Raw genomic sequence first — 144,179 nt, forward strand, 5'->3', positions numbered from 1 at the left:
CAGCTCAATGTTTATTGTTTTTATTACTGTTATTTGTATTGCAAAAACACTGATGACCGCAGGCTGAGATGAGGTGCCTTGGGTGATAATTCCCTTTTGAAAAGCAAACCATGTAGATAACCCAGGCAGAGAGAAGAAATGTTATTATTCCCGGTACTAAAGAGGAGAAAAAAAGCTCTTCAGGGTGACAAAGACGCTTATATTAACTCAACAGAGCCAAGGTTTCATCTCTGGAACCTTAAATGACTCACCCAAGGCCACTTGGCAAGTCTGAGGAATCTAGGTCTCCTCCTTCGTTCCCCTTAATTACGTTGGTTTTCTTCTGTTCACTCCATTTACCAGTTACCACTGCTGCCTGCCAGATCTTTTCCCCGGTTACTGGACAGAGCAGCAGGAAGGCTACTCCCTGACTCCTGCAGAAGCGCTGGCCTCCGTCCTTTTGCTCCTTCTCCATGTCTCACTGTGGTGGGGTTTCGAGGAGCAGGAAAGAGCAGAAAGCAGACGCGTGCTGGAAGGCTACTGATCCTTAAGGCAACGTGTGAATTGGGAGGCCACGTTAAATTGACAGCTTACCTGAAAATAAAAAACAATGAGTTTAGGGTGGTTTTGGAGCTGAAGAATTGATTGTTATTTTAGAATTTAGTTAGAGAAACAAGAGTTAGCTGTAAGTAACAGTGCTATGAAGAATTTGCAATCTAATATAGGCACTCTACAAAAAATGAAACTGAAATGTATTCTGTAGAGTACAGTCAATACACAATGTTAAACAGTCACTACTGGATAAAGATTTACATTTCAATGCCATTACCACACTATACACTGAATCAATAGCTTCTTATATAAATAATGGGGTAGTTCATTGCTAAAATATGCCATCCCTAATGCTTATTAGAATGTCAAAGTCAGGCTTAATAACATACAAGGGCTACTTCCCATATACTGCAAAATTTTCAGAGATTTAGTTTTACAGTTTAGTTTTAGTTTTTATCAGTAGGCATACAGCATTAGCAAAGTGCTAACTCCCAAGAAAATGAGAGATGGTCTTTTTCCCTTTCTTAGGAGGTGAGGAGCTGTAATCCAGCACAGAAATGGTACTCGTCCAGGTCAGACTAAGACAATTTGGTCTTGGATGGATTCATTCTGCTCTGGAAACTGAATAAAAGAATAAAGATCTGAGGATGTCATAACTGTTACAATCTCTTAACAATTCTACAAATATTGTTATTTACATTTCATTCCCTCCCTGTTGTTTTAGTACTGGATGGAGATGAATGGCATAAGGCTCCTCTGTGTTGTAAAAGCATCTTTATTCCTTGGAAGCAAAAGGGTTAGGCATGAAAGAGTAAACGATAGCTGTGTGCTGTATTTGGAAAACCCATGCACTTTGAAACACTTCTGCTCTCCTATCTTCCTTCCTTCTTTCCCCTATTTTTAGGATGCTTGCATTAAAAGGCCATCTTTATTTCGTAAGGGTTCATCTACTTATGCTACTTATGTCTATAACTGAACTCGTAATACTGTATTTTTGACATCATAATTATTTCCACCGCAACCAACAGCAATTTTGCAAATTGACTTCAAGTAGGGAAATAAGCAGCAGGAGCAGATGAGCCCTTAAGAAACAACGATCCTGCCCTTGAAAACAGAGAACAAGGATGAACTGCAGCATGGAATAACGATTTGCGAGCAGAATTGCTGGGAAAAAAAAAATCCTCTTTTTCTTTGCTACACTGGTGTAAATCCAGGAGAGCTCCCTGGGAGCCAGCGAGTGACTCCCTGCTTTTGCCTGGTTGGATTGATCAGGACGTATTCCCCCCATACTGCATTCACCATCCCCTGCAAAGCAACAGTAAAAACCATGAATGAATTCTGAAAGCCTTTCTCGCTGTCACACTTGACAACGTGCGAGGCGCTTTGGCTGTGCCTGTCCTCAAGTCACAGAGAACCTTCCAACAACCAGTCATTAGCAATTCTGCCAGCTGACTAAGGGGGGCACTTCAGCATTTAGCGGGAGTTTATGTCTCAGCAAGAGACTTGGTAGGAAAGCAGCCCTTGCAATGATAATCCATCTTGGGTGGTGGCGTAAAAAAGCAAGGTGAGTGGAAAAGTAATATGCACTTACGAGTTACTCTGTCCAAGGTGTGGAATAGCTATTAGGAAATGCAATTTATAAATAAAAACAAGGAAAGCATTTACTAGGCATTCCTAAATCTGCACTGGTCAAGTCTCTTTGGGATTATATTGAAGGAGAACAGGAATAACTGGTAGGGAAGCCAGCAGTGATAGTGGGTTTTATCTTGGTGTACAGGTAAGATGAGAATCTGGCCCCAGTCAGCATAGCAACAGTAACCAGTCTAAACACTGTTCTTTTGTGGAATATGAATTGCTTCATTTAATAACACCATGCTGAAACTACAGAGGGGAAAAGAAAGCACTTTAAGTGATTCAAGCTATTTAGCAGTGGGCAAGTGAACAGGGCTAGACACAAACACCTGTGCAGCAGTAAGACACCCCTGAAAAGAACTGCTCCTCTGAAGTACTGGCGTGAAGTTCTTTGAGCATCAGGCTGAGGGCACTGTCATGCCAGCCCTTATGCAACAGTCTTAGCACCAGTTCCCCACACTGCAGGTTTCATCCTCAGGTTCCTTCAAACGTGAGAATTGGTTAGGAACCTCTTCCTCAGCCCACTCAAGACAGAGGAAGGGAATCAAATCTGGTCAGAGGTAGGCAGAGATGAGTTTTTAGTGTTTTAGCAGTTCTTGGTCAACCACAAAGACATGAACTAACACTAGAGATACCTGACTGAGGGAGCTGCACACAGCCTGTGCCTGGATGCAGGCGTGTGTCTTCCCTGCGTTGGCTCTTCCCACCTGATTCAGATGCAGCAGAAGCGGCAGGGGCCAGGTCCCCTGCAATCCAGTCCATACAACCATCCTTCCTCTAGGAGGATTACCGAATTCCTGGGGAGAGAAAAAAAAAAACAAAAAACATATCTCACTTCCAGACACTATGGTCTTATGTTTCCATGGAAACCATTTCTTTCCTCCTGACATCTCCAGCAACACCTACACGCGGGAAGTATCTCTGGCAAAAAACAAACTCAATCCCTGGCCCAAGGTGTCCACGGAAAGGGGCTAAGTTTTGTGAGTTTTCTGTGCAGAATGGAGCTCTGCAGGGGAAAATATCGCTCCATTTGCAGCCTGACAAATCTCTGGGTAGGAACTGCTTCATTAGTCTGCATTTATGCAAAATCTGTGGTCCCAGTCTTGGTTCTTAGCTCTAACAGAACAAATGTAGTGGTTGATAATAACCAACTGAGCAGCAAATGCGTAAACAAAATGATCATCTCCCCAGATACAATTTAGAAGATTTATTCTGTGATTTTATGCTTTTATTATCTTTGAGAAATCCCTTCCTCTCTTGCCCAAGGAAATTATCAGCAGGTTGATTTTGGAACCATTACTGACCTTTCTAGAACAGAAAAACAAAAGCAGAGGAGAGAAGCATAAACTAAAACCCTACACTTAAGTGAGAAGAAGGATTATTAAGCTCAGTCCTTGACAAAAGAAAATGTAATCAGCAGAGCTGAGAAATTAACCCTAGGATGCAGATGAATCAACTTGAGTTGAAAATAAATTGTTTTCTGCTATTTGCAAAATTGACCCAGAGAACTAATTACATAACCTCCAGGTAAATGTCAATAAATCTAGCTGCATCTGAATAGATCCAAAAGAGAAAGAATAAAACACTAAGGTGGAAGCGGCTCTCCCCTGATCCTAAAGCTGGGGCTGCTCACGCTGCTTCTACTGCATGCAGAGTCCACGTATAATGGATTCTTCTCCGTTCACACTCACTAAAAGGTATTTGCTGAATTATTCCACTCTTCAGTTTCCAAAAGAACAGGCTGAAGCATGTCTTCAGCTTGTTTCAGATCAGCTTTGGCATAACAGTTCTTCACAGATAAAGCTTACTTTTCTCCATCTTCTCTGCTAAAGGAAAGGTTCTGTTGTCCAGGCTCTCAAGACAAAGAGCCTAGATTTCACTGAGTTTTCACTCAACAGCACATTTTATCTCAGTACAATTTCCTTGACTATTGTGAAGAGTCAATCCGACTGGAATCTTCCTACCTTACATTCTTGCTGGGTCAAGAAACCCATGATGTAACTAGAACTTCTTTCTGCAGTAGGCTGCTGCGCTGCTGGTGAAAACAACTTTTGCAAGACATACAGAACCACAACTTTAATGCTGAGGAGGGTTAAAGCTTTCATATGGACCTTTTACATGAGACAGTGATCCAAATTTCAGCCAGAGTCATAGCAGTTTGCCTATACTTTAAATGTAGATCTAAGCTGCCACTTTTGCTCAGAATATTAATTGGATAGATCAAAATAAGTAAAAATCCAGCCATGTCATTTCAATTTTAATATGGAATTTATTATTCCAACTCAGCAAGCTGCTAAGGTGTGTGTATTCACGGCAAGAGACTTTAAGTGTGTGATTGGTCCTTTTGACCTTTCTGAAATAAATGATGTGGTTAAAATTAGTTATATACTCTGATCTTCTGGTATCATTTGACACAGTTCATGAAGGAGAGGAAGCCTTTCGATTTTAGCTTGGGTAGGAGATGAAATTTGGTGATGTGTTGCATACCTCTCATGAAGACGTGTCCCTTCTGGCCTTGGCATCTGTGAATAGAAAAGCTAAACATCTAAGTTAAGTGAGTTTTACATAGAAGGCCCATTCCTGCCTCATTGGATCTGGGGTAGGAATACACATCCGCATTTGCCACCTAATAAGGAAAGATGCATTTGCATTAGGCTTTGATAATACCTAACAGAGGGACACAATATCTATTCCTCCCCTGTGGAAGGAGTCCAGACAACTAGCTTAGACTCTTGACTTTCAGACAGTCAAGTTCAATGAGATGAAGCCTTTGAGACCCTTCCAGATGAAAGTTTCCATTAAAAAGTACATGATTATTAAGCTGGTTGGACGCCTCTGAAGATTTTCCAGGAAGTCACTTGAATTGTAGCAGCGTTCATACCTTTTGCATCTGCTTTTTTGCTGCTCTTCATGTGAACTTCAGTTTTACTCGCACAAACGCTCAGAAAAAGCAATGTTTTGCCTTTTCCACTTGACCCCCTGCAAAAACTTAAGTTATACACTTACTGATACTTGCAACATTATTACAAGGAGGAATCCCACTGCTGGAGAACTGAACCACTGACGTGATCACAAGCTGTACGAAGCAGCCCAGCTCACACGCTGAATGTCACGTTTCAACCAGCAAGCTAGAAGGTAAGGGACACACTTCCAGGAAAACAAAATTATCAGCTAATTGCGAATAGGGAAAAATATCAACAGCATAGACTTTGCTCCCACACAGTGCTGCTTGGATGAATGATACATGATTAGTTGTCTATCTGATTTAGGCACTGTCATTAAAGCAGCTAAGTAAAAAACAAATAAAAGGTTTGTTTCCTGAGACAAAAAATGAAAAAAAGGATCAAAATAGAGAACGTTAGAAGACAGTAGAAAAAGATAAAACATTCTTATTGAAATCTGAGTATCTAATACCAAAAAATTGGTAAGGACATGATTTGCTCTCTTGTGATAAAGAAATGAATATTTAATTATAACAAGCCAAAGATATGTGTATCTTTCTGCCTAATAACAATGGGGTTTATTAAGTGGAAAATGTATGCTTTAGGATGATCTTCACTGTAGCTATTTAATTCTTTCACTTAAAAAGCTAAGTTTCTACTTGAGTTTTTTTTTTTTTTTTAAGACACAGTAGATTTTTTTTTTAAAATGTCACAGCACCAGGGTATTTTTCCCACCTAGCAATAAAAGTACATAGCTTTTTAAACACCAGCTAAGGGGATGTGCTCATGCACAGGATCTTGGTGAAGAGAATGTGTGCGGAGCTGTGTCTATGATGTCTGTCAGAAGACCAATAAAATGTAAAACCCCTTACATGGATTTTGAGAGAATAAATTCACTAATGTTTGTAAAGTGCTCGGAGAAGCTCTCTTAAATGATCATTAATACAGCAAATAACTCCAGCTTCAAAGCATCTGCAGAAGCAGAGTAACATCTGTGAGCGCAGTGGTGAGGATCAGCTCTCTGGTAAGGACTCCCAGTCCTTACTCTGATTGCTGAGCCCCTTATTTCTTCTCAGAGATTAGCACTATCCCCCGGGGTCTATTAGAAAAAGGTTTCCTAACTGCCTTTGGAATAGCCACAATTGCTCATTCTCAGGAGGGGGATGCCAACCTGAGGGACTTCGGGTATTTGTTCATCTCTGTCCCTGTTAGATTCCATATATACAACATGGACAGGGCATACTCGGTGGGCAGGATGGTGCTATTTCCGCTGGCTTGTCCTCTCTCTCTCAGGCGAAGGTTGTAAAACTGCCTTGCAGTGTTTTGGAGACAGCATACGCAGGCTTCTCAAATGATCCCAGCACCTGAGCGAGACCTTTGGCATCTGTCCTCCAGGTATTCTTGGTCTCCAGCAGATGGAAGCAACTCCCTGTTTGCAGAGTTGGCAAGACAGTGCTCTCTACTGAGGACACGCTGAAGTGAAGGATTTGTTTGGAGCTCAAAACTACTAGCTAGGTTCCAACTTTCTCGGAGGAAAAAAACAAAAAAACCCATAAAAAAGGTGCTTTCACATCACTGGTAGCAAAATAGTGTTTTTTGTTTAAAAGTGTACTTTTTCCTTCTTGACATCTCGGTTTGAAGAGCAGTTTTACCCTGACAAACTGCTGCATAAATTCCTTAAAACAACCCAAACTGTTTGTTTAGCTTTTGAGATCTATTTTCGGTAACTGCAAAATCTGTCTTCACAGGTTTTACTGGGAAATTTGTTTTCTTTTAAGAAAACATGACTCTGTGTTCCTCTTGGGCTCCTGGCTAGCATTTCAATTTCTTACCGTACGTTGACCCCACGGAAATCTTTTAACACTGCATAAATAGAAGAAGGGAAAACGTAGGCCTGAGAGGCTTGCTGGAGATTACAGTGAATTATCTTGTAGGTAGGTTGACAGAGAAGCTGTCTTTTTACAGGAAACGCTGTCATGGCCTTCTTACCAGTTAAAAAAGAAGATAAAGATGTTTGCTTTGTTAGAGAGTTGAAGTAGTCATTTACAAAATTTTTGGGGGAGGATATCCGTGAGTGGAAGGTTAAGCTCTAATAATAATGTAAGATGATAATTACTGTAGACCGAAATCCACCAAGATCCATTAAGAATCAGTCTTCAATATATTTATTAACTAAAAAAAAAAATACATTGAGAATCAGTAGATAAAATAAAAGCCATGTTTACAGAGATGTTCTTGATCCTGCCACGCTGTGTTAAGAGAAAGAGGGTAAACTACTTTGACTTTAGCAAGGGAAAATGTCAATTCTTGATTGCTGTAAACTTGTTACTCTAATGGCTGTAGCTTCAATTATGTTGTACTTTAGATACTTGGTATCCCGTTTTTCCTTTAGGAAGGGCTCCTGTGCTGAAAAATAGATCCTGTGATGCACCCCTGAGCTGGCGCACAGAGATACATGATCACGTGGCATCCGTGTGGGAGATGCAGTGTCACATTGGGAAGAGGGGAAGAAAACCACGTGCAGAACTGGCGCATGGATCAAAGAAACCACAACTCACAGTTGGCACTGCAGCAACTTGGAAGAGAAAGCTTGATGGGAAGCTGAAGTGAAAAGTTTGGATGTTTTGAAGAGTTAATACAGAGCAAGAATCCTCCCTATGTGATGCTTCTTACAACTCAATTCATGGTGCAAATACAAACCCTGAAGTATTGGAACTTTACCAGAGGAAAGCAAAAGCCTATTTGACTCATATTAAAATCAAATCCTCCCAGCCTCAGCAGTGGCCTTCCAGCCAGATTTTCTCAGTGCAATACAAGTTGCAGATGAGGAACCTAAGTAACAGGCAGATGCTGGAGAGGGCTCAGCCACCACCAGTTCCTATTTCTGACAAGTGTGGCCATATTTTCAGCAGAAGACCAATTTTCAGCAGGCTCCAATCAGCTGCCTAAAGACGGCCATCTAGTGCCATTTGGGATGCCCTCACGAATCAACCTGCCACACAAGCCTGGCCGACACGACACAGCCTGGTACCTGTTGGGGTGGAAGTTCGGGGGATACAGAGAGAGCAGTGGCACCTCAAACAGATCAGACACCAAAAGTGAGGCCAAAAAAAATACCACCTGCATGTATTTATGGAATAATACATAATGCTTTCTGTATATCATTTTCATTTCCTCTAAGAGGAAAAAATATCAATAAGAACAATGACAAACCTGTAGCTTTTTTAAACAGCAGAGGACACTTGATAATGAAACTTTGCAGTGGCCCCCGAGTTCTGCTCAGCTTTTCATCCTAATAAAATGAAGATCTTGCCACCTTCCTCAGGAAACCTGCTTGTCTGCAACTCCAAACATCCCATTGCCTTGGCAGTTCAGGAAATTCTACATGTTTTACAGAAAAAGGATTTGCCAGGTAGCTTTCACTACTTGAACTTGGTATACACAGCTAGTAAAGCTCACCAGCTGAATTTGCTTTGCAGACACTGAATGTACTTTAAGATATGCCACTGTTTACTGGGACACACTTGCAAACATATTCCCAATATATTTTGGTTAATAAAGTTTCCGCATTTTCATAGAATATAATTCATTTTAAAACACTGTTTATTTAAAATATTTAGTAAGTGATAAGAATGCAATTTAGGATTTGCATTTTCTGATCTGCCAATATTTTTTTGTTATAATTTGGATTAACTGCAGGAAAAATCCAATACGACAGCCTCTACATAAATTTCAGAGCTTTGCTTTAGTGATAATAGAAGAAAGTTTGCTGAGAAGTAAACAAGAAGCCACATGCATTTAGAGGCAGGCAAGCAGGAACACCTAAACCGAACTGCACTGCATGTTCCTTTGGAGACATTCTCCAGCAACATCAGTAGGAAAGGGGAAAAGTGGGAGGAGCAGAAGAGCAACCGAGAGGGCTTTTTAGCCTGCTACAGGATAGTTCCATTTGCTTTGAGAAGCCGCCTTCAACTACGTTTTTTCTCAGCCATTTGCAACAGGCAGATGTACATTAAAATTGGTGCTAGCTGTCATGCTCCCTCTGACCGCTTCAGTTTTGCTGCCCTCCCCTGTTGGATGAGTATGAGGCCCTCCGGCAGCGCCACAGGAGGACAGGACTGTTTCTCTTTCTGTCCTGCAGAAAGTTCAGGCCACCTAAGGCTAAATTCTGGTAGTGCCGCCAGAGTCAACCTGCAACCGTTCAGCATGACCAGGACCTTGCTTGCTGGGGAAGGCTGAGTCCCACAACATTTGAGGGAAGGCCAGGCAGCAAGTCAAACTGGACCGAGGAATCCAGAGGAGAGGCATGGATTTAGGAAGCAGTCTGTTGCCAGGAGGTAGGAGAAGATACCAGGGAAAGCTGTCTGCAAAGAGGGGATGTGTGAGACACACAGGGTGGAAGCCAGGCTGCAGTAACCTAGGATAGAGCTATCCACAGACAGAACTAAGAGACAGCACAACCTCTTTCCCCAACAAAATCCTACCTGGATGTGTTTGGAAAGCAAAGCCTGTTTTGCCCACTGCAAAACAGCATGGGCAAACCAAGATGTGGCCCTGCTGAGATATCTTTGACCCCAAAGCACTGTATTTGCTATTGTATGCTTACTTCTTATATGCTGGGAGCATCTTGACTCAACACCTTATTCCAAATCCCAAAGACATGCCCATCAAAATCTTTCTGCGAGGCAGTCTCGTGCTTCCCCTGAGTCTCTGCAACTTTTTCAGCAGAAGTCAAGTGAAGCTTGAAGACAGATAAGCCTTAGCTGGTTTGTCACGTATCACAAAACTGGAATTTAGTGCTTCCCCTTCCAAAGCTGTTGGAAGGCCACAGCTTTCAGCCTGGCACTCAGGTACAGTTCAAACAGATGCTCCTTGCAGTGTGGTACTAGCAATGTCTAACTGGTCATCACGTAAATGGCTCTGGAAAACTGCAAGCAGTCCATCATGGAGAACGTATCTTATTAACAAAGGTCGTATTAGAAACTTGCACAAGTAACTAATCCCACCAAATGCTCAGTACATCAATATGCCCGGAGATTGGTGACGGGTGTTTTCCAATTAAGTGAAACTGCTTGACCTTACGAACTATAAATAAACTGACAGAGCAGCTCAGAGAGACTGACTTTGGCTGCCACCCGATGCTGCAGAACTCAAACATACTTACGAAGTTAATCCTGGAACAATCTGACGGCAGGATGAAACTTCAAACAGTAATATCTGGGAAAAAAGCATCCTCAGGTTTCTGTGGTGTTGGCAGAATTGCACCCATCAGAACTGGGTAGACTGCTTGGAACGGTCGCGTCCTTTCGGGGAGCTGCATTCCTATTTGACTTAAGCAAACGGGGAGGAGATGAGGACTTTTTTGTGGCAACGATAAACAAAAATAATAACGCGTAAGGTTTTTAAAACTGACTGGGTGGATTTTTCCCCCCTTTTCAGTTAAAATCCTTAAGTGATTTACTGGCTATTTTTACACATCAGATTCCCACGCAGACTCTCAATGACAACCCCAACTTTCAAAAGGGAGGGCTGAAGCTGATTGAAGTCAGTGGAGTGGTGACCACAGTTACTTACGTGCTCCTAGACTTTGCTTCCATATTTCGAAAAAGTTTAATTTCTCCAGAACAGATTATCATGTATTGGATGGCATCTGCAGCCCAGGCAGATGTGGGCACAATTCCGCTGTTAACATCAGGCTCTGGGGTTTTAACAACAGCTCAGATCCTGATGGAGACATTCAAAAAACAGAACTAAGCTGCAGCGGAGCACCTTCAGTCAGCAGCAAGCTGAACTTCACCTGAAAATACTAAGGATGGAGCAGGATGGGTGGCTCTACGTTGTGCTGATCTAACTGGATGCAGTGTCCTTGGTGTCTGTTAAACTTGATTTGTTCTGCTGGCACCCAAAGCTATAACAAGCACAAGGCAAGAAACAGCATCCAAAGGCGGAAATTATGTCCGTCTTTGCCAGACATTCCTGCCCTCTCTGCTCCTGGCAGCTGAAAGGAGATATTCTACATCTGTGGTAGTAGGTAGTAGTAGAAAACGGGGGATAGCATCCAGGGAAAGGTTTTCCCAGGTCACTGGGATGTCTCGCTGGGCATTGGAGGTATCTCACAATCTCACGTAACACTTGATCCTCATGCCTGTTTCATCTGCTTTTTGTGCTCTATCTCTCCAGAGATGAGGGATGCCCTGAGCAGAAGCTACTTCTCCGGTGCAGCACGACAGCAGTGAGGCTCGCATCTCCGACGGGGTCCCCTGAGTCTGGTGCAACAAAAATTACTAATGGCAGCCCCACTGAAGGAATGACTACTATCAGCCATCTCAACACTGGCCATTATGAATGTGCACAAAATAGTGGGTTCTGTGTACTTAGCACTTCCAGGTAAAATCTCACAGGTCGGTGGCTTAATGAAGCATTTTCCTAAGAGTAGGATATATTTTCAAACACACACTACTTGTACTTTATAGGCACATTTTGTTAAAGTTGGCAAAACCTAGGTTTGCTGTTAAGGTCAAAAAACAGGGCAAACTGTAAATGTCAACAAAGCTATCTTGGAAAGCTGTAATGCTGTGCTTTTTTTTTTTTTTTTTTTTTTTTTTTTTTAAGCACATATATCCTCACCCATACTCACCCATAACTCATAAATGGCTAAATAGCTTTGACTGAACAGAGAAGAAAGACGGAGGAAAAACACCAGTTTTGCTTGGAAAGTAAAAACAAGGGATTCTAGCCTGAGCTGGGGAGTATGTCAAAAAGTTTAAGCATTGAAAAAAAATCAGATGCCCTTTTCTGGTTTTAGCAATGTTGTTCCACATTTCACAGGAGATCCTAACATAGAGATGCATCTGCAATGCTGTGACCGTAAACCTTCCCTTCCTGTAAAACAGACACATGCACGTGAACTGGAGCACGGTGTCTATTTGTAATAGCAATGTGACTTTCTACCAGCGTTTCCAGGCCAGACAGAGAGGGGCATGTAAAGAACGGAAATTAATGAAGCACAGCACACTACAGGTTATTTACAAGCTGTTAGTTGCTTCTCTGCTTTGCCTACAGCTTTGTTTTGCACCTTGTGCTTTGACCCAAACTTCCCTATCTTTCGCTTTCATATCAAGGCTCCAAAATCTGTTGCTCACACCAGAAATAACACAACAAAGCGCTTGAGAGCGAGAGGAAAAGAGAAGTGGAGCAAAACCCCACGTGGGCTGAGGAACAGTCCTGCCCTGTGTTCGCGCCTTCTTATGCTTTTCTGTGTTCATGGAAGCTGCAGGAAAGTGGGGTCTGAAGCAGGGGGGAGGCAGGAGAAGTGGGTTAAATAGAGAAGAACACAGGTTAAACTTCAAGCTACGTTCTGACCTGCCTGCCTTGTCCTCTGATCTAGTCTATTAGGGTGTTAGAGAAATGGGATATGCTGACAATTGGACTGCTTCTGGCAAAAAAAAAAAAAAAAAAAAAAAAAAAAAAAAAAAAAAGGCATGCAGGCTAGCTGCCCTTTCAAACGCAGCAGTGCTGTTGTAATCCATCCATTAGATAAGAACTCACCAGCTCAATAGCAGAGCTGGTCATAATTGTTTTACCTCAAGGTCTTATTGTTCTTTGCAGGATAGCAGGCATGGTCCAGCAAGCATAAGCAAAAATGCTCTCCCTCATTCTGCCTTCAAGGTATGCAGATTATCAAAATGTTTACTGAAGGATGCACATTAATTAGTCTGAGAACAATCAAACCTATTTTCTTGTTCCTTCTTCCTGATTAATAACGCGTGACTAAGAAGGAAAGCGAAACTGTAAATCAGGAAAGCATTTACCTGCTATTTAAGTGCAACAGTGGTGCATGCGGTTTGTTACAATATTCCCACTATGTACAGCTCATCTAATTCAATCTCTGAAATGTGCTAACAAGAAAGGATGGATTGTTGGCTGCTGTTCTCTCCATGACCCTCTTGGGTTATATCCAGTGAGTCTGAAAAACAAAAGCTTATGTGAGATGATGTGGAGGACCAGGAGGAACCAAATGAAAATCAAGTATCAGTCTGCATTTATGCTACATATATGTGGCCTAATTTATCATAGTAGGTTATGGTCTTTCACTCAGTTAGTGACTGTGTAGTAGTTTTCTTTGCTGTTGCAAATAAAACTGTTTCAACCAAATCTTTTGTTCTGGTACCAGGGAGACAGACAGTCCTTGAAACAGAATGATGATGTTTTCATGAGCAAAGCACATTGTTGCCTTCTGAAGTAGAATAAAATGATGGTCCTTCACAGTGGGAACAAGAAGCATTAGCAGTGCCTAAGGATTCCTTTAGGAAGTGCCACTTCTGTCCTCCTTAAATGATCTTATGGATCTGAATGGCTGGAAAATTTTATTTCTTCAACAGTGGTGATATCCAAAGGTGACAAATGGAAGCAGCATCCATTCAAACTCTTTTTAGAAAGAAAATCAACAGTCTATGCAGAGCCTCTCACACAGGAGACACCAATGTCTGCATCTTTTCCTCATGACATTGTGGCTTGCGATCTCTTCATTCACAATTTCCCTGCAAGGAGGAAAAGAAATTACACAAGGAGAGTGATGTGTTGGGCTGCCCTGTCTGATGATTACTTGACATAGCCATCCCCATCACAATTAGCTTCAGAAGTTATCACTGAGAAAGGCGAGTCCCGCCAGGCTCCTAGCAATGCAAGTCTTGCAGTACGATGCTCTTGGCCTTTCCCCCGCTCCATGAGCTTCCCTTTCACAAATTTAAGGGGTTCATCCAGCCCCTGGCTGGACTGCCAATCCCAAATGTATTTCTTTCATTTCTAGTACTTTAAATTGACAGTTCAGCTCTGCAGGAGTGACAGGTGTGTTTTATCATACAGACGGAGATTGTGGCCGCAAGAAAGGGGGCTGTGACTTGGAATTTTTTCCCTACATCCCTCATCTCTGTCAGTCCAAGGGAAAACCTCATTGTGTTCTCTCATTCAGCATTTCAAAACCTATTTGCACTTCTGAGACCAAAGCCCCTATTTTTTTCATAACTTATAACTGCCAGCAGGTGTCAGAGAAAGGGAAATGGGTATCACTGATTCATGTCACTTCAATCATAGGTAGAATGTGAATAAAAAGCAAAGGCTGAAATATTCTTTTTACTTAAGTCACACCAGAGACTGGTGCATTTTATTTCCTGAATAAAAACTTAGAAAATTTATCTTTGTCTTTTTATCATTCAGAATAAATTACTGCCGTCTATTGCTTGGCCATCACTTTAAGGGTCTAAAATCCAGCATGTTAATGAAGAAGCCAGATTATAAAATGAAGTGGTTACGTAAAATGCAAGAGCTGGTAGATGCTCCTTCTAGACTTTCAAGTGGACAGTGGGACACTGAACTCTTGTTAGGAAGGAAGAGGATGACACAGAAAATCTGCCTGAAAAGCAAGTCATAGCAAAGAAACAAAGATGAAACCAACTTGGCCTCAGTTTCAAGGTCCTTCAGGGGACGACATATGACTTCCCAGCGTGCTCTGGGCAGACTCAAGCTATTTGCTGCTTTCTCCTGTATTCAGGCGTAGGTAGCTGCCCCTAATTTGCTGAGAAGGCACCTCCAAATCCCCTTTTGCTAAGGTCATGAGCCAGAATATCGGCAAGGGTGAGACACTGACAGTTCAGTTATTGTCCTGTCCTGTATTGTCCTGTTATTTTTACGGCCATCTCTAACTGTAACCTCTTGATTGTTTATACTGTCCACCCTGGCAACAAAACAAAACAACTCCAGCAACAGGGATTGGGGTATGTGGGGTAGCTACTGCATCTCTGATGGGAGGTACGAGGTCCCTTCAGCTAGTTTCCAACTTCTGGGTAATGCTGTCCGCGCTGAACTGCTGGGTAAATGCGTGTGTGCTGTAAGAGGCAGAATCATCCCTCAGTCTTTTAAAGAAAAAGTTGAAGTTGATTTGACTTCAATTTTAGTGAGAAAGGGAGCAGGCACTGAGCTCCACTCAGGATGCCAATCATGCACGATAGAGGGGTCTCTCTGCAGGCTTTAAGAAGTCGAAGTTGAAGATGAGTCAAGTTTCGTACAGTCCTTGTTCCCACTGACTTCAACCAGCTACTGTAGGTCTTGCCTCCTTCTGTGTGATGTCTTTCATGTAAGGCTATTTACGGCTACCTCCACAGGGCTCTCCTCATGGCCTGTAGAGTGAAACCAGGAACCTCGCACAGACAGCAAATTCAGTAGGCAACCGGTCCCCTAAACATTAGGCATCGCAACACATCTATGATCCTCTGTAGATCTAGGCCTCATGTCACTTGAGAATGTGATCCCACTAGGAATGTGACTCCTGCACGTCAGAGGCCACGAATTCAAGAGCAAAGTCCACCTGAGAGAAAGTCCAGGTTTCAATCCATGCCTGTGGCTGGTACCTCAAAAAAGGGCATACTCAGACTAGATTCATACCGCACTTGCAGCAGCAGGAAATACATTCTGTCACAAGGCATCTTTATGAAAACAGTACTATAACCACCACCTTTTTCTCTGGCTACATCTCAGGCTCTGAAACTGAAATTAATTGGAAAGTTTTCCTCTTTTTTTGAAAGAGTTTTGATTGGAAGGTTTCTGTCTGCCTTTTCATTTCAAATTTCACAGCTGAAGTTGTAGATTGCAAATCCTGATGCCCCTGCTAGACACCCTAGTAACTACTTTGAAGAGGTGGAAATCCACTGGGCTGTATGGCTTTGCTTTCTGAGCTTTCAAAGGAGGCCTTTCCCAACTTTGAAGTCAATCCTCTGCTGTAGTCATTAGCAGGGGAGATGGAGAGAAATTTTGCCTCTAGCGCAAGATGTTACACCATTAATACTGCTCATTGCAAAGAGGGCTGGGTCAACTCAGAAGGGGATGGGGGACAGGGAGTGAAGTACCACAGCTGGTGCCAATGCGCTGTGCTTCATGCAGACCTTGGGCTGATTTAATGTATCCTCACGTTGTGAAAGCCCAGAGAGCTCCGTTCAGTTACTTCAGGAGAGGATCTACCCCAGGGGGGCTTCTTTCAGCATTTGACGCAGTAAAATTTAGGGCTAACAGGTACTGCAATGTCGCTTTGAGTTACTGTTTACAGAGGCCCCCAAATCTCTCTTGCAGAGTTCATTTGACTCCTGCCTGTCTCTGGTCAGCCTTTTCACTCTACTCACTCTGCAGAAGAGTTAGGAAGCAGTTTGCTCCAAGTAGTACACTGTTACAGCATGGTACCTTTTCATTGGCCAAGGACGGCTTAGGAGCTGATCTAGCTGTTCTTTCAATGTGTTTGTTCACTGCAGGGATTAACCAGATTGTCTTGATGTCAAAGACATATGATAAGACAGACATATCTGAACCCCAAATCTGTCTGACAACTGCGAACCTCATGGATCTTGGTGAATCACTATGTGCTGGGCACCTGCCTATCTCTGGCAGCTCTGTTCCCCCCGAGAAGCTACTGAAATGGAGAAAACAAAAGAACAAACTGAGACGAAGACTCTGGTGAACTCAAAGAAAGACCTAGATCTTACACAAACAGTGAGAACATCAATTGTGTTAAAGTGTGGTTAAGCCACAGGATGAAGTGAGCTCTTTCATGTCTAGGAGAGTGAGAAGAAAAAAAATCTGATCAAATGCCTACTTATATGCTAGCAACTAATTGAGCCAATTCACTGGGCTGGATGGACTGTAGGTGAGAGGCTGTAGGGCTGATCAGTAGAGTAAATATGTGGGAGAAACACTGAAAACTTGCAGGCTATATATAGAAGTCAGGGCTGGCTGCTTACTGACAGGCACAAGAAGTAATGTCATCTCATGAATTACCAAAGCCCACTGAACTCGCTGGGAGCACAGGCCCAGCCTTAAGCCATCATACTCTGTTCTATGGGTGCTTCAGAGCTGCTGGGCTGTGCAAGGATGAAATTACAGAATATATAGATTTTGAGAAGAAAATGCAACCTACAACCCATCCTTCTGTATCCACAGGCCACAACACTTCACTTTATGGGTCTGGGATAAAGCTGCTAAGCTCTTACATGTTCCTATATAAGTATGCAATCCATATAAGACGCAATCCTGTGCAACACGATCTAGGTGACCCGGCTTGAGCAGGAGGGTTGGACTAGATGATTTCCAAAGGTCCCTTCTAACTTCAACTATTCTGTGGTTCTATGATTCTGTGATATTGCTTTTAACACAATAAATGTTGGAATCAGGGTTTCAGCTGTGGGTCTTTCCCACCCCCCAACTTAGTGCTTTTACTCTTGAAAGTGGAAAGAAATAATCTTTTTAAAGCCAGTGGGAATTTAACCTAGGCAAAATATTCAGTCTCAGACCAAAGGAACATTTAACAAGCATGCTAACCTGCTGCGAACCTACTTGCAACTACATAGATGTCTATTTTCAGCTTCAGTCATGGTCCTGGGGAGTTCTGTGGGAATTTTCCTTGTTTCTCTTTTATTCTAAAGCCAATTTGAGCTTTGAAACTTCATACATGACAATAATTCAAATGAATAATAATGTCAAGAATATTATTCTGTTTCTTTCATTTATTGAGCTATAATCTTTAAAATTAATGAGATTTTGAGATTCAGTGCTGCCCAGGAGTTTGGTTTAAAGAAATAGCTTTTGCAGTTTTTTTCCCCTGCCATTATTAGAATCTTTCCTGACAAGTGGAACTTGTTAATGTAAATGTCTTGTTCGACTTTTACACCATGTTAAGCCTTCCGACAGCTTCATCAAAAACTGATGTCTTTGTGGTTAACAAAATGAATTATCCTGCTGAGTAATATTTGGTTGTCTGTTCATGGACTGACGGGAGCTTAACGTTCTACAATCCATATTCCACCCAACGTTTCACATTTCAACATGAAGTTCAAGCCAGTGCTGAAATAGGACTTGTGGTTGTAAGGACTGAGGACTTGTCCTCAGTCTCTGAAGGCTGCTCTGTTCATGTTCTTGTAGAACCATCCACATTGGCTTGGGTAGGCATCAGACAAACTATCAATAAGCACAAAATTTCTGCCTGTCTTAAGGAACAGAAATAAGTAAGTGAACTTCTTAAAATCTTCCTATTTCTGGAGCTGACCAATGAATCTATTAGCTAGTGTTGGTTTCTGACTTTTTTTTTTAATCTGCCTTGAAAATATACATAGTGGTGTACTTACTATTTTCACACTTGTTGGAACTGTTTGCTCAGCAGATTCAATCAATCTTTGCTAAAGCAATGATTCCTTACAGAGTAGAAGGAGAGAATCTTATTCTGGTGATAGTCATTCCCAGGATCCACCCAAGAGGACTTTATACAGTTGTGAATTTAGCCCTTTAAAGCATGCTGAAACATAACTAATCCTAAGTAAGGGTTACATGGAATCAGCATAGGACTCAGATGTCCTTTACATACAGAAGGGACAGTAGAACAAATCCAGACTCTGGGAATGCTGTGATACACCATGGACTGTGCTAAGGACTTCCAAAGTAATAAATATGAGGTGCTAAAACCTCAGGGAAAGGACTGAACCTCCCTTGGATCTGTATGAGGTTTATACCCTCTGTGGACGAGGTGCCACAGAGACTAACAAGATGCACATACCCCTAGAATGGCCAAGGAACTTGGCTGTCATAGTGATGATATTTGTAATCAAAAAGATTTTTTTTTTTGATTTTTCAAGCAAAATCTTCTCAGAATTGATACAATTTGATGAAAATAGTCAGTCTGGTTGAAATATTTTCCACTAATAGAAACTGTTTCTGTTGGAGATTTTGCCTTAATTTCTACAGCAAATACCTCAGTAAGATCTTTCTACATCCTCACTTCAAAAATCTCCCTAAAGCCAAATCATGAACTAAAAAGCTGCGACTCTATTTTTTGCATTTACCTTGTTTTTACATTTTTTCCCAATAGTTCTTGGCAATTCTTTCTTTGAATATGTTCATAATTTAAAACTGTTCTTAAAGATGATATATGACAAGACAGTTGGCTAGCACAGTCTCCTCCTACTGCAGCATACTTGTTTGTTGCTCAAATTCCCACTTTCAAAGCACCAAGATCATCTTAGATGGTGATCAATGGGCAGATCTTGGCTTTCTCAAATTAAATTTGCCTCCTGATACTATGAGCCATGCAGGGTATGTTGTCTATTAAGCTGCAAACCTAAATCAATAACAATTCTGGTCTTTTTGAGAACAATACATCCAAACGTTCATGTTTAACAAATCAAATGGCTTTATACAGTCTGTTAGTTGGTTTACTGTTTGTGCACACAAGAACAAACTAAAGAAATCACTAAGTCATTGCCTTTTCAGAGACACTATTTTCATACGTGCTTACACTTCTCAAAGATTCTTTCTTAGGAATTCATACTAAGAACAAACTTTCCTGGTTTCTATATTAAAAATAATTTTCAAAGGCAGAGCTGAAAATGTATGAGCAGACCTAAGGATGTGCAGTTATCCTACACCTTTGAAATATTGTGAAAGCTAGAGGAGGATATGAGAAGAACATCTCTTAATTCTCCATCACCTCTAGAAACTAGTGCTCTTTGGCTTTCTCCAGCCACCTGCTAGGAAGTCAGCACAGATGCTGTCTTTTAATTGGTCTCAAGGCCCCTGGAAGTTGTGCGCAGCTGAAAGAACATGTCACTTCAGCTCTTCTTGCAGCACTGTGTGCTGATGCAATCAGGCTTGAAGCAGCCTTAGAGTACTCAGGTCAGTATTTTGCTGTTTTTCCCCTCTGCAGTAGAACCATGGCTTTGGAGAGGGGTTCACCATAGAGATGCTTTATACAAAGATCATAGATTCTGGAGCACTTTTTAGCAAATGAGGTTAGGAAAAACTAGAAACGAAAAAGGCAAAGAGGGAAGAAAGAAATCAAGAAACATGTCCGTGAGAGCTGCCTGGGTTAGCAATGAGGAGACTAGCCATGCTTCTTCATGTACTGTCTGCTTGTAGAGCGCAGAAGACAGTTTTCAGAAGGGAGAAGCATTCTCTGTCTAGAGGAGCATCTGTCTTAAGAGACCATTTCACACCTTCTGGGCTCCCTTGACTTGGGGGTTGCATTTAAGCTCCAGCCCTTGCCCTTGGTTCTAGCCTGAGCTATACCATAGCTATGACTGAGCACAGCCTTGTACCTTGCAGAATCTGACCCCGCCTTGCTGATTTGACTTTCTTGGCTTAATTTTGGACTTGCCTCATCACTATGAACTTATCTGCTGATGACTGGACTATTGCTTGAACTTGGTTACCACTGCCAAACCTGCTCTGCTCTTCTTGTTCAGTTAAGCTATCATTGCACTCCTTGCTGGTGAGGTCACCGTCCCCACTTGCCTCCGTTTTTTTACCACCCCTGGCACCTGGCTTGTTTTCTCTTGTCGAGCAGCCCTCTTGCTGCTCCCCTAACACAGCCTCTTTCAAATCCACAGTCAACAGATACGTATGCGCAGGTAATGTCAGTCACCATTCCCTACTGCTGCCCACCCAGTCCCAAAGTGCTGTGTTCCTGCCATGTGCCACTCACAAAGCATATCTCAGCATTGGCCCGGCAACTAATAATCTCGCTGGTGCTCCAGCTGAATTTGAGGATACAAAGCAGGACATTCAGCCCAGGTATTTTCCATCCCAACTTGCCATGAGGCCCTGATGTCTTAAGACTGCTCTAAGGACACTACTGCCAGATACAGCCAAAACTTGTATCGTATACTAGTGCTAGAACATGTCCTTCTGGGAAGGGATGCAAAAAGCTGCCCTCTCCCAGCTTCTCTCTAGATCCAAGAGGACTGGGACTTGAACTTGGTTTCCTCCACCTTCAAGAAGTACAAAAAAGACTGTTCTCTGTGTTTCTCACAGAAAATCAGTCATGGGCACCAGAGCCAGGAAAAGAAGAGCTACTTGGCTAGAGATAGGTCCTTTCGAGGATTTGGCTCAAAATAAACTGCCAGAAGTCATATTAGAAGATAGAGGGAATTTAACCTGTGCCTCCAAAGTGCTATACTAGAGACTTAACTGCTGGAGTGACCTTTCCTCTCAAGAGCCAGTGACTAATTCATAAGGGGCTCTTAGAAGCCTCCACTAGCAATAGTTTTCTATTAATGAAAAAAAACCCAGCGCTATAGACTAGGACTAGAGGGCCTTGTTCTATTAAAGTGACTGTCTTATGGATGAATCATCAAAAGGGCATCTTGACCACTGCTGTTCATTAATGATCCTATTACGTTTCTTCCAAAGTCAAAGATGTTAACCTCAGCATCTTGGCCAGACTGTAACTGAAAGGTAATATTCTGCCTACTTAAAATCCCCTCTGCAGCTAAGCATGCATCATTTGTAATGTGCTTTTAGATCTTTTCAGATAAATGGCTTTTATAAACCAAACAAAATAAGATATTGCTTCAATGCAAATTTATGGAGGAACCAAAAAAATAAGAAATTGTTAAGGCACAGTTACTGTCTGACACAGTTACTCTCACAATGTCAAAAAGTAAATACTGAAGTGCAATCAGAGATTTATATTTACACTGAAATACTATACCAATAAGGATCAGCCTGGACATAAGATAGAAGTCATCCTGAAAATAACAGAAAGACACTTGAACTGTCACACACACGAGAAAGCTTTTGCCAGAATGACAGTTTTCACCAAGCCTTTATCTGAGGACTAGTTATCTGCCTCACAGTCTGTGTGCCATGGAATAACCAATTACGATTATTAAGATTAGAAATCTTAGCACCCCTGAGTGCCTTTTCTTCTATCATTTTGTTGCTTTTCCAATTCTACCCAGCATAACTGACAGACTGCAAGGCATGCTGTATCCTGAGTCTTCCAGTGGGATGATAAGAAGACAATTTATTAGCCATTCAAAAAAGCCAGCAGACCAGCTTCTGAACTATTCACACAAGATCCACTTTAACACATTAACAGAGATAGATCTGGATGAGGTCAGGACAGCTTTTGTTCTAGCTAAAAGGACCTCAACCTTCTCTTGCACCCTAGCAGACTGTGGTCCGCATATGCAGGGTTGGAAGTGTTGAAGGCACCATCATGCAGTCCTGTCCTCCAAAAATATAGTGCAGTGCTATGCCTTGAGGAGGCTTAAAAGACGGGCAACAGAGGAAGGGGACAGGGGACTTAATATCCTGCACTTGATTGTTTTGCTGCAGACTCCCCTTGAAATTAGTGACCCATGTGTGGGTAAAGTGCCTGTCATATCCTTACCTGCCTAACCTCTTACGAGACTTTGTGCTCTTGCCTATATCATTACAAATTTGCCCTCATTTGCTGAGCTGGAGAAAGGCAAATTGCATGTAACAAAGTATGAAGATATGACACTACCGCTACATGCAAGCTTATTTTAGACACAGGTACATGTATATCTTAGCCATCAAACCTTCTTTTCTGCTAATGAGAAAGGTTTCTCCATTCTCAGGCTGTGCGCTTGATGTCCTCCTGATTACTTGCAAACGCATCTGACAATTATATATATATTATATAGTTCAGTGTCCCTCGTCTCAAGCAATAAGCTGCCAACCTCAAATTCTCCTCCTCCACAAGAAGTTTCAGAATGGTCCCAGGACCCCACTTCCCACACAGCATGAATGCTTGAGCAAAGTTGTCTCTCTCTCTATGTGTACGACCACATGCTGCATATGTCCTTTTCTACACAGGATGTCCACAGCAGTGGGTGCCAGATAGGGTAAATGAGCTTAGCCAGACATGCAAGAACCACCTACTCCTGAATTTTCACCTGTCTAAAACCAATGCCTCTCAAATCACAATATTTTGTGCTCCACGAAATATTTTATAAAACAAAGAGCACAAAATTTGTTTGTAAAACAAAGAGCTCAAAATATTTTCTGATCTACACAGTATTTTGTCCCAGACACATTAGGCTACAAACTCTTTGGTGAAGATTTGTATTACATTCAATCTTACAACGGAAACCACGCAAATATATTGGCTGACACTCATGAAGAAATAGAACCTCCCTGACTAAGGCCTAGATACTGTGTTTATTTTCTTTATGGAGATGCCAATTACATCACCCTGCCCTGGCATGGCTGTTCTCCCAAGGACTCTCCCAAGGGAGCTGCTTCGAAATCAGCCTTGGGACCCACTGGTATGCTAACTCTTCCAAAACAACCAGCCACCTGTTAAGATAAAGGCAATGCGTATGATAGGCTGGCATTTAAAACTGAACTGCATTTCTTTTAGGTACACCTCTTCATCTGTCAATTTTTGTTCTTCCTAAGAATTTCAGATACAAACTTTTCCAAGGATGAAAACCATCTGCCTTTCTCTTTTCAAATGACTCTTCCGCTTTTCCTTGTCAGCTGCATTCAGACTGGGTGACATTTTCATTTACTATAAGACTGCTTTTTTTGTCCTAGGGTCAAACTATGATGGATTTCAATCAGGGACAGGTTTTTTTGATCATAAAGGAGAATGAGAAACTCATTCATTTTTCAAATACATTCATATGGATGTGTGTGTGTAAATATATACATACATATATACATCTCTCTTTTCTCTCTCCCCCCCCACCCTCAATCCCTCTATCCTCATTATGAAACCCATAGGTCAGCCTAGATATAGTCTATTCTAAGCAAAACGCTGTGGGAGGTAGCTAGCATATTCTGGATATCTTTTCATCTGTTTGTTATCCTGGCCAATTCAAAAATTTTCTTTGTTTCACTCTTCTTTCATTGTGAGAAACCCTCCAAAGTAGGTCACTATCCTGTTCTTTGGCTGGAGCTCCCTTGGTATGCACACTTAATGCTTTGATCCTTTGTAGAGCTTGTCAAGCCATTTCTCCTGAATAAAGAGACCTGAATGGTATGTCACCTGCTAAGGTCACTGGCAACAGTGCTCCACTGGGCAGTACGCTGAAGCTTATTTTTACGTCCTTCTGCAGGGAACTAACCTTTTTGTACATGGGGTATATCTCACTGCATGGCGGAGAGCCTCTCAATGGAGAAAGGTCCAGATCTGAACTCCTAAAGGACCAAATAAGATGTTGACTCTCACCCTCAGTCTGCTGCTTGTAAGAACATACACCAGAGTCCAGTCAAGGATGGAGAGCAAGTGGCATGCAGCATAACACCAAGAGGCTGACAACATGCCCTTTTCATCCATGTGCCAAGCTCATTGCTACTGCAATGTCTCTTGCATCCCTGCCCAACAGGAAACCCTTCTATGTGCTGAAGCATGGAGCAAACCAAAGACCCTTCTGCTGGAGCATTTTATTTTTTCATTTTAGAGAGTTCATCTTTGATGTAATCTATTTTGTATGCTGACTAATACAAGGGAATATTATCTCTCACTACCACCTTTGATGTTCCTCTCTGCAGAGAAGGGACTAATGTCACCATCCTAATTAAGCTCCAGGAAGATTCCCTACTGCTTTCTTTTATAAGCACAATATTTTCCATTCACAAAGAAGTGTCAGGAAAAAATCCCAGTTCTCTACCCTTTTCAGGCTAAGCAAAGAAACAATAGAGTATCATGGGAAGCAACAAAGAGTGCTGCCCGTCTTCACATATCCCATATGGTAGAGTCCATTTTAGGAGATATAAACAAAATACACGATCCCAAGATCTTCAGCAACTAAACCGACAAAGACACGTTAAGTCACCTTTTCCTTAGGTCCTAGGAAAGCTAATTTCTTTGATTCAAGTCAAGAGAGAAAGGTTTGCCTAGATGAAACGAGAAACAGCCTGTACAGCACTCCTGTTATATGTCTGAGACCAAGTGAAGAATCAGTAGCAATGCAGAGGTGGGTAACCATTTGTGGTTCATCTGAGGTGATAAAGCATTGCAACTTTTCACAGCTTAACAAAGATTTTATTGGTAAGTCTAGGCCTTTTATAATAAAGGCTCTGCCCCATAATACAGGCAGAGCCTGAATACTTTTGAACAGGCATCCGCTCAACATGGTGGAGACCCAGGTTTAAGTCTGGCACCACATGAAGGGATTATGGACTTTTACCTGTGATGCCACCTTCTAGATGTATCACTTAGGAATCTGTTCATCACTTGCTAGTTACTCAAGGGAGAAGAAATTACACACTCTTAAATCTCTCTCACAGTCTGATATATAATAATTGAAAACATATGCATATTTGCAAAATGAAATTCTTGCCTTCCAGGCCATTCTAGTGCAGCTAAGATAAACAGGCTTTTCCTACTCAAGAATCAGAGGAAAGACTGTAAAAGCAGCTGCATGTTTATGTGTTTGTGCAAACTAAAGGCTAAAATTTTTTAAAAATAGGAGCCTGAGGAGAACTGGTTTATGTAAGTATCTCATTAGCTGATCTTATTTCAAGTGAACAGACAGCAGAAGTTGGCAGGAGCTTGATGCTTTTGAAAATTCGTACATTTATACTTTCATAAAGATTTAGCAGCATAGCATCCAGCTCCACTTAAGTAAACAAGACCCGTCGCAGCCACCGGATTTCGGGCAGAATTAGTGGGCAAAACAGAGTAGCTTTTTTCACATACCCGGATGCATGACTACAACGAGCTGGTATTTTAGAGGTACCTTTCCAGAATAGGTCCTGCAATGACTCTGTGTTCAAGGCATCAAACAAGTCCTGTAACAGTGCCACTGAAGGGGCAGGAAGCTCTCTGTGCTTTCAGCCTCTCAAGCAGAAGCAGCTTTTCTTAAAGTGTCTGCAAAGGCATGCCTTTACCCAAGAAATGGCGTTGATGTCAAGAAAACTGTTGTAGCTGAGAAAAGATAGCAGATGACTGTAGCCTCACGAACCTGCCTGATCCCTCCTCTGAGGCACACCGTGAGGGTTGCACCAAACCCTGTTTAGAACAATGAGGATCCCACTGTTGGCTTAGTAGGTTCTAGCTCAGGTCAAAAAGGTTTAGGTATCATCACAACACAAAACCTGAATACCGTCCAACTTTTCTAAGCTCAAAAGCCTCTTAAAAACACCACTTTCACAACCTGGTCAAACACAAACTGCCTCTGGACCAGCTTTGCAGGACAGGGAGACAGCATGCCTATGACCAATCAGCGCATACGTTCTTTCCATATGAATCTCTGAATACACTTGGGAGAGTGTCTCCTCCCCACACACATCCTACTTTCAATTCTTTCCTACCTTCAATTCTTTGGGGAAACACTGTCTTCTCAGAAGACAGAGAGATATCTACGAAGCAAAAAGCAAGCATGCACTGGTTAAATCGAAATAACGTTTTTTGTAAATGGCATCACATCCTTAAAATCAACTTCTCCACTGCTATACGGCTTAATGAAAATGTTTTCACATGCATAATGACAATCTCTTATGCTAGCAAACACTTTCCACTTGAAAAATTATTTTTTTCCCTTACAATGGAGAGATATAAGTTAAGAACCAAAATTCATTTTCACAATCTCCACTTCCCCAGCTTTATTCCAAGAAGGGTTGAAAATCATTCTTGCATGGCATTTCAGACCGACAAATGAATCCTGAATTTCCCATGAGTCTTTACTTGTCACTCAAAGTTGAACATATACATTTCAATCACTGCAGATTTTGTTCAATCTGCCCTCCCCCAAGACAGATATATTTGACGTTGTGTCAAGCCAATTCTGAAAAAATCTAAACACGCATAAAACTGAGTGCTTCATAACTATAGCCTTCCTTGATTAAATGCTTAGCACTGTCCTCTTCTGAGATGGAGATGATAGGTAGGAATAGCTACCTTCACAACAAAGGGACAACCACAGAATCTAATAGAGCTACTGTATCAGATGTACATATGGGACATACGGGAGCTGTAAAATAATCCTGTGCCACCCAGCTCTGATTAGGTGGAGGTCTGACAGCACTTATTACGAGATCTGCATCATTATCTCCATTCTACAGATAGGAAGCAAACATGCCCCCTGAGTGGGAAAGCTTCCTGTCTCGCCTGGTTCAGGGCTCTCTCTACCTCATCAGCAGTTTGCAATGGCTGGCATGGCGCAGGAAGGTGGATTTAGCGGCTTAAAAGGGACCGTTCTGTGATAGGTTATTCTTAGAAGTGCCCTATCATTTGCTCTCCACAGCCCGGGGCAGTGGCACACTTTGCTCTCTTTCCCAAAATTACGAAACCTACACCTAAAGCACAGCAGCCACCAGGGCAGGCCTTGCATTCAGATGGTCTGAAATGGCTTCAACTCTTCGAGGTTTTCAAGTCATGGCAAGACAAAGCCACAAATGCCCTGATCTACCATTGATTCTAGTCTTGCTCAGAGCAGGACAGGGGACTAAAGACATCCAAACGTTGCTTTCCGTCAACACGTCTACGAGTCTGTGCTTTGGGCCAGGCACTGGGGAAGAGCTGGTATCCTGCACTTCTCCAAGCTCACGTCTCGGAGGGAATATTTCAGCACTTGTGGAGTCCCAGCCAGGTCAGCATTCCCAGGCGTCCCAGAACAAGTCAATCCAAAGCCTATGAGGTAGATCTCCTGCCAGTTTAAGGAAGAGGCAGCTGAAAGAAGCTGTGTGATGATTTCAAAGCTAGTGGAGGTCAAGGCTTTGATAGATCTTGAAGCCCGTCCGATTAGTAAACTGACTTTCTGTAATGAACCACGGATGCATCTGCTTTGCAGAGCAGCAGGCACCTCCGCAGCAACTGGCTGAGAGCAAAGTACGTTTGTAAAGTGAAGGCCCCAGCACTGAGTCCTAATGCACAGCAACGCTGCAGGCTTTGGCAAGATTTATAAAGTCCCCATCTGCATGCAAGGCAGAAAGAACGATCAAGGCCCTGGCACCAGACTGTGGAAACCTGAAAGGTGCTAAATATTGGCCGATGGTCAAAACACGGCTGGTATCACAAGCAGCTTTGAATCAATCCAAATTAACATAAATCCATTCAGCTTAGCTACAAAGGCAATACAAGACTTTTAAGCTGTGCTCTTTCAAGAGAGCAACCAGCTCGAAACTTGGATGGAAAGCAGACTGTCAGGTGGTCGCTCTCGAAGAAAATATAAAATCTGAGTCCTCAAACGAGTCTTATTGAAAAGGAAGGAAACAGAATGAACAGCTGCTTTTCAGCTACAGCTAAAGAATCTAGAGAAATTTTACAATAGAAACAAGGGGAAAAGCAAACTTCAAAAAACACCCAAAAAATCTACCCAAAAGAAAAAAAAAAAAAAAAAAAAAAAGAAAAGGTGGCAATTAAGCTAGAAATAGAAGAAAGGATGCCTGAAAAAAACAGCGGATTGAGAGAGAAGGACAAACAGATAGTCTGACCTTAAAGTTCATCGCATAAATATCTTTAAAAATCAATAGAAAAGGAGCACAAACAATAAAAGGTAGGAAATAAAAAAGCGCTCTCCAGGGACTCATTATGGCCAAAGATTTCCTGACAATTGCCTATTTCATTTCTGAAGAATCTGCAGCAAAGTTATCAGACTGAAAACCAAACTGATTACGTGATATTTCTACAAATAGTACGGAAAGCTGAAAATATTGCCAAATCTCTTCAACTTACAGAGATATTTCCAAGGGCTCAATCAAAGCGGGCAAAAAGCTCTGAAACAGTATGATAATGCAAACTCTTTTCTGTGGAAAAGTACCTGCTGCGTATTATATCCTTTTGATGTGCAACAGGGTGAACAATACAAAGGCAGAAAACTATGACATGTTGCCCCTTTGGCCATCTAGAAAGCAAGTGTTGTTTCAACATGAATGGAGTTTTTTCCAATGGAAAGCTTTTTTTCCTGTTGGGAAATACATTCTTCTTTTATATCTATTCTAGGAGAAAAGTCTGCTTTTGGGGGCAAAAAAAAAAAAAAAAAAAAAAAAAATCTGGATTTTACTTTGCAAATTTTCTGACACAAACATTTTGCAATCGAATAATTGTGTTTCAGCTAGAAAATGGTGCTTTTTCTCTTCTTCTGGCATTTCTGATTCTGCCTGTTTGGAATTTTTCTTCTGCAAAAATATTCCATATATTGAATTTGCGGCCCAACTTAGGAAGGGAAAAAGAGTGAAATATCACTGGTTTGCAGATATTTCATGGACTGCACTGGTTACCTGTCAATCGTAGTGTGAAAGAAGGGGTGTCTTCTTAGCAACATCTCTTGCTGACCAAGACCAATGGGGGAAAGTTTTGCTGTCACACAAACTTGTGGGTTTGTAGGTTTGGTGATACATAAGCAGGAAAAAGGTGGTTCTGGTTACCAGTGCTGCTGGCTAACAGTTATAAATCCCTGGTACCCACAGTGGACAGGGCAAGGCTTAGTGTGCAGGTGAGGAATATTTTTGCCTTGATCAGAGTACTTTTTGTGCTATCTAAAGCAAAAAGCAGTTGCTTAAAAAGTCTCCAGGGGCCATGGTAGCAGCATGCAAGACATTCAAGTACTCCTGGCCCTACAATGTGGCAGATAGAGGTGATACACAAAGAGCGCACATCAGGTAACTGTTGGGGCAACACATTGCAGTCTTTGTAGTTATGGATGCTCCAGAAGTTGTCTCAGTCCCCATAATCACGTACAATATCCCTCCAACATGGGGCTCAAGGCACCTCTGCTCTATTATCACAACAAAACAACAGAGTAATGTCACTCGTGGTCTCAAATACAAGCAGATGACAAGTCAACCGCCTTATCTGCATGACAACATCTACTAAAAGTCTCATGGCTGGATACGTATCTTCTCCTAAATGCACACTGTATTATGCATAAAACACAGAAAACAATTTTTCTCCAGGTGGAAAAGAGCATGTTGATTTACAATAGGCGGATGACTTGTTAATGATTTTATTAAGCACGAAGACAGTCATTAGCTTGGAGTAGAGAGGCAGAGGTGGAGGAAGAGTATCAAATCCACACCCCCCACTTTTCCCCCTGCCTCAATTATCTTCAAAAACCAGATATCCTGAGGGAGGCAAGGGAACACAGCAAACTACAAATCCTACAGAACTTATAGCTTCTCTTTGGCAAGTGAACACGTAAAGACACTGAGTTTGCCTGAGAAGTGTATCTACAGCGATATAGATGTGCAATATCAGACAGCAAGAGTAGTCTGTTTTGGATCTGCCCTGATGATAGGCAAATATAAGTATGTTCCCCTTTTGGTTTGGTTCGCTTTCCCTTTGCACATTTATAGCTCTCAAGAATAAGATTGCTTGTAGTATGTTAGATCAGTGGGACACATAGCCCAGTGCTGTACTGTCTTGTACAGTGGCTTTAAGCATGTGCCTAAGGAAGAGCATAATAACATAACAAGTATAAATGCTTCCTCCCAGCACTCTCCCAGGCTCCAATCATTTGCAGCTCAGCGGATGCCTGAGCCAGAGGTGGGTTTCCATGTATTATTGAATAATCATCAATGGATTTCTTTTGTAAGAACTCACCCAATATCCAAGTGCTTGAGCCCGTATCAAATTTTCACGTTCAGAGCACCTGCAGCTTAACCAGCTGCTTGTGGGAACCACTTCCTTCTGACAGTTTTAAGCCTTGCTCCTGCTAGCTTCATGCAGCTTCTTCTCACTCCCATCCTGGAAGAGACAGTGATCAGTCAGTCCCTCTGTAGGCCACCCGTGATTTTAGACCTCATTAATTTCTCCCCTTCAGCTGTCTCCTTGGCACACTGAACAGCTGTGTCTCACATTGTCATTCCTCATACACTAACCACCCCAAACCAATTTTTGCCCTTCTGTGCTCTTCTCCAGTTTCATCATATTCTTTTTGGTGGAAAAAACAGACAGAATAAAGCAAAGAGGAAAGGAAAAGAGAAAGGAATGAACCTGCTTATAGTGTCCCCTGTGTTTTTGAAATAAATTCCTGGAGTTTAACCTGACTTGCTTCAATGTCACCTTAAAAGGTAGCAGGAAAGCACCAAGGCATCAAATTCCTGGGACTGGTAATCTTTTAAATAGGACATTAGGTCGCTCTCATGATGCTTATCACCCCAATCAGGCAGGATCCTTGCAGAGCTGCATGGGCTAGTTGGGGAGCTAGTAATGCAAAGATCTATTTGTACGGCATCATTTAGCTCTCATTACTAGGCAGGAAAGCACGCAGAAGGATACTGTAGACTACCTGATGTTTCAGGGAACATTTAACAGTCCCTCCTAAGCTCTCTAAGATTTTGGACTATGAGTCTTATCAGTGATCAGTGGGACATGGGCTCTTAAATCCCGTGGACACCTTTTCATATCTCTTCTCAGCAACATTTTGAATAAAACAGTGGCACGTGTTTCAAAACGTTCGTTCAGCTCACGGCTTGGCCGTTGGAAACATTTCCAGCCTTCCAGTGACCACCCTGTTCTGCACTTCCACCCTGTCTGTGCTTCTCTTCTGGTTTCCACAGCAGAGCTTCCTTTCTGCTGACTGCCGCAGCTGCTGTGTAAGGACCATTCAGTAAAACATGTTCCTCATCATCTCACTCACGGTAACGACAAGATCAAAAGAACGGACAATGTGATGCTGGTCCCCGACCTGTCCACAGGGGGCTTTGGCTCTCTTTCAAAAGCTTCTTCTCCCTCCTCACTTCTCCTCTCCTGCTGGGGAACATTAACGGGTAACGCACGCTCTCAGAACTGGGGACCCACCTTCTCTGTCTAAGAACATGCGTTCTGTGCCATAATTTGTGTTACAGAAATGCACACGAGTTCGCACAGCGGTTCCCATCTCAGGTCCAGTTCCTAAATGCGGACAGTGGACTTTCTCCTCGTCGACGCTCTCCAGAACATGAGCGAAATGGTCTCCCTGAAGCCCTCACTGCATGCAAAGTGTTCTGAAACAAAGAGGAAAAAAAAAAAGATGACGACAACTTTGAGCTTTCCTCTCAAAATGCTACACTGAAAGCTAATGAAACGTCAAACAGCCTGCCATGCATTACTACACAGAGACGAGACATGATCTGTGAGGAATTAATTATGTTTTATATCTGTCTAAGATGACTATTCAAATGCATGTTGTGCCTGTAATTAAGACAGCAATTTTATGAGATTTTTTTTCTCTTTTTTCGGTGTGCCTTTTAATAAAGGATAAAGCTTTCTTCAGCTTGTGTTTCCCTAGGCAAAAATTATGTGAAACAGACAAAAACAGGTACAGTGTCTTTAATTAGAAACAAATCTCTACATCAGAATGGTATCGCAAGGGAGACCACAAAACCGCAGAGTCAGAGAGAATTAATCCACCTCTTTAAGAATCATCAGCATATCAAGACCCTGATTTTGATAATAAATAGCCCCTTTTCTAGGTGGAAACCCACCCATGCAGACATGAAACAACAGGCAATAATGTAACTGGTGTGGGGCGGGGAGGAGAGGAAATGAGATTCAAATCATTTAAACTTCCACAAACTTTGGGGCAAAACTGTGTCATAAAAATCCTTTCTCACAGCAGTTGGTGCTGCCCTGGGACTGGACACCAGAGAGGTGGAGGGCCTCCATCCATGGAGACTTGATCTTCTATAGACTTAATATTGACAAATTTGCTCTTTCCAGGACTCCTTTCAGATTTTTTCACATTAAATACTGCTGGCTAATTAATAACTGATTTAGAAAATGACTTGAGAAAGGGATTCTCAGCTACTAGTACCTTTGTTTTTGCAGCCATATGCTCCTCCCTACGTTGCCAAATGCAGGGCTACCACTGTCACATGAGGCAGGCACACTATTTTTCAAGTCCCAAGGTGGGGGGCCTTCTGCTGGAAGAGACGGAGTGGTTTCTCTGTGGTTGGAACAAATTCATCTTTTTGATTTTTTTTTCTTATTTTAACAAAATGCTCACCTCCCGCCCTGCAAAAAGCAGGAGAGAAGCACGGTTCTAACCAAGTGAAGCGTGCAAATTGGCAGCAAAATCCCTTCCCTGCCGGGGCTCATGCAGATGAGATATTTGTTTTACACTTCAGAGAACTCTCTTTTAATTTCAGAAGTATAAAAAGATCTATAAAAAAAAGAGCTAGTAGTTTAATCACTCGAGGAAAACTGACAGGTCATAATCAAAGGAGACCAAGCACTGATGGAATATAAAAACCTCAAATACCTTCTCAATGTGATCATATTGTTCTGCTCTGTATCTGTTTACTCTGCAGCAGTTAAGTGAGTTTCAGCACTGATTATGAACCTTGTGACAGAATAAAACACTGCATTCACTTGTCAGCATAGATTGTTTCTCTCTGGAAATAGTAACCGCTCCGGAAATCCTTGCGCTGTAGGAAACGTAGGTGTCTTTTGCTTTTAGTGGGGGGGGATCAGCACTTGAACACACTGAGTACAAGGAAGGAGGAAGCCTAGCTTTAAAAACGAATCCCAAAAGTGACCTTCTCTCGGACTCTCTAATACTCATCATGCATCTTAAAGCTTTCTAATGTCATTCTCCACATCCTGGTGTGCATGCGGTGTCACACCACCAGCATCCTAGGGATACCCTAAATCAAACAGCCATTCATTTAGTAACTGAACACCAGTGGCCTGGATGATGTTTCAGGGAGAGATAGAAGATAAAAGCATGCTGTGGCCATTGCTGTGTGAGGAAGACAACTGTTGAAGCAGTACGCTGATATTTGAAGGAGAAGAGCATGAGGATTAAAAAGCAGGAATGAAAAAGCATCCTACTGGTTTGAGTAGACAGGCTCCCATGAAAATCCTTTTGCAAAAATCATGTTATTTTACTTTCCCAATCTGACTTTTCTGAATTGCAATTGAAAGAATGTTTTTTTTTAATTTCTGATAAAAAATAAACTTCAGACCAAGTAGATACTTTTTTGTGAACATTTCTGCTCTGTCAATAACCAACACTTTCATTTAAAATGTTTCACCTGATGCTGAGTTCACTCAGAGCAGGTCACGTGAAGTGCCATGCCACATGGTATAATTCCAGAAAAACAAAGTCAGAATTGAAAGAACAATTGTAAAGTACCAAAAATACAGACAAGAGCTCACAGGAGCAGAAGTAATGGTTTACTCTGTATCACTGCCTTCACCGGTCAATCCGCCAGAAAAGCCATAGGTGATATGAGAACTGTGGAAGACAGCCATTAAATTTTATGAGGCAAGTTTTATACAGAGAGGTAATATCTTTTACTTGATTGCCTGAGATAGCTGGAAAAAAAAGAGATGAGCTTTTAGGCTTATATGGCCCACCCACAAGCTCCAAGTTTCAAAGTGAAACATAGGTTGAGAGCAATTGCTCTCGGTTTCATTTGTTACGTTCGTTACTTAGACCATCCCAGCAAAAAGGTAGCTGGGATCTGGGGAACTCAGAGGAGTATGAGCAAAAGGTTTTGGTTGTTAGAAATTTTAAATGCAGACCCCAGGAGCAGCTAAAAATCCTGGACATGAAGCTCAGAAACAAAGCAAGAACCTATAAAAATGAGAGAGCCAGTCAGGCTCTGCAGCAGCAGAGATACTTGGCTGTGTTGGACTATTTTATTGAAAGTATCGTTAAGTAGGACTATATACATGTTGGTTTTCTATTGTGTTAGTCTTTTTCTCTTCCATTACCTCCTATAAAGCACGGTTAATGGTGATGAAGCCACATAGAACCACTGCCTTTTCCAGAACATTTGCAGATCCTGAAAAACAAGCTGCAGTGGTGCCCAGTCCAGCCACCCTACCTCCTCATCAGAAGGCTCACGGTGTAGGAAAGCAAGGCGGAGGGGGAGGAAGCAGGAGTACGTGTCTATGCACCTGCAGAAGTGATGAGTCCCATCAATTTTCACCGGCAGCAGTGCTCTTAAACTCCGTACGTGCTTTATGAAACGCTCCCTAGAAACTGCAGAAGTGCTTTAGGTAGGGACTGGAAAGAGGCAGCAGGGCTGGCACCACGAGCATGGATGGAGAGTAGAACCAGGCACTTCCATCTGCTGCTAAAGGTGAGCTGGAGTTGGTGGGCTGATACGAGGAGACAAAATTAACTGACTGGGCAACATTCACAAAAGCAATTAAGTGTTTGGGAGAGGACAATAGCAATACAACTATGGGACAGGCAGCAGCAGCTGCTGCAGGGAGATAACTCCAGTCAGCTTTACTGAGGCTAGTATTTCCTTATCACATGTAGCCTCTGTTGTGCACCTCTGCAGGTAGCCAAGGGCATGCATCTCACCTGGATCGTGCCAATGATGTCAAACGGCAAATGTCAGGAGCTCAGGAGGGCCTGCCAGTTGCCAGGTGTTTGGCATCCTGCTTACAAACAGTGGCAATTTCTTAAGTCCAGATTACTCATTTTTGTCAAACACTACCGTAATGACAGAGCAGTACTAGTTATGCAGTTATTGGGGGACGACAGTTCAAACTAACGCTGTCTCTACTAAAGGAAGTGGGGTTTAGATCTTTTGTTTTTTTCCTCCAGTTGATAGGAAATTCAGTTTCAGCTGCTTGCATGTTTCTAACATTCACACCCAGGAAATTACTGCTCATCACCATAATATAGGTGAAAAACCCAAAGGCTAAAGCAAAAGCCATCATGCGTAGCAACAGAAAGGTACACAGCTCACACAAATAGCAAGGTTTGTTTAAGGAAAAGCATTTTAGTAGCTTCTTGAGAGAGCAAGTGAAAAGTGCTTCTCACTGTACCCAATGATTTATTCCCGCACTCAGGCAACTTCACTCTCATGACAGCTGCCAATCAGTGGCATCTCATTCCAGGGCTTTGGCCCATTCTTCAAATCAAGATTGAAAGGGCGAGACCAGATCTCTTTGCTTTTCTCCCAGTACAGTCACCTTTCCAAATCAGCCTAGGAAGCTTCTGAAGCCTTGCCTTCAACAGGACCAACACTTGACACGGCAAATGCACTTGCAGGCCTTTGAGAAGGGCTGCTGGGCCACATAGCACACAGCTGAGCTATGGTGTTGAAGAGTATTTCAGGATCAGAAGCATGAGAGGCGAGGAAGGCTAATGCCAAACGAGGGGACAAATCTTGTACATTCACATGCAAGGAGCACTGAGGAGAGAGGCAGTAAGGAAATACTTGTTAAAATATACCAATTTGGACAAAACAACAGTTTTTGACCTGATTAGGGTGAAATGCCTGCAGAGTGCATGGAAGGCTTGAAGGAAAAAGCCTAGGTCTGTCTGGGAAAGGTTGAGACTCCATCCATCTTGCTGAAGTCCTCATGACCATCTTGATTCTTGACTCTTTCCTGCCAAGTCCAGTACACAGCAGCTGGAAATTATCTGAGACAGTAGAGCCAACAGTGGATCCTACATGGGACTCAAGTGTCATTTCAAGTTTGGTCTCCCCCAAAACCTCCAAATATTGCTTGAGCATCACTGGCATGGAGGTGTGATTCTGAAGGGAATAGTTTCCTGCAATCCCACCTCAGGAACAGATGTACTGTGCACCTGCCCATGGTTCAGGCTCAGTGCAGGGAGCTGGGAAGAAAGAAGTAATATCAAGTTGTTCTTGACATTGTTTTTTCCTCTCTGCAGACAGACCTACCAGAAACGTTTATTGCTGTTCTCTGCAAAAATCCTTCAGCAACACTGAAGAGGGATAATTGCAATTGTACATTGGCTTAGATCATTCACAGCTATTCCGCCTTCTTTTTCAGCTCTAAACTGTTGTCCATCGTCCCATTAACCACTTATAATCAAAGCCTTAGAAAATCCTAGGAACCACCAGGAGAGACACCAAAGACACTGCTGGTGTCTTAGATGCCTGCAACAGCAGGGACTTCAGTAGGTCACATCTCCATAGCAAGATGGATCACACCCCATGCTATGGAGGAAAGCAGGAAAAACCCCATCCCTTGATGTATAGTACACACAATAACCGTTGCTGTCTGATGTGGGGCAAAATTAATGACAGTCTCAGAGTCTGGTGTTCGGTTTGATGAGTATGACAACACCATGCACAGGTATGAATAAACTTTTTCTTTCAAAGGTTTTACGATGACAAGGGATGAAAGAGAGTCTCCTTTCTTTCTCAATCTTAGACTTTCTTGAAAACCAAAAAGCCAAACTTCAAATATTTCCCTGGTTTTATAAGTCTGAATTAAAGAATTTCAACATTTTTGGCAGTACCATCCCCCCAAATATGTCAACTATCATTTTTTTCCTGATAATAAATTCTTCACTCTGAGAATTTAATCACAGATCAAAAACTGTCCTTTTTTGACAGCGTTGCTATGGAGTAAGCACATATTCCAGTTCACCTTCCTTAACCTACCGGCCTGAGAGGTTCCCATAGCATGTGGAGGCAAAGTAACACTCAATAGAAAAAAGAAGTGGGAAAAGGGAAGAAACTGGATCTGCCTCATTTCTTTCAACTTCTCTTCCAGGGTCAATGCAGGAGAAGCCAGTTCAGCCTAAAAGCACAGTATCCCTCCTCTCCTAGTCATCTTCAAGTCCTCTGTCACATGGCTTCTGCATTTGTTCTTCTATTAATTTGGACTTAAACCTCTTTCCTGACATGTTTTATTATAACTCAATGTTTCCATGAATTACACCAGGATAATATCCAAAGTTGGTGTCAAGAGTTTTACAGTCCAGCTCATCTCCCTTGTATGTCTCCTAATGGGTTACTGACAACAGTATTTTATCTCGCTGCAGAAAGTGCTGCTGCTTTTCTGATCGGATGGCCTGTGGCTTGATCCTTTGGCAGACCATGTGTGCGGGAAGAACCACCTCTCGGTGCCTGTCAGCTCTCCTGTGATTCACCACTCTAAAAATGCCATTTCTGGAAGTCCTGCCTGACAATTTGACAAGAACAGGAAGTTCTGGAAACAATTAGTCAGCAAGCCAAAGGGCGTAGCAATTATAATTAATAATAACGCCGTGCCCTTCTTCAGAGATTACACTCTTCAAAGGCTCTCCAAGCACTGAATACATCCTAATTAATTGCATCTCGTGCCCACTCACCTTCCCTCATGAGGTGACAATTATTGTCACATCACAAACTGAGTGATCAAGAAGTGAAGGCTCATAGCCTTGGTGAAGGCGCTTAACGGACTGTCACGTAACTTTGCAAGGGCGCTGAGCGCCCCATTTCCTACAGTCAGGTCAGGGGAATGGTTCTGGCGGGACAGCGCTCAGCTCTGAACATACCCCGGGTAGCAGTAACATTGTCAGGTCTCACAACTGTCTTGCCACTCCTCTGTTGTATGGCTTTTTCCTTGAATGGCCCCCTGCTTGTAAGCAAGTAGCTGATTAGTTGCCAGTCCCAGCTCTGGGATTTTTTAACTCTTTAATTGGCACTGTTTGAGCTGGTAGTCTCACTACAGGTTGAGGTCACTGATTTCCCACAGCTGTCTTTCAAACCTCTAGCCCTAACTTCTCTTAGCAGCTATCAGCATCAACAGTTTGCATTTCCCAAGTAGCAGCAGTGCCTAAGTGCCTAGTTTAATTATTAGCAGTACCTAAGACCCTAGCTTAGCTATTTGGTGCCAAATAACTTCACTTTCAGACATCAAACCCAAGCAACTAGCAGTTCAGGCCAGATAAACACGTGTGACAGGTCTGCTGTCTCCCCTTGATACAGTTTAAATTTACTTTTCCATACTGAGGACCAGTTACTGTGCATGATATGTCAAGGGACCAGCCTCAGCATAAAGAGCTTGAGGAACTGCTGATAGCCATTTAAATGGCCCCTCAGAGCATCAAGAGAAGCAGCTTGTAAATTTTTCCCCCTTTAGAGTCATGGATGGCAAGAAGATACGACAAGGAATTGAGCCAGTGTGTATTACTGACAAAATATTTTCTTCAAACAAACTTCCTCTGAAACTACTGCAACACAGAGAGATGTGTCCTGTTCTTTCACAAATCAAACTAAGGACAGATAAAATAGATCTCCAGTGCACTGAGAAAATACCTTGAACAGGACAAAACTGATGTATTTTGATAAAGTAGAATGATATATTTGTCCTGAAAAGCTTTTACAATCAAATTTACATGCAGCTGGGTTTGGGGGGGGGGGGGAGAAGAGAAAACAGGATTATCCTTGGCATTTCTTTCTGCATTTGGGAAAATGTTACATTTTCTTTACGAATATTTTCTTTCTTTCACTTTAACTACTTCCCACCCACTCTGAAATTAAAATGACACTTTCACTTGCAAAATTCTGACTGAGGAATATTCAGCTGGAAGTAAAAGTCTGATTCTCCTCAGAGGCCACACGACCTAGTGAAGTGAGCACAGAAGACTTGGGTTCCCAAAGGTGTGTAATGCTATTCCTGTTCTTGCTATTAAAACTCCCCTTTAAAACGCGGGGCAGATTTCCAGAAAGGTTTGGCCATCGTGAAACAGCATGAGTGATATTCTCCAGTACCAGGTGCAGAACTCTAGAAAAACCAAGCTTTCATCCCCTCATGGATGCAATCTGCCCAACGCAGAGATGACAGGTGCATACGCTACCAGCCATTTTCTAGTGGTGATGTCAAAAACACATATTATAACCAAAATAGACTCAGAACTCAGATCTTCTGGTTTACTGATCTATGCCACAGACTACAATTTCTCCTGTATCTGGGCCCTAGTCTAATAGGTATTACCTAGGCCTTGTGATGGTTTAGTTAGTACAGCTGATTTGCTCCCCCATATTTTAAATATTTGTTGAAATGAATTACTTTCTATAGGTAAAAAGTGATACTGCCATGTGCTTGGGCAAGGTACACACGAAGACTGCCCAAACACTAACTGTAATGACAGCAGGATCTAACTTAATCCCCAAGATCTTTCCTTTATCCTTTTCACAGAACATGGGGGACCTTCTCTCACAACCAGACCGTTCATCAAGGGCAGGAAAAAGTTAATGTAAGGTAATATTAGTGTTTAAAGTCACACAGCAGTCCCTTTAATGAGAGCTTCTCCTGAGGCTGGGATGCCAACAGTCAAGAAAGAGCTGCTGAGGTAGGCCTCCAAGGAGCTGCAGGCAGCCTTCCTTGTCTTGCTTTACCAAGATGCCGGCCCAGTGATCTTGATGACCTATAAGGGAGGACCACCAGCCCTATCCCAAGTCAATAGCATTTGTGGTTTGTGGGGATTAAACAGAAGATTCTTCCAGCTTCTACTACACACTGACCATTTGGAGTAAGGCTAGGAAACTCCCAGCAAATCCCCAAGGTCATCACAGGCAGGAAAAACATCTACATCTCAACACTGTCTGTTTGCTTTGATATCACGAGCGCCTTTACGCCAGGTTCGGCATCCCTGTTACCTGGACCCTGTGCGGTAAAGCCACAGTCAGCTCAGCTTTGCATAAATACGACAACATCTCCAAGGAGTGATAAACCCATCTTACTCAGATGTCAATCTTCTGGTGGGATAAGTCTCCCAAAAGGTGTTTAATTCACCTGACTCACCTTACCTCATCCGACTTTAGAGGTAGCACAGAAGCTGCCTGTTTGGTTTGGGCCTCCAGAATTTGAATTAAACATCTCTCCTTTCTATGGCTAAGTTAAGCCAGATGAACTTCGCTCCTTTCTGCCATCTTCCCTGTTCATCTGATCAGGGAGGACAAGTTACGCAGCAATTCACTGTTCACTGTTTCGAGTCGGAGCAGCAAGCTGGCATGCCCACTGATACCCAAGCTAATCGCTTGTTTCTGCACATTTGCATACAAATGGCCCCCAGTTTTTGTCTTCTTTTCATCCTTCCTTTCTATGGCTCTGTGTTAAGTAGAAATGCCTTTTGCCAGCACTGGGAGTCCTGGACTAAGGCCACCGAAGAGAGATGATCAATGAGCAGAAAGCATCTTCCACAGTATGTTTTCTACTCCAGGCATGTATTGCTAATGAAGACGGTCCAGAGCCATCCCTTCTGCCCTCCTTTTATATACATCAAAGCTACTCCCACTGAGACGAAAACTTTCCGATCCAAATGGATGCACTGGCCCCTTCAGAATAAGCATTTTCTCACCACTGTGCTGCAGAACTAACTTGACATGACCTATGGGACACCAGGCACCTAAGTGGAGCTTCTTGCCCAAGCAACTGCATAGCTGTTTTTGTGTCGTGCTTTTGTTTCTTCTGAGTTGGTTTCATATTTGGGGGTGGAGTGGGTGGCGTGGGGTGGGAGGGAGGGAAAGAGGCAACCTGAAATAAATGTATGAGAACAAGACGGTAATACAACAAAAAACCACGACAAAGCTAGCAGACGCACTCTACTGCAAAAATTTTGATATACTCTACCCCAATTCATGCAGGCAGCTCCTACAAAGGTCTACAATGGCCTTTTTGTAAGAAGTACCTTTAACTTCGATGGATGAGCTGGAGTAGACTGCGTATGAAAACGCTTGAGGAAATACCCTAATTATGATGACAGGGAAATAAATTTAAAGCAGCAGGAAAGAAACTCTGCAAGCTTAAAGAGTCCTTGGCTTTTTTTTAGCCACACACAGCCATGGATTTATTCACACCCGGCATCTGTTCAAAACATATAAGCTGCCAGAAGTTGAAAGACTTAATAGAAGTTTTCTACTTCCCACTCTCCAATACGAGGATGAAGAAAGAAAGTTTTTTCCTTCAGGTATAGGGATAATCCTTTTGCTGACTTCAAAACCAGCTTGCTTTTCCAGTGCAGCTAGAGATGAAGTTCACTGCAATTCTTTCTTATCCCCTGAACTAATTCGTGCAGGCTTAAAATGAATTTGTGACATCTTGTTAAGGTTGAAAGGCAAGGATTCTCAAAATAAAAACAGGAGACCATGGCTAAGGGCTAAAGCCAGACAGGCATGGACATATACCTAGCAGGAACTCCCCAAAACAGGCAATCCCAAGCAGCCTGTGAGCTCTCTGACTGCATTTAATCAAAATCAAAAACAGAGCCCTTCACATGGCTACTTGACAGTCCCCACATTTGACCAACACGGTAGAGCGTAAATACAATAAATATGCAAGTCAGGGCAACTCAGCCCTGGTGTACTCCTCGAGAAGCTGTAAACCATAAATAGTTCTGCACGCCGGAGTTCAGAACAGACCCCTGACGATGACAGCCCTGCCTCCGTCTGGAGCTACCTGCATCTCCCCCTCTTTAAAAGGGTTAGCTGCCCTTTAAAGAACAAGAAGAGGAAGAATTAAGTTCATGAATGATTAATAATTCAGTGCAGCAGCCTATTAATGGATGAGTAATTGACTAATAATTACACACATTTCTATGCCTGCCCTTAAATTAAATCCTGCTGCCCCAATCCATCAAGTCTGTTTACTGAAACAGCTCGTCGACTGAGCTGTTACCTACCCGCTCATCCGCCAGCAGCGGAAGGGAAGCAGCGGGCTTTGGCCTTTCAAAACATTACTAGCACTGGAGTCTAATCGATCGCACGACGAGAATAAGTTCAACTGTCCTTATTTATCGGGAGCTAAAAGCGGGTCTGCTGATCTGATTCTGGATGGCTGGCCTGTTGGCTAGTACGGGTGGCAGGCGCCAGTGGCGAGGCAAGGCTCGGGAACCGAATGCATCCACAGCAGCCAAGGTCATGCCCGACCCTGATCATCGACGCCTTCAGCAGCGCTTGCGGCGGGAGGTTTTGACGGAAGTTTTTGCGCGGTGGCCTTTTGCTCCTCAGTGGTCCTCAGGGGACTGCCCCATTGAAACAGATGGGAATCTGTCCCGAGTTTCAACTCCCCGCTCTCCACGTTGGTGGCCCAGTGAAAGGGCTGATGACATGGTACATCGCAAAAGTACTGAGCTGGGCAGTGCAAATTTTGCAGTATTTTTCTCACTCTGCTGCTGAACTGCGGGGTTGACCAGGTAAATCCCTCTCTCCTCCTGCCACAGGCCTAAAATTAGGGTCTATGCTCTTTTGGCCCAGAACATCAGTACGTCCAGCAACTAGCATGACATGACACCTCTCACCTTTAGAAATCAATGTAACAGAAATAAAAGGCCAGCCTTAGCTATTAGGAAAACGGCCATGAAAACCACAAGGAAAAGTCCTTCTTGTGCACGGGATGCTAATGTTTCAGCACACACGCACGCACAGAAACGTACAGAACCGGCCTCCCAGACAGCACATTTTCAGACACATCGCTTCAGTAACGCTGCCAGGCTCTGTACAGATCACGGCACGACCTGAACTAACCCTTTAGTCCCATTTTCCTCCATGAGCTGGACTCCGTGCAACCCAGAGGGCTGTACCTGCTCCTATGGTCCCATGAAACATTGCTAAAGCAAGATACCTACATTTTCAGCGGTTGGTTTGACGATCACACAAACAAAATAACACCAACGTTTTCTTTCAGAAAATCCTTTTTTGGGTATCATGTCAACTAACCAAAAATCCAGTTTTTGGCCTCTGTTTTAACAGAATATTTTCAAATAGTCTTATCAAAAAAGTGTTCATATTTGTAGTCCCAGCATTCAGGATGAAAATGTTTAAATAGCATCCCTTTGTAATTCATGATTTATTTTGTTCAATATATGGTCTGTAGGAAGAAAAATGATTGCAATATTGGTATTCACAAGCACTCCTGTAACTCCAAGGGCACGCATTTGCCTGTGAGGGAAGGCAAAATATCCCATAAAAATGCAATTTCTTTTACAGGCTTCTAAGGAATCATTCTGGCAAAAAGAAAGAAAAAACTCAAAATTATAAAAAATACTTTGGTTTTGTCCTTTTAGCCCTAGCTTTACAGAAAGTTATAACTCAAGATGTTTTTTTAAAAAGAGTCATGCAATTTTTAAAAAACGTGAAGATTAAGGGGTCAAATACTTGCAAAAAGATTTAAACTCACGTCCATGACCTGACTCTAATTGGAAGTCCTGGACAAGTGAGCTGCTTTTTCTGTAGGCCAGCTGATACCTACGTATTACTGTTATACTTTTTGGCAGGATTTTCCATACATACTGCTCATTTTGCAACACTTCAATCCATAGAAGAATTATGTCAAATTAAAAGTAATTCTTGATATTTCCGTAAAATGAGGCTTGACCACCAGCTACTTTTACCCTCCTTCTCTACATGCCCCTGATTCTCTCATTTTCTCTCCATCCCTCTTTTAAGAGGCACTTGAGAACTCTTCCAAGACTAGTGCTAAGCACATTTCAAACTTCCATGACCTCCCCCCCCCAAAAAAAAATTAACCCATTATTATGAACAATCATTTTAAACACTCCTGACCTCCACAAAGAATACCTGAAGTTTTCAAATAAAACAACCATGACTCTCTCTGGTTGCATTTCACAATGATAAACAACTGGCTTGACAAGTTCATTTCTTTAAATCTTTGCTCCAGCATTGCCCAATCAACAAGTACTGCACCTACTTTACTCACACTTCTAAGGCTAAATTTTCAGAGAAACTCAGTCCCATTTAAGTATATGAACAACACTTCTCAAAAGAATGTAATAGCTCCTATCCTTTGCCTATACAGGCCACTTAATTCCAGGGATGGCACAAAGTAAGAAAACTCCAAATTTGTGAGCAATTAAAACTTGCTAGCTGTTTTTGGGAAAAAAAAAAAAAAGGATCTGGCATATATTGCTCCTTAGTGCACCTGAAGACCACTCTGGATGGCTGCTCTGACTATCCTAGGTTCTTCAGAGGAGGAACAACCTGCATTGCAGGCTGGGATCTTCAGTTCCTAGCACTGTCCCGAGACTGGTCCTCAGGAAAATGGTGAACTCAAAACTTAGTTTCTTGGAATAAAGCTAAGTTCTTAAAGCAGAGGATAACCCAGGACTTCAGGCACTCCTGCAAGTCGCAGCCTTAGTTTGAGCATCTGGCCAGCTAGCTATCTGGGTAGGGCAGTACAGCTTCCAGTGCGGCTGGTCCAGAATAAGGACGGGCTTCTCAGAGAAGAGAGCCCCAAAACAGCCCCAGAGGCAGATGTCCTAGGAAACGGGGATAATTAAGGATGCGATTTCTACAGCCGAGGGGAATGGAGCCAGATGTAAGGTAGCCAGCCCCTTGCTTGGGAGCTGTAATGAAACAGTACGCCACACACCTCAAGGGTGTCTCCTGTTGCTGTGGAATAATGAGAGGGAGCAGGAATCATTACAGTGTCAGCCCTTCCCATTATTCAGTTGTGCCTACTCGATACAGCGCTGCCTAAAGCAATCAATGTACACGCTACAACTATGCGGGTCCCGTTTGGAGCTTATAGACCCATCCTAGTGCAGCCTGCAGGTTCAACGCAAGGCGCTTCCCGCAATTAGAATTTAATCACCTTGGAGAACAGCTGAGAATTTCATTTTTTTTTTTAACTTTGGGCCCATCAATCTTGTTTCTTGAAATACTTTAATTCCACCCCCCCCTCTCTCAAACACTAAATCTTCTCAGGGGCAAGAGAGAGCAAGCAAAGAGGAAGAAACTAATTTTCAGTGGAAATTTAAATACAATGCTGATTGTTTGCTGGGAGCACTCCAATACACCTGCAGCTGAATACCTCCACCAGATGCATAGGGCCTGCTGGTCTTAGTAGGAGGCTGCTGGCAGCTGTGAAACAGCAGCTTAAAATACTGAGATAATTCAGCCCAAGTTTGTCCTCTAATCTGTTTATTTTCCCCTCTTCAGTATCTTAAAACTTGCATACTTCTGAGCAGTATTACTTCAGGAGTTTTTTAAGACTGCAAGCTTTGGTAGACTGTCAAAGGTAGCCAGATTTTTTTTCTGAATTGTTCAGAGTTTTGAGGTTTTCTCGTTCAAACGAACAGTGCCAGAACATCTAAAGAACAGGCAAACAGCTGCCAATGGCTGGCCCTACAAATGGGTCGGGAAAGGACGTGTGGTGCTGTCCTTGTCCTGCAAATAACAGTGTCTTTCCGCAGCACTGTCAGGTATGCCCAGGGGAATCCATTCGGAGCTGGAGGCACTGGAAGTCTCAGGCATGGGATCACTAATCTGGCCTCTAATCTAGAGATGAAAGGGCAGAGCACGGGGACCAAGGTCACACAAAAGTGGTAGGAGGCCAATGTAGAAATCTCAGAGCGCCAGAAACAAAAACTTGGAAGACCTGAGTAGGGTTTTAACCATAGACACTACTTCTTTTCCTGACACAGCTAATCATGCAATTTAGCTAATCCATGGCATCTCTCTTGTAATTTTGGAATCTGTTGGCCAAATTCAACCAGGTTTGAGTACTGTGAACTCAATCGTTTATCAGTAGCAGAAAACTCAGATAGGCATTCAGAGTTAAGACACAAATTTGCAGCAAGGCGGGCTTCAGCGGGCCCATAACTCCTGGAACTAGTATCTCCTTTTTTTTCAGTTAAGTATACATGTAGTTTCACCGAGGTGGTTACACATAGGATTTCTTTCCTGACTTGACAGGGTCAAGATGAGGAGATTGTGCAGAGACACTAAGCAGCCCTGACAAAATGACTTTTCGCCCTCCATTTCATGGTCTGTCAGTCCAGTCTCCATTTGAGATGGTTTTTAAGCTTCACCTTTTCAGAATACAGGATCTGGCAGAACCATTGTGTCATTCAGTCCCTCCAGACACAGGACACCGGACAATTTAGAAGTCCATCAAACATCCCCCTAGATGTCATGTCAAAGACCTCAGCTGCTCCTAACACCAAAAACACAGCTGTAACATGCTAGAGGAAAAAGTCACAAAATACTGAGGTGTTTCCAGTGGCTTTGGGCTCTGCCCAAAAGAGGTGATATTATAACAAATCCCAGAGTCTCAGAAAGTGAGCTGAACTTCCTATTAGTAAAGAAGGCAAAAGGATCAGTGGTCCCTTCTAGTTATAAAAGCTTCTGTTCAGCTTCAAAAGGAGGTAAAAAGCAAACCAAATTAGAATTTAAACTGTTGCTCAGAGGAGCAAAACATTCCTTCCTGGCTTCTGGAGCGAATGAGCTTTGAAGCATGAGATTAATACAATAGTCACTGTCCACTCTGCATTCAAACGCTGGACACAGATTTGGATGTACCACTATGAGTGACTCCCAAGGTCGCACACTGCAAGTCTTGTCCCCCTTTGCTAAGGCATCCTGAATTTAGTTATAGGATACAATCCTTTTCATGACAATTTGGCACAAAAATCTGTGCAGAAATACTGGAATTTCTCACAGGGTACAAATTCTAAATTTCACTAATCACTAATGAATAATTAATTGCTAATCTAATTAAACATTAAAATCCATAATGAGCTGGAAGAGATCGACACGTGTAACTAGCAGAAAATGTGCTATGAATGCCTGTCACCATGACTGGCAGCTGCCGTTTGCAACCTCTGTGCCTCAGATAAAAAGTCACAATGTCTTTTTTTGCCTTAATTCCTCTGACCTGCGGCTTTCACTGCCTTTGCACTTCTAGAAGATGCAGAGAAGAGGTTGCTTTAATTTAAGGGTTTAGCAATAATCTAGGTCACAAACACGTGGCAAAAGCCTGATCAAAAGCTCACTGTAATCTATACTCAAAGGCCCTTTTAGCACCAGTAGCCTTTGAACGAAACCCCAACTACAGTACCATGAACACCGTCCAATTATTTATGAAGAACAAGGTGCAAAGTCCTTTCCACACTCACTTGGACAAGCCTTATTTTGAGCATTATTTTACAGAGCACGACTAGAGATACTGTTAGCCCACCGGAAACCAATAAATACAGCTTAATAGGCTCAGCAGAGGCAGAGATAAAAACAGTTGCGTTGCCATGGGTTAAATGATGCCTCCAGCTTCAATGAAAATTGTAACAAATACGGGCGATAGTTGATGAACCTTTAAAGAGACGTTTCAGTCGCATCTCTCAGTGGCGAGCCAGCATGCAAGAAGTCTTGTTCCCTACAACAACCTGGTCAAAAGCTCTTGGTACTTTTAATGTGTCTATTTGCAAAGCTGCAGCAAGAGAAAAGCAAAATGGATGCAATTTGAGGAGGAAAAAAAAAAGGAAAAATGCTGCCTTTTGCGGTACAACAGACAGTAGCAGGAAGTGTGATACTGAATGTCTGTTTAAGACAGAGCTCCAGGACACTGTTCTGGTGAAGTTATAGTAGCAATAATTCCAGATCAAATAGCACTTGGAGTTAAAGGCACTTGGGAGGGGTTATTAAAAAGTAAGAAATAAATTAGACGCTCACAGAAATCAGAGCACAAGACAGCTCTAAAGGAAGAAGCTGCCAAGCTGCAGAAGAAGAGTTACAAGGAGAAGCTTCTAAGAGTGGTGCAGATATTGCAGAAGCAGTTGCTGGGAATTGCTTTCTATAAAATAATCTCAGAGGACTAAGAATATTTGAGAATCCAGAGCGGCGGGATACAAAATAGAGACAGCGAACACCCACCATCCAAAATACCGAATCAAAGTGGCATTAATTGTGAGGACAGTTATCAGCTGTAACTAGGAAGGAAAAAAGTCTGCTTGGACATCTGGTTCAACCTACTCCCACGAAGTTTTCATATGAAGGTACTCCTGCCAGCTCCCTAGTCGGGCCTAAACCCGGTTTTGTTTTGCCACAGGGATTAAATCACTGCATTACTGATACCGAATGAAGTGCATCTCCTTCAGCTTTACGGAACTTATTCTCTGAGGACGGAATTAATTTTCTGAGAATTTTCAAGTAAATCTGCTAATTAGACTCTAAGCTAAAACACATGAAATGGCTTTCCTGTAATGTATTCGCCGCCTTTCTTTTCATTCAAATTACCTTAACAGCATAAAATACTTAAATCTCCTCACACTTAAAGAACTCATTGCAGCTCAATATATAAACTACACTTGGGGAAAAAAATAGGTTGTAATGAAATAAAAAGAACAAATTTGAAGTAGTCAGGAGCAGAATTAGCTCAAGAACTTGGGCTATTCTTAGAATGCCCTGCTGTGGTACCAAAGTTTACCCAACTACCTACCAGCCTTGCCGCACAGCACGTTGATAAGCCACCCCCCGTTTACTTACCAATATGTGTAAATATCATCAAAAAAGGTCGAGTAAAACATGAGAGTGTGCCAAAACACATAAAAGGCAGCCCAGTGGCTATTTGTTTTTCTCACAGTAACAGAGCAAAGTTATTTGCTAAAGGACGTCATGGAAAACATCAAATGCTGCAGAAATGTCTGTAGGAGCAAAGTCTAGAGGGAAGGCACTTTTCCCCCTGTGATGAGTTCAAGCTGGGCATCATCATGCCTTTGCCTTCTCAAGCACATTTGGAAGTGGGAGACTATCACACAACTGCTGACAAGCGGCAACAGGCATTAATTCACATTTCCGTTTGTCTTGATTAGCGTGTTCCATTCAAAACTACAAGTCCTGCCCTCCATCAATAGTATCTGTCAGCCTTTTACTGAGCATACTGATACACCCTTCAGAAATCAGTTCTCATCCTCAGAATCAAATACAAGGGTGTTTGTGACTTTTTCTGAGGTCACTAAAGACAAAGGTGAAATTATACTCATTTGTAAAAAGAATGGTGGTGCAATTACTGCTGCTTTCTCATTCAAGAGCAAAAATACCCCTCCACACTGCCACACAGATCAGAGAAAGGCAAGCTCTAAGGGGACTTTGCTCCTCTGAGGCAAGATGAAGGATCCTCAGACCAACCCTGATGATCAAAAATAAGTGCTTGAAAACCTTAGAAATATTCCTGTCCATGTCTGAGCATGCTTTCCTCTCATTTCTAGTATGGCTGTATAACCTCCTCCTCAGCATCTGTCCCTTGCTAAAATAAACTGTTTTGTATAACAGTCTTTCTGTCATTAGCCCTTCATGCTTGTGTTCCTCTTACATTCATCCAGTGTGTGTCCTTATTTTTGTCCTTTGTCCAGTACTTTACTCATTTTCAGGTCACAGACGACTTCTTGTTGCAGCCACAATCATCTCTAAACCCACTTCTCTTTTCTGAGCACTTTGCCATTGTCTTTCTCACGGTATCAGCTTTTCCTAAGTCCTTACTAGTTCCTTAAGTTTAACTTTAATTACTTGCACTTTCCTCTCTTTACAGTGATGAACTCAATCCTCCATGACTGCTTTCACCCCAGTTACCTTCACTTCTCCTTATTAATTAGAGTCAAATCTAATGTAGTCAGTTCCCCAGGGAACTGCTACCTTCCCAAACAAAATATTCTCTCCAAGGCCCTCCAAGAATTCAGAATAGACAGTCTATGATAGCACAAAATCCTTAGAAAGTCCTCAAATTCCAACCAACTCTTTGGTTTAAGATCCTCAGATCCAAATTTTCTCCTGAGCATGATACCCCTTTCTTGTCTTCATGCTGCTGCTTTACCGTTTCAGCTTCACAGGATCCCCACCAATAAGGCTCTTCTTCTCCTTTATTGATGGCACATGCGCATGGATGTCTCCAGTGTCCTACACATTGCTCACTTTGTTTTTCCAGTTCTCTTTTTCCTGGCCTAATTTCAGTTTGCCTCATCTGACTCCAGCTATTTCTGGTGACTGCCACTTTGGTTTACTCTGCTTCCTCCAAAACTATGTAAATTCCCCATTACCTAAACCCACACACTTAGCTGTAATGGATCAGATCCCACTGATTCCCAATGGGAACTGAATTCTCAAAAGCCCCTGACAATCTGGAAACACCAGGCAAAGCTCCACAGCACTTGCACTGAACAAAAGAAAAGGTCAGATAGGATGCACACTGACTTCATTGCTTTCTCCATCCCAAATGCTGGTCCTCAGGACCACTAAAATGGCTTCAAAAATATTTTGTATGCGTTTTATTTTCTGTCTTTTGCTCAAAATGCAGGATATTTGGGAGATTCTGATCTCTTCTCAAGAGAACAGAAATTCCCGTCAAATATTTGGGACTGTCTGCATAAAGCTGGTATGAACCTTCATAACATCCCAGCAAAGCACATAAGGAACTCCCTGATTTTACATGTGGGAACCTGAAACACGAAAGAAACAAGAGAATTCGCCCAAGATAAGATGAGTTTGTGGGGCAGCATGACAGTGCCTCAAAAAGGTGATAACCCTTTTCAGGTAACTCCTCACATCCACGGAAACGTGAAAACCCCTACATTTGAACTGCTTATCTCTGCAGTACAGCTCCTACGGAGGACATTTAATATCCTAATGCATCCAAGCTTTACTGCAGATTCTAACATGACTTCCACCTTGGCCTCTTCACTTGTGGTGCCTTCTGTTTCATGAGGTTTCCTATTTTCTTGAAACGATTAGGAGGTTCGTTAACAAAGGAACAATGAGGGCCTTGTCACCATTTCTACTCCCGTGGCCTAGTACCCTAGGTACCCAATTAACCCAGAGTTACACCATTAGCAGGGCTGAGCCATCTAATCAACTGCATTTGGTATTTACTTGAACATAGAAAACTAACAGGGGCTAGTGGCAGACAGGGAAATGGAATTTAGGACCATTACCACGCATAGCTGCCAAAACCAGGGTTCTGAATTATACCAACAGCTTTAATTAAAGCAAAAGGTCCACTGTTTGCTGTTATCAGGTGCCAATTATTTTGCTGTTGTAATTGCTCGCTGCTCAAAATTGGTGATCAGAAGTGCGGGTTGTAAGACACCTACGTGTTTTCCTGCAGCATCGTTTAAGTCCTGAAATGTCAGTTAGAGCTATTTCAGACTTCTGAAAACACTGCAGGGAGAAGCAAGTTGCATTATCTGTGCATTCTCTTTGGAGTTTCAAGGTGCATGTGAGCAACTAACATTTCTGAATTACTTGATATATCTTTAATTACCCTATCCATTAAACACTACATTGCCTTCTCTAAATGTTGCATGTTATGTCTTGTGCAAAACAATAAGACACATTCGTTACCACATGCAGACTCAGCAAGAAGAAAATCCTCACTATGTACTAGTCTTTCAATGTTGTGGCAGAATTACCTCAACTTTTCGTGTGGGTCATTTATCACTTTCTATAGTCCATGTTTTCATTTCCTCTGTGCATATTTACAAGCTAAACGGGGACCTACAGTTCCTGAAATATTGATCAGCATATCTTGATTTATTATAGTAGCGTTATCACAACATTCAGTTGGTTTTGATTTAATACCATTCATTGTCCTATCAAAAGCAATTATGGCAGCACAAACAAGCTCTAGATCGTGCAAAGATGGAGACTGCTGACAATTAAGGTTGTTTGGCATTTCCTTTTCCAAATGACTCATTCTAATGGTGCATGTTGAATAAAAAGAGGTCAGCTCATCTTTTTCAGTCCTCAGAGTCACGTCCGACTAATTTTTAGGGTCTCCTCACTGTGGCACTCATCTAAGATATCTGAAACTCAAGCCATTTATCAGACAGAAAGAAGCTACAAGTGCAGAGCAATTTCAGTCCCCTCTAAAAGGTGCAAATCTCAGAGCAAAGTGCAACTGCTAGAGATAAAATGTTTCTCTGTCTATTACAGTTGAGGATGCATCAGAACATAAATATAACTCAATCCTTTTAAGTTGCAAATTTCTCCCTCTGCTGCAGTTTATGGAACAAATCTCAGACCAAAACTGTGAAAGCCAGAGGTAAAATATTACTCAATATACCCCAATTTAAAACTTCTCATAACTCACCGTGTATAGTGCAAAGTTCAAAGTCCCTTTAGCTCTACTCTAAAGGGCAGAAATGGCAATTTAAAAATGAGGAGTGGGGAAAAACTATTAAAATTAAATGGAACCAGGCCGATTTCAATGATATTGGCAATTACAATAGCGATGGAAAGATCTTTAACAGGTGGAAGGATTTTTCATAACTGAAGTTGTCTCTTGACTAACCACATCAGTTCTGCCTGTTGTCCATGACCTCAGCATCTCAGAGGTTCTCTATGTTATAGCAGGATGGTTCAAGCGCTCAGCAGACTTTGCTCCTGGCCCCTCTAGCTGCTAATCACCACCCACCCACTCATGAGACAGAAAAAAGAAAATCACTGATTTCCATATCAGTCTTTTCTGAAGTTCTACCACGTGACTCGTGAGAGCTTTGGTCCTAACAGTCAGATGACATCTCATAGCCTAACCTCTTGGTCAGAGGAGAGAGACATCATGGAAGAGTCCAGTCTAAGAGGACAACAGGGCATGAGGTACAGGTATTGTGGCTGACAGTGCCACAACAGAGTGGATAACCCCTAGTGTTTACTGTAGAAATGCTGATAAGGATTCTGGTTATCTGATCATTTGATCAGAACCAGTCTTCTACATTTCCAACAGAAAACTGGAATTTCTTATGTTAAAACAGGAAAAGAATTTGAATAGATATTGCAAATTCTCAGTGAAGAAAGATATTTTTAAATTTCTTTCCCCCCTCCCTCAAAGGTTGTTACTTTAACATCTGTAAGGGAAACGCACATTGCTTACTCCTTCTCAGAGCATTCCCCTACCAAAGCTAATTGAATCAAAAAGTCCCATTTCAGCACAATCAGGAACAAAACTGGAGAAAAGATGTGGTCCCCACCATTTTCCACATTTAAAAGTCATACAAAAGCATCCAAAATTCCTAGCCTGCTGATGACACTGTCCTTTCATTAAAGAACCCATGTTTTCATTACAATCTGAGTTCCAAGGCAAAAATAGCATATAAAATCATGAATTTTGGAAAAAGAAAAAAACATTGATCACTGTTTATGTCATCAAAGCCAAATCACAAGGTTGACCACAGTGCACACGTTTAGCCTCAAGGCCTAATCATATTCCTTTGCAAGGAATAACTAAATGGGCAGCTTGTTTCTTTTTATCCACACTGGCTGCATTGGTGTTTTTGAGTCGTTTTTAATATAAAAGGATAGACATAGAATAACAGTTTTGTATGTGTCGCCTCCTGGGTTAGCTGACATTGTCCTGACCTGGGACAACTGGTGACTGTTCTCACTACCTGTCTCTCTGTGCCCCTCACCTCTCAAAATGACAAGTCAGGATGGCCTCTAAAAGAATGACAGCAGTGGCAATGACATTAGATAAGCAAATAGTTCTGACTCACGCTTTTATCTTTTTCAGCTTCTTGCTCTTTTCCTTTCGCTGTCACAGATCCCTCTGGCAAGCATTACAACCATCAACAACATTTGGAAGAAAAAATGAAATACTGCTTTTTACAGCAAAATACCTGCAGGAAAATTAACTCCAGCATGAGCAGATAATGATAGGTATATTACTGGGTCTCCACTGTCATCTTCAGCTCCAGGCTCAACAGGGACCATATATACTTTGTGAGACAGCAAAGACACCACACCAGTGGATGTCTTTCAGGTTGACCCGATCTTGAGCAGCCACAGTGTGAACCGTGTTAACCACTGGCAGCCAAAAGCACCAAAGGTCTTCTCCCAGCTTCTCAGCTTGCTTTCTTACTTGCTCTTTGTCATGACGAGGTTCTTTGCATTTAGTCTTGGCCAGCCTGCTTTTGTCTGTCCCCAGACAGGGTTCTCCACTAGACACGGGCTGAGAGATGAGATGGTATTTGCCCCAGTAACATGAAACAGAAGCTGTGCACATCATTTTTAACTCTAGGGTTCTTTTTATATTCCTTCAAGTTCCTTCAAGAATGGGAAGTCTGAGAATCTATACATACCACATTTTCTTGCTCACCTCTAGAAGAACATGTGTTTAAGTTTGCTATTTTGAAAAGAAGTATTTCAGTAGTGTTATACGACTATATAAAGAAATCAAGTAAAACAGGCTGTTGCAAACTCTACAGATTATTTTTAATTAATACCTCAAAATTACCATAGCTTAGCCAGTACCATGTTAGCAGTGCCATCAGTAATTACAGCACGGAGTGCATTATTAGTAAAATCATGCATGCATCCAGCACAGCCTACATGCTACAGTGAAGTTAGTGGGCTCCTGGGAAAATACAGAATTTTAAGCAGGACTACTGATCAACATGTGGTCTCTCCATTTTACTATCTAAGATAGGAGGAACAACAACCCATAAATCAACTCATGTGATATCTGCTTAACAGAGGGAAAAGAGAGGCAACACACAGGGAAAGAGAAATTGGTTTGTTAGAGAATGGAAGGAAGGGCTCTTTGAAGAAATAAGAAAAAGGGGGCTCTCTGCAGGAGGTGAGACTGAGTTATCTGTCAGAAAAAAAATAATCTTGCAAGCAAGCATGATGGAAATTTCCACGTCCCTGGGGCTCATGCCTTAATCTCTCCAGCCTGAGTCCTCTAAGGGTACAAAATGTCTCCTGGAGAAGCAGGCTTTGGTATCTGGGCTGGGTTTGTGCCAACACTCAGTAGCAGAACCTGCATATGTGGTGAAAATAAACCGGTCATAATAAAAATACAACCAGACTTTAAGCCTGATTTCTCCTCTAATGGAAAACTGACCTGCACAGACAAAATGCATTTAACAACTGAGGGGTAGGAGAAAGGTCAGTAAAAGGGAAAAAGAGAGAATATGAGATAAGAGAGCTATCAGCACCAAGACTGATGAGTACATCCTCACGAGCCTATTTACAGTTTCAGTCCCACGCAGGGCCCAGACTGAGGCTCCCAGGTACTCATGTGTCCATCTGGGCTTCTGAGGACAAAGCTGGACTTCCTTTCACAAAATCACAGAATCACAGAATGGTTGAAGTTAGAAGTGACCTCTGGAGATCAACCTCCCTGCTCAAGCAGCCTCACCAACAGCACGTTAGACAGGACCACGTTCAAGGGGGTTTTGAATACCTCCAGAGAAGGAGACCCCACAACCTCCCTGGGCAACCTGTTCCAGTGTTCTAAAAAAACTAGTGCTGAAGTAAGAGAAGCCACCACACATCTATAGATGCAAGAGTTGTGTGGGGGGAGCTTGGTCAGTTCTGGGCTAATAACATAAGGGTTCTTTCAATGAATGAATGGCAAGAACTAGTTTTGCTGTTGTCTTTCATAGTGGTGAAGAAACCATACGGAACTACTTTTGAGTGATTTCCTTATTAAAAGTATGTTTCTTTCAGCTACTTCTTTCTTCTAGCCAGAAAGCCCCCTAGACCCTCCATGTTTGGTGAGATCTGCTCATTTTCCTTCCAGTTCACTGAAACTGATGTACTAGCAAAAACCTGCAGTGACTTACTTACACAATTACAGAAAAAAAAAAAAAAAAAAAGGACAGCACTGACAAAATTAGTGGTGTTTAAGCTCAGCTGTACTTGTATACTCCTGCAGAATTCAAAAGGAAGAATCCTTTCTTCTTCTGCTTCATGTGTAACCATTTAATATAAATAAATACACATCATTTCCTCTTCAGTATGTTGTTGTCCACAGCTGTGATTGCCAGGCTACAACTAAGGCTATTGTGATTATTTCTGCTTTTTTTTCTTCCTTTTTTTTTTTTTTTTTTTTTTTTTTTAAGCTGAGGTTTAATAAACCTAACTATGGGATCGTGGAAAATTCAAATGAAGGTGTGAAGAGAGAATAAAGAAAATCTAAGATTTAACTGCAGAATGCATTCCAGCAAAAAACCACAGTCCTGAACCTGTGACAAAATCTTTACTCTGGGAATACAGACTTAACAGAGAATACCCAGGTCTTGGCAGGCTCCATCCCTGCAAGCCATGGCTCTATTTCCTAGAGGGATCAGAGCCAGACAACTCGAGGTCTGCAGACTGCTTCCATCTTGACAGCAAGGCTGCTGACTCTAGTTCCGAGGCTCTCCCCAACATTTGGGCTGCTTATTAACAGGGGTAAAGGAAATATTTTCCTCTGGTTTCAAACACACGATTCATGCAAAAGCAGGGGGACCGTACTGCAGGGGCACTAAGCCACACAAGTCAGCGCATCCCTCCACGCTCTAGCTGTCCTCTCACCAGTTTTCAGTTTAAATCTACGTCCGATTTAAGTTTCTGAGGATCAGAGCTGACTCGCCAGCGTATCTGTACGGCAGCGAGAGTCCCTATCTCTACGTGGCTACTCAGCCCTTGGATGTTAAGGGGAGTGCTGAAGCTTAACAAACAAGAAAGACACTAAACAAGGGGGGAAGGCGGTAATACTGTCAGCTTTCCACTAAGATCTTTCGCTCTCATTATATTCCCATCTTACTTCTTCATGTAAACTTGGAACATTGCATCTTCATTAGATGGCACGCACTTAGTCTAGTAAGTGAAACATGAAGCATCTGCCCTACTGCCTATTAATTGCTGAGGCTTAACTGTGAGAGGAATCATTAAGGAGGAGAAATTAAGGCCCCATTTTGGCAAAAGCAACTCATGTGCTTCACAGAAATTTGTGGTTTTATTTCCAGTTAAGCATATGCTTAAATACACTGCCGAAAGGAGCGGAAGCGGACTCGCACTGATTGTGCTTCTCCTGAACTTCAATCCTGCAACGAAAAGCAGACACCACACATTTCTGGCCTTCCACGCGATTTTGCTACTATTAAAAAGTTGCTAGTGGAGGAAGGTGATTTGTTGTGGTTAAAAAAAAAAACTATTTATCATTTTAGCTTCTTTGCAGAGCAGGGTTATTTTCTTGCCTCCCGAGGTGAACATAAAGCACAAAGGCATCCATTATACAATTCACACATGTACGGACTAGCCTGAGAAACGTCTGGTTCTGGAGCAGGTCCAGCTATGCATTTCTCTCCCTTCCAATCTACCTGATGAAGAACAGATTTTAGGTTTTTGTACTTTTTTCCTGGCTTACAGTTTGCCGACCACACTGAGGTGAAGATCACCCTCAAATACCTCCACATTCAGTAAAGCCCAGCAAACACTGAGGCACCAATGCCAGATTTGGAAAAAAAGGACAGAAGGAGTTGCTATCTGCCAATAGCTTGTTCCAGTCTCCTTATACATTCTGATTTATGTCCAGTTATCACAGCTGCTTCATTGATACCCAGTCTGAACAGCTAAATATTTCAAAGAGGCCAGTAACCCTACTTAAGCTGTAAATTCTTGCATGAACTCCTCTTCCTTATCCAGAGATCTTTTATCCACATGCTCCTCTACTGGCAGATCGCTCTGCAGACTACTCAAGGGAATTGGCCTCTTCTAGCCAGTCTCCAAACAATCAGCACTTAGAATGGATTTATCATTAGGATGGATTGAGAGGGAATGTGTATTGCTTTCAAAAAGGTACCTCAGTCTTGATTTCAGCAGCCAGGAAATGAACGGTTGGACTCAACCCAAGCATAAGGCACTACGCCAAAAAAAATCGTAGTCTGTGTGGAGGTCTCATCAGCCTCTCACAGAAACACTTGGTAGGTTACTACTCTCAAATGCCTCCTCTCTGAGGCAAGATTTTTTTTTAAAAAGCTAATTAATTAAACATCACCGAGCACTTTCCATTTGTTAAGTTTCCCATATTTCGAGGACACAGGCTGGTATCATGGAAGAAATATTTGATATCACCTGGAACTGGCCTAACTCGATATCCTTTACCATCAGTGAGAGTTTTAACCACTTTAGTGGGACCAAAACTAGCTGAGAGCCGAAGGCATTCTGTGCCCCTGTTTTACAGAAAAGTCAATGCTCCAATGACGTTAATACCCTATACGACTGCAAAATTGAGTATGCAACATATATACCCGAGACTTTGCAGACTCTAGTTTCCCTGGCATTGCCTACCTTCCTTCCTCCTGTCTAAGCAGGTTAGAGAGAGGCATGCATGAAATCCCCACCCAAAAAGGAAACAGCACATTTAAAGCCCAGTACAGAGGGCTGTTTCTCTCCGCCACCAGTGTGTTATCATGACTTACTGAAAGTTGCACTCCAGTGCAAGGGCGCTGGAGCCTCCACTACATGAGACTGACAACTGGAGAAGTGCTAGAGATTCACACAGCTGTTAAAGAGGCTCCAATGGAAGCAGAGAAGTTCCAAATCTGATGATGGGAGTATCTTGTTATATAATCTGAGCTTCCTAATAAACATGCTGAATGTCACTGTGTTCCAGTGGAACTGGGAATCTCTTCCTGCAAATATAGGGTTTGCTTTTCAGAAAAGTCAGGGTTCCCATATGACCAGCTTAACATACAGCTGGTTTTCAATTTGAGCAGCCATCCTGTCCAATTTTGAGACCACTATAAACCAAAGTAGTTGATGTAGCTTCAAATGAATTGGTTGCAGTGAAAAGCACAGCAGCTGGCTAAAAAGCTGTGTTTATTCCGTGCATGTTTGTTTTCGCATAGTGCAAAGCCACATGCCCCTCAAGTAGGCTCTTCATCATCATCTACTTCTCTCTGTACCTCTTAGGAAGTCCAGTTCAAGAGGGAATGTGACCCTGAGCTGATCAGACCAGCTCTCCATTGCCTTTGTACTGCTGCAATGAATCATAGAATCGGTAAGGTTGGAAGGGACCTCTGGAAATTATCTAGTCCATCCCTCAAATGAGTGGCCCATGCAGGGATTGAACCCACAATCTTAGCATTATTATCACCATGCTCTAACCGACTGAGCTAAACCAATGGTGCGAACCTCAGCAGACAGATGCAGTGGGCCCAGCTTCCAGGAAGGATGGTAAAACAAAAATCAAGGGTGACCTTCAAAGAGTCAGGAAGTGATTAAACTTAAAACAAAAAAAAAAAAAAAAATCTGAAACACAAATTTCCTTCCTAAAGCCAGATTATGGCTCTATGGCACTAGGCAGAAGTATGTTTACGCTTGCTGAACAAAGCCAACACTGCTGCTTTGCAGAACAGTTCCAGTGATAATGTCTTAAAGGCTGGAGCAGTTTGTTGTTCAGATGCACACAATAACTGCTGTCAGAAGACAGCAGAAATGGTGCATTTTGCTTCGACCTTTAATTGAATGCTTATTTGTTATTGGGAAACATAGCAAAACCAGTGTTTCAGATTGAAGCGGCAACTGGATATTTCTACCTCGCAGGATTGCTTTCACCTGCCATTCCAGCAGAGCATTTCAACTCTGCCAGGTAACTCCAGCAGCTGAAATCACCAGCTGTACTAGCAGGAGAAAGGTTATTTTTCACCTCTATTTCTAAGATAAAAGGCATCATAGGTGGTATGTTATAAGCAGGTTTTTTTCCTCCAGCCTCTCAAACTGATTCTGGAGGCAGCAGGTGGCTCTTCATATAGCCCTTGTTTTGGCAAACTAACAAGAATTCTAATTAGTGCCGTGCTACCACTAACTTCTCCCAGAGAGTCCAATGCTCTCATCTGGAAATGTCAAGTTTCCCTTTTTCATCTCGTACTGTTGACCTTAATGTGCTCTACAAGTTGTCCTTTAGACAGCAAATAAAAATAAAGCATGAATGAGAGCAAACATGTTTTCACATAACGTTCTAGCCTGAAGAGGCCAGATGAAGACACTACGGAAGAGTTTTTCAAAGATCTCAAGTAGGGCCAGCTCACTTTTACACAACCACAACCTCAACTGCAATGGAAAACACCTTGAATGGGCTTGTGGGGGAACAAGCATAGCCAGCACAGAGCTTGCCCTGAGGGAGTCGTACAACAGTCTCAGCATGGCAGCTTTCCTTTTAATCCAATCGTGTCCTCAGCTTGCTCAGTTGTTGAGAAAGAAGAACTTTCAACCACAAAGTTTAAACAACACAGTCATGTCTACCAGGATTTGCAAAGAGCCTCAAACAGCCCCCAGTGAAGCAAATCACTTCTTTTCTTTTGCAGAGGTTTTAGCTTCAGGTCACTAGGCACTACTGACACCACTTCAGTAGCATACGGGCATGCGCATGGTGGAAAGGAAGGCTTTGTTGCAGTGCCCTGCAAACACAGGGCAAGTAACATGGATTAAGATCTACTTCCCCCAGGGACCAAGTCTATCAGCTATGAAATCCAGAAAGAAACACTGGCTACCTTTCCTGTACCAAGCAAAATGGCAACGTCTTGCCCACACTCCTCCTCTGGCCTTCACTGTTCAGGAGAGCTGAGGTTACCACCATCAGACGTGCCCTCCTCCAGATCGCCCCTTGGGAACTCCCTATCCTCAGCTAGGTTCTCCCTCGTGTGTCACAACGGTGTTAGTGTCACTCCCTAGGTCCAAGCTATGTTCGCTCCAACAGTACAAGACTAATAACCTCCACTCTTCGTGTATGGTTTAACTCATTGCTCAGGTGCTCAGACAGCAACTGAAGACTGCTCCAAAGCAGCACGGTGCCAGCATGCTTACAGGAGGATCTTTCTGGAGAAAAGGGGGTTTTGCTAATGAGGGTGATGGATCAGCAAATTTGTTTCATCACTGCCATTTTCAGAGGAACTGGCCACAGGGTCCCACCTGGTGCTGTCCTTTTACGTAAGCTAGATGCATTGCCTCATCTCCTCTCAGCAGGTCTGCGGAGAAGGGACTCTGGATACTTGAAATACGTTAATCTATCTAAGACCTGGAGCAATTTCCGTTATCATTTTGGAGGCTTTGTCAAAAGGGTGCTTTCTCCTCAAACAGGGTATGTGTTATTCCTCACCATCATTATTGCTCACCTTCCGCCAGGACTAATCATTTATTCTGACATTTTGTATCACAGGGAGTGTGAAAATGAATGTTTTCTTCTTATTGTGTACCAAGAACACCAGGAATAGCAGAGTGAGCAAAGCTACGACAGGTCTAGTCTTAGCACCAAGAAGGGAATCTCATTTAACATATCCAGTAGTAGGTGGGTGGCTGATCCTGAAGGTATTTTGGGGGGGTTTGGTGCCTTCTCATGGGGTCATATCTGAGCTAATGTCAGTTGATATTGCTCCACTACAGTGCTGAACACTGTCTAAATACGAATATTGTCAAAACACATTTGAAAGAGAGATCTATACCAAAGAATTTATAGTCTGTTGATCACTAGGGATTTAGATAGAGTTGAATTAACTCTTGTTGCATTTGCCAGCTTCACTTATGACCAGCAAGCCTGAAATTCTGACACCAAGTTGCCAGCTTCATTCAGCAGCCAAAGGCAAAGCTCATAGCCTGTTACTACTAAACTGGAGCAGTTGCTTTTCTGAATTGCTTTAATGAAGTCTGGTAGATTAGGCCAATGCTGTGTCAAAAAATAAATGTCCAAATATCCTCCGTCTTAAAATTACCTTCTTTTTTTCTTATTTTAATCTACTTTACACAGTAATTAATTTATAAAGCTTTCTTTTTCTTTCTTTTTTTTTTTTTTACTTTCAGTCATTCATCGCATTACAGGATCTACAGATTAGTAGTTACAAAATCCACCCGTTCATTTGCCTCAAAGTCACAGTATTCACATAACTACTACACTTAACTTACTACACGCCACAATCAAACCCAATTCAAGCAAGTAGCTTGAGTTATCCAGCTTAGCAAAGACATTGTAAACTTTTTGTTCTTTTTCTAACAAATAAATAAGGTCATAATCACCTTTCCAGCTAGTAGTGTAGTTCCTATATTGTTATGTCCAAAATTCAATTTACTTCGGGCAAGTGGACTTCTCAGGTCTATATTTCCTTTGTTTGCCTCTCTGCAAAGATTTAAAAAATCCCCACTACAAACCTCAGTACAGTCAATACATCTATGTGAACCAGAGATGCAGCAGACAGGAGAAGAAGTAAAAACAGAGGGAGATGAACAACAAATCTCTGCCATTCGCTGCGAACAGACACTACTCCATTGCTGTCAACAGGAAATGCATTATCTTAGCTCCCACGACGATGGTGGAGCCTGAAGAATTCACACCAGAGAGATATACTCAAGCCTTTTCAGAGGCCAACTTAGTAACAGAAATTTTGCCAAAAACAAAACCACTTACTACAATTTTTGGTATCTCCACCCCAATTGCGTGTAACTTGGCAAACACAAGTGTCCTCTGCAGAAAGACCTAGAAGCACTCATGGCTTTTGAGGGGAGATTGGATGTTGTCCCTGGTCTCACAGGGTTAAGCCCAGTAACTTCTCCGCAATGGCTAACCAGATGTGACAGTGTGGCGGCAGTTTGGCTCCTGAGGAAATTCTGCCACCAAAAGGTTGCTCCTAATTCTCTCTCTCAACCACATTTACAAAAGAGCTCAGCTTCCAGTTTGATCAGCTGGTAGCCACAGCCAACATCCTTCAAGAGAAAAGAGTTCGGTCTTGGCTGGGGGCCTGAATAGCTGCTGAGCATGTTCAGAAACTTTGGAACTGTTTGTCTTGTCACCAGCCTGCTCTCTTCAGAGTACAAATTTTCCACACCAGGCACCTGAGCAAAAGCTCTTGTTGTCTTACAACTGCATGGCAAACTTCAGCCTCTGACTAGGTTGGGAAGTTTTATAACAAAAGTTTTGCACAGACTATTCAAGATCAACGGTGAATAGGCCTTCTAAACCAGACAGCAGTAGGTTTTGCTTTGGATGGAGGACAGGGCATACAATAATAGATCACGGAGAAACACAGTATGTTCCACTATGTTTGCTTCTCTGCTATTATTTTTTAAAGATGTGATGAAATATCCTTTTTGTATTGAGAGACAAATTAAGAAATGAGTCATAGACTTGCATAACGTTATAATGGCATTGACAATCTCCTACACAGATGTGCAGTGTGCTAGCTCTGGAAGATGAAATGGTCTTGGATAACAATGAACAATGGGGTTTTCAAATGAGTCACCACTTCTTAGCACAATAGGGGTTTTTCTTTTTTTTTTGTTATTTTTAATATCTGGTGGCCATGGTTAAAAAGTCATGTGCAAAATCAGTACAGTTTCTGCTTTTATTACCAGAGTTGTCTTATCATACAGCTACAAAAGGCTCTGCATTTTCAAGGCAGCGCTCTACTGCAGAATACTTGTGTATCATTTAATTTCATTTCTGAAAATAAAGTAGCAGCCTTGCCTCTTTTTTCAGTTTTCTTTCATATGATAATAAACTCACTTTGACCTTCAGGTTCATGCTTTAGCTGTGTGCTTTACAGTTGCCTAGTGCAGCTTCTGTAACTTTCACTGGCTGAAAATTGGTTAAAGAAAACAGTCAAGTGCATCTGTAGATAATAATACAGCAGATTGGGAATCCTTCTCCTTTCAAGATTACTTGTAACTAACTCACTGGAAGTGTGTTGTGGAGGCAGTTTTTAGAAAGAAAAGGATAAAGTCTGGCTGAACAATGCTAGCGAGCAGGCAGAAGTCATTTACCAACATTAAGGGTGTTCCTTACTGCACTGTTCCAGGAAACCCACCATCCTTCTCTTCCTTATACAAAAAGAGAATGTGAACAAATCTCTAACAGTTTTTTCAGGCACATCTGATACACCTGGAGATGGAAGGGGGGGAAAAAAAAAGAAAAGGATGAGGGAACTTTAGAAGGAAGAGTCAACTTGTCCTGGTCTTCTCCAGCTAGGTAAGCAGTGTTTAGATAGATCAATGCAAGCAATAGATCTCCGTGGCCTGAGATGGCTTGGGTAGGAAGAGAGCGTTTCCTAACCCTTCAGGGTGGTATGTACAAGGATCATTATGCTTTGTTTTTGAGAAAACCTTAAAAACTAGAGAACATCCAATGAGAACCAGATGTAAAAACAGACACAACGCAGGTAACTTATCCATACCATACACCATCAAGCTGTTATGTTCATCACTGCAAGGTCCAGGGGAAGTGCAAAACAGAAATGCATTCAAAAGCAGGATTGGACAAATTCCTGGAAGACTGGCCCACTTGTCATCATTACATGCACTGATCCAAACGCACCTTTCAAGCCAGGAGGCCACAAGACAGCAGACTGGCACACTCTAGAAAAGGAAGGCCAGGAGCAGAAATACTCAACACGAGCAGCATCTCTCACAGATATTCCCTAAATATTTGCTGCTGGTGGCTTTGAGAGACAGGACGCTGGGCTAAATGAAGCTCTGGCTCAAGTCAATACAGCTGCTTTTCGTCCCTCGGTTGATTGGCGCGGGTGTTTTATGTTTCTCCGACAAACTGTTGATCTGATTGCTCTATATATTTTAAAATATGTAGGTACGTTGTCAGAAAGACTCCTGCAGTGATTTGTGCCAGGCAACACACTTGAGCTAGAGAAGTGGGGTTAAAGGGGGGAAAGTTGTACCATCTCTGTTACTTAGTAACTACTAGCCCCAGAAAGTTGGAATCCACATATCAACCTGCTCTGATGATACGGGAGAAGCATACTTTGAGCATGAATATTAAAGGAAACAGCTAAACTGCATTTTTTTAAAAAGAAGCAAACAGAGTACAATTCACAACTACTAAATTCAAGTTGGCACTTCCTAATAAAAACACTATTAATAATTTAATCTTTTCTGATTATTCCCTAGCATTCTTTTAATGATGCAAACAAAAATCCACTGTCCCACAGAGACATTCAAAATTAAACACACTCAGATTTTATCAGCAGCATCACTGTAACTACCCTCACATGTCAAACGCATTGTAGAAATTCGGAAAAATGTTGAAAGGACCTACAGGGACATGCCGTAAGAGGTACTTACTTAATGGGAGGCTGATATACAACAGAGCTCTTCATCCTGGAAGAATCTGGCCAGCAATTTGGAAGGTTCTTCAAAAGATACAGCTGAAATAGAACTATGTATTTTAATTATTGTGTGTCCTTTGAGTGTGTTCTTAAGAGCTTCACTACATCATTTTCTCTCTCGACTTCAAACACATTTTTGAAGTCCAAGAGGGATATTCTGCACTTTGTCTACCAGTCAACAGAAGGCCTCAAAAGAGGACAGATGCTAGATGGCAAAAAATTAAGATTAGGTAGCCCCCAAGTGAAAAAAAAATCCCCTTTGTGATCTCTGATGTCAACAAGCAAATAAATCCACTTGCTACACCATTCCACAGAAACAGATTTGCTTTTGGAGATCAGACCAGACTACATAGAAAAATAATGTTCAGCTCATTTTTATCTTTCAAGGAAAAACGTCCTTAAGAATGTAACTGTTTTCTTTAATATCAACTCAACAGTTAGTATTCATGTGCCTCTCTAGCTCCTAACAGAATGAGGCCTTGCTTCCACAAATCTGTACCTAATATGAAGGACAGAGAGACAGACAATTTAGAGCTAAAAAAACACCACGAAGAGATGGATGAATATACAGAAATATTTTCAGGCAGATGTTTCATGTTACTGCAATTCACTGACATTTTCAAGGCTTCGATTTCCACTGAAAGCCCCTAGTAAGTGGGCATTCAAGTCTCTTAGTTCAAGGGAACTAGCAGGAAAATGGAATTTTACATCTTGCATGAAACACTACTTTCTCAACAGCTGTTTCTGTTTCCCTCAGATGAGAAGAAAAGTGTCAATTTTCTGGAGAAGGAGAGGTTGCCCAAGTGTTTTTGATTTAATTCTTCACTGAAACCTATCTCCCCTTGGGAACAAAAAATTTCAGTTGAGCCATCTGAGTTACCAAGGTGAAAAAGCAGTGAGCATGTCCTTCCAGCAGTAAAATGGGATTTCTCATTTTCGCTCATCAAAATCCACCAAAATATTGCCAAAGGGGATGTCGCCACTCAGAGGAAAGTTCCATTCCAAGAAAACCACATCCCTAACTGAAAGATCTGAAGTGCAGATTTCTTAAATCAAATTGCATCTCTTTGCTTTTTCAGTAGGGTTGTGGTCATCAGGAGAAAGTTAACTGAAATCCCACCAGAAAGGGCTATAGCGGGGTGCTGATGCATTGGTTATAGACCGTGGAACACATCATGTCTTCTAGTTCATTGCATTTTGTTTCACAGACTTAAAATAAAGCTGTTCCCTCTGCTCTGCAAATTTTATGCTAGCATTGGATGGGGCAGGGCAGGGAGGAAAGCAGGCAGGTTGCTTCCACATGCTTCTTGCAATACAACCTACTAATAATTCGAGACTGCATCTTATTGCCTGTGGTACCACATTAAAAAAAATTGCATGCAATGCGAAATTAGGCATCCAGGACATGGACACAGTATCAGCATTCTTTGAATTAGAAAGTGTAACCATATGCATTACTTTGAGAAACACTCAATACTAATACACTGGAAAGACACTGCTGAACTTGAGATTTCTAAGCAGTCACCAGACGTCCACCCGATAGAAGCAAAAAAAAATGAATGCTGTGCTGTCTTTTGGAAAATAAATTACAGTATCTGTTTAGAAGTGAGATAAAGACCGAGATGTATACCCAAATGGGAAACACCTTATCATCCCCAAACTTAAACACTTACGGTAAAGATTTCTTCCCTAATAGAGCAGACCCTTACGAAAGGCTTCCCTCCCCTATTAAATGCATGTGGTGTCATGTGGTATGTGGGATTGCACATCCACTCCGAAATATTAAAGCCATAGGGTGCAAGACTGTTTCTCTATTTGCAAAGAGAAAGCTAACTAAAAATATTTGTGTCAATATTTGTGTCTGGCAGAATGAGCTGTTTTCAGTTGGGGGAGAGGGGCACAGAATGGGAGTCGAGAAAAAAAGAGTAGAAAAAAAATGGAAGGATCTTAAAAAAAAAGAAGAAGAAGAAGAAGAAGAAGAAGAAGAAGAAGAAGAAGAAGAAGAATTGAAAGAGCAAAAGGATGAAAAAAAGCCTTGCCTGTGAAGTCCTGAAATTTGTTTCATAGAGAGGAAAAGGAGAATAAGAGTCACAGAAACTAAAGTTGTAGAGACTAAAGTCTTTGCAAATTGGAAATACAACAAGGGTTGTATTTATTACCTTGAGACGAAGGGCAAAGTAGGGACAATTTACCGTGACTACTGCTTCACTGAGGTAAGTTACTCTGCTCACAAGGGAAGTAAGTTTTCAGGCAGATTGCCTAGCCATTAACAGCCTTCCCGCCAGGGCAGCAACCTTTGAACTACGATGTTCTCCATTATTCACAAATTTAGAAATTATATGGCCAAAAGGGTCCACTCTATAGTCTGACCTCTTATAGAACAGATGCCATACGTTTACCCTGACTTCATTTTTCTTTGGATAAAAAGCATCTTTTAAGGTAGAAAACTCTTCTGAGGTAACAACTGCAAACGTTTCTGGTGATGGAAGACATGCCACAATCCTTACAAAACTGTCCCCATGGTTAATGACATTGGAATAGTTCCAATGATCTGCAGTGCCTGGCATATCACAGCACTTAATACCTTGAGTCTGCTCTTCATCATTCCCCTCACAGTGACAACATTACGTGCCTTACTGCAGATGCAGAGAGATGCTCAAATCTGCAACACTCCATTTTTGTGGAGGAAAAGGACTGCTCCCCTTCCATCAGGATCTACCACACCGGTTTTCATTTCTGGTCACACCCCTGGCTTGTATATCTAGACATACAAAATCTTGGTTTCTTGCTTTCAGACCTTCTATCCCTTCAACGTAATAAAAAATAAAGACAAAAAATACCACTTTCCAAATAAGCACAGGCATCTGCCATAAGGTCTCTGAAGACCTTTAGGATCAATAGATTTGCATAGCTGTTTTGAAAAATCTGCATGTAAGCTGAATGAGTGCTTCAGAAAGGTTAATCTCATCTTTCATCACTGTTCTCCTCACTGCAATGACTTGTTACAGTTCTCTGGAAGTCCTCAGAATGTGATAATACGCACTGAGCCCAATCCACTGTTTATTTTCCCCACATTTCCAGTGAAGATGCCTTTGAGTCATTCCAGTCTCTAGCACTGATCTGACCATAAGCTTGGGCAAGTGGCATGACATTTCGCATCTTTCAGGTTTTGTATCCTCTTCCTTCCCAGTCTTGCTCTTCTTAATCTGAACCACCAGAACGTGAAGGCAGAAGCCATGCTGTTTACCAGATGCTCATACAATCACCTACCATGACAAGGTGACTCTCTTGATGAGGGGCTACAGCTCCGTTCTCAAGCTTTCCAAACATCTGCACTTTCCAGTTCCTCTCTTTAACATAAAGATCTCCTCTCTTCTGAAGAGCACAATCAAGTTGAGAGACTGGAGAATGAAGGGGTCTGCGTTTTTACTATATTCTGTCTCTCTCTGCAGAAGGCAAGCAGGGGAGGTGAGCAGAGCGGCATCGAGGACCACTCCCTGAACCAAACTACCTCTTGTGCCTCTGGTCTCAGAAAAGGTTGAAACAGAAGCAATTTTACAACTTTGGAATACGATGATGATTTAAAAACCAAACTAAATTCTTTACACCAGAATCTCCTTTGCTCATTCATATTTAAATCTCTCTGAAATCATTAAGATGCCTTGCAGAGTGAAGATGGCAGAAAGTAGAATTACGGTTTTATAAAAATGTGTAATTCCTTTCCATCACTTAGGACAAAGGCTGTACATTTCTCGAGGCTGTAACTATTTATTTACTCTAGGATGAACTAGAAAGATCCTATTCTCACCTTTGCTTAGGTCTTTTAATGCCCTTCTGATGAAAAAGGCCCTTTTCTAAGCATACCCTACAATTAACCACCAAAGTAAAAAGAAAGTTAATTATAAATAAAAAACAAGCCAGAGATGTGCAGATTATGCCTATAAAAAGGTGAATCCATCCAATAGGATAGGCCACAGGAGATCTCAGTAGTTTTAGAAACATGGATCCCTGTGTAATTAGCATAATATGACAGCTCATACATTTTAAATCTGTGTATAATTTCTGATACAAAGAAAGAAAATCTAACTTTTCCTATGATTTTCTGCAATAAATGACGTAACTGCAATCAAAGTTTCAGGGGTTGGGTGCTGAATTGGGGGAATTCAAATACAAGTCAAACGAACTCCACTGCATCAGGCTACCTGAGCATGGGCTCTGGAACAACAGGACCTTTTTTACACTTTCAACATAAACAATTAGCAGAGGAAGAGAAGCCAAGCTGGAGATCTTTCTAATTTACCAAGGTAACTCAGGTGTTCTGGCAAGATGAGTCCCTCTCAAGTCCAGAGAAGTCAGCCTCTAAAGAAGAAATCCTTAGAGAACTTTTTATTTTCCTGCACACGGGCATATGACTCTCATTCCAGCCTTCTTGCCTTCAGAAATCCTCGCTGAGGCCCCAATCTGAAGCTCACTGAAATCAGCGGGAAGCTTTCCACTGGTGTCAATACACTTCAGGTTCAGAGGGAAAGGAAATGTGGCTACGAGAGAAGGGAGGATCTTACAGATCTGACTCATTTAAAGTGATTAAGCAAGCTCTCATTGCTATTTGCACTTTTAGAGATCTCTCACACTGTTGGCTTACTACTGTGACTCTTAACAGCTTTACAACTGTGGAAGCTGCTTTCAGCTGGAAAGCAGAAGTTACTCACAAAGGGGGAACCATCATACAGTTGTAAACCGCCATACCAACACCTATGTTGAAGACTGAAGCTTAGCATCAGGCAAGAAGTCTAAAAATGAAGACAGGGGCTTGGCTCAGAACCAGTGTCAGCGATTATTTGCCTTCTTTCTATGCAAATCTTGTCACTTTAAGTTGCATTTTAGTCCTGTAAGCTTCTGGTATCTCTCACAGCCTGGCAGGCAAGAGGTTTATAAGGTCAGAGACACCTCCTTATTACTAAATCTGACAGTCTATTTTCTATGTGTAAACACGTCAATACCATTTCATGAAATTCAATATTCATTCTTTTCTTTTTCTTTTCTTCTTCTTTTCTCTTTTCTTTTCTTTTTTTTTTCTTTTTTTTTTTTTTTTTGTACAAAAACACAGCGCATCAGACTGTCTGCTCTGATGTCTACGGGAGGCCTGCCAAGGACGGGGCTGATGAAACACAGCCTCAGACAAGCTCCATCTGTCCCATTTAGGCAATCCACAGGGTCAGGTCTCCGTGGTGAAAGTAATAACTGCAAGATGCTTTTCTAAGCAGACAGCAAGAGAAGACTACTGCTCATACTGATTAAAATAAACAAACCCTGAGGGCAGGTTGTAGCCATTGTACACTTGAGCTATACTACCGACTTTAGACAGTCCTTTTTCATTAAAGACCAACATGGCAGCACAGAGAAATAAGAAACAAACAGCACAGGTCCCTTCTGTACAAGACAGATTTTCACTGACGCTTATTTTTTTCGGAAAAACCTACCTCAGAACACTGTACACTTCCATCCAGTCAGTCCAACTCACTGAGCATCAACTGGTCAGCATGAAACCAGGAAGGCAGGAACAAGAAGGATGTTCCAAGCCTGCCTGACCTCTGCACCGCTGCCCGTGCTAACGTGCTGCATCCTCCTTGGGAAGCTGTGCCATGCTGTGATGCAATATTCAGCAGTCAGTCTTTTCCCGCAGAAAGGTTAAACCAGAAACTGTGCCAAAATAGGGCACGTCTAACCGCAGGTCTACGAGGAGTGGCCTGGGTACAGCAAAGACTGGGAGCAAGAGACCTGGAGGGAGACCTGGCTGCTTTAGGAGAATTTTACGGCAGAAAGGGAACAAGCTTGGTCACAGTACCTTGAGTAGAGGGCAGAAAGTAACACTCAAATACATGTGCCTACAATGACTTCAGTACTATGCTCTGGAGTACCGCTATAATCCTGTCTTGCAGAAGTAGTTTTTGCTTTCACACACTGACATTTGGGGCCAACTGTTTCCTGTAAGTGGAGTTCCAAGGTGAGTCCCTTAATCTCTTTTCGGGCACTTACAGAAGGTAAACCTGGGGCAAGAGCTATAAGGTATCAATGTCCTCTTCTTCTGCACAAAAGACATCACTAGTCTTTGAATTCAACCTATGGTCATCATATACATGAGATTATATTATGCAGGAGGATGTTAGAAAATCTGTGGATCCATTTTCTTCACTTAAACTGCTGCAAAAGAGGCCAACTCAGAACTCATTCTGTGATCAAACACGTAAAGGAAAACAACGGTACAACGCGTCTAAGTGCTGTGCAAAAAATTCTAGACAGAGGACAGACATTCAAGAAGAGGACAGCATCATGAGAACGGCTACAGAGAAAGCAACAGGAAGCTCTATTGCTGCTGTGTACCTCCATCAAATAATGCTGAAGCAGGAACACAATTTCTGCTTCACTAATTTCTATCAGATTTAATAATAATTAAAAAAATAATCAAACTCTCTCTGAAATACTCTAAAAGTAATATCAACATTCAAGACTCAATAGCTGACTTAACAGAACAGCAGATCTATAAATTATTGAATACAAAAAACCTGCAGGCTAGCATAATTGCTTCCTCTACACCAGCATCCTCAACAAAAGCCGTAATATATAGCCAAATCCTTCAATATTGTGGTACTTGCTCCGGGGAAAACCCTCCTGACATCTACCTCATGATCCTAAAGATGACCATGAAACCTGTAAAGAACTCTGCTTCAGAGAAACAGATTGAATCTTTGAAGGAGTCCCATGAATACCAGCTATTACAAGGCAAAAAGAAAACAGCTAATGTTGAATGGCACAGGAGTTACAGATTCTACAGAGAAAGTCATTAAATAACCACAACATATATTGAAAGAAGATGTTAATTGAAAGAAGATGGTAACTTGGAAGAAAGTTCTCCAGAACTCTTCCTGCTGACTTCCAAACAGTCTCCAATCTCTCCAAATTCATCTCCAGAGGACATATTCTCACAGAACACGAAAAGCTAACCAGACCACATTAAAGAAACAAAAGCAAACCACGGCAAAGTAGCCACTAAAATCAATACCCTATCCCAGCGGAGCCATCAAAATCCCTGGAACCAGATATGCTTATCCAAAATATTCTTGCAGTGTAATAAATGCCCTTCTGGAAACTATGTGAGTAAAGCCAGTCGACCACTACCTATCAGTGAATTCCCCCAAATGGTTTATAAAGGAACTTTGTTTCTAACCTCCCAGTCCTCAGCCTCAAGGGAGACTCACAAAATATTTTCAACAGATGACCTGGAAGCTAAAATTCATAACCATTGAATACTAAAAATCAAAGATTGAACAGAGACGTTTGTTTTATGCCTCATTATGTATTTCCTGCTACCCTCTTACACACGTGCTTACCACCTCTTGCCTCATTAAGACCTTTCTTCCAGCTTAACAGACACAACTGTCCCTTTCTCTCCAGCAGCCTAATATTTCATATAAATATAAAATTCTGGGAACGATCATGTCTGACCTGCTTTTAGCCTGGCTTCTGCTGCTTTCTGTCAGGCCCCAATGAAGAAAGTCAAAGTCTTTTTATTTCCAGTCACCTCAGGCGGTCCAGTAGGACCAACCTACAAATCTTGCTCACTTCAGCAATGAGACAGCCAAGCTTGACCTGTGTTGAAGACTGCATCTCTAAGAGCACTGAGAAGGCAGGAGAGCTCAAGTCATCGCAGCAGATACCGATAGTTATTTCAAGGCCAATATTGCTGTAGAGGTGTATCCCACATGAGACTTCAGAAAGGAGAAGAGAGGATTATGGGGGTCAGGACAACATCAACAGCCAGCCTATTTATAGATCTTTCTCTGATTATACTTTCTGTATGTATTTCCATATGCTTTTCTGTAAATACCTATTCAGTCTGGCATTACCCATATGCTCCCATGTGGGAAGGTGGGAATAAACAGTAACTCTCTTGGCCACTGTCAGAAGCTGGATAGTAGCAAAGGAGTTGTTCTGACTCAGGGTGACAGCCCTGGTTCTTTCCTTCAGACTTCATAGGACAACAAGAGGATGGGAGAGATGATTTATCGGATCCCAGCCACCACATTCCTGCATGGAGCAGGAGAAGAGCAGCTTTGTTCCAGAAGGCAAATGTAACAAAAGCTGAACATAAATTGCTTGATCTTGTTCGTTAATATGCTGAATCATGAACTATTATTATTTGGATGCTGTCATCTTTAATTAAATTTTCTGCAAAATGAACCTAGTGAGTAATCTATTTGCCAATTTTTTTTCAGCTGTTTCTAATGGAAGAACAGCTCTTTTTAAATTCAGAATCAAAGTGGAGGTACTGAAACAGATTTTGTGAAATGTAATTTAGTTTAATTGATGTATTTTACAACGTTTCTCTAATATCACCCACTAATCAAACCACCGAGCGGTTTCCGTATTTTGAAATGTGAGATCATAGATGTGCCAAGTCTCTGCCACTTTAATGAGTGAGATATGAAAAATGTGCGAATGAGATGTTAAATTATCTGCTGAAATGCACTTTGCATGGCTTTTGTCTCTCAGTAAAATTTTCTTGAGATAAAAGTAAACTAACCAAGATTCACTATGGAAGGAAGGAAGACTCGTCCTGCCTGGGAGCTTTGAAACCCAGCCTTCCAGCTTCCTTGTCGATGCCATCTGAAATAATCAGCACGTTCTGCTTTTGCGCAGCAGCAACTTAAGTCAGTTACACAGACATCAGCCCCAAATACTCTAGCATTAACTCAAAGTTATTATGCAATTACCAAGCTAACAGAAGAAATTTTGTAATAGCTGCTTATCATGGTTGTTTTCTCCATTATGCATTGATTGAGGTTTTTTTTTTTTTTTTTTTTTTTTTTTTCCTAAAAAAGAGAAAAACACCAGCTTGACTAACCCTGCATTTATCACTGGCGTATTCAGCATATTCTTATCTTAGGCAACCCTCTCTGCTCCTGCTGAGATCAGTGGCTGTTTCAGCAAGTAAGAAATAGGTGAATGACAAGGACATTAAAAGTGATGGATGGGGTCTTCAGGGTAGCATTTTGAGATGCATCTACTGGAGCTGGGCACACATTTCTGCTGGAACCTGCTCAGGGATGGCAGTGGGAGACAGGGGAACGTCTTGCAGTGGACAAGACTGAAAAGTAATGCTGGTTGTTAAGCCAGCTCTTACTATTTTCACTGGCCCTAGCTCCACTTCTTACCTGTGCCAGGCACACATTGTGCCATGACCTTTTAGCTATTTCAGACAGATAAAAAGGTTTTAAACTGCTCTAGTGAAATCTCTGTAAGTGCTGAATAATTCAGCTCACAAACGTAATCCAATGAAAAGCTCCCCTTGTGTTCTGCTGTTCTGAAGGAGATAAATCTTTCTATTTACTCTGGGAATGTTCAGCTCTAGACTACTCTTCCATTTCTTCTCAGAAGTGAGATACCTTAGGGCCAAGGTTTCAGTCTGTGCAAACTGTTATAGTCCTTACTCCACAGTGGGAGTTTCTGCCAGGGGAGGAACTGGCCCTACACAGTCTTTAGGATAGACCTCTCAAAAGGCTGCCTGCAGGTCTGGGCTCCTGCTTCTCCCACCCAAGATGACTTTTCAATACCAGGGCAACTCTCATTTGGGGATGGAGTGCCAGGTTCTGGAAAGGCAGAACCTAGCAACACCCACTGAGTAGAGTCAGCACCCAATCAGTTCCTCTAAGGAGGCACAGCCAGGCTGGTGAAACCTTTGGTAAGGTCTAAGGGACATGCGGGAGAAAGCTGCTTAGTTCTGGTACCATCTCCTCCATCCCTTTCGTCTTCAAGTGCTTACCCCCCATTCTCTCAGACAGTAACCTCAGTGCTGGAGGGTTGGAGGAAAAGCCCAGCTCTGCTGGGTGGGTTGGCTCAAATATACACACAGCTCGGAGAAGGCACAGTGCAACAGAATACAACCTATAGTCTTTCCTTCATGACCTGCCTACTTCAGTCCTGGGAAAATAAAGTGATAATCAGGAAGTGTTTGAAATTGTTCAGCAACAGGCAACACTAACACTGAAAAGCATTTTAAGTAATTTGTTTTCCTAAATAGTTACACATTTAAAAAGAGGAAAGGAATATTTCCCTCATTGTTAGGCTCATAATTAGGATTCTGTGAATACAGAACCACTCTGACACCAAATTATTCATACCAATTTTGTTTATTTGTCTTGCAGGTATGTTAACAGAGTAGTTCCACAAATCTACTTAATCATTTAAGGCCTCTTTACTTGTATTTGGTTTATGTTGTAAATTATTATCTATGAAAAGAGCTGTCATTAACCTTAAATAAGCATTAAATAAATGTTTGGTCTCACAAGCAAACTAACTTCATCCAAGGGCAAAAGAATGCACCCACGTTATTTTGTTTTATTAACGCTATTTTGCCAAGCCTTATCAAATTTTGTTTGAATGTTTAAGGTAGAGATCAGGCAGGAGGAATTAAGCCATAATTAATATAAAGTTCTGTTTTAATCCAACTTCCGTCTCAAGAAATCTTCATCTGCATCGCAGATGAAGCACTACCAAGCTGTTTGGCATACTCTCAAAAGCTACAACAAAATTCATCTCTAAAGTGAGCAGGAGTGTGAGACAGGTTTCATGATATCACCGAGAGAGAATGAGTATTAATTAGCATTTAAGAGCTACATCTGTAGCTCTTAAAGGTGTGAGAAGCAAAGACAGACTGGCCACTCAGGATGCTCACAACCTACAGTCAGTACAAGAGATACAGCAGGTAGCTAAAGGAATGGTCTTGGGATCAGATCAAAAGGGGCAACTTTTGTAATTAAGGAATAGTTGTTTTTGAGTAAGAGATGCTTAAATAAACAGCCTCCTTACTGGCAGCTCTGAATCCAATTCCTTTATTTTAATTGAACACTGAATCTCAAAAAATAATAAAAAAAGGAGCTTCAGCTCCATTTTCCCCTCCAAGTTTCTCTCCCTCACTGTGATGATGGGTCTTCCTCCTCTATCCTACCAACTGCCTGGTTGGGGGCTCCTTGCACAGGCCTGCAGCGATGGATTCGGGAGTCGGCTGATCCCGACCATGTGCACTCCTAGACATCAAAGACTGCTCTCCCTGCGTGCATGCTTTGAAAGTCTGCCTCCATGGCTGCGCATGGAAATCCTGCCTGCTCACAACATGTTTTTTTCCTTTCCTCCTTTTTTCCCCCTCTGGTTTCAGCACTGATAGGTACGTGGGAGGGAATGAAGCTGTTCTCCTTGCCCAGAAGGAATCTCCTCACCAGAAAATATTTAATCTCTACAAGAGACTGAAGCTTCCCTGCTGATGTAATTAGGTGGGATCTAAATGAGAGGTAAAGGATTCCCTTCAGCATCAGTAGAGATTCACATGCTTCCCACTGCTACCTGCCTCTGAAGGAAACTGGTCTCCTCTCAGTTTTAGTTTGATCTCTTCCTATTAAAAATGTCTACTTCACCTGCTGTGTCACTGGTTTCAGGATCTCCTGGGCTATCCAAAAAAGCCAGCAGCAACATTATCCTGTCACGTACGATGAGGCAACACACAAGCAGCCCCCCATAGCTGCAGAGAAGTTACTTCTGATTAACTCTACCGGCTGCAAAGACTGACTCAATCATTTACATGGTGCCATGTATGAATGTCTCAATAGCACTTTTCCATCGGTACAATGAGCTTCTCAGTTATTGGTTAAGGGGACTCCTCTCTGCAAAATACATGGACATAAAAACTTGACAACCAGGTCTACCCATCAAGAAAACAAACAAACCAGTATGCTCAAAGGGTATGGGAGGATGACAGCTATAGTTCATAGACCTCTCTGCTGCTGCTTTCATATTTCCTTTCCTTTTTTTTTTTTTTTTTTTTTTTCTCAGAAGCATCAGCATCTTTCCAGATGCGGGAAATGTTCATGGACATCTTGTAGTAAGACAACACAACAGTGCAGCTCTGGTCGCCAGCCAAGAAGCGTGATGTTCTCTTCACACCACACCAATCCCTTTGTCACCTGTTAAAATTCAGTGTTATCTCCAGTCCAAAACATTAAGACCATCTGCCTACATATGACACTGGCAGCTATTATGTGGCACTTCACAGCTGTGCCCCAGATACCAATTACTATGCTGTTGGACAGCTAGAAGAAATTAATTCTTCCCATCAATCATGTGAATCTTCCCTCCTCTATTCTCCTCTCATTCATTTAGGTGAATGACAACTGTTTGGATACACAAGTAAAAAAAATCCCCACAAATAAATCATAATTAGTGGAACTCAAATCATCACTATTAGCAATTAAAAACACTAGTCTTAAAGATTTAGAGCTTCACATCGGCAGTGAGAGGTCAAGGAGAACCCTCAGCCAGCTCCCACTAAACCTGGAACTCTGTGGTGACTGATGCTTGCTGAAGGATGCAGCTCTGTCCCCAAAATACTCATAACTTACACACAAGTTAGAGAGAAAAACAAATCTCCCAAACCCCATTTTGCAGCAGAAAATAGAGATAGCATTTTGAAGAAATTCATCAAGGTTATATGAATTCTGCATCAGACAACAGAGACTTGTACTGATCAGATTAAAGTCACACTGCTTAAACCCCACACGTCAAACGTCATGCCACCCTGCCAACATTGTTCTGAATAACGTCATGGACTAGCTGCACTGAGAGTATCGAGGGTTTCACACCTTGCAGTTATGAGTGCATCTTCCCCTCCTCTCGCTTTAAGTGACGCATGAGGGAGTACAGGTTCACAGCACCAAAGTGAGTATCTGGCCTAAACACCTATATCCTCTCCCACCTAAAAGCTATCTCAGCTCTACGTCAGAACTGTGGCACAGGGCACAAAGCTTCTCAAGAGACTTCTAACAGCTCTAGGTACATCTGAAAACTCTGAAAAAAAGGACAAGCCAGCCCTCCCATGTAGGTAGGACACATTTTATCAGCTTAATGGGCTTATGGATGAGACCAGTCATCTCACAGACATCCTGTGCCCTTATGTGGGCCAAGAACAGCAGGACAGCCTCAGTGATAGCTGCCTCGACCAGCAGGGTCTATTTTCTCAGCACTGCCTCCATGCTGAAAATTGATGGCTTGCTATTGCAGTGCTTTTGGTAAACCACTCTGAAATCTGCAGTGTCCAAGCCACAATAAATCATAGTCCTGACTTGAGGAGAGAGGCTCAAACCACTGAAGTGACATAAATAAAGAGAATGCTGTCAACTTGCCATGGTTACGGAGGATGTTTTAGGAATTGCTGCACTGTTAAGTCCTGCCATTTGACTTCTCTTGAAGGAGTGATTGACATGGGCTCTTGCTGTCCACAGCAGAGAGAGACTCAGTTGCTCTGAAAACGAGGGGCTTCCTGAAAGGGACACATTTTGGAAACCCTGTTTGCCTCAAACGCCATCCTCAGCTTTTTCCTGTTGCCCATCTGCAGCCATCCCTTTCCTCTCCAAGGCGGTGAGCTCTGCTTTCACATGGTCTACTATGAAGGACCTCCTTGGAGGCTACCGGCCCTCCATTTCTACCTTATCTAGTGCATGCTGGAGAAGCAGATCCATGCTTGCTGCCTGTCCAAGGGAGCAGAAAGACTCAAGGGAATAAATGCCAAGAAGCATGCAAGAAGTGATCTGTGTGAGGAAAACAATTGCTTCTGATCACTAATATCTAATCCGGCTCCTACAGAAAAGAGAGGTGACTTTTTATGTCTGAGCACAATACAGCAGCTTAGATACAGAGCATACAAATAGCGCTGTGTATACCACTGCTGCCTCAGTAGTAAATTCCATTCAGCACCTGACTTATGTGAATTACCTGGCTGAGATAAACTTCTCTAAGGTAACAGCTTCTGGGGACAGTTCATACTTTCCTTTAGTCTCCTAAACTGCTGTTACTTTCCCATGCTGGGCTGCATTGTGAGGGCAATCATTTGATCTGCTGCAGTTAAGGATGTCTCACCATTTCCATTATAAGCCTCTTTAGAAAGATGCTGCAGGCTTCAATCTAGCATCAAAGTAAGGGGAGGAAAGCAAAGGTCTGATCATGTTTTAAAAAGACTGTCTCTCACCATTTCTCTAAGTAAGAGCCAAAACAAAATATATTCCCTCTTTGGAGCACTTTACTGCAATTCTATTATACAAAGCTGCTATTATTTTCCTCTGTATCTTTGAGATGCAGAGGAAAAAGAAGAGCCAGCTCCTTTGCTTAGACAAAAAAGGATGTTAAAATAATGTCATATATTGGGATTAGAATACCTCAATTCAGCCCTGAGAACCCTCTTCCTACGGATATCAATACCTGACTGGAAAACAAGTGCATGTGAATGCTGGGCTTTCACATCTATATTCCCTCTTTCTTGCAGCAAGGCAATGTTTCCCATTCAGGAGGCAAAATTGAAAGGTCTATCCAGAAGCAAAGCAGCTCCAAGGGTTCTCACTTTCTCTATAGTGTCAGTGGCTTGCCCCTTTCCTCCTGCTGCTGTTCACAGCTCCGTCAACTCCAACAGTGTGATGGCTTGTGGGGCTGTTATAAAGCACCTTTGGGAAGTAATTCAGGTTACAAACCAAACAGACAAGAAAACCTTTGGAAATGTCCTGAGCAGATAGTAACATACACTCCAGAACAGCCTGCGGCCTGACGGGTAGCGCATTCACCTGTCTTCTAGCCAAGCTTTCTTGCTTTGATTTTGAACAGAAATCCCATCTGGAAAATACGGAGCCTTTAATTAAACTACTTGGGAGAGGTTCCAACCCCTGCAAATCAGTACTTTCCAACAAAAACATCCCCACTTTGCAATGGACAGTGGTGCTGAGTTGCACTATTGCCCATTAACAGGAAATTTTGATTTAATGCATTTTATAGCATGCCAGTGATATCAGTGTTAACAATTAAGTGCTTAAGTCTTAAGTTATAGGCCTGAACATCTTTGGCTCTGTGCAAACTCCACAGATGCCTCATATTTCATCTCAATGTCTCCCAAGTTTCTGAACTTCCTGCTCCTATGTATGTCAAAACATGCCCAAGCTTAGCACCCAAAGCTTAGTTCACTGCTTGACCTAAAGGAAATCATCCAGGCAGAGTCCAGCCTCTCCTTCCTGAAGGACAACTACTACAGAGCACAAGATCAAACTCCTCACAAAATGCAGTAGAAGCAAATGCTGATTTTTAAAGTGGGGATTGGTGATATTTCCTAGGGACTAGTGAATGTAAAATGTATGCATTGCTGTGGAAAACAGAGTCTGGATCTTCCACCCCATGGCTCAGGCTTCAAACTTGCACCAAAGACCAGTGAATCTCAAAATCCCACACAGGAGAGTGACTGCTATAGTAGGAAACTCCTACCCACAGATCAAGCACAAAGTCCCATGCTCTGCTACTAGAGGAGAGATGGCAAATAACTGCAGTTGTGATCACTACAGATATCTAGTGCTCTCTGGCTCAGAAATATTTTTTTCTTCTCATGCACAGATGCCTGAGATTAGTTTCTCTTACTGCTTTTCACAGCCTGTTCCGTATTTTAGGAACAGCCATATCTCACTAGTAATCCCTGTGAGTCTTAGTGCAGGAGCTGTGCCGTAAGATCGTAATCTTGCAGGAGGGAAGCTAGGGGAAAGACGACTGAAGTTCACACAAGTAGCACTTGCTACATTAAGATCAGGTGACACGAAAATTGAACTTTGTGCCTACCAAGAATTTCATCCATTCCTTTCTATTTCACAATCTGCAGATCAGACTCCAAATGTCAATCTCCACTGCAGCACGCTCTCATTTTCCCCCCTCTCAGCTACAAAATACCAAATCATATAAAGCCTTATCTAAAGTTCTTTTCTTACTCTGTTTCCATTATTAAGCATTTATTCCAGGGCCAACTCTCAAAAAAGAATTGCCTTAGCAGCCGGAAGTTGGCAAAATACAGTCACCTTCACCATGCCAGGGCTGGACAGGCACTTTGGGAGATGAGCAGGGAGCAGTGCAGATGGGGGTTACTCCAGGACCACAGGAGAGACTGACCTGTGACTCTCTGCTAGACCTTCATGGCATGTTTGCCCACGTACTACCCCTGAAACACGACACAGGTGATTCCATTGCCCCCCAAAACAGCCTCAATGTAGCCCCTCAGGCATTCCTTGCAAAGATTGGAGATCTACCAACAGAAGAAACACCTTCGGCACTGGTATAAGCAGAGCAGTTTGAGTTTGCCCTAAAAGGATTATGAGTTACCACAGAGTGAAAAAGAGTGACCACAGAGTGAAAAAAGTACAAGTTGCTACTTACTTGTACTTAATTCTCAGACCTGAAGGCTCAGATGCCTTGTCCTCCAAGCTGCAGAACAGACAGGACTGGGTGTTCCTGTGGGAAGACATGTTCTCTCCCTGCCTTGGGTCAGCAGGGCTTACAAGCACCATCAGGGTGCGGATGCAGCACTACAAAGGGCTTTACAACACATTTAATGAACTCAAACTCAGGTGGAAACATAGGCTGTTTTTAACAGCATGTATAAACTTTACAAACCATGATGTGATCCCAACTGCAAGAAGACAGGCTGCACCAGATCTAAACCCAGAGCTACCCTAGGTTGACTCTGCTCTGCTACCATCTCTACCAATCCCCACAGCAGAGGAAGAGCTGCCCAAGAGTAGCTAATTTTCCTCTGCAAACAGACCGATGATACAGGTAAATGTGGTGTAGGTGGCTCTCTTTCTAACAAAATCATTAGAAGAGCGCATAATTAACCAGAGGGCAGCCATGCTACCATCTTTATGATACAGCAAACCGCCCTCCTCAGAAAGGCCTTCCAGATGATTATGCTCTAGACTATTCAAATGTCTATCCTACCTCACCATAGTGTGCTTCAGCATTTTCCAGCTGACCACTTAACGGAGATCCATCACTTACGGCTTTCACCCTCTCTCTAGTCACATGTGCTGAGCACTGCATACATGCGTCTGTGGTGGAGCACTTTAGAAAAATAGAAATGGGGCAGGCTGCTCTGTAACAGTAAGGCAGCGTTGACAGTGCACAGGTTTAAGAGTACTGCTTTCATCTATCACAACTATTTACTAGGATGATCCAAGGGAATCATCCCGGGAACATGCAAGATTTCCAAGCACAGCCAACCCTCATCTCACACATAAACAGGATACTTTAGTGTCCAGGAGGTGCAGCATGACAAGGAAATCTTAAAGGAATATTATGTACGTGTGTTACGCTCTCCACACATCCCAGCATGACTCTTTGCTAATGAATATGGTTTTTCAGATCTATTGTTCTTTTCAGAATCTTTCAAAATACTGATAAATAGATACTACTATTTTCCAGTCACCATAAAGCTGCAAAATTTAACAAAGAAAATGCAGTACCTGTTATTTGGAATATCCTGAATAACTTCAAGCAAAACTCACTGAACAATAAATCTACTGGTGTCCTTCATACAGCTGTCTACATGTTGCTGTTACAAAGGTTTAAATAGGACCTAACCAAGTCCTATGTGTTCAGTGAAATTTCATACCTTAACTTTAAAGCCTAACTGACAGAAACACAGTCCCTTCTTATCTTCCTTCAAAGATTATTTCTCAATCTTTACGCAGCATGTAATAGCTAAATACTTTGAAGCTGAGGAGAATGGCATCATCTCTGTTCTTTCAAATATCTAAAGCCCTTTCAGCCAATGATCAGTCCAAGGTCTCCATCACTCACAGCACTGCAGCCCTAGGGAGTAGGTTTCCTCATTTGCAAGTGAAGAGTGATCTGCACCTTCATCCTATGTAATAAAGGCACTGAAATGCACATATAAAATAGCTTTTCTTTGGATATCTAGAAAGGTCTGAGTTCACAAGAAACTATTGATCTGTTTTTGTCCTTAACTAGAGCGTTCTCCCTACCTTCCTTGTGATCTGGGCATGTTGGACCAAGAGTCACTGACTTATTTAGACACAATGACACTTTCCATTTAGAAGGAAAGAGGTGTGTAAACACCTGCTGAAAGTCTTCGTGATTCTGAACCCTGATCTCACTCGGCTTCAGCCCCCATCCATGCTTAAGGGTTTTGCACAAGAGACTGACAGGACTACTTTGTAGGCCCATACTACAGTTAAAATGTTGCAGAAGTGCTATTCCCACTCTCTTTGGTGGACTTCCAATATAACGCATAACCATCTAGCAGATGAACAGCACTGCCCTAAGTTTATGTCTCGATTGTCTCCCAAGGATATGTGCAGTGGTGGCAAACTGGTTTATGTAGTTTTCCTCCCTTTCTCTAGAGATAGCTAGTAGTGGAAAAAGCTATAAAAAATAATAGCTGTCTTGCTCAGTAAGCTATTTTTCAAAGCATTTAAACAATCAATCAAATCCTAGCCTTATTTTACTATACTAAAATACAAGCACTAAGGAGCTACACAAATCAAAGAATCACTTTTCATTCCCTCATTGCTATGCAATCCATTTGTGTACCAAAGTGATTTCCATCTTTTTTTTCTTTCTAGTTAAAGAATAAAGAAATAATTCTTTTTGTGTTTTTTAGAATCATAGGTAACATTAAATATTGAACTGCAGGGACTGTTTCTCAGTTAAAAGCAAACATAGCTGCTCAGTGCTCCAAACTGCATAAATAACGTCAAAGATGGATTTAGTATTAATTTGGTGCAGAGTCTTGCACTGTGGGCCATGTTAAACACTGCTGGTTTCAATTTATTCCTCACCTCAGGGTAAGTCTCAACCCTAGATTAATGTCATTTGATAAGAGAATGCAATTTTATAGGACATATTTTGTGCTGCCACAGAAAATATTTGATGAGCACCACGTAAGTAGAATAAATCTCTGAAATCATAAAACAAACGGCATACCGCACTTGCAGAACTAACTACAAATATTTTTAGAAATCAAAACATCAGGCAAAACTTGAGAGAGACATTTGTATTTTTTCACCAAGAACACCCATTCTTTCATGCTTGCTAACTAGCATCAGGGAGCTGAGCGTGGGGGTAGGATGCATATCTATCTAGCTGCGTATGCACTTTAAGTTTATAAAGAGGATAATGAGAGATTTTACTGTATATTGCTGCTTCTTTGCCTGTATAATGGATGGAAACTAAATTTCTTCTTTGACAGGGTAACTGGCCTAGCGAGTAAGGAGGAAAGCAGTAGACATTAATTACTTTGACTTCTGTACAGCTTTTGACACTGTCTCATGTGACATTCTCATAAGCAACCTAAGGAAATATGCTCCACACACAACTACTGTTGAACATACGCAGAAGTCATGAAAAAATCACTCTCAGGTTGGATACCCGTGTTTTGCTCTCCGACTGGACAGAGAACAGAAAGCTCTTCCTTGGGCTTTATCTATTAATCATTTTCACTGTTAATGGGACTGAGGGCATTAATGAAGCTTTCAGATGACATTGATGTCATCTGAAGTGTCTTTATGAAACACAGAATGCAACTTTCCTTCCTTCAGTGTTGGGAGGCCTCCACTGAATAACTGTCCTCTTTAAGGTATCCTTTTTAAAGAAGCTGGTTGGACATTCTCTGGGGAAGGATGCTTACAACTGCTCTGCGCTACTGACCAGGCAACCTGAACCCCAACCTTTACTTTCCATTACCTCACCCTCTCCACGGTGAGAATCAAGTCTTAGAGAAGATGCCCAGCATTTGAGCACTTGAGAAGCAGGATCAGGTTATGCTGGTCTTCTGGTCTTCCAAAAGAACAGTGGAAGCATCTTTGAGAAACTGTTTTCCCTGAGGCAAGAAGGGTACAAACCTTGGGTGCCAGCTCTTTTTTGGGGGGGGGGAGAAGGAAACAAGAAAGGGAAATTCTTTTCTGCATGTAGTGAAGACAGGATTTTACTTAAGTAACTCTTTGTGTTAGATTCCACTTGCTATTGCTTGACAGCGAGTAGAAGAAAACAACCCATAAGAAGAAGGACCTGAGCCTTGGCATAAATCCAAGGCTGAACACAAGAAGCACAGATCTTGTACCAATACGATGAGTGTTCAGTCCCGTATTTTATACACCTAGCAAGGGACAGAAAACTGTGAAACCCTGCCAGGAGGGAAGAGCAACATAAAAATGGATGTAAAATGACTACTTCATTACACTCATCTGGCTGCTGAAAGCAAGGAGAAGCAAATACCCTGCTAGGTTAAGCAATTCTCCCATAAATATTAAAATTAGCTTCTCTCCAAGACCTTTATTACTTATCTGTTGAATTTGAGCAGGATAAGAAATGTCACAATGTCTACTGCTAATTTTGCTAACAGAGCTAATGTAACTCCTTTCAGATACACCAGAAAAACTCTCCCCAAATGCCCCCCCCCCCGCCCAGTGCCCTGGGTGTTTGCTGTCAAACTGCCTCATATTTCTCAGCTTTTGGGCTTTTTACATACCCTTCCCCACCCCCAGGAACTAAGACAGCCTCTGCTTCCTTGAACGAACATCTCATCCAACAGCAGTACCTCAAAATACCAGTTCAACATGGAAATGAACACTGACTGGTCTCAAACGTGCCTTGATTTCATCTCGGTATTTATGTAGACAACATATTTATCAAGGATTGATTACAGCACAGGCTAAGCAGAACTCAAGTAAAAATGTGATCTCCCTTATCCACATGTTGAGGTTATTCACCTTGCTTTTGTCTGGAAGAGGAAATGACTCAGCAGAATGCTGCCTCCCAACATCCCAGGACACAGCTGGACACTGCAGGAAGCACCTTTAATGCCCCCACCATATAAGTTTATAGATACTTTCTAGCTCCTCCCACAGACATGGGAAAGGATGGAGAAAGAAAGAGGCAACTCACAAGACTTAGCCTGAACTGAAGGCCCCATTTGCAGCACTGCTCTCTGATAAGTTCTGCATGGCTGGCTGCAAAAGGCACTCAGCATCTCCTGCTTGGTATTTAAAAACATTGGAAAAACAGCTCTTGCCCACACCCTCTGAACTGTCCTATTTAAACACTTCCCAACTCAGCCCAAAGCAGGTCCAAAACCAATGTTTCTCCTCCTTTAAGTGCTTCATAAGGAGCTTCTTAGGCTGCAGATCTTACGAGGTATCACTGGCCTAATCAGCATCCTAACCTACAGGACTTCAGCCGCATGGTTCCCAGCAGCTCTTCCTTTTGGTTTGCCGTGGGTGACTCCCTGCTCAGCATGCAAGCTCATGTGTATCCCGCTCAGCGCTCCCTAACTCTCCCACGCACTGCACAGGGAGTCTGAACACTCAGCACTCTGGATGGCACAATGGCACCAACATGCTTCAACAACTATAAGCCTTAATCTCTCGGACTCAGCACCCCCCTCTTTCCCAAACTGGAAAAATAATGCTGTCCCTGCCATCTCTCCACATCACTTCCTGACTGGGATAGCCGGTGTCTGTATGGTGCTGAGCCCAGCGCCTAGACTTGAGGATTACAAGCTAAATTTGCTAGTTAGAAATGCAAAATAACATGTTTGCAAGCACAGACTTATTTTCCTCATGCAATTCTTGAAGTTTATCTGGTATCATTACGTTTTCTGAAGGTTAATGGCACCCAGTTCTCAAATTCTTGCTTCAGCCTATCTGGCTTCCTGGGTGGAGAGCAAGGTGTTTACGTTATCTGCATTGGCAAGAACAGAGTAGGTGGACAATAAACTGTGTAGTACTGTGTGCGGCTCCTGATAACATTATCTCCAAAGATTTTAATGATCCACATCATTACAGAAAAGTTAGCCTCTTGTCTAGGTAAGCACAACTGCTGTTTGCCCTGCTAGGGACTGCAATCATTTGCACATTAACTGATAACGGCTAAGGCTTTCCTGGACTATTTTAGTATCCTTTAAAGATTTCGTTTGTTCAAGCTCCTTATTTCTAATTTACTTCTGGTTTTGTTGTTGAACAGCCACTCAAAATGTCAGACACCAGCAGCAGAAACGCTGTTTTCACTCGGTAAACCTAGCTCACTGTAAATAAGCGAATGTTCAAAAGACATTTCCCTCACGTTACTTCACATTCATCTTCTCTCTTGTAACCTTCCTTCAGCTCAGAAAGAGCTTCTCCTTTTTCTCATGTGAAGCTTTCCATCGCCTTTATATAGAATTTTTCAAAATTGCTTAGGGTATGGGATGTAGTGGTTATTTTTCCTCCTATGCAAGATGCTGCCTCAAATAAATGAAATCATCATCTTATTCTCACCTTTTTTTTGTCCACAGAAAATAAACCCTTGACAAAAAATGAAGTATCAAAATACTTATCTTGATTACTGAACTGTTCATTTGGACTTACCAGTAAAGTGCCTCATGGGAGTTGTAGCTGAAGAGCACGACGCTGCCATTCTTCTCTGTGGACCGAAGGAAAAAAAAAAATCTTCTGTGTTCCACGACACTGTAAACCTTTAGAGAAAGGCCAATTTTTCCAAACACAGTGCTGTTCTCCCATAAAGTCATACTGCTGTAGACCACCTAGGATATTTCCTGGAAGACTGCAATAAAAAAAAAAAAAGAAGAAAACGTGTAAGAGCATGGTATTTCACCTCTCTGATTCATATGATGGTATATCTTCCTCCTGGGGAGACCAAAAAGATAGTTAGGACCTCAATTAGTTGAACAGACCAAGTTCAATTATTTAGTTAGGAATTTACCATAGTTTGGAATAATTATTCCTCTTAATAAAGTGCTCTATCTCCCTCCACCCAATCCTTCCCTTCACACAACAAATTTCTGAGAGAACATTCAGCAGCAAAAAAGTGTGGGTTTAATTTTAATATGCACAGGAGATCAATTAATGCATTTCATATGCAAATAGGATTGCAATGACCCTGATTCAGAATCCTGGTTATTTCTGGAGTTGGCATATGGTTCTCTCTAACAGCAGGCATAATGATTCCAATAAATTGGCTCCTAATGCCATGTAATGAACTCTGATTTGTGTTAATTTGGGCAGTACTTAGCAATTTCATGTTAATTTTTTAAATCAGTTTTGTAAGACATTGTATGTGAATTCAGCTTCATGTTTAGGTTTTTAGCAATTTTAAGAACAAAGCATGGCATTTATATTTAGTTTTTGTTGCAAAACTGTATACCATTAAGAAAAATACAGAAGTGTAAGAAAGACAGACCTCAAAGATACTTTCTCTTATCTATTAATTAAGACACATGCTACCGTTTTTTCATTTCTAACTCTGCTTTTTGGAGAATACATCATTGCTCATTATAATATTTGCTGAATATCACTGCTCATTACAGTAAAAAAAAACATTTATTTCAACCAATAGGCTTTCAGGCAGCAGTGCTTTGAAAGGATAGCAGAATAACTGTGAAAGAAAAGTCTTTAATAAAGCACCTAAGGTGTCAATAGAAAGGCTCTCACTGATTTCAGTAGTCTTAATACTAGTGAAACAAATCCAAATTCTGCAAGACACACCCCACTTTTGCAAACAGCTGCTTGCAAGGCATCACCTGGAGTCCCTGGAAAGCTCTTACATAGTTCTCTGCAGTTTCTGTATCAAAGGCCTCTCCCTACATTAGAAAGAATTGGGAATGCTTTGAGTGAGATGCAGGAGCTTCCTCCCACCTTGGCTGGGGAAGTAGGAGGCTCTGGGGGGGGCTCTCAGCACCTCGGCATCTCATCTGCTCAGTTGCCTGGAGATAAGGGTGACGGCAGACATTACCGTATCAAACAGAGCTGGACTGCAAACTGCCTGGGGCAGTGTTATTCCTGTTTGGCATTTGTACAGCGTCTTGTACACAAGAGAGGTCCTGGTCCAAAACCAAGGCTCCTCCTAGACAAGTCATGAACTAAGTGCAGAACTATCTGCCTCTTGGACAACTCGGAAGAAGGACGGGAGAGAATATACCAGCAACTTCTACTGCTTCCTGCACTTGATATCATGTTATTTACTGCTGAATTTATGTGCCAGATTCTCCTGGATTCTTTGCACAAGTAGAGCACCTATATGCAGGCTTAATTTAATAGCCAATGGGACTTTTCATATGCTTAAAATTAAGCGTGACTTTAAGTGCATTGCCAAGCAGGGATAAAATTACATGCTTCGGTGCTTTCCTGGATTGGTGTATTAGTCAAGATCTAGTGCCCTGGAGTAAGCTTCTCCTGATTTAAATCTAATTTTCAATGTTATCAACACTTTACGTAAGAAAATCAGAAAATTATGTTGGACTTATAATAACTAACATGCAGCTTTAAATTTAAAAAGGCTTTTGCCTTACTGTGATAAAACTATCCCATTAAAAATCACATTTGCAATTCTAATTGTTTGGACTTCCCTCTTCTGCTACTTCTCCTTCCGTCCTTATAATCAGCTTTCCTAGGATTCACATGAAGATAACGGATGGGCACCAAGGGAAAGCTCTAACACTATGCAAAGCAGTTTGATAATCAGATCACTTAAAGTTACTGCGAATGGACTTAGGAGCCTGATTTTAGGTTGCTCTTTACAGATACTACAGGTAAACACAAACAGTTGTCTAGATGGATATCTGCACATTGCTATGTCCATCCAAAGTATCCTCCCTCATCACCACAAAATAGGACTTTACGGCAAGACTGTAACAGGCCCATCCGACAAATCTTTGTCTGTCTAAATAATAGCAGAAAACTGATTAGGAAGGCCATGTATAGCTGCTATAGCTAGTCATTTTGTAGCTGTTTTCTCCCAACAAATCCTGGATTTGGTAAGAGGATTGCTTACGCGACTCTTTGAGGACTCATGCTCTTAAAGCTGAGGCACTCTTCTATGTTGTCCTTGTTTGCTAAGACGAAGAAAAAGGCTGTGCTTTTGGCTGTTAGTTGTTCATCTCTCTGGGCACAAGGGCTCTGTGCACAATAAACTCCTAGTGATGGCTTTGCTTCCTCTGAGTGTTTTTATGGCTTGTTTCTGCCTATTGCAATTCCTTCCACCCTGCTGATGCAGTTTAGAATGGCCACCAGCCATCCTGCACCAGAGCAGCGTTAGATGCTTTACGCTCATGCATGGGGAAGAGAGAAGTGTTTTACTATAGGACTTGCACGAACTATTACTGAGACAACTGAGTATCAGAAGAGCTGCTTTCCATAACTTTAATTGACTTCAAGTACTTATGTTCATTACTATACTTTTCAGTCCTGACACTCTACCTTTCCCTTGCAGACTGATTCCCCTCATGCTGTTCAGTTCCCTCTTTCTTTACTCTTCCTTACAGATGGGGAAAGGTATTTTAGACCTTCATACTGTCCTGTCAAAAATGCTAACAAATAGCTGTTAGCTAATAGCACTTCTATTTCTAATGTTTTTTTTTTCTTCAAAGTAGGTGCAAACTTGAACTGAAGATAAAACAAAAGTGTTGCACTGAAGAAATAGCGAAGGTTTCGTCAGAACGAGTCGTCCACCAGCCCTTGTCACTCCATGCTTACCTTTTCTCTCCATCATCTGACCTTGAGTAGCTCAAGAGAGCTCTAAACACGCTTCAGCATACTCCTCATTAAGGAGACGGGCAATTTCTCCAGCAGGATGGTGAGAATGAATATTATAACATGCCCAGCAATCCACAGAGGAAGGGTATTATATAAAGCATAAAGGCAGACTTTGCCCTGTAATCAGCTCTAACCCTTGACATTATCTAACAGAGGTATTAACAGCTTGATTTGAAAACCATTTAAGTCCAAGTGGGTTTATTCTTTGACTTCATTTAGATAAACCCTTAAGGCAGATGTAACAGGCTAAGATAGCTCAGCAGCTTTAGATTTGGCCCAGGATACCTGTTTATTTTTCTGCGACGATACTGGCATTCAGATATTTTTATTGCCATATCCATTAACGTAGTCATCATAGACATTTTGACCAGCAATTATGATTTTTCTTTCACAAGGCGCAGCTGTATCTCGACTGTATGGGTCATCATCACATCAGGAAAAAAAAAACCCACAACACAAACACAATGATTTGAAAAGACACATTCCACAATAACAAATGACAATTTACTAGACAGAAAAGATAGTGTGTGGCAAGAACCCTGCTAAGCATTTTGACATTATTAAGTATGTATTGTGCAGATTATAGATGTCTTGATAATGCTTCACTTTACGCTAAGAGATGTGCTGCCAAGATTAGTACACTTAAAACTGGTTACATGAAAGGGCGCATTTTTCACTTTAACTTTCTTTAAGGTTGGAAGAAAGTGATTTTAATTTCAATGGTCCGTGTACTCTTAAGAATGGATGAGACAAGGAAAGAGATGGGTAAGAAGCAAAAGGTGAGAGACCTAGACTAGAGAGACAGTGGTCAGCGCCAGCTCCAAAACCATACGGATGTGACTTTACTCTCTGATGTATGTGTGCAAAAATCCCATCAGCATCAACAGGAAGAAGGTGGCCAAATATACACCAAGATACACTTTCACCCAAAGTTCTCCCTACCTCATTTTCACCCCACCACACCTCTGTGCTCTGCAGTACAGAACTCCAATGTGCCAGATGTAAGTTTACCATCCTCAATGACATACAGTACTTTAGGCACACCATTTCAACTTTGATGCCATAAGATCAACCATAAATCAAGTATTTATATGCCGTCCTTTTTTTAACAACGGATATCTGGATGGATATAGGAGAAAGATATATCTCACCCCCCAAAATCTCAGACAGAAAAATTACTACAGCGTATCCTTCAGTAGCAGTGTCATAGCTGTGCTTTATAAGATGGGACACCAAGATACCTTCGATTTCTGAATCAACAGGAAGGATTTATGATTCAAACAAGAAGAGGTACACCAGAGGCTAAATAGAGACATCTAAGTGATGGGAAGTGAGGAGTAGATGGAAATGACATTAGGAGATGTATCAAGGTCAAGCAACTAATATTATAGCAATGAATGAGTTCAGCAGACCAATTTGTAACTGTCAGTAGAGTCACTCCTGTTCCTAAGCCAAAGGAGCGTATGCAATGCGACGGATAGACTCACAAAATGTATTATTAATACAGAGTGTACCTTCTCTGAAGCTGACGTAATGGTTGTGGCAGCCCAGATCATAAAAAGCAATGGCAATACAGCTGCAAGATTTTTGTTGCTGATCGCTACCTTACCTACCATGCAGCTATGCTCCAGTGAAGTAGCTCTCTGTTCAGTCCTTCACCAAGGCACTGACCCACCCTTCTAGAGAGCTTTTATTTGTGCTCAGCACTACAGTATCACAGTTGCCCAGACTGATTCAGAAAGGGCTCATCACTAGCAAATCGAGCTAGTGTCTGCCTGAAAATACGGCATTGACAGAACTCCAGTGCTGAGCTTCTTTGAAGCTGCTGATGCATTTGAATCCAAGAGCTGCAAAATGAAATTCAGCTTTTCCTCCTTTGAAAAAGATGAAGCTTTCTTTGTGCCCCTTGTGTCAGTCCTGAGCATCCATACCATTTCAGAGGAGTTCACTGGACCTGGAAGAGAGTCACATTAACGCTCGGTACTTGTTTTGAACAGTAACTGGACGAATGCCTCGAGAGCCACTAAAACCCACATAACATTGCTGTCCAGGAATGCGGAGAATTACAACCGAGAAGCGGGGGCTGCTTGAACTTTCAGGTTGTGCATCAAGAGTTAGTTCCTTCTCCTTTTAGGTTCAGAAAAGGCCCTTGTATTTATTCTGCTTGCTCTGCTCAGACTCAGCGTTCGTGCAGAAGTTGTTCTTCCTTTGTCGCTTAAGTCTCGCTGGGCTTTGATAACCACAACCATGGAGGTTAAAAGGTCCCAAGTCATTTCCACGAGTGAACTGAGTGTTTTGCAAAGGCCCTCCTTAAAAGGTAATTAAAAAGGCCTGCTAAATACTGTCTTCATAAAACCACCCTGAAAGCTTTTAGACCTCTTTCAAATGGCTCCCGCTCACTCACCAATGAAAGCTACCCCAGTGATTTTCAAGCAAGCACCATTCCAGTTTTCCCTGAACTTACTGAAAGGAAGAAAGACAAACAAAAGCATAAATGCTGAAACCCCTACTCAGCCTACAAGTAGGAAAAGCTGCCTATAACTTCAGTGCAATTGGATGGGGCAAGACTGCCTGTTTCAGAAGTCACTCTCAACAGTAAAAATAAAGACACATGAGAAGAAAAAAAGTAGAAAGAAAGTAGAAGGGAAGATGAGACAGGGAGAAACAGCAAGATAAAAAGGATTAAAACATATGTATGTGCATGTTCCAGTCCTGGCAACATGCTAATCCTTTAGCGACCAAATGCACAGACAGTATATGCCTCAGAACAAGCAGGACCCTGCAGCCCAATTTCAAAGGTATTTAGGCCCTCAGCTTGCTTTGCTTGCAGAGGGAACTAAGTGTCCAGACACTCACAGGATTAAGAAGCACAGTTCTCAAAATCCTCTCGCTGCTTCACCACTTCCACAACCCTAAACAGTGTTGGGTTTATCCAAGTGGCCAACAACAGGTTTACTGCACTAGGGAAAGCCACTGGCTTTCGTACGTAGCTAGTGCTTTATGAATTACACGATTCAGTTTCTTCAAGCCGACTCTGCACCCAAAAGACTCAGTACAATCGCTCCACCACGGCCCTCAGTTTGAAAATGAAAAAGGAGCTACGAGGTGCTCGAGCCCTGCCTAAAACCTGGCCCTTTACAGGCTAAGTAGACAGGTTCACATCCCCAAACGATGCCAGATTTGCATCGTATCACCTGTTCCTTATAGCATCCACTCAGGGAGATCTGCCTTGCTGAGTTTTGTGGGACACCTGAGAATCAGACTGAAGAAACCAGGCAGAAGGCTCTATAACATGACTTACTCCTCCACACGGACTGAAACTTAAGAGACCAGCTCAAGAGCAAAGAGGGCCCGATATTCTGTTTGTACAAACACTGTCAGCTTAGGACAACAGGAGAGCTGCAAAAGCAGCCCAGTGTGTTTTTAAACGTAACAGACCCTCCTCCTGAAAGTCACGCTCCACAAGAGCAGCACAGGCTGAAGAATTTATCTGTTCTGGAGGAAGCAACGACCACTTATCAACCTCCGCTAAGCCGACAGGTCGCACTTCCCCCCTGAACTTGTGGCGCTGGTTGTGAATAAAACACGTCAGATTCTTCTGCTCTTCCATCTCCCCTTGGTAAGCTGTGTGAGAGCGGAGGAATTTATGGGAGGAGGCCGTTTCTGCATTGACCTCTGGTGGCACTGCTTTCTGAATATGAGTAACGACAGCATCAGAGGCTGTAAGTGGGCAAGAACAATACCCTCATCCCAGTGCTGAGAGAGACGCGTGGCGTGATGGCTACTACTTGTTCCCAGCGGCATTGACCCCAGAGAAAAGAGATCTGTGTCTGCACCAGCCCTTAGTGCATGGTCTGAAGAGTGCTATGCACCCTCTCTCTGGTTCCTTCTTTGGGTCAGGATGCCCCTGCTGACTCGAGTGGGTAAAAAGGCAGCCTGAGCAAGAAGCACTGAAACACCTGGAAATACAGTCGAGGTGGGAATTCTTCCTCCTGACTCTAGGAGTTCAGCGCAGGCTCCTACATCTGAGCTAGCCACCCGCAGAGCAGGGTATGAAGTGTGATTCTCCCGTAAGAAAGGAGCCACTTCCCTGTCTCCACTGACTGCATTGACTGGCACTCCACTGACTATAAAAGGAGCTGGAGGGAACTATTTCAGATGCAGACAGTAAAACTGTGCACACTCATGCACTGTCAAAAGAATCTGCCCTTGGTGCAAGGTATCTGTGACATCCTTTAACACGTGCCTTCTCCTGAAAAGGCCAGTATTCTCAAAAGAGCCTCAACACCATTTCTACTTTTAATTTGCAAGAAAATTAGTGCAGCTACCTAAGTCACTTTATTGATGTCTTAAACTCACTTAAAGCCAAGATCCTAAATCCATATTAAAATATCTATCAAACTATTCTGATTTGAAAAAGTACTCAGCAATTCCTACACTGGTGGGAAGGCCCTCTGCTGTCCTGTCCATTGCCCCAACATTGTCTGAAATTGCAGCTCTGTGAAAAGATCTCCAGGTGGAGAAAAAGGATAAAGCTATGCCAGAGCAGGACCTACAAGCACTGGGGAACAGGATCTCTAAGATAGCTTTCTAGTGTTTTCAGTTCTTGGCAGAATATAGAGCAGTCTGATGGCTGCTCTGTGTTACAAATAGAGACATTATCTCCTGCCTTTCCTGCACCTTAGTCCTGCTTGAGAACATCACCGATGTAGGCAAACTAGGCTACAGTTGAGTGTGCTCACTTCAGCCAGCTCAGGTTTCTGCATCATTAAGCAGAATTAGAAGATACCCCAAAGATATAGCGTGGCCTTTCCTCATCAGCTGTTCCACTTTTCTTCCTCATTTCTACATTGCAAATAAGATGTCAAATAATTTGACTCCACACGAGACACTGACTCAATCCCAGCACCAGCTGATCCCCAAGGAAACTCTTTTCAACCAGGTAAACCTGGCACGCAGGGTGCAGGGAGCCTCCTGGGAGACACAACGACGTCTGCTGACAGCTGTTTTCAGCTGTCCTTGCTGCATGTCCCAGTATAAGTATGACAAGTAGCTACTGGGCTAGGAAAGGGCAAGTAATAGCATAAACTGTTTTTCATTCTCCCATCAGTGTTATTTCATCCCTCCCAGTCAAAGGCAACAGAGGCCTTCCTCCCCTCCCCCCTTTTTAATCCACACTATAGATAGAGATGACTTTAATATAGATCTATTGGTTTCCTGCTATTCTTTCTGTCCTCAGTCTGTTCTTTTCCCAGTCTGATTTTCCATAACAAATGTGATTTTAATAACTACAGTGTACAGTACATAACCTCGCTTCTTATTCCATCACAGCTGGTGGAAGCAAAACATGTTAATTTATCACCGTTCATTCTAGTGACCCTCATAGGCCCAGCGGGAGTTCTTGTTTTAATCAGTCTAGGGCCAATGTCTAAGACTTGGGAGTGAATTATTGCAGTGGTAGACTGAGCAAAGAATATAGTCAAGGTTGAATTCCTGCTCTGTCTTTAAGCCCATCTTTTTCACACTTGTTGAATTCGGGATTCACTGCGGTTGAATTTCCATTGCAGATCATTAAGGCAAGCCTACTCAATTCTGACATGCGAGTGGCGTGGGGGGACAGATGCACCTGCCCGTCTTGCGTAGGCAGATGCTCACAGTCTGCGTACCTCAACCACAGCTGAACGGATCCCATTAGCATGGACATATCAGGCCATCCAGATTAATTGTATTTTGTTCAGAATGCTTTTGCTTGCTATGTTTCAAATCTTAAAAGGATTCAAGATCAGCACGAAGAAGCTCTGAAGTGACAAGTTTCCCTTGTTGTGGGAAAGAAGAGACTACAATCTCAGAACTTCATTCTGGAATTTGTCCAGAAAAATCAACGGTGGCTTGAATACAAGAACTATGCCATGATTTGATTTAACCTAAGCTAGTCAAGACTGGTGAAACACGTGGGGATTTTGACAAATTTGAACAGGATGGTGATAATAGGAAGGAAACCGCAGGCTGAGAACAACCACTGGCAGAATCCCACCAGTGAAATCACTGCCTGCTTCAGAAGTCAAGCCTTTGCTTCAACATCCAAATGTCCTGTTCAACTCATACATTCTTCTTCGTAAAACAGGGATCAACGCTTGTTTGTAACTACCTGCAGGGTCTCCTCTCCTCCGCTTCTTGCACATCTGTACTCTCTTTCCATGGTTTCAGCCAGATACTTGCTTGACATATGCCTTACTTCACAGTTCCCAACCCAGTTATTATGTGCTACAAGTTAGCCCAAACCAAAAATGGCATAATTCAAACAGTTCTCCACAAAAGGAAGAAGTAGTATTAGTTTGCTTGGAAAAATGCACTCCACTCTTACACGAGCATGGGGGGGGATACAGCCGCAACCAATAAAAGGCAAACGTTTACTAGCTGTTCTGGCACGATGCAATACAAAAAAAAAGCAATTAACTCTTTCCAAAGCGTAGCATTTCGGATAGGAACACAGCCACTCTACGTCCGTGGCTGGCTCTTGATTAGCAAGCTGCGCGTGCTTTTCTGGGCGCTGTTTCCCTTCTGCTTTCTCTTACCTTCCTTGCGCTGACCCATGCTTATCCAGACTGCCTTCTCACAAAACAAAACTGCACTTACTGACTTGCTTGCAAGTTAACACTCAAAAGTCTTTAGCGCTGTTAAAAATACCTCTTAGCTGTAGATACCTAGAGAAGAATGGAAGTATGATCCAAACTGGTGATTTTTAACTGTTTCCATTAAGTCACTGAAACCTGTCAATCGTCAGGAACGCAACTTTGTTAAACACACCGAGCTTGTTTTCGCTCTTCTCCTCCTCTGCGCTGCTGCCTGATACACTACACTGAACATGGCCCCTTAACAAGGCGACTTCCCTTGAACGAAGCATCATTTTGCCACTGGAGGCAGTAATTACAACTGGCTGTAAAAGACATTAAGAAAAGACATCGCCGGCATCTATTTAGCATTGCTTGTTTATAAGCAAATCAAAATAACTCGCCTTTATTACGCTCTTCGTTCCTGAAGGGGCGAAACTGCTCGTGGCAGCAGGCCTTTAAGCACCTCCGCGCTCCCTCATAAGCAGTAAACTACAAGTGTTTTAAGCTCTTCCTTGCTACCTCGGCTTCAGATTAGATATATTCAGATCTATATTAGACATATTCAGCAGGTGGCTTTAATGTCAGCCCCGAGTTCTCCCGCAGGGAGAGATCAAGCATGGTGGCGCGGGCTGTGGGAAAAGGCAGACACAGGTCGCCTGGTGAGCGACTTCCAGAGGGTGGCCCAGTTTTGTCTGATCCAGGCTACACTGCTCCGGCTGGCCCAGGGCCTGGAGCCTCAAAGCCAGTGTGGATGCAAAAGGATGGCAGAAGGACGAGCCACTTCTCTGCTTCCATCCGCCTAGACAGACTTGTGACACGTGCTACAAGCAGTCCGTGAGCTACTCCAAAAGCAAATAAATCGTCCTGCCCTTCAGGAGATGTAAACGTGATGTTCAGCTATCACGGCGCCTTCTGGGGAATTGCCTCTGTGGGGCAGCACAGTTCCCTTTCCTCGCAGCCGGCACCCAGGCCACCCATCTCCAGGCGCTCCTGGTTGACAGCTAGTCGATTCCTTAGGGTATAAATGCCACATATGAACCTAGGCATGGAGCTAGTCCTACTAGAGTGCAAGCATGCGCTGGGACTACACAGCCTCTTCAGCTCACAGTATGGTATAAAGTCTAATATGCACCTACTGTTTTTTAACAGAAGCATTTGTCTGTCTAAAAGGTATCATTTGCAACTAATCTGATGTCATTTTTCAGACAGAGCTGGCCACAGTATACTCCAAATAAATCTGAATGTTCTTCCCCCCGTGTAATCCAGGTTTTTCTTCGCAATCACAGACGCTAACTGAACGCACCTTAAGAAGCTCCTCCGCTCTTGGCAACGTCAAAAAAATAACGCTCATGCTATACGCTGTGCATACACCTAATTGCCTTTAGCAATGTCTCATTAATCCCGTTGTTTGGGTCCTTGCCATTCTTGGTGCTCACGTTTGGGAGATCTGTAGGGACTGCTGCTGTTCAGCATTTCATCTGGTAGACTAAAGCCTTCAGTCATCGCCGTCTTCTCGCATGTGCTCGCTCAATTTACCACCGTGATAACTGAATTCCCCTGCCTGAACCTGAGAAGTGCTCATTAGTGGAGAAAGCAATGACATACTGTTTATGCACACAGAAGTCCTGTTGCATAACAACTAATTTAAAGTGGCAGAAATTAACTCCGTGTAACAAAACATAAAACCATAATGAAACTAGACCTAGCAGAAACATTTCAGCTTGGTTTTATTCCCCTTAAAAATAGGGTTTCATCAAAAAAGCAAAATGGCTATGACTTTATAATTTTAATGAAACTTTCTAATATTCAATACAAAAATTATATAAAATTTTAAGCATATATTTTAGGATCACCACTACTCAGAAAGCACTTAAGCCTCAATAGCTTCAGCATACACTGGACTAAGACTAATTCCAGAATCTTTACTGACTTCAAGCTTCGAAAAATCCGATTTCTTTGACAATTCAAAGAAACGGCTTTTGTCTTTATTTTTAAGGCACTGCTAGGTCCAATGCCATCACTTATGCATTTGTAGCTCGTTTTGTCTCTTGGGCAGGAGTTAAAACTTGTTGGGCAAAGGTAAATGCAAAATAAATAAATAAATAAACAGATATAAGCAGCTGTCTGGGTAGTTGGGCTTGCTTAGCATTTCACTGTATCGCTCTTTTTAGTAAGTCATCGCAACAGCAGAATAGATTGCTCAGTAAAAGCTGACATTTAAAATGGAAAAGAGCACCTCTTTAACATGCTGTTCCTAGCAAAGGCACAAATACATATCTACATAAGCTCAGTCAACCTTCTGCTTTGCTTTTCTTTCAACATACATGTAAGCAAGAGTAATTAGTTAATTATAGGATTTCAAAAACAGTGATAAAAATGAATTACAAGGCTCAGGACGAGTGCTTTTGCTTCCACGCTCGCCTCAAAAGGATAGGTGTTATATACGCCGACTCCCCTGTCTGCAACGCGTGCTGCTGGATGCTCAGGTGTGGAAACAGCGTGACTTTCAGAGGCAGGACAGAGAACAAGGATTTAAAGCCAAGGCAAACTGAACGCTTAATCGTTCTCTGGGCGGCTGAAAACGTCCGAGTGTTTTGTAGGTCCAGCTCCCAGCACCGTGCGATCTTGGCTCCTGACTGTGGCTCCTAGTCAGGACTGCAGCACTACACTCCGGCGTAACCACACTAACCTATTTTTAAAATAGAGGCTTTCTAAGGAAGAGCGATGCATGGCTCCAGTATTTCTATGCAAGGAAACAATTCAGCAGCAAACCTGCCGAAAAGGTCAAAGCCCTGTTAAGCATGCAGATAAAGAAAAGTATGACATTTACCTAAAATGTGATAATTAATGAGCAAATATATCATCCTGAAATTAATCTGGCAGGGTTGTCTCACTAAGATGACAGCACTATTTGCCCAAAAGTAGGCGATTTAATTTTTTTCCCCTTTAAATACAAAATCATGTAAAATAAACACAGTTTCCCTGAATAGTCCATGTCACTGCATATCTTGACCGTATTACAGGCTCTGGATCTCAGAGGCAGGCTAGAAACGTGGCTTGGTCTGAACAGGAAGATCTCAGACATCAGCTGATGGACATTAATACAGATCAGCTAAAGTCAGTGTAAATGCTTCAATTCATATAAAAAAAAAGACAGAAAGAAGCAGCAGCAGCTCTAGACTTGCAGGTTGCTTAGCTTACTTCCAGACCAACAGTCCAGATAACTGTTATTAGGTGGCACTGAAGGGCAGCTCTGCCCAATTAAGGGTTTTGAAACAGCAGGAGATTTTAAAGAAGAAATACCTACAGCAGCAAACAGCTGTGAAACCTGAGGAAGCAGCACAGAAAGGGGCTGTGCAGAGTAGTCCTGCTTTCTCCCTCCCCTCTTCCCATTCCCGGAACCTGGAGCACGCCGCCTCTCCGTACAGCCAGCACATCTGTAGTAAAGTTGTGAACAAAACTGGCACCTGATGGGTCTCGAAAAAGATAATGCCTTGATCCATGCACCTCTTTTATACTTCACAGCCCGTTTTCCTTTCTTCCTTCCCCCGTCATACATGCTATCTTACTCTCTGAAACGGGACACCTCGCTTTCCTGCTTGCGTGTGCTCTCCTCACTCTCCCTGAGAGATGCTACTCCCCTCCTTTAGTACGTACATGCCATACACATACAACACGGTGCCTTGCTCACCTTGTCTCTCCTTTAACCAAGGAGAACTTGCACCGTGCCCATCAGGCTGCCTTGCTCCCAGCTGTGGTAGGGAACGGCCTTTCCCTTTTGGCACTTTGATATTTCTACAGGTTCTTTTACAGAAGATTTTAGGCTCAACTCAGAGCTGTGCAACTCATTTCCCTCCCCTTCTAGCAGTGCAGAAATCAGGTGATGTGAGAGTATGCAAGACTGGCTAAGAAACGGAAAGGAAACATGAAAAAATCCAAATGTTTCTACCAAAATCTGAGCTGAACTACCTGAATCCTCAGGCTGAAGTACTTTTCTGTCACTGTTAATGCTTGAAGCACACCTCCTTCAGCAGAGCAAGGAGCCTGTGGAAAGGATAGGCTTGTCCCACTGCGAGCTGAATTAAGATGTTGCAGGCAGTGATTAGCCGGCAGGTAATTTGATTTTTGTTTCTTTTTCTTTGTCGGTACTAGTTTTACACCTCACTGGTGATGCTGGCAGAGAGCTGGCCTTTTGGCACCCGTGGCAGGGCTGCAGGCATGCTTATTTCTTACTCGATGCCTCAGCCTCATTATCATCAGGGACATGCAAAAGGCAGGCGTAAATGCTTGCTTACTCCATATCGGGTGGTGCATGTGGTATGGGGCTGCCAGGGGTGGTTTGCTGAGAGCAGTAAAGGATGTGAGCATTGTTCCCTCCTACGGTTAAGATCAGGAAGATTTGGCACACGATCTTTATCATGATGCTTTAAAGAGAGGGGACCTACCTAATCAGATGGATCAGAGCAGGGATCCCAGATTTATATCAAAACGCCATACTTGCCGCCACCTCCTCTTTCTCAGGCTCCTCCTTGGACTGCCATCTCCTCAGCACATCTGGATATCATTTTTCTCACCAACTCAACCGTTATACTTAGCGCTCCATCACATCATCTCCTTACCCTACTGCCACCAGCTCCAGCAGTGGCACCGTGAAGCCTAGGCCAAGGATACTGGCACAGCGGTACTTGCAGGAGCTCCGTGCCATTATCCACACCACGTTCCTTATCCTTCATGCTAGCACGGCTTCCCGGTGAGGCATGAGTGATTTTTAGGAAAGGTACAGAACCTGGTTGGGATCCTTAAAGCCCCTCCTGCATCTATCTCTCTCTGATATTGTTGCAACAAATCACTTTTGAAAAGGCTCAAGATACATTACTTGGGGTAGAGGAGGTGGTTGAGGCAGAAATCCAAGTGACCTCAATGCCACTTGAATTTGGGACTTGCATTCAGCAGTAAAAATCCTACCCTCTGTAGAGGACCCTAGAGGGAAAGAGAGACCTGGGGGCTTCTGAAGAGCAAACATCCTGAGTGTTTCCCACCTCTCTCCTCAGCCGCTCTCTGAGTGAACAAGGTTGCACGAGCCCTCTCCGGATGTCACAACCCTGGCAGCTTTGATTCTCAGCTTCAGTGAGGAGAGCTGTGGTCAAACTCTGCCTCTCAAGTCCTCCTTGACAGAACCACAGCACCTCTGTTGCCTGCAGAAGATCATATGGGGTAAAGCTTGAGTTTTTTCTTCAGCGGTGAGATATGCTGTGGCAAGCCCTGCAGGGTACTTCCCACTGTCACCAATCTGTCGCCATCAGCACTGCCTTTGGGAGAGACAGGCAGGCTTGACTCCATGCAGCACTACCCAAGAAGATATTAATATCTCCCCTTTTCCAGTTCAGAGGATCTAATTTCAGTCAGGTCACTGTGGAAGACAAGGAGAGGATCAGGACATGAGGTACAAGCAAGGAACTAGAGGCTGGGAGCAAGAAGGAATGGGGAAGGCTCCTTGCTCCATCCTCTGTGTTTTCCTCTAGGCAGAGAGGAATAATCACACATTGCACATTAGCAGGGTAGCTGCTCCTGCTCTCTGGAAAGGCAGCCAACCATCCTCTGCTTTTTGAGGTTGGAGCTGCAGGAGGGAATGGGATCAAAGAGCTTTGCACAAATGCTGCAGGGGACACACATTACATCTGCAACACCTGCAGGTCAAGATGTTCCCTCCCAGAAGTGCTAGAGATACGCAGGTGACCCACTTAGCAGCACGGAAATACGGCGTGCCATCTCCGTGTAGGATGGGAAAGATGAGGTGCCTTTTACCTTCATCCCCTGCTGCTAATGTTCCTGATGGAAACAACGGGAAATGTGCTTGAGCAAGCACTTCAAGCCCGAGCCACCTATTTGTTAGCTCTGCAGTAACGCAAGCTCTTGCAAAGTCAGCAGGGCACACGACTGCGGCTTCCGCTCCCTCAAGGCCGCCCTAGACGTTACAGACCAGTTCCCTGTTCCCCCTCACCAAACTGCGCAACAAGGTATCCATTCAGAAGGTGATAAATAGCTACACCAAACACAAACTCTGCAGCTACATTTCTGCTTTTTAAAAAGGATGCCTGGTAACTAATCAACAGCCACCCGTCCTGGGGGAACCCTGTTTTTCTGTTGTGAAAGAAACCATCCTGAACAGAGCTTAAACAGCCTGCACGGTGTGACAACACTCATCTTCATTTCAGAACCTCAATTTTCAAACGTATCCACTTCATCATGTACTCAAGCTTTGCTTTAAAAGGCAACAGAAGTACAATTCCCCTTTGAAAGTGAAATAGAGGCTTCTAAGTGACTCAGGTGCTTCTGAAAACTTCATCCCTAAAAGCTTCAGTTTACGCTCTCATAGCTGAAAATTTTGTCCAAGATCACTCAGAGAACTAAATACAGAATGGGGGAACAGGTTTTGGAAAATGTTGGCCATTATCCCATAAAGCAATCTACTACATTATCATTTGTGTAATGCATGACATCACCTCTCTTCGACTCATCTTACCTGCTATAGCTTTAACGCTTGAGGAGGTTTTTCAATTGTTAAGCTAAGGAAGGTTCCCTCATACATCAAATTTGACTGGAGGGCTGTCATTTCCCCCCATCATTGGGTCTTTTCACTCTGTCCACATGGAGCCAATTGATCGAAAGACAATATCCTCCAACAGCTCGAACTCCTGTAAATCTTCAAACACTGCCATGTTGTGTCCTTAATTCCAGCTGTTTCCATATGCCATGGGCAACATATCAGCATTCGACAAGGATTTAGCCTTTGGTATAGTCACCTTCTATGACTTTTTTGGCAAATCATGATTCCTTGCATTCTCTGTAGGCCATCAAAAGGAAATGCTGTAAGTGATATTAAAGAAGAGAGTGTCCTGACAATGCCAACTCCTTATTTATAATAGTCTGAGAAAACTGAAAGCTCTGAATGGGAGGTAGGCAATTCACTGCTCTGATGTTGGCTCAAGTTAACATTTGGTTCTTAGTGCTCACATTATACAACAAGGCAATCACTTTCCAAAAGGCATATGGTACGATAACACAGAAAATCCTGGAGCTAAGATGTACATGTTCACAACGCAGTTTAGACAGTATTGAGAGAAAGGCAGAAGCATCCCCTCAGCCTCTCTGTGAGTCCTAAAAACATCTGGACATATCGTTCTGTCCTATGTGGCTTTCTTTCTGCATGCTTCTCCTATGACATCTCACTACATTCCTCTCTGGCTGAGCTCATGCAAGTCTTCTACCTACAGGCTGGAGCTTGGCACGCTACTTTAAGCTGAAGCACAGGCATAGCATCTGCACTGTTAATGGCTTGGCCAGTATCCCCTAAACCTCCTCAAAGCTCATTAGGAGGTTTCTTCTTCTTCCTTGCTATGTTGGCTTCCTACTTGCCCTACTTCCTACTTTACATCTTCCCAGACAATAAAACCAAAACCAAGCCCAATAACAAATACAGCACTATACTGCCTTCAGCACTGACTGGATCATGCTGAAGAACCACACAGTTGTTACAGGATAGTATTTTGACCTGTAGGAATAAGGAATAAAGTATCAGGTATCCAGTTGTTCTACCTCTGCTACCTCATTTCTTCAAGCATGGTGTCAACCAGGGGATGCAAACCCAGCTTTAAGAAAACTTTTCTAAGAGGTCTGTCACTTCCCATCACATCCTCTCCCTCAAGGATGCCACAGATACCTTAACTGTTATACAACCACGGAAAACAGGGCTGGAAGAGACTCTAAGAGGACATCCAGCTTGGTTTCAGTCTTCAGCACAGTCAGTTCCTGACAGATGTTTGTCCTGGCAGTTCTCGAGGATTTCCAGTGGTGGAAACTCAACAGTCCCTGCAGGCAACTTACTCCAGGACCTCACTGCCCCTTCTGTTAGAAAAGCCTTCCAAACCTTTTTATGCACTGAACTGTCCATGGCAGTCTTTCTCATCCTGAGCATAATGACCTCCGCTGGCGTTCTCTGATAAAAACAGTCCATTTTTCTTTAACAGTCATGTTTACTTACCCTCTGACCTTTCTGGTTCCTCTGCTCTGTACTCTCTCAGAAAACAAGCATTAGACAATGTGGCAGGCCCTTAATTTAGTTATAACTGTTTACACCACTCTCTGGATCTGCTGTCATGGTACTTGCATACTCATTTTGAGCACAGCGCAGAGTAATTCCTGCTCTTCCTTCTGTTCCATCTATTCAACATAGGGAAGTTTTGCTGTCTTAACCTACAAGTTCAAGTTTAAGCTAAGAAATACTTTGAAAAAAAAGGCTAAAAGTACAAATGTGATTTGTCTTAATAAAGAATTCACTCCTTAGGTTCCTTTTAGCTGCTAAGAAAAATACTATCAAAGTACAGAGCCTCCAAAGGAAAAAAAAAATCAAGTTGTCACTACCGCATAAACTCTTATGAAGGAAAATGCTATGTAATAAATTATTCAGACAATTCTAAATCAGTAGAAATTGAGTCTATTTATTATTATTTGTACTACTCTGGTGTCTGAAGGCTAAAGGACTTACCTATACATATACGAATGTATGCGTGTGTGTGCACACGTACGTGCGTGTGCATGTGCATATGTGTGTATGCCTGTATATATTTAAGTGGTTAAATAGTCAGGAAGAACAATCTCTATTTTCACAATCCTATAAAAAAATCTTCTAAAAATCAGTTGCTGCTCACAGTATGCACAAATACAATACCAAGGCCATAGTGAAGCTCAATCCTTTTAGTCTTCCCTCAACATCGTATCTACAAATTCACTTTACCTCTTTGATTCTGCTGTCACAGGTCATCTTTTAATGACCTCTGGTAAGGCTTCCTGACTCAAGCCACCTTTGAAGCCACCTCTCTTTGAAGCAAAACCCCTTCTTCACCCATTACAGAGGTTGGGAAAATAAAAAATTGTCTGAGAAAAGAGATGGATAAGAATAATTAGCACCTTGGGAAACCACTGGCAGCTGCGAAGACTAGAATCAAAATTGAAAGCCATCGCTTTGAACTAGCTAAACAAATGCAAAAACTCAAAAATAGTGCAAACATTTGTCATGTGGCTTTTGTACTGTAAAGTATTTGCATTGTAAGCCTCCAAAATCAAGGAACTAAGCAGTTAAGTCATTCATGTCTCTGATCTATAGTCTACTCTTTTAGTTCTTTTGTTCTCTCTTTTACTCACAGCTTTCTCCCTCCTATTTATCTCCAGAATAGTCAAGGTGTAGCCTTTATTCTAGCTCTGTGTATTGGTTATAACTTCAGGTGTCTTCATTATTAATAGGAGACTCATGGCTTTCATGAATTACATGATATGTAGTCTTACAGGTGGTCCAAGTGAGTTATAATGACTGATTGCAACTGGAGGGGATTTTTTTCTGTTTTAAATTTTTGGAATCTTTATGTCAGCTTTTTCAATGTTGTTTTTAGTCTAGTCCTAAAAGCAATTAAAAATAGAAATCTGCATAAAGATTCATATAGCCAGGGTCTTCTTTCATTTATTTTTTCTCTTGCCTTTATTTCTCTGAAATGTCATACTAATGTAGCCATTTTAAAGAGGTAAATCTCGGGGAGGGAGAAAAAAAAAAAGACCAAAAAGGCACAGATTCCCTTCAGTCTCATTTCCATCTGCTGTGTTCCTGACCACTGATAGCTCCACAGTGGTCCAGCCTTGTTTGCAGCAGGGATACAATGCCAAACTGTGATGACTCCTGTCCTTCTCCTCTTTATGCCAGGCGCTTTGGCTGGGATGCACCACCCAAATGTTGTCCTGGCTTCAGTTCCCTCAGAGCTTATCATTATGGTGGGTTACACAGCCAAGTTGCTGGGAGAGCCTTAATCTTGCTTTTCCATTTTTTCACGCTAATATTTACAAATATGCAACTAGATCACCACAGCATTAATGTGTTACTGCCACGTGGGACAGATGGACAGCTGTGTGACCTCCCTCTTTGACACGCAAAGGAACCAGTAATGAGCCCGGTTCATTATCTTTTTTGAGTACTGTCACGTTCAAGCCCTCCCATGAGTATGACAGGTAAAGGCACAATATTTCTCTTAACATATACATTAGGGCTCAAAGTGAGTAAGAGTTGAGGTTCACCCCTTTTATTGCTAGCTAGAGCCCAGTATGGAATCACACATCTCCTGGTTTCACTTGTTTCTGTTCTATCCTTGCAGTGGGACAAGGGGAAGTGTTTCAAAGAAGGGATGAAATAGGATCCTGAAGGACAGGATCACGAAAACTGCAGCGCATACCTCATCAGTAAGCACCGCTACATGGTGCCTGCCCTGTGCTACGATCTGTGCCAGCACTGCTCTTCACTGGTGCTTTGTACATGAGCACAGCCATGCAATTGCGACCTCTGATAAAGCTTAACTCGGAGATAATCCAATTTCAACAGAACGTGATATGCAGATCTCACAAGCCAGGAAAAAAAAATAACACTAAAAATTCCATCTCTTGATTGGCCAATACTGATCGAAAGTATTATTATTCCGAAAAATATCTGGTACAATCCCTGCTGACTCTGATAGGGACATCACCCTTTATGAGCACAACTAAGTGGCAGCAACAGGGGAGCTGGCAGGTCAGCCCCGACTGGACATCTGCCAGAAGATGACTTCTTTATAAGTAGGAACGGAAACAAAATAACCTGCTGTGGCATTTTCCTTGCACTAGCACTCTGTATGGGGTTCAGATCAAGCATCCCATTCTGAGCTTCACCGTGTTGCAATGGTTTATAAGGCTGGAGCTCTATACAACCCTGGGGATAGACTGAGGTCTGTATTATCAATAAAGCATTTGTACGTGAAGCAGTTCTTAAACTAAATGATTGAGGGAATACTGCAGCAAGCAAAGTGGGATTACTGGAGTTAGGGTGAATGAGGTGGTTAAACACTATGGTACAAGCCCAAAGCAGAGCCAAGGTGGGGATTCTCTCACCACAGAGGAAACCAGACCACAAAGCAAAGGCAGCAGATCGCCTCATCCCGAGCGGACGAACCATGCAACCTTCTCACGTCCATGACATGCAGGACTGAGACAAGCGGCTATCACTGAACTGAAGAGCGAAGACAGAAAGGGTTTTGGAGCTCTCAGTCAGCTTGAACAATCAACAAGGTAAACTAATGTAATTCTTGATTTGTACTCAGTAATTGATTAGAAACACATACAGTTAGGAGACCAGATCAATGAGTGGGTACTGACCCAGGGGTTAGTTACATGGATTAACATGCAGAGGGTACCATGCTGCTGGAGCTAACCACAAGGCTCACCTCTGAGGAACATTTCTAAACAGAGTTCAGGTGCAACGAGGTACCACGTTTGCTTAGTTTTCTTGGGTTATCTGTTTCTAATCAAACACGCTTTTGTCTTGCCAGAAACCCCCTCTTAACATGCTTTCTCTAACCTGCCATCAGCTAGCAGCTGATGGTAGGAAGAACTTAGCAGAAACACCCATGCCCAATATGCTTGTCTACAGGAAGGTTAGAGACCACTTCAGGCACAGAGGCAGGTGAGCGCATAATTCATGAAGTTTAGGGAGTTTAAAATTTCTTATTAAGATAACACTGGCTGATCTCATTACCTGCATAAATGCTCCATCTTTATGTGAGTTCTCATAAGCCCTTGGCCTCAGCGATGCCGTCTGCCAAAGAATACAGCTGATTTCTGCTCTTCGTTAGAGGAACGTAGCCTGGCAGGCTGGCGGAGCAGGTTCTGGCCTTTGCGCAGTCTGTGTAGCATACAGTTTCAAAATACCACGATCTGGAAGGTTACAGGCTAGACTGGTTTCAACTAATGGGACGTCTTCAGCGTCTGAGAAAAGAGAAAGTCGAGGCTTTGAGCTGCTTATTACAAAGTCATCCTTACTTCTCCAATAACTCATTTTGATATTTAGTAATTTGCAAAAATGTGCCTGTGTGATCCCACAGGCTCTTAACTACTTTGTAATGAGTGTGTATGAACAGATGGAAAATGTTTTCAATTTCAGAGAGAACCGCTAATGGATGTCACCAGCTATTAGAAAAGCTCAGGTGGCTCCATTTTGGGAGAATAGGTATTGTCATAAACCTCTTCATTTTTAATGAAATGTTTGCTCATTTATACCTTGATGATAAGTTTAAGACTGCCCATACTAGTCAAAACAGATTAGAACTCGAACTGGAAATTACTCACTGCTAAATAGGCCAGAACCTTAGATCCAAGCATTTCACTTGAAAATTACAAAAATTGGCTGTAGGTCACTCCAGGAGGAGGGAAAATTAAGCACTGGAAAAAAATTTCATTCTAGAAAAGTTACAGTTCTTTCCCCCTCTTCCTAACAACCGCAGTGGAGGAAAAAGAAAAAAAAAGTTTGGCTTCTTATCTGAAAAATCTAGAACTACTTTTAACTTCAAGGCAGAAAGGAACTGTTGTCATATCTAAAATTTAATAAGCTTGCTCTGTCTGTCTAGTTAGATTTTTATCCACCAGCCCAAATAGGATCTGATACTGTTTCTGAGCTCCCTCTAGCCTCAGACACTAGGATCTTCCCATGAGAAGGAACTGAGCTACAAAAAGGTACAATGAAAACTCGGTAAGTAAATTTTTCCTGGTATTTCCTTGCTGGAGGGCAGAATTACTGCGGTGAGTAAGGCTGAGAGAGAGCTTTAAAATACCCCCAAATGTTTTCCTGGCTCTGAATTGAGGACTGAAGGGGTTTTCGGCGCGGGGGGGAAACGGGCGGCAGTGGGACGGGGCAGTGGGACGCCCGCCCTTCCGCTCCGCTTCCCGCACCGGGGAAATCGGATGCTCTCTGCAGATCGGCGGGGGGAGGCCGGGAGCACGGCGAGCAATTCTCTGCATCTACGCGCCAAACGTTTCAAGGATAAAATACATTTCAGCTTCTGTGCAGGGAACTGTGAAACCAATCGATTTTTTTATTTCAATGCGGGTGACAAATTTGATACATGTGAGCACACAACAAAAATACGAAGTGTCGCAGTTGTTTGGTCCTGTTTCTTTCTCTATCTTCATTTTGTCTTTGCAGCTTAAAGTAATAGAAAATCTTGTCTGGATTTCCTCTTTGGTGAGCCTAGTCTCCTTTAAAACCATGCAAAACTTCCTAAACTTCTGGAGCCTTCCAAAACAGCAATGTGCCAGTGCTTGCATCTTAACTCACTTTTATAAAATAAAAATATTTTAATGATCTCACTTCCTCCAGCCCTGCCAACATTTCAGTGTCTTCCCAGTTAATTACCTCCACAACGAGAAACGATACCGCGAACCATCAGGCTTTCTACGACATTGCAGCTCCTAATTCTGTTACGTGTATTCCTCTGCAGGCAGCCTGAGTTTGTTTTAAGTTTATTTTATTTCAATTAATCTCCCAGCAGAAGAAATAGAAATCTCAGGAACAGCTGGGCTGTAGCAAGCTCTTTATCCAGACTCATAAAAGTGGCAGATAAAGCAAAGAAATACCTTTCCAAAGGCACAGAATAGCAGTCAGCCTGCTTCTCGCCAGCTCTTCTGCACTGAAGGTAAAGATGCCTTTTTTTTTTTTTTTTTTTGAAATTGGTCTGTTGGAATTTCACATGTGGGCAAAAAAAAAGTGAAATTAAAAAAAAAAATCAGCTGTCAGGCTCAAATAACCCTGGAGTAAAGCTGCAAGCAAGGCAGACAGAGAAGCATGCTGCGAGGATACTATTTCCCTGCGCGTCGATTAAAAGCATTTTGCAAAAGCGCTGTTTACCCAATAGCCACCCGATCCAGGAGGACAACGGCTTCATCCTGCTGTATGTTTGACATTCTCAACTGAAAACGGGGCCTCTCAAAGAGGGGTCACCCACCTGCCTAACGGGATAACCCAAGGGCATTTGTCAGGCCGACTGGAACAAAATCCACCGAAGCGATGGCCCAGGACGTACTGAACACAAGCCCTGCTCTCCACTCAGCAATATTAGGTTAACCACAATAAACTGTTTCTTTAAAAGATCAAATTTTGGCAGATAGGATGGCCTGGAACGCTTAGTTTCTGATTGTTTTTCATTTTTAAAAAAGAGCTAGTAACAAATCTTTACGTTCTACACGGCTGGGATAAAACAATACAGAGCACCAATACCTTTCCAGGCACGGAGGAGGGGAGCTTAATACAGCGTTTCTGCAGGAAACATAACGGGTAGGGAAAAAAAACGCTAAAAATCCTCTCCAAGCATATCACGCGCTAAAGAATCCAGTGAGTGGGATACGGAGCAACTGCACGGGAAGTTCTGCAGCAACCCGGCCGAGATGACGAAGACCAAGCTTTGATCAGGTCAAGGTTTCAGAAGGTCCTAAGGATACTAACAACAGGCTCCTTTTCCTCTGGTTTTCTCCCGGAGAGTTGGACTATTCTAGCTATGCAAAAGGAGGGCTTAGCATGCTCAAATGGTGGCCACTAGATATGCTTTTATACAACAGTAAAGAGGCAAGAAGTGGACGGTCAAATGCTTTACCGCCCGCCTTCTTGTGTCCGACCAGGAGCACGTACAAAATCCCACAGACCACAGCTGTGTTCAGCTCATGTCCAGCACCCCAACCCTCGAGTCGCTGCAAACATCCCTTCCCTGTCAATGTTGCCCTTGGAGATTCCTATGAACCTCATTTTACAGAGTGGGGTCATTATAGCCCTTTTATCCATGAGACTGTACAGGAATCTCAGCTTTGGTTAGTGTTCCTATTTGATTCCTCACGGGTGCAGAGAAAGCTGGGGGGAAAAAATGAAAAAAAAACCAAACAGTGTCCCCTCTGTACCAGGAAGACTATATTATCAAACCATATCCCCAAAATCAGGACAAATTGGGAGGTCTGCAGACGAGATATTTTTTAATTCTTGATAAAAAGTCCGCCTACCAACAGAACATTAGTTCTGCATAAAAATTTGCAGTTCCAATTACTATTTTTCTGGGATGGAAAATCTGAGAGAGCTTCTTAAAATAAAAAAAAAAAGGAACTTTAAAAAATTCTCTTTTGAATTTTTTTGTGTTTCATGCTACACTTTGGATTCAACTGTATGCCAAGTGCAATGCTTCAATGAGATGACTAGTGTCTGAAAAAAATCAGTTTGGGAAATACATTCTCAGTGTGAACCAGCAACCATGGCATCTCTAGCGAAGTGGGAAGAACTCTAAGCCAGTAAACCATTAATTGCCTTTTTCGCAGCATTAGTTTGCAAAGATGAAATTTGAAATGGAATTCAAAGTTTTTGGCGTAGCAGAAATCCAGACGGAAAGTTTGGATGTCAGAATAGAGGCCTTTTGGTTTTGAACATATAGATTTATGTTTATATTGAACCAAGTAAAGACAAATTGTGCCACATTTCATTGTTTCTGCAAAGTTTTACACAGGTGCTCTCAGTCACGGAGTGCAACGCATGGAAAATGTCTGACAACACATCAGGACACTTGAAACACTTTAAGCTCAAGCTGAATTAGAGAATTTAGAAAGTGCAAAACACTGAATTTTGATTCACTTATTTTTTTCGTAAACTCACAAACGTTTACGGTTCCCACAAAAATCATATCTTATGAAGAGAAAAGGAAATCCCTACTCCTTTACTTGGACTAGCTTTATTATTTTTGCCAATATAAATTTTACCCTTGGAGTTTTGTCTGACCTCGTATCTAACTTCAGCTCTGATTATTTTGCAGGCTAGGTGAACTCCTTTTTCCTCTTCTCTCCCAAATACTTTCAAGCAATGGGAAAGAGATTGCACAGTAGAGTACCTCGTCTCTGCATTAGCAGAACAAGCCTGTACAGCCACTTGTTTGATCTGCCTGTCTATCCTCCCCTGAGAAAACAAACAAAGAAAGTGTTAGACTCCCCTGGTGTCTAATGGATTTATCTGTGTAACAGAGAAGAATGCAAAGCATGACTTTTGCCACTTCCAGACACTACCAAAGCACACTGCAGTGAGGCTTTACCAAAGAGGACTAGAGGGCTTTAATACTAATCCTGCTACAATCAATGCAGTGCACTGGTCTGGACTTTCCAGGTGTCTAGCAGCACAGTTGGAGCAGGAACAGTAGAAATCTAGGACCAAAAGGCACTGAGCATGAGTAGTTTGACTGCATGGGCTGTGTGGTAAAATCCAGCATGTTGGAATATGAGGGATTAATCCAGTCCTGGTCATCTCAGCAATCACAGGCAACAGGTCCTGATCATCCTTAATGCAGCAGATTCATGCTCTGACAATACAGGCTTCATTACCAGGCTGTGTCCAGTCTGGCCAGTCCATATTGACCAACTCCCAGTAGAAAAAGGGGATGATTTCCCGCAGAGAAACCAGCGTTGGGGGGGGGCCACAGCAGTGCTCTCCTGGAGTGGGTCTAGAAAGATCTGCTAAACCTATTCATGGCGCATGAATCAGAGTTTCAGAGTTTCACCACAGAGAGATGGAAGTCCTAAGCAGGCACTTTTCCTTCACAGTCTATAGCTACCCCCTGGATCTCCCTAGATCAGGGTTGCATCTACCTATTGGACTAAAACGTTGGCAACGTTTTGGCAGTATAATGGATAGAAAAAAAAAAACATGCACAAAATGAAGAGATGTGGAATGCACAGCCCTCAGTGAAAGTCCTCAGCACTCTGAAACAGCACCACAAGCTATTCCTTCATTTGGCTACAAACCTGAAAACAGCTCTACGGAGCCTGGTGTTTCTAACGTCAGAAGGAAAAGCAAAAAGAGGAGCCTTTTCTCCCTATCTTGAAGCACTGCTTGCTGGCTGTCATGAGTAATAGTACAGAAGAGCTAGATAAAGAAAGAGTTTTTCCTCATCATTTCTTGCCTGTCCCTTACAACTATGTACTTTTTTTCAGTATTGGACTTCTTCCAGCAGGAGGAAGGCATCAATGATGACAATTTCTTGGGAGGCCAATGCCTCCTGGATCAGCATGGCAGAAAGTATCAAAGCAATTGCTTGAAACTGTCCTTAGCTTTGTATGGTGGCTGGCATTGCTGCACAGTTTTGTGAGTAAGAGAAGTTCAAATACCCTCTGTTTTTCAGCTGGAGGGCATAGACTGGTTTCAGTCCAAGTCCCCACTACATTCCATTTCTGGAAAGGACAAAACATAAAAAGTATGCGAAGGAATAATGGCTCCTCCTTGCAGAGCAGATATAGAAGCAAAGCAAAGATCTATAAAAGGTCTCATTATCTGCAAATATCAAGAAATATCCAATAAAATGGCAAATCACAGCCTATTTTATCCAGTTCAACTTCAGCTATGGGTCCACATCCAAATGCTGTGAGTTACAGGATGACATTACTTCCTCTTTAGATGAGATGCCAAGAAGTGCAGATCTCTTTTACACTAGCCTGCGTGCTGCTCCTAAATGCCTTGAAACTGAGCTTTTACTTGCAAGTGTGTCCTGGCTTACCAAAACATAATCAGAAGAATAGTCTCTAATAGCGTAAGGAGGCCTTCTTGCTTCTATAAAATTTGTGATTTACCTCAAGTTATCTCAAAGAGCTGCTTTTCTCCCCAGCAGCAGATGAATGCCTTTTGGATCTGCCCTGGATTCACAAGTCAATCACCACACCTTAATGATCTTATTTAGCAAAAAGCACTCTTAATTTTTTTCCACTGCTGCCAAAGTTTCTGAAAGAGCTATTCTTTAGTGTTTTGTGGTTCTACCTCCTAGGGTAAACGTACCTTTTCCAGCCAAGAATTCTTGTTTTCTGAAACTGGGAGACAGATCCTAAAAGTTCATTAAATATCTATTTTCAGAGGAGAACTAATTAAATTTGATTCATACTATCTCCTAGATTTCGTATGTTGATTCTCTCACTAGGCAAGGATAAGAATGGCAAAATCAAGTAGTTTGATTACTAGAGGGCTCAAGACCCAGACAACTTGCTCTGATTTTCTGGATTAGAACATGGTTATTATGTCTGCCTAAACCCCTACTACTGAAATGAGTAATGTGCAAACACTGACCTTTGAGTAGCTTGCAGGATCAGTGCTTAAGCTGAGGAAGGCTTGAGACCTCTCTCAAGCTGAGATCTTTTTTGTTCCCTTGAACCCCGTCCGACATCTTGACATAGGTTGAATGCAAGAGCTTTGTAGAGGAGACTGCAAATTCATCGGCCCATCAAGCACAGCGCCTTTCCTCTTCGTGAGCTTTTGAACTTCTTCCTGCTCACAGCAAGAACAAACAAATCCGTGGCAGGAAGGATAAGGGTGGCGGGGCTTGGGATAAACCCTGCAAAACAAGTGACATGGCAAATTTGAAGTTTTACTTTCTGTGCAGAACTCCGCGCTAAGCTGTAAAGGTGACATTATCTGTTTAGCTTTTCAAAGCCATTCGATAAAGTAAACACAATTAAATTGCACCCAGACAGGGTCATAGGCGAGCAGGACAAGAAGTAAGAAATATTAGAAGGAGCTTTCACATCAGTCCTGCTGAGCCCACCACTACGGATCTCAGCCCTCAGAAACGCGTGTGCTGCCTCGAGATACACACATCAGCTTTCTTCATTAAATGGATCGCGTTTATGTGACTCCAGCTTTCCTCTGAGGGGAGGAAGGGGCAATCAGACCCATTAATGGGCGAACCGGCTCTGTGCTGCCACTCCTGCAGGCTGGCGCAGCAACATTTCAGTGGGATAGGTTGTCATTGCCTCCCTGAACCCAGCAGTGTTTAAGAGCAAAGGCATTAGTATGGGCAGAAAAGCTTACTGGTAAAGGGAATGAACACAGAAGATCAAAGTACATGCAGAAACTGCATTTTATTTGAAAGAGATCTTTTACCTAAGTATATTTTTATTTGAAAGTAACTATTTTCATAACCATGTGAAATTAAAATAGCAGCAATGATTCCGTGAGAGCCCTAAAACAATCTAATGATTTGTATTTCACTAAAATAACATTTAAGGCCGTAATACCTATCTGCTGACATAAGTTTTTAAGGTCAAAGCACTGAACAATTAGAAACCACTTGCTAAGCACAGGAATCAAAGCTCGCTGAAATGCCAAGCCACCTTTGTATAGAAGCTTCACAGCTGGACCGATGAATAATTCATTCTGTGATGAGAAACTGGTTGGGATTTTGTAACTACAGGGCAGGTCGTTTTCCTCTCCAGTTTTTGAATACGCATGGTTTTTGAGAAGTGAGATCTCTTAGCTCCGAGGTCTTGAAGACCACAGTGACCAGAGAGAGAGAGAGAGAAAAAAAAATCACTTCATTTAACTAACCACAGATAATATTCCTATGCTCAGTGCATCAAGTACTGTGCATGCAAATTCATAGGCACAAAACCAAACCACTGAGCAGATAAGAAGTGCAACTATTCACTGCTTCCAAACACGAAGTATAAAAAAAAGGTAAGAATTTGAATACATATAGCAGTGTGCCGTATAACTATTCCAGTAAGTCTAAGTTGGCAGGGCTGCCTCTTCTACAAAACAGAAGTCTCTCACCATGTGAGCCAGCCTGAACAGTGGCACAGCACGGCAGACCTGGGTCCTGCTTCTAGGATTGAAACAGGAACCTTTCCTCAGTCTGCCACTGGTTCTGGACCCCAGTGGACATAAGAATAACTGCATTCAGGGAGTCACGAATTCTAGCAAACCTTTATCACCAACACCTTTCTTGAGGAAAATGTGTACCGATGCAAGAAAGTGTTAGAGATCATTACTAAAAACTCAAAACTTTGTAGTTTATCAAATGGCTAAAATCCTTCATGTAAAATATTCTGATTTCCATCTACCCATTCTGATTACTGGCAGCAGCATGAGCCCCTGAGAAACACCTCTTAGTCCCATATTTACTTCAAATGGAATTTAAATACTTCCTAATCTAGTTGCTCACTAAAGCCTGAATCCAAAATCTACTCGCTTCAAGTGTATTTTTTTATTGACTTTTTCCAGCTTTGCAGGAGGTCTTTTCAGAGTTATTAGCAAAACCTGTTGGGTGGAATTCATTGGAGAAAGCTCTTCATGTATCATACACCTGAAGAAATACATACGTGACCAACAGAATCTGCAAAATGCATGGGAATTTGGGCTGAGATGTACTGAACACAGTAGACTACCTCTCACTTTAGCAGAAGTCTTGCAAGATATTCCTGTTTCCCATCCTTTGGCAGTAAGTAATTTTCAGAGGGGCTAAATATCAGGGTGTATGAAGGTGTTAAGAGTACATTTGTTGCTTTATAATCAGCAAAGTGCACATAAGCATCTGAAAACTGTTGGTAGGAGCACAACAGTCTATGATGATTCTATTGATTATGAACGTATCATAAATATTCACTTAACGGGGTTTGTTTTTAATAGAAGAGTTTATAAAAAGGCTATCCAGATGAATGATTTGGCAGGACAGTGAAAGATCAGGGATATTGCTCAGACTGCATCCTAGGGTGCCACGAAATCTTCTGAGTCACAGTTTAGGCAACCAGCTTAAAACTTCCCAGGTAGCTAGCTGTCGGGCTTTCCTTTAAAAGCCTGGTGGCAGGAATTACACTGTGCAAAGAACTGCAGGCACAAATGGGTGCATACAGCATCATGATTACGCTATAAGGAAAAAATCTGGCTGAGAGCAGTGAAGGTCTAGGATGAGGCCCGGGGAGGCAGTGGTATCTCCATGCCAGGCGTATCTTCATCATTCAACTGCACAGCGCCCTTCCTTCACTTAGGTGTCCCACTGCACACTGGCTACAGACAGGCTCGGTCCAGCTCCCAGCAAAGAGCAAGAGGAAAATTCCAGCTCAAAAGCTATTATCAAGCCTGAAAGTACAAGCATGTATTTGCCCTTTACTTCAGGAAAAACTCTGTTCAAGTCCTATACTGGAAATTCATGCTAAACACACCTTTAAAACAGCCAACAGCAAGGGAGAAGGAGAGACGTCGATCAGAGGATGGAAATCCCCTTTCCCAAAGATCTGTAAAATTTTGGGCCTATCCTCACGCCCGTCATTCGGGGAATGAGATGTCACACATTTCTAAAAGCTCCATGAAAGAAAATCAGTGTAGGTATTTCATCACAAGTCAATTAGATGAACAAATACTTCATCTAATGAACTATGATTTTATAACAGTTGCAGAACTCCCGGAAAATTGTCTGCAAGAAATCGTTCAGTGGTTCTATACTCTGCATTATTATCCAGTACAGTAAAATAACACAAAATAAACATGTGAGTGCAACATTGCTCTTTTCTGACTTCACTGCCAAGTTCAGTACTGTACAGTGCAAAGTATAAAGAGTCTAAGTGCAAATCAATTTAAGAAGGCGAGTAATTTCAGTGGTTTACAGAGTGGGTTGGCACGAAACATTAAGTATTTGACAGAAAGTCATTGAAATGGAAATGCTAAGCATAACTACTCTTAAAATGGCATAATCTAAAGTGAAATGGGAAGACGGGAGGCCGAGGTGCTACTGTTCATATTTTTCTTATAAAGCCAAAATACTGAAAAGTAAATAAATATGAACTGCAGTGCAGGAAAGAGAATCCCCTTTTTCTGAAGGCAGTGTAATGAGACATACTGGTTGTATAACCTTTATAAGATTTTGCAACTAAATGTTGTTTAGTGACACAGCCTTGCTTTGCCAGAATACAATAGCAAAACGAGTCAATGCTAAAACCTGCACTGTAATTTATGAGGAACTCTCTTCTAGCTTCCTCCTTAAGCAAATCAAATTTGGAGACAGAATAATGTTTTCTGATAGCAAGGTAGTATTTGCTGAATGTGCCAGGCAGCAGTTTGCAATATACTCTCATCTGAAATCACATTTATAAGATAAATGTTCAATCCAAAACAATTTTTAGACCATTTATTGACATCCAATACATAATTCTCGCCACCCTGTGCATTTCTGTATGTAAGACCTTGCACCACGCAGACAGCAATGAAAAATGGGGGCAACGGAGAAAATCTCTGCGGGCAAGAGAGAGCATGACTCTGTCCCTCCTGCTTCCCACCAAGAAACGGTGGCTTCCACATCCCCGGAAAAGCAGGCAGGTGCCGTGAAGAAGTTTTTGCTGCATCTTCCCCAGATGTAAAAGGGATGAACAACACTAAGGAGCAAGCAATCACCTCCCAGTATGTAAGCCCCACCTGAAGTACCAGGGAGACCAGGGCCACGACAGCTCCATCTCTGCCCTCTTCTCTCACTGCTCTTGTTGGGGCAGAAGCAGTCAGGACGGTGGTGCTCGGTACTCCAGCACCAAGGCTTTGCTCTTCCTGCAGGTCTGCCCAGCAGCCACACTGAGGCTCTTCAAAAGTTATGTACCCTCTCTGAGGCACACAGCTCATCTGCTCTTCAGCTGCTAAGATCTTTCTCACGTCCCCAGTAATTCTATTGGCTCAAGTGATGCAGTGCAAACCCAGAAGCAGCATCAGATAAACTGAATTTGCACATGAAATTAAGTAACATGAGGAACTCTGCTCCTACTGCGTTATCCATTTGCACACTTCATTCAGTTCAAAACCTCCTGCTTCTTCAGTTTTCTGAAGTCAGATGCCAAGAGTCTCCAGTTGGATGCTCTGGAATCACGCAGAAACCGCACATCTTCCAGCCAAATTCCAGCTCAGCTTTAGCTGGAATGAACAGTTCTCCATCGCATTACAATCCCATCTACAGGCCTTTTGCCATTTCCATCTGTCCTGCTTCTTATTTATTTACTTTTTAAGTAACAGAGATAATTTCACTAAGTCTAATCACAAGACAGAAGCACCAGCTCACAAAGGAATGGCTTCATCTATCTTGCCAGGGGGTGACAGTACTTTGTTCTGGTGATGGCAACACAGTTCATTTTAAAGACAGAGGAGACAGAGGCCATTTAACAGTGAATAATGCAAAACTCAAATCTGTCAGCCTCTGGAGATTAGCTACTGAAACACACAAAGAATTTGTCAATGAAGGGGAAAAAAAAAGTTTATTTGGATTTTGGTGATACATATTGGTAGTAAGGAAGGATGAAAATAGTGTAAATCACTTCATATAAAGTTTTCCCACAGAGGGGGAAAAAAATTTGCCCTTCTCTCCAGTAAACACACACCGCTGACCTCGTAACAGACACCCAACGCAGTCACACAGAAGACGTGCTCACTCTTGCAGAATTTCCCTCGAACAGATGATAGGAGTCAGTAAGTTAATATTCTAACTTGGCTCTTGTCTGCGGCTTAGTTCAGGTGACAGAGCTCATGGGAGAGACTGTGGAACAGTTTATCAGTTGAAACCATTCAGCATTTAGAAGTGAATTCAGCTGTTCACGTAACCCTGCTTTAAAGAAAGACAGCTGGACAACAGTCTAAGGAGTTATCATTTTCTTTACTACTAAAGAAGGCTTTTGAAGTGCGACAGAGAGCTATAGCAGACCCTAGCTTGGAATTGTTGAGTGAGCTATTAACCATCCAGGAAGCGTGGCTATGAAGGCCTTCAAGAAAGATCACTACTTTTCTTCCTGGAAAATCTGTTTTTTACTTTAGCACAATGACTGCAATTAATGGACAAAAAGCCATGCGAGGGGCCAGTCCCTTCCTAACCATTCATGTAGCTTCATACCTTCCCTGAAATAAGGCATTCCTTGGAGCTGTACTTAAGAAGAGAAGACCAGCCTGGATCTCCATGTGCTTTTCCTACTAGGTTAACTGTAGTGCGCTCTTTGAGGTGCAGGAGGATTCCCACTGCAGTGTTCTGTCCTCAGCAGGACCTTGCGCAGGATAGCTATTGCTGTACCTAAGTAACCATCTTAACCAAAACTGAACCCCAAATTCGCCATCTTTGTAGCTAGAACATTTATGAAAGCAACCCTGCTGCTGTTCTGAGTGCCTAATACACTGTAATACCCAAAAGCTGGTTTCATGTTACTTCAGATAAACAATTCTTTCCACTTTTCCAGTGGGTACAGCCTCCACTCTGTGACCTTCCAGTGAGAGCCGTCAGGCTTTCGTAACTGGAGACTTCTTACTTTTGAAACAACTACACTGGGCCTAGTAGTTAAATCCTTAATTCCCAGACGCCACTATGGAACAAAAAAAAAGATGAGACAGTGGCTGAGAACGGTTCCAGGCTTCTCCTAGACACTGATTTTGCATCTGCCTAAAAGCCTGGTTCAAATCATAGCGAAGGATGTGAAAAGACATCTCCTGAAGTCAACCGCTACTTACTCAGGCCCTACAAAAAGATTAAATTAGTCAGCAGCAGAGAGCTGAGACCGGAGCCCAAGCTTCTTAACCTCTTCGGCTACTCCATCCATCTGTCTGCACTGTCTTCCATGGTTGATTTTTAAGAATTGCAAAGTTATAATGAAATCATTTACATGCTTGAAAGAAAACTAGTCATTTGCTGGATGCCTTCAGTGTTGGTTAAATTGTGCTACTACAGTTACATTGCAGAAAAATGCCTTGGACGATTTGGAGAGTTGACACTTCATAACTACAGTTGTTATATTTAGGTTTTGTTTTTTATTATCCCAAAGTCTGTGCGTGTCAGAACAGTAATACCAAGTAATGGTTAGTTATTGAGAACAACACTTCAAGGACAGCTGGATTATTACCTTTACAAAAAAGTACTCACATTTCTGCTGAGCAACCTTCTTCATTTCTTTTTATTACTAAAACTTAATGAGATAGTAATATAAGACATAATTAATTTTATAATGATTTTTAAATTAACGTGATAACCAAAAGGGAATTCTATCTACAGAACCCGTTTGGATCTTTGGTCTCTCTGCTGAAAGAGACAAAAAGTGTCCACCAATTAGTGCCAAGGGTGATGATGAATTTTGAGATTTAATTCCCGAGCAACAGAGTGAGAAGGATGCTGCTTCCAGTAGCATATCAAAGAGTTATCAGGTGGTAGAAACTAAACACGCTCTAACAACCAACAGCAAAGAAGGCAAGGGTGATTTTGCATTTAAGGTGCTAGACAGGAAACCTGGAGCCCACAATTCATTTTGCCTCTGTGATGTACTCATCTAACAGTGCATATATCGCTTACAGCGTAGTCCGGTGATCACCCACAGCCCAACACCAACAGCTTATAAAAATACAGGCAGCTAATGCACTTCACCTCACAGCTCAGCAGGCACTCGCAGGGGCTGCTGCTCAGCTCCAGTGATAAGTGAGACTTCATTAAAATGCCAGAACTTGGCTGCATTCAGTCAGGGCCCACAAACCCAGGTCTAGGGTCTTGACTTCACTAACCTTGGGGAGCCGGGTCTTTGGCCCAGATGTCCAAAAGCATTCGGCGCCTATTCAGAACGATGCACTTGGGTGCATAAAAGAAGCAACTTTGTACGTGGCTGCCAGGCAGGGCTGGAAGCGTTCTCCACCTCGGTCTCCCCACTATAAAACAGAATTGGGAACATGGATCGCTTCATCTCGTGAGCCCTTCTCCTGCTTCATCTTTGTAAGCGCCAGTCCTACAACGTTCACCCCCACCGCTTATCACCGTGACAGCCCTGCTGTCAGCGGAGCCACCCTAGCAATAAGGTTAGCAAGTTCACGCTCACAAGGCCATGAATTGAAAAATATTTGGGGTGAGATATATTCCCCAGTAAGAGCCTGAACAGTGCCCCGCACAACAGATTCTTCAATTTGTTTGTGGCTTCCCTGCTAAAAAAAAGTACATAAAGTGAAAAGTTCTATCTGTTCTTTATCATGTCACAGCACTGCCATATTTTACATTTGCTGCTACGTTTGACTTTTATTGCCAGCGCTGTTAATATACGGTATATCCATAGGACTGCAGACTCAGAAGATTGATCGGCCATTTCTAAAAAATATTAAGCTCCAGTGTTATACAATTACTAATCAAGTGAAAGGAAAATATACCTGCTTTGTGGAGCTCCGAATTTCTAACGTGCAGTTGGCCAAATCGAACATGCTGGTGGTTTTCAATCACAACCAGATCTATTTACACGGATTGATGTGCTTCAGAGGGGAAAAAATAAAGCATGAAAGCCTAAGTAGCTAAGGACTGTAGCCCTGTTTTTATTTCAGTTTCTTTCCACAAGACTGCACAGCACAATTATCAGGTGGGGGGCATAAAGCAGCATTTCATTTATTATTTAGGAGAAACCTCAGCCGGTTCAGATGGTAAAAGGGTGCAACGTAAAGTGAGTATTATCCATTATTTTCACTCGACCTGAGAAATGTTTTAGCCCAGTTTCCTCTCTACAGGGAAACCTAGCTAGTGGGTCACTTCTCGCTCCCGTTACTGAGGCCTCCCGAGCTGCCTTAATGAATCCAGTGCCAGCTCCCTGCTGCTTATTGATTCCATCTGGCTCAATGAACAGCACTAAGTAGCTCCTAATTTGTTGTGACATTGCATAGATGTGTTTATTTATTAAAGGCGGGAGCGGTGGCAGCGTGCTTCGTGCTCAGCACCGGTCCCTGCTAGCTCCGCGGCAGAGGCCGGCCAGGGTTGAGGAAGGAGGCAGCTTTCCCGAGTAGGAATGTGGATTCAGGAAACATGGATTCACATTCCAGCTTGGTGCATTACCCGAGGCAAGAATCTCAGTACTTTGGTTAACCTAGCCATAAAACGGCATTTTTATTGTTCTTTTTTCCCCCCCATCTTTGCCTGCTTTGCCCACTTGCACTCAGATTTCCAGGGCCTGTTTGAGCAAGACTTTTTTTTTTTTTTTTAATACAATTGCAACACCATCTCCACCAGGGCCTTTAGGCACATCTGTTTTAGAAATAATAACAACAAATTTTATCCAGGAGAAAAAAAAAAAAAAAAAAAGATAAGGAATTAGATGTGTTTTTTCCTGAAAGCACTATGTGCTGTGAAGACATTTTTTGCCCTTCAGTAATGAAACAAAAAAATGATGCAGCTGTAAATCCCAAAAGCGCTCTTCTTGAGTAACATAATTTCATAGAACCCTAGCAAGACAACTGAAGTTTTTCATTTATTTTCTCTAAATATAGTTACTCAACTCTGCTAGAATTTGATGTTCCATGCTGGTGATTAAATAACCCAATTAGCCCCAGAGCTTAATCACTAAATATTCTGGTTTGCAGTATATTTGGAATATATTCTTAGAGTTCGATTTGCAATAAAGAGAAATCACTTGGGGCAGAGCTTCTGCTCGTAACCTAGACCTGATACTCCTGCATTTTTTGACAACCTCCGGCTCTTCGTCCTCTGCTTCCTTGCGCTTAGCGTGGAGAGGGAGAAGCCGTGTCTGAAATGGCAGTACGAAGCTGGGCCCTCCAGCGCAGAGAGCCTTGTTCAACTGGGAATGCTGCACTGAAGGAGGATCAAACCTCTACGCTTCAGTGCTTGGCTCCGTGGATAAACAACTACAGGCTCAGCTGCAGGAAAAGAGATAATTTACCTCCTGAACCTCTCCAAGAGCATATATAGTAAAGGTCCTCATCAGACCCTCTGCTTTCAGATACAGGAGTAAACTACTCTCAAGGACCTTGTTGAGAAAATCTTGTGAAAAGAGGTTTGCTCGAGAGATTTGATGGGCTTCTGCAACAGTTCTGCACAGTACCAACTCCGTCAGTCTCATCTCTAAGCTAAGAGAAAGCACAGCACGGAAGCACGGAAGCCCCCAGACGTGCTGGGATTCGGACACGCTCCTCTTCCCCGCCCGTTGCCAGTCGAGGGCTTTGCCAAGTTACCCGAGCCAGAAAGAAAAGGCGCTCTCCCGCTCTTCCCCGCTCCCACCTCTGCGCCCTAAGAAAGCAAGAGGAGCAACCAAGTCAAATAGCAAGGGGGAAGGTTTCTTCCCCCACATCGAGACCCATCACCCAGCCTGTTGGAAACGTTATGCCAGCGCATGGAGACCACAGCACGAATGAAACTGGACTCCTGAGCCAGTGACGGACTCGGCTGACTCTTTGCTGCAGCACTGGGACCGTACTTGTGCTCAGGACATAAGGCAAATAAAAGATAACTGAGTTAACACAAAGTCAGTGTGAGGTTAAAATAGTTCCTTGATTGAAGTTTGTGGGTTTTTAAATAAAAATATTCAGTACATTAAAAGGATAATAAGTAAAATAACACAAAAATTCATTAAAACACACAATCCTACAGTCTCCTGCCTTCCAACTTGGGCAATAAATCAGAATTTACATTACTAAAAGTCATTGTCTCACTGTTTCTCATTTGATTAGGATCACAGCTCTTCAGGAAAGCTACAGTTGTTTTAGTCACTTGTGTTTCTAGCTACCAGCCACTGTATTTCTCCTTTCTCCAATGTCTCTGCTGCTTTGCTATTACTCTCCAATGGCTACACCTGGCTGAAAAAAAGGAACTGCTACCTGACATTCAGAAATAGTACATTGTCTTATGATCACGTAAAAAAACAGGACAGCTCAGAATCTCTTGCAAAAAAAAAATGCAGCCGTTTTCTACACACTGTAGGCAGCACCACTTTTTAATAAGGTTAGAGCTGGTAATTGGATAGTCTTACTGTATTATATGGTCAAAATACAGAATAGAAAATATTGTCATCATGAAGCATCAGCATTTCTGAATTCAAACAGAATTAGAAACTTTTCAGCTAGCTTTACTTGCTACAGCTTAGGTTGTCCTGTCGTTTGTTTACAGGCAGCAGTACCTGCGCAGCTTTTCTTTGAATTTAGAGGACAATATTGTACATCACAGTATGAAGCATTCATGAAAGCGGAAGAGAATCAAATAGGAAAAAAAAAATCTACATCCTTGGAGCAAATCTAAGCACAATGCCACAGAAGCGGGGAGCAATGCAACATGGAATAAGCTGTATATACAGAAATAAGCCATACGTTGCCCTCACCCCTACACCTTTCAAAATTTTCCTTAGCACTATTAATTTCAGTGCTTTTCGGATCTTTATTTACATTCCTATTACAAAAGATCCAAATCACGTTGCCAACGTTATCTTTAGAGATGTAGCCCCAAGCTCTTTCAGTACGCTACATGGGAGTCAGCGGCAGAAAAGCGCTTGAACCCTGACTCCAAGGTTATCTCCACTAACAACAAGAAACAATGCTACATTTACTGGGTAAATTCCCTTGCGTTTCCTGAGCTGTAAGTTGCCAAGTCTCATGTTTGTTATGATTTATTGTAACACCACATACAGAATGCAAATTGTTAAAAGCTTTTTTTGCTGCAAGATGAGGTACTGCAAAGAGAAAATGTATTTACCATTCTGAGTATAGGGAATACTTAAAGGTACCAGCAATCCTAAGATTAAACATGTAACACGAAACCTTAAGGATACGAATTTTGCTGGGCTTTATGAGTTCGATTCACCCTTGTGTCTTTTTCGTTTTAGGCCACTCAAAACATACCAAAAAGTTCAAAATAAAACATTCCTGTTAGTGAGGAATAAACAAACACATCCAAGGAGGATACGTATTTTTTAACAACCTTCCACCAGCTCACTTTTCTTAGGATCCATGTGAGCTGGTGAGCGGTGCTAGCATCTGAATTGGTCCTGTCCGACTGCGTTGAAGGAGCTGCTGAGAGGCATGCTGTTCTTCCCTCCTGCCAATACGCGCCTTGGTGGGACACCAACGCTCACAGCTTGACAAAGTCAAGCAGCCAGCCGGCTGCTAAGGATTTTGGGTTGCCCTCATCCACCCTGCACAGGGTTATATTCCTTAAAAGCTTCCCTCAGCTTCAGGGAGAGATGAGAGATTCCTACTTCCTCTGAATTAAGGGTATCAAAATCTGACCTCTACTCCTCGCACCACCACCGAGTAAGAGGTCTCCGGTCATTTACATTTCAGTAGGTTCCACTATGTTACATGCCAGCAAGATTATAAATGCTGCCAGTATTTTTCCCCCTCCTTTTTATTCCTGCACAGTTCTTTTGAAGTAAAGAATGTCTTTTTGGACCACTTCTGTACAGTGCTGAACACAAAGGCTCCTACTTGCATACACGTAACAACAGGAATAACGATAATAATGTTTTCTTTGTTGCTAGTTACTTAGCATCAAGCGTGTGGTTTTCTGAATTTCAAGCCTGTAACAAAACTTGCGTGCATACATGGAAGCAGCACTAATCCCCCTTTAACCCCCCCCCCAAAAAAAAAAAAAAAAGAATTAATTGTGCTTGTCTCCTACTTGGGTTTATCTTAGCTAGTTATTTTCAAGGACAAGCTTGTAATTACCTGGTTCTTTTAAAGGTCCCTTTTAAAATAATGCTGACTGAATACGCCAGCGCTAAGGTCAATTAGTCCTCAGTTTGATTAGGTCGGACCACAGGCTGTAGCGGTTTCTCCTGCATCCCTGCGTACAACCGCGCTGAGTGACCCAGCCCTTAGAGCTGTAACTCTTCAGCTTTACGTTGCCAACGGGCTCTCTTTGCAAACCCCACCGCACTCACCAGGGAGGAAAACGACAGCCAAAATCCATCAGAACAACCAGTGCCAAGGTGGCTCTCAGGTCTGTTCTGCAATCTCTGGTACTGCTAGTACCAGCCGGCAAAGGGCTTGCTCCCGTTAGGGCCGGACAAGGATCCTCCGGACAAGGCAGAAAACCCCACACCGACTAAAGCCCTCATCCCAGCCTGAAGGAACTGTGCTGCATTTAAAAGTTAAATAAACACTTCCACTGTTTTTAAAGGTTTAAAGGCAGAACAAATAGATACTCCATAAGCATGACCAGGAAAGCAGCCCTCAACACATTTAGGCGGAGGGCAGAGAACGGGAAAAACGGTCTGAAAGACTCCTGCCTCCCTTAGCACAGCTGCTCCGCGTGATACCATTGGAAAAGACCAAGGCACAAAAATGCTTCCTTCACTCTGCAGAGGCCAAACTGCTGAAGGGAGGGCTCCTACGAGGAGCTGGCTAACACTCTTTCTTCTGGGATGCAGCAATCTTCGCAATCGCAGACAGAAGCTAAACCGGGTTAAGCACAAATATATTCTACCTGCAATCCATATCTTGGTAGCCTTTCATTCATTGCCATCGCATGTTTATATTCTGGGTCAGTGGGACAGGAGTGACCGATCATTTTTTTGCAGGGTATGCCCAAGAAACCCCCCTAAAATCATGCAGACTCAAGTCAAAGGTCTATGAGCACATGCATGGAGAAGAGGCTCCCCAATAAGCACATCTGCAATCAGGATCGAGCCCTTTCAAATAAGGCTACTTTAAGAAAGTAAAGAAATACTAGTGGTAAAATTGTATTTGTATTTTTAACTTTATCTGCTTTCTTTTGCTTTTCTTGCCTGAACCTTGGCCTGCCCTCTCAGTGACTTCTGTTGCATTCTCATGAAAGGGAAGAGAAGAAAACTTTGGCGGGGGGGGGGGGGGGGGGGAGTTGATTTTGAGAGTAGGAAAGTATAAACCTTTGTTGTCTAGGCAGCTGTTAGCTGAAGTGACAGGCTAAATATAAGCCATGCATAACCATGTACTATGACTGCAATAAATAGCTCAGTGAAGAAAGCTGAGAGCATACACAATTTTAATTTGGAAAACACATACTCCATGTGTCAGTTTGCGATTTCCAACAGTTGTCAGAAAACAGCCAGGATTTCTTGTCTTTCTTAATTCAGCTTTGCAAAAAGCATTTTAATGTAAAAATGGCTAGGGATGAGTCAGAAATAAGTAACTGTGTTTCCTCTGAAGGAAGAAATTATGTTTTCTGAAAGAAGTTATAATCTTTTAAATGTGATTCTGGTGTCTTCAATATCCCCATCATCATCTCTGATAGCTTTACCCAAGTTTTCATTTCTCTCATGCAGAATGGACATAAGTTCGCCCCCCTCTTTTTTTTTTTTTAAACATTTTTCTCCATTTCTGATGTTGCTTAGTCCCTTTTACATAACTCCTTTTTGTCTTCCCTTTTGTATTGGCTGTTTGAAGATCTGAACACTAATGAATTCTAGCAGTGATGAAGACCCTGGAACATTTGGTATTGACATTCCCTAATTGTCAATATTTCTCAAAAGTTCATGTATTTTGGATTGTACTGCAAATACATTTTCACAGGAAAATTAATCCAATCCATATGCAAATTAATATCTGTGCAAACTCTGCATGGCTTTTTCAGTTACTGTAAGAGCAAGAGATCAAAATTTTCTATATAAATTGCCCACTTATGTACATCAACTCGCAGAGAGCCTCACTCCTGTCACTTACTGATAAAGCCATGCAGGAATTTGCTTGCATGAGTTTGTAAGGGACCGAGTGGGGTGGTCCTTCCTCTTCCTCTGACCAAGGCATGTGGTTCAGAGTACATCCCCAGCCCCAGCAGAAGGCCAGTACAGTGACTCAGAGGCCACTCAGCACATTCTCCCCTAGGGCTCAGCTGATTCCTAGCACACCTGCACCCTGAGCAGACTTTGTGGATGTGTTCCCAATCCCCAGCCCTGGTTCCAGAGCTCCCCAGGCTTTCCGATAGCAAGTCAGGGAGCTAAGGAACTGAACTCGGGAATTAAGAAGGAAACATGGCTCCTTCCAACTGCTACATTGGTTTGTCTCTCCCTTCGGGCTCCCTTGCTAGCTGGCAAACTACTTCCTTCCGAGTCCTGCCACGATCAGGTAGGAGACCCATGAGATCTCCCAACAGAGTCTGGAGCTCCCATGCCTTTGCTGTCCCTGCTGAACCCTCATCCGGCTTGCTGCCTGGCAAAGGTATAAGCCTAATTCTGATCCCCAGGTGCACCCACGGGTCCCTAACCTCTTGCATCATCACATAGGAAATCTTTGTGCATACTGCTTGTTCATCCTCCAAACGATTTTTCAGCAAATTAATGCTGCTTTGCTTTCTCACAACCAGCACAATTACACCAATACTGACAACAAACGTGATGGCAATCTATCATTTTCCTTCATCAAACGGCTCAGCAGTACCAACACGTAGCTAACTGCCACCGTGGTGGCTGAGTGAAGGGTGTGCGCTTGCTCTTGCGGATTGGAGCTGGGGTGGTAAAGTGAGACAAGTCTGGTGGCTGCGAAAGATAAAGCTAGATAATCCTAGAAGTGAGATTAGCATGCTAGAAGCATTTGCAGGAACAGCAGGTCAAGGCGCCTAGAAACACTGCTAATATGTTTCTGCATATTGTACAATTAGACCTCACACAGCACAGCTGCTTGAGCCACTCCTGATTGTCCAAGGAGTCTGCTCCGATTAGAGGAAACACAGGATTTATCTAACGAACGAGCAGTCCCACTCAAACACTGCTCGGGGCACCTTTGGCTTTTCAAGGTGAAGACCATTACCCTCCCAGTCTCAGGGAAGGCCTCCTCTGTCATCGGTATTTCAGGAGCAATTAACTTGGGAGGACAGTCAAAGGCTTGCAGTGAACGTTAGATGTAATTTCTCAACTCATGCATTAAGGAAACGCTACATTGCTTTAATTCAGAACACATCAATTGCAAAAGGAGGCAAGAGTCGAACTGCGATACAATCAAGTGTCAAAGTTTTAACCCCGCTAACTAGAGATGTATCCCTAATCAAAAGCTTGTTTAAAAAGTGTTTTAAATTCTACGGAGCTTTTTAGGTGAACAAATTAAACCCATTCAGCCCTGGTACAATTTGGTATGACACAAAACCTCTCCTCCTACCTCTGAAAAATGGAAACATTCTCTTCTCTTCTTTACCTATATAATCTACAGTATCATAAACTAAGAAACATTTGAGATTTATTTTTCATTGTTAAGAAAGAAATAAGCAGTCATTCATGGACAGTACCCATCAGCTCTAGGAATTTTTTCCTTGCACTGTTACATCTTATTACGGTCACATTCTTTAAGACAGTCTCATTTTATTTTTCAGTTAGGCTTAAACAATAAAATTTTCCCCTTGTGGCCTTAAAAGTGTATACATCACTTGAAGCTGCTTTTTGTTTTTAATTCTACTTAATTGGTTGTCTAATCAAATTACTAGTTGTGTTTAATTTAGCCAACAGCCTCTTTATTTCTGGTGGCAAACAAGCTGATTTTTAATGAATTGGTTGATTATCCAGCAGTTTGTGAACTGGCTCTGCTGAATACATCAATTATCATCACTGTGTAATCAGAAGTGCCCATTGCATGACATCATGTTAGTTCATTAAACAAATCTGGCCTAGCTAGACAAAGTCTGAAAGAAGTTGTCCGACGGAGGCTCACAAAGGACAACACCAAGCTCTGCCTGAACATCCAAGCTCTCCGGACTGCTCCCCACTAGGTTCCTCTTATATTCAGCCCTCCAAAGCTAATATGGCTGCAGTTCAGGTCCTGGGAAACAGGTCTTCACATCAGATTTGGTGTCACTGCTTCATTCACTCTGACAGTCCCCTAGGAAGGGGCAGAAACCCAACTGCTGAACTCTTTCAACATGCCTAGGCATGACCTCTCCAAGCCAAGCTCTCAAGCTAAGCTCTCAAGCTGTGTGTGGCAGGTTGATGTACCTCTGCCATTCATTCCTTAGGCTGTGTTTTTTGCAGAGAAAAAACCATCAAAACCAGTCTGTCTCTTAGGTGTGAAGTTTTCAATACATATATATATATTTATATACATATATATATTATATATACACACACACACTTGATTAAAAGGCAAAAAGTATTTTAATTCCTGGACAAACCATAGAAGTCTAACCTGGTGCCTCCTTAATCTAGAGTATTATGAGGCAGAACTAAAGCAGAGCACCCAAACTAAGAGCAAATGCTAGCCTTAATTTCACAGAGTCTTCCATTACCCTGTCACTATGCAGTCATTTAACTTTCTCTTCATTTTATCAATTCTGTGAAAGTTAATACTTCCATATTATTTATACTTGTTATACACACCCACAAAGAAAAAGATCTTCACTTTTTCCTGAACCTCATGTCTGGTCCTAAGAAAATAAGCTTCACAAGCTGCAGCTGGTCCCAATTACTTCTGTGAGACCAGGTTAAAGCTACCCACACACACAGGTCTCTGTAGGGTATGTCACCTTCTTTTCTAGCATTATTTGTATAGTTAGCCCAAAGATACTACACTCCAGCAAAGAAAAGTCATGCTATAAATACACATTTACATATTTCACCAGACACATATGTACCTGGAGGTCCATGAAATCACAGATCACAGAACGTAAAGTCCATTGATTTCCACTTTCTAAGTAACAGGGAAAGTGAAAAAGGTGGGTCTGATATATAATAACTGTAACAAGGCCAAACTCACCTTTGAGAGCAGAAATCATGTTTCACATATTGTCTGCCACAGCACAAAACATGGTCTCGTAACCAGAAACCAGCAGAGGACAGTTCCCTGCAACAAATGGCTTGGAAATGTAACTCCTCTACTGTCCACTGCAGTGCATATCATGGGTTGAAAAGCAGCTCCCTTAACCCTCATGTGCATCTTCCCTATGTGCCTGCAATTTTTTAAACAGTGCACTATTTAACAGCCCACTAGATAGGTCAATTAAAAAAAAACACTCAATAGTGCAGGCTAGAGTACAAATTAATTCACCTGCAGCCCAAGTACAAGAGCTGCAGTTTGCAGCTGAGGCCCTGCCAACTCATAGATATTGGATCCAGGTGTCCACAGGCAGCCTAGTCTCTGCTTGCACACCTGGCATTTCTTGCCCTTAAAATCCAAGCCTATAGCAACAAGCTGTGACTCTTCTGGCAGAGCACAGGCCAGTGGGCCCCCAAACACTTTTGCAATACCCATTAGCAGTTTTGAGAAGAAAAATATTGATACTATGGTAGTATGAAGAAAAGTACACCAATACATAGATGGCAAACAGACCGCTTAATTTCCAGTTCTCAAAAATACTAGTCTTACAGGTTTTCAACTGACACAAACTCAGCAAATCCATCATAAATGGTGTTTCTTTACAGAAGTTTCCCTCACAACAGAGTCTTCCCAGCACAGGCATGCAGCTCACAGCTTTCACCTGCAAAACCCCAGCTGCACATACATGATTTCAACCTTTCAGAGTTATTCAGCAAATACTTAATTCTGCTGCAAATCTGCACTTCAGGGAGACCAGAACTGGTTATGAATTCAAGCAGAATTCACTGAATTCCAGTGCACAAAAATCAACAGGGAAAGGGTCAGAAATTTAAACAAATAAACATCAAAACATTATCTGGACACTCCTGCTAGGAAAACACACACTTCAGAAACGCCAAAATGTTTTTCTCATGATGTTTGCCTAAGGAACAGCTCACGCTGGCATTTTTTTCTTTAAGATTAACAAACTTAGGAAAAAGGCTAAACAAAAGGGATTTGGGAACTCCAAAGGAAAACTTCAAAGTACTTTGAGTCTAACAGAACATGCTGGTTGCTCCCAGCTGAGAGATCAAAGATTGGAGGGCATGAAGAGGAAGGAAGAGAGAAAATAGGAGTTGGGGGTGTGCTCAGGTTTGGTTAAGAAGCACAGCACCAACACTAAAAACTTCTAGAAATCCCCTTCAGTAGAACCAAGCTCCTTCTCTCCAGCCAGGCGCTTTCTGCATCCAAACTGTAAACCGCACGCAACCCATGCAGCTCTATAAATTTCCAGTACCTTACTGCTGGCAGAGTGTCCTCTCCTCCTCCATGGCTTCCTGAGGAATAAGACCACCAGATCCACCACACCTGGTTCTTTAGACCGCCTACAACTCAGCAGCTCATCAGAGCTGCCTTGTGCACCTGCCTCCCCTGCACACAACATACCACCTCACACAACACCAGACCACACAGATCCAAGCAATTTTGGTCCTTCAGCCTTCTGCTGAGGTATCCGAGGTGAAAGAGAGCTGCCTCCCATCCTTGCAAAGCAGTGAATTTTGACGGGTAGAACTTCTTTCTTACCTATGTTTCTTTTCCCTAATGCAAAAGGCATTAGGGAAGCTCAACATGACAAGATATAGGCAGGCAAACTCAGACTGGTGGTGTTTCTTTTAATTACAGTGGTTGGTGTGCAATTATTAAAAGGGGGAGGGGGTTAAGGGCTGATTAAAGCTTGCTTGGAGGAATAAGTTAGAGGGTGGTTTTGGTGCTTGTACTTTATCTGCCTTCCCTGAAAAAGCTGGTGGCAGACCTTTTTCCTCCACATCTAGACTGCTTATCATATAGGAGAACTGGCATGCCAGACAGGGCCTCCTGCAGAGACAGTGTCTATCAGGGGTGCTGGTGAACCACTGTGCAGCAACCGGGAGCCCCACAAAGTTCTGCCGTGCGTGGCAGTGACTGTTGTCAAGCGCAGACTTGTGGCGTCTTCCAGGGCTTTTCCTAGGAGAGTCAGAGGTGTCTGCCTGGCATTGTCGAGGGGCTTTAACCTGTAAATTCCCCTGGCTCAAACAAATTCCTGAAGAATGAACTTACATGGATTTTTCCTTGGAGGTGCACCCTGGTTTTCCCTTGCAGCCCCATTCCCCTTGCCTCAGACAGCAACGTCGGAAGAAAGCCATACAGATGAGTAGCCTAAGTCCACTTTCTTTGCCAGGAAGTCGAGTAAAAGAAGATCTCTTTATGACAGTGTTGATCCCTCAGTGACCTTTTACTGAGCTCTTGTCCTTTCCCTGAGACAGAGAATTAGTCTCCCTTCTATTCTTGGGTTGAAGTGATGAGCTTGTTCCTTTGCCCTGGGACTGGACAATGGACAAAATCAATTCTCATTTAAGAAGCTACAGCAGTTTGCCTCTTCCCTTTCCTGCTGCCTTTATCGATTCCCTGAGCTCTCAGAGACACTATCAATTCTGCTGCAGCCCAGCTTTATTTGAAAAGGAATTGTGATGATGGCTACAGTTCCTGAATAAAGTGTCCTCTGTCTCCTCCTCGCTCTTCCCAGAGACAAACCAAGGCCATTTACTCCACCTATGATGGTGTGCCAAGAGACTCTGGAGGAGTTTAGAGCCTTGTGTCATGACTCCAGCGAGCTCTCGTCATTGCAGCTCTCATCTAGCTGGACCAGCAAAAGGAGAAGGAAACTCACTGTGGGGAACAAACACACACAACAGCTTTTGCCTGGTGGTGCTTTCAGCCTTTGAGCCCTCGACTGTTAATGGCTATGAAATAGTCAACGTGTTTGTATCACCCTGTCCAGACACTGCCCATGCATCTGCCCTGCCTCCTAACACACTTCTGGTTTACCTAAGGGATTGGCACATCAGTTAGCTCAAACTAAAACCTTCATGAAAACGATACCTGAAAGGCCTTATTCTCCACAGACTTTACGCTAATGTAAGCGATGACATGGCGTATGATATAGTGGAAAGTCAGACCTCCATGATATCAAATTTTAAGCTCTTATATATCACAAGCATCACCTTTTTACGCCACAACTTCGCATTACCTGCACTACCTAGCACAGCAAGGATTAGATCAAGTGTCTGAGTTAAGCTGGGATCACAATGGCCTGATTGAGATCTGCCTAGGAAAGTTTAAGGTAGTGAGAACAGACAAGAAAGAACAAGTACAGACACCAGAAGAAATGATGCTGGTCCCAATGGAAGGGGACACATGCCTGCTCAAGGGGTGACACTGCCATCTCCATCAGCTACTACTGCCTGTGGCCAAGAGAATCCTCGTGCTAGGAAAGCAGATTTGCATCGTTTTGGGTTGCAATGCAAGCATTTCCAGGGCAACCTGGATTATTTTGTCTGGTCATCTTGCCCCAAGCATGCAATGCTGATGTTCCCACAAAGAAAGCACTGTAGCCTACATCCTGCCACAACCATGTCTACAGCAGGTTTAAAAACCTGAGACCATGGTCCCATGACACTTGCCGTGAGAATTCCCTGCTCGTTCTCCCTGGGGCTTTGGGATAGAAACTCTAACATTGCCAGCAAACACCTGACAGGTTCCAAAGGCTCATTACACCACTGCTCAACAGTAGAGCAGACAGAAACATTTTTTCCCACGACCACCTAAGAGGACCTCTCTGCCCTCCTTGCAGATTTTTTTCCACACCTGCTAGCTCCTCCTAGACTGTACTTGCAAAAGCTCATGTTCTGCATAGTTCGACGCATGACAGATTGTGATGACCACTTTGAACTTGTCCTGCGACAGAAACAGCTAAATTAAGCTGTTCTGGAGGACTCCAGGGAAACTGGATCTGTCCTTTATTTCCTGAAGCAGAAATAAGCAGTCCAAGACTACTATAAAACCCAGACTTCTGGCAGTGGAGGCAGGCCATTCCTGCAAATGAAGGTGCTGTCACTTGCTGAACCTAGTTTGCTTTCAAACCATCCACAACTGCATCTTAGTTGAGGGTGGGAGCAAGGCTGCTACCCATCTGATTTGATGATGGCAGCTAGGCTTCTATAAAATAATCATTAGTGCTTGTAGCATAAGCAAATATAAACAGTGTCCTTGATTCCCTGCCCAGCTGTGCAAGGTTCACTAAGCAGATATTGGTAATTAGCTCTGATTTTTACTACAGTTAAAACATGGTAATTAAATAATGAGCTTTGAAGTGCCTAACTGCTTCCTTCTCAATGAAAAATTTATGCTATAGGGCAAGCAACAGTTCTTCTCTGTCCAGTCAGTAAGAAGGTTTATAGATATATGAACATAATGCTAAAGCATAGAATGGTATTAAGGGACAAGATTGTGCATGTGCAGGATGTCTCTCATTTTCTCCTAGTTGAAGTTTGCAAAAATGCATTTAGGAACTGCTGAAATGAAGAATTCAGAGATGAGATCTAAGGAATGTGCTGAGAACCTGGGAGCAGCTATTAGGCAAAGTTCTTTTTAAAAGACTTCCACTTTTTCTTTATAAACTCCAGTGTTTCTCCTGCCCTTGGGGGGGCACCTCAGCTCAGGCTCACCTGCGGCAGGGTGCCCTGCAGCAATGTCACAAGACTGATGCCTGGCAGACAGGCCACCTGGCATCCTTCCTAGAAAGGCCCTGCCACCCCCTTCTGCAAGGGTGGGTGGGATGGGTAAGCAGCCTGTGTTGAGTCAGGTGTTTCATGACCTTGCTAAAATAAAATGCCCGTGGGCTGGGTGTCTATACTGGTTCAAGGGTAAACAGACAAATTCCTGCTAGTAGAATCCACCAAGGCTATAAAATGCAAAGACGCCACACCTGGCTCTGAAGTCCCTTGGCAGGAAGACTGCATCAGGGCCATACCACGATACGATCTTTTTATTCTTCTACTCCTTCTCAGGCAGCTGCTTTTAGCAACAGTTGGAGAGGGCATGTTGAAGGAGATGGAGCTGACCCAGTATGGCCATTATCCTGTTCTAACATGTTGCTGGAGAGAAGCTTATGCATTCAAATGCAAGCCCGGTCCAAGGTACTTCCCTGAAAGCAACTTCTCATTACCAAAATGCTAAAGACTCTAAAGCAGTGAACTGTTAAGACTCATAAATCCATATTAAGAAACTCCAGGTTAGTAAGTTAGTAAGTAACCTGAAGTTTCTCACTGAAAATGTCATTCTATTTTCTACAGTCTTTACCTCTAGAGGTAATGTAGTAAACATGCCTCTTAAGTCTGACACACGCACACACATAGTTTTTTTGTTAAATAGCCCTGATTCAGTGCACTGCTTCCATTTTAAATTTCTACTCATACTGGAAGCAGAGAATTAGTTCCGAGTTTCTTTTCAAAATTGAGTTTTATTAACCTGGAACTTTTACCAGAAAGACTTGCACAGTAAAAACAAAGACACAAATAGATAGCTCATTTACTCAAAGCTAAAATTGTTTACCTTGCAGCTTCCCAAATGCAATCTTTGTTAGGCGGAAAACACGTGTTTTAACTAACCAAGCTATTCTGAAACCTTTTATGAAAAGGTTTCCAATTTTAGAACATTGTGTGTGCATGCACGTGCGCATAAATCAGTGCTAAACGTAACAGATGAAGCATCACATATGGCGAGGAGAGAGGGGAAGTGGGGAAAGTCCAAGCTCAGAGCTGCTGTGCTGAGATGCGGATGAGCAGAATGAAGATAGAGGCACTCTGTCCTTGTCCATGTGGATGCACAAATTCCAGTACAGGGAGTACACAGTGTTTTAGATTACTCCTTCCTCTGTGCTCTTAAACCACCTTTTTACGTCTAGCTAGTGAAGTGCAGTACACAGGTGCAGGGAAAATGTAATTTTGAGATCACCTGTGGAAAAATGGCACACTGAAAAGCAATTCTCTCTCTATTTAATCTAAACTTACAGCTGTCTCCATGGGGAGAAAAAGAAAAAAAAGAAAAAACAGTGTCTTGGGCTGCAGAATACTCCTAGAGATCCGGGGGGGGGGGGGGGGGGGGGGGGGAAAAAAAAAAAAAAAAAAAAAAAAAAAAAAGCAAACCCCTTCCTTGTCCCCACTCCAACCCAGTCACCTGAGCAGTCTTGGCAGTCTTGTCAATGCGAGACAAAGTGGGACTGCACTTCTGAAATTCACATATGCTTTATCCAAAGTGGAGCTGTAAAGGCTTCCTGCTCTGCAGAGTATACAGTCTAATAATCTAATTAGGTCGAGAAAACAGGCAGCAGCAGAGAAGATCTAGCAAGATTTTTCCGGGCCAAACAAGAATCCCTTGGAGAATTGAAGCATCATCATCGACTGCTGCATCCCTGATTGTTATATAAGCTTGCTATAAAAGTCAACAACGTTGTAATTATGCTTTCAGTACAGCAGTAGCTATGCTCTGGTAGAAAAATGCACGGCTTTGTGTTGTCATAAATTCTTTTGGGGCAGTAATAAGTTTTGCTTACTATAAAATAAGCCTTACTACTGAAAAATGTTACTTTCATTAAATGAAAGTAGGTGAACTGAAAAAAAAAAGAAGAAGAAAGAAAGAAAAAAAACAAGAAAACAAGAAAAACAAGAAAAAAATTCAGCCTTCCTGCTCTTTGCCTGACCAATGCCCAGTCCAAGGGCAGGAGTGGAGTTCACCTGGAGAAATAAGTAACAGCTCTAAAATAAGCCAGTAAAAACAGCAGCCTTGATGCTTGATGTCATTTTGCAGGGTCTGCGCTGCAGATTTATGGTAATTAGCTCTAACTTGACTGTCACTGAAAGGTGTTAATTACCTAATGAGTTCTGAATAGCTTAATCCCATTGTCTTTTCACCAAAAAATCAACTCCTCTTTGGGAAGTGGCAGTTTTGCTTTGTCTAGAAAAGAATGAAGAAACATACACTGTATTGGGGAGAAAAAAAAGTTTGGATTTTGGTTGGCTTTGAAGACAGCTACTTGCAAGGCCATTCAGGGGACAGCCATCCCCTTCTCTGAACGAGAAAAACGGCAGAGCCGTACCCACACAAAAACTTGTAATCTGCTAGAAAGGACAAGCAGAAACTCGATGTCTTGAGCACCCAGCACTCCTAACCCTCTGCTCCAGCATAAACTCTAACAGAACTGAGCCCATGCAAGGAAGAACGTTGCAACGCAGCAGCAGAAGACAAAGGGGAAAAAATACCTTGGAAATAATAGCTGAGGGCACGCGAACACACTTAAATGTCAGAGACTGCATTGAAAGCTGAAAAGTGACAAGAATTTAAGAGCAAAGGCTCAAAAATCTGACACGTAAATTACTAAGAATCTAAAAATAAGTCCAACATCGCTTAGACTTCACTGAATTTCAGAGTTTACTAAAAAGTAGTTATCTCAAAATGTAGTGGTTCTTCAAACATGAAGCAATCATTACAAGCTACTCCTTAATAAGTAAGGAAGAACTAATTTTGATGGAATTTGATGGGTATGCCGAAGAAATCACTATGGGAACTAGAAATTATTTCTCCTGAAAGAGTAAGAACATATAGCTGAAGTGGAAAAGAGCCTTTGTGATAGATTATGACAAAGGTTCACAAATTTATCCCTCAGAATAATAACAGTAGGTATTTGTGGGGAAAAGGGATTAGTACTCAAAAAAAAAAAAAAATCATGTTAGTATCTTTCAATGGAAAATATTTCGGAAGTTTTAATGCTGAATTTTTCATCCCTCATTCTCAAATGATTGACTGGGGATGCCAAATCCTCATTTTGTGAGGCAAAGGGCTGAATTGGCTTTCCCGAGCTGGCTCTTTTCTCCCAGCTCTTTTCCACACCAACTAATTTATCCTAATTCTCCATTTCCACAGAAAAGAGACCCAACCATGTCCAAAGCACACTTGGGACTGCTGCAGCAGACCAGCCTGCCAGTTAACATCTTTGACTTGGGCAACATAAAAATCCTTTTCCTAACTCTGTATTATGGCTATCAGATTTTTTTTTTTAAGCCAAGTCTTTCCATACTTTTGGAAAGATTGACAGCTCTACCAATTCTTTTCCAAATCAATGTGATATAAGCTACCCTTCCTCTACATTTGGATCCTCTGTCAATATGACAACACTCTCCCTCTCTCTTCCCCTCCTAGAGGCAGAAATGGGACATTTGTTAATGTTGCTTTCAGCAAATCACCCCTTTCCACACGCCTCTCTAATCAGCACTTCCCCTCTTCCTCCCTGCTTCATGCATTAAATATACACCTCTCTTTGTATGTTTTTGTAGTGCCCAGTTGAGTTGGACTGCAGTTTTTGCTGGGACCCACAGGACAAAGTCTCCATTAGTGGCACAGGCTTCCCCCTAGTTGCCAAATGGAAAATTAGGCATTGCTTTGAAGAATCAGTGACTCAGAAGCTGGCAGGTTTTGTACTGCTCCATAGCAAGGCATAACATGCTATTCAACATACTACTCTGAGTATTATTTGAATAAAGGGAAAAATGAAAAGAGAGGGAAGGCAACGCTTGTTAACTTAGGGAGTGCCTGGCATAGGAGAACGGGGGAGCTGCACTGGGAAGGTGGTGAGAAGTTACAAGGGGTTCAGAAAGCAGAAGCTGAGGACAACGCAGTGACCCTAGGACTGTTCTGTGGGATAGCCCACCCAAGGACTGTGTTTGGGTATCTAATGAAAGGTTTTAAAATGGAATCAGAGAAACTCTTGTTCCTAGGCATATAACCTTGCAAATGAGTCTAGCTCTTTCCTGTGATCAGTGTTGATCAACCTTTGAAAGCACATTAAAGGAGTCAATGCTCTACCTTGTTGAAAAGCTTCTCAGGTGGCTGTTGTCCTGTACAGGGTGTTCAAGCAACATCACTGCTCTGGGTAACTCCTGACAGAGCAACTGCGATGAACTTCATCATGATGAGCTTGGTATAACTCTCACAAATTTCAGTACTAGTCTACAGGCTCTAAGCTGGGCTAGCCTTGGTTTTAGCCAGCTGCTACTTAAATACTTTTCGGTGGGACAGCTGGTATAGAGATGTCTCATTCCTACTCATTCTCCCATGCCTTTAGGAGCAATCTTCCTTTAGAGTAGGTGTTGTACCTCTCTCATAGGAAAAGGAATATCTTTCAACAGGAACAGTCTTAAGACAGCCTTAGTCACGAATAAGCTTCAGTCACAGGAGTCTCTCTCCGTGCTGCTCTGGAATTTCCATCATCTCCGTTCCAACAAAAAGGTGTGAACACTGGAACATCTAATACTTCCCTGACTGCTCTGCTGTAGTCTGCCCCTTTGCAATAACGGTATTGCTGAAGATCCAAAAGCTTCCTGATGGACAGGAAAAAGGAGACAGCATGTACTTTTAAGCACTATCTGACCAGAAATGCAGACTGGACCAGTCCTGATTTGCTCTGTCCATTTCCTTGCTTTTGCTGACTACTGTTGCTGCACTATTTTTTAAGGACTCTCCTTAATCTGAGGACAAATAGCACTATTAACAACTGCTTTTAACAAGCTCTCCCTCCAGAACTTTTTCTCCTGAAGGATAGTCAACAGTCTAGAAGAGTGCACGAACTTTGTGAGCTAAGTTGTACAACTGTCTGACAGCAGGACTGCCTGTCCACTAGGAATTTGTTGAAGTAGGACTCATCAGTTAAAACAAATTCCCCAGCTGCTCCCATTAAAGACAAAAGGGTAGCCAGTGTAATTAACCACAGCCTCAAGGAGAATAATTTATTATCCGTTTTACCAATATCAATGGCCTGACTGTAAGTGAGCTTGGAACACACAGGTCTAATTAGGAAAGCAGCCCTGTAAATCTGATTGTTTCCCTTGCTCTTTAACTGACGGCAAGAAAAACACAAGAACTGAAGGATCTGAGAAACCCGTCCAAAGAAGTCAGCACAGAATGCTTCCCTGAATCCTTGCAATTGCTTCTGACTTCGCATACAAACTCTTCTTCCCCTCTAACCTGATCTTGTTGTGCAACACTTGTGGTGGTTTCCAACCATTAGTTATGGAAAAGAAGCATCGCAAAGGATTTCAGGAAGTCACCTAGACTGTCCCAGGTAGCTAACTCTACCTGGACTCACTGACATGTTTAAACCCATTTTAGAAACTCCCATCATCAGTGATTCTACTGCTTCCCTGCATGTCAGCTAGCAGTACCAGGAAGAAGAGTTTCCTAGTATCTAACCCCATTTTCTGTTCTGGAAATTAAGCCAATTACTACTCATCCTACCTTTGAAGGAGCAGAACTAATCGGAAAGTGACATTTCTACTCTGCAGGAAATTCCAGCCTCCAAAATCCACCGTCATCCCGAACTAGAGCAAAAAGCCAAAATGTCAGCATTTTCTTCAAAGTGAAAATGTCTAATCTTGCATTAGGATGACCAAATTATTTTCAAGAACATCAAGCCTATTTTCTAATTATCCTTTCATATAATCATCTGAATAAAGAACCTGCAAGAAATCTTTTCAAACAAAATCTTTTAATGTTATCAAAGTGGAACAAGAAAGCTGAAATGATGTATTTCTTGTTCCCTGCTGAAATTGCTAGTGAAACTTTTACATGCCTGTGGCTTGTTTGTATTTCAAAGAAATTGCATTCTCTGTTGGAAGACTTTTTCTATCTAACTCTTTTATAGGTTCCAGTCAATAGCTTGCTTGATAATCTGCTTGTTTGCAAGGGCAGTGACAGTAGCTGATAGCTCTTCTGTTATGTAAAGTGAAAACCTGTGCTAAAATATGATGTATAAAAACCCTCCCAGAATAGGCTTTTCATTAATTTTTGTCAATGTTCTTTTACTAGTATCAGAGACCTCTGCCATTTTCATTAGTTTCAGGCAAAACTTAGACACAGAGGTAGAAAAGTGCTGGAGTTGAGATTGGGGCTTGACTCCAGAGATTTTTAAGTAACACGCTCCAAGTCATTTATGTTACATTCTTTGCTAAGCTGCTTGAATTGAACATTGGTGGGGAGCAGGGCGAATAGTAAATTTACTCTCTTTCCTTTGAATTGTAAGCTGCATACTCTTTACTCCTTCTGGGTATGCCTATCATTGCACATAGCAGCATACTGCTAGTAAGGGATAGGACATAGCCTTTTCCCAGAAATGCATGTACACATCAAGAGAAACCTCTGCAAATGAAACTTACGGAAAAGCCAAACATTTCTTCATGAAGTTTCTCAGTTCAGTGCAACCAGCTAATGTAAATATTTTGTAGTGTAAAAGAGAGAATAGTATTTCTCTTTTCAAGCTGCATTTTCCATGACAAAGCTATGAGTTACGTACAGCAGGATTTAACAGGCTGATCTTACAAACATCATCCTTGGCATGGACTCTGACAGTTTTAATCAACAGACATGACTAAGTTAGCTTGCTGCCTTTCTTTTACATTGGACCTAGATGCCCCATTGACTGTGCTGCTCCTTGGTGGATCTGCATCTCTGAGGCCTAATTTATCGCTTACTGGCTGCCACAAGATCTGGGAACAATCTCTTTATCCCCAAAATAACATCAGCGTAAAGGGAGAGGAACGGAGCAACCAACATTTATCCCAGACCAGGATCTCAAGCAGCAGAGGAGACTAAATGGCTTCCTCTGTTCCAAGTACAAAGTTTGCACAAAGCCCACCAGTGAAAAACAAATTCCAGGACAACAGTATTTTGATTCAAAAACACATGCTTGTGCTAACAGATGGTCCCTGCTAAGTCAAGCCCTCTCCACTTCTCACATATGTTTCCCCAAACTTCTAGTGAAACTTCCCTAGAAGTTTGCATCCCATCACAACACACCACTGCTGGTCTGGATGAGACACAGGACCACCATTTTACCACCTGACCAGGAAAAACAAAGCAACCCCTTCTCCTAATATTCAGAGAGATTTCTGACA

The sequence above is a fragment of the Rhea pennata genome, chromosome 4, assembly GCF_028389875.1.
Source record: "Rhea pennata isolate bPtePen1 chromosome 4, bPtePen1.pri, whole genome shotgun sequence".
Taxonomy (NCBI): Eukaryota; Metazoa; Chordata; class Aves; order Rheiformes; family Rheidae; genus Rhea; species Rhea pennata.